The 144179-nt window shown below is 36.6% G+C and overlaps 2 protein-coding genes across 2 annotated transcripts; both read left to right on the top strand.

Moving 5' to 3' along the window:
- Window positions 1-64499: 64499 nt before the first annotated feature.
- LOC150083644 (uncharacterized) lies at window positions 64500-65306 on the top strand. Its single transcript, XM_090378552.1, has one exon. The coding sequence runs from the start codon at window positions 64500-64502 to the stop codon at window positions 65304-65306; it is 807 nt and encodes a 268-aa protein (XP_090234678.1).
- A 2414-nt stretch (window positions 65307-67720) lies between these two features.
- On the top strand, window positions 67721-141642 carry app (Palmitoyltransferase app). Its single transcript, XM_090378551.1, has 10 exons — window positions 67721-67869; window positions 87232-87392; window positions 97036-97194; window positions 100182-100319; window positions 106190-106238; window positions 113115-113217; window positions 119075-119184; window positions 126226-126313; window positions 130701-130848; window positions 141458-141642. Exons 1-10 carry the CDS (start codon window positions 67721-67723, stop codon window positions 141640-141642), a joined length of 1290 nt encoding a protein of 429 aa, XP_090234677.1.
- The last annotated feature ends 2537 nt before the right edge of the window (window positions 141643-144179 follow it).

Below are 144179 nucleotides of genomic sequence, written 5' to 3'. Positions count from 1 at the left end.
GGATTCGGTTCTGCCGTGATTAAGCCAGGCGCTCAAAGTATGGGAAATGAAATAACCCAGTTTGAAAGATAGCCCAATTTGAAAAGCCTTCGGAGTAAAGGTAGCCTGTTTGATGTTCAGGAAAACAGATGCAGAATTTTTGTCAGCCGGAAACCTAAGTTCAGAGGTGATAACGGAGGACAGTCATAAAAGGTGAAGAAAGGGGAATGCTGTAGTAGTTTCAACCAAGATTGGAGATAAAGTGTGTTCCTGTTTATATCAAACACCAGACACTTCATAAACCTATACATGAGAACGCTTTGAGTAAAAAAATGACTTGTAATTTTGACTAGCCAAATTTTTCATAATCACCTCGATATCCACCTCAACATAGCGAAAAGCCTTAAAGATGGCAAGAAGGGTCCAGAAGTAATATTCATTACATAACGGTTTGTATAATTTGGTCGTGTGTATTTCTCATTTTAATAATATGCCAACTGTTGTAGGACTATTGACAGAATTATATGAATAGAAAGGCAAAATATAATTACGAACAGACTGCATAACTTGGGCATATGTATATATTTCACTTGAATAAATTGTATATAAATAAAATATGTGTTGTATTAAAATTGTTTGTGGTGTGGTGTGGTGGCTCTCTATGCTTTCCTAACTTGCCGTTTCACAAACACACTCCCTCACTCCCTAGAACTTGGATTTCTAGGAAAATAGCAGTGGGAATGATGTTTTGTGTCCGCCTGTGGCTTCAATAGGGTAAAGTAAATACGGGAAACCACAAGGTAATATGCTTTCTTTCCCGTGATTCATCTTTCTGTTACAATTGCATCTTCCGGAAAAGGATGCATCCCCCCCCCCACCTTTTCTGATCAGATTTTATAAATTCTAGATAGTGTAGCTAGTACAATGGTAAGGATCGCTGTCGTTCTCCACCATATGGAAAACGGTAAAGGTTTCGCTATCCCCACTCGAACCCAGAAACTCAGGTTTTTCATCCAAAACCAGGCCGACCAACTATTGTATCACCAGCTTTTTGCGCACCGATAATAACAGCCTTTCGGAAGTTGGTGCAAGCGTCCAGTTTGATATGTAACGAGATCATGTGATGAGTTGATCTCCATTCTGCACTGTATCCATTATTAGACGAACGAGATCATGTGATGACCTCATCCATTCCGCACTGTACAAACGCAAAATGGCACGGCTTTTATTCCTGAACAGGGATAAAAGGAAAGAGTGAAACAGCAAGTGAAGGAAAGAAACTTGGAAAGAAAAGAGGAAGGAAAAGAAAGAAAATTGGTTCTGTTCCACTATTTATTATTTGTTATTATTATTATTATTATTATGAAAACCCCATACACGAAAGATATTAGAAACTGTATTACTTAATACCATGTGTAGGTTGAAAATTGAGAAGCTGAAAGACGATACTTGTTGACATTAGAATTGAATTTCTGTGGGTCGTAATTTTCGGAAAAAACATGTGAGGATGTTTGTTTATAGGCGCTACAGTGCAAGGGCAGCAAGGCCATAATACGCCTAACATGTGTGGAAGGCTATTCTAGAAAAGAGAAGTAGCAGGGATAAATGAGGAAGTTAGTTTAGTGAGTTTGGAGTTGCACAGTTAGTGGATGCTGACTGTTTATGGCACGTGTTTAAACTGTTTTGGAAAAGAGAGGGCGGAATTATAGAAACCAATTCAGAATAACGATGTCCATGGAAGTATCTGAAGAAACGCCGTGCAGCAGAAACAGAAAGTGGAGAGACTAGTACCGTGGATTTCGACTAGAAGTAAACTGCATATATATATATATATATATATATAAAACAGTCTCACAAGCTTGAGACATTCGGGTACATCTCGATTTTGTGAAGTAATATATACTCCGTAAATTTAAACTTATTTTTATTAACACATTACGTACACTCTTTCTGTTCCCACAAAGGATATTACATAAAATTACGTGATGAAAATCGAGTTATAGTACCTCTGCCGTAGAAATGCTTGTAGGCAACATTGAAGTGAGTGATTGCTCAAGTCTAAGGTCATTCCAGAATAATCTAAAATCTTCCGGTAGAACAGAATTGGCTTGAATGAAAGCGAATGTTCTTTGTAGTCATTTTAATTAAAAAAAAAAAAAAAATGGGGTACTATTGTCAATGGAGCAACACTAGTACCCCAAAACACCTAGGGTACGATTGTTGCGGCAGGGATAAGGAAGCTATCCGAAGGTCGAGACCCAAGGTATTCAAAATTTGCAGTTTACGACTGTAAGCAACCCCCTTTGCAATGGAACAGGCCAAGGCCTACTCCACAATATGTGCTGCATGACAGGAGCTTGTGGGTTTTGGATCAGATATTCACCAGTCACAACTCAGTACCTCCAAGATATGTTATTTCAATATCAATATACAACTCCACGAAGTGGTCTTCAGCGCCGCACACTCATATCACCAAATTGCTCGATATCGAATACTGGCTATTACGCTTTTTAAACAGAACTGCAGGAAAGCCGTTTACGATATCACAATCAGTTCGTTAACCAACTATAACTCTCCGCACCCCAGTGCAGCTCATCTTAGTAAGGACATCCTGATTGGGTCTGGACTCATTTCCAAACGGGGATTTGTTGGGCTACTAAACTGGTAGGGAGGTCGCCTGACTCTTCATAGTGTCCTAAAAAACACTGATGGACTAAAACGATTCTTGCCGGCCAATATCCAGCCAATATCGCTGGCTTAAACAAAAGGCTGGAAATTGATCCAAACATATTTTGAGGATACCAACTACAGGAGCAAGATCCTGGGAAATACATACTACTCAATGATCCAACTATAGGTGACGGAGCTAAATGCACGCTTTCGATTGCAGTTAGCACTGGTGATTGAAGGTAACGTAGAGAACTTTTAATTAGTACTATTGTAGCTACAGTGTCATACTTTTTATGAATGATGTACTCAGGTTTAATCTCCAGAGCAAAGCTCCAGCAACCTGCCATCTCTTCCATCATGTAGTATGACTGATGTCTTTTGAGGATATGATGGGCATCATGGCGAGATCCACTCTTACTTACATTTCAAGGGTGCAGCTCTAAAAAGGGGTTCACAGACCGGCCGCTGGATAGTCCACCGGACCAGTTGCTATCTTGGGGTTTTTCGTCCAGCAAAACAGACAAATGACCATAGAACACACGCAATTAACAGACATAAAGACACATAGCACGGCAGATGAATTCAATTATTCGGGTGGCCTAAAAATAATCGGGGTTTTTTTTTTTTTGTTTTTTTTGTGGTCTCAATTACAACCTCAGTGATGTCCATTTCCACTTATTCCACTTGCAGTCCGCCGAGCCCCACGTACGTTTTGTGACAGAATCCCAAATATTGGTCGATCCAACCACTGCTCTTCTCAGTTGTCTTAATTATTAGCTGTACGATTCCTCTCGCTTCAGATGTGGTATTTGTGCATATGTCCGCTCTGACATTCCCTGTCAGAGACTTAGTAATTTGGAATCTCCTCTTTTCAATCTTCGCTGGCTTAAAATCTTTACTCCATTCTGTCAATTTCATCTATTGCCGATATGGCCTTAGTTGCTAATGCTCCTAAAAACCAAATAACAACAACAGCATCTATTGCCTCTATCGTTCTCCCAATTTCACTAATCACTTAGAATTCACTGACTTATTCTGTTTGAAACTTGAGTTTTTCCAGCCTAACTTTCCTAACAGTGAGGTAATTTTCCTTGGCTTGTTAGTTTGTTTGTTAGTTATTTGGTTTTTAGGAGCATTAGCAACTAAGGCCATATTGCTCCGGTATATGCGGTAGTCATTCCCTGACCTTTCCGCATCCTCAGTATTTGGTGGTGACGGGCTCGAACTCCAGTCTAATCAAGAAGCGTGTGCTACGCACTGCTGCTCCTTCCCACCTGGCTACAGAGGCGCCTATTTTTCTTGGCAATTTCAATGTTCGCAACTCCACTGGCTTCCGTTTTCTAGTCACACGGGCCCAGCTGATCGAGATACTGAAGCTTTTACAATTACTAATGGGACAGTAGCAATCTGGTAGGTAAATGAACAATCGCACAGATTGTTCATTTACCTACTATTGGTTCTATTGCCACTTCGGCTAAAGATAAAGATGACCTACTAGCATCCTACCTTTCTTCTAACTCGTGTATTTATGATCTTTGTAAGCCATCTCCTATCTTTCCCAGTACACTCCAATCAATGCCTCTTGTGGTTTTCCGTCAAAAGGGTGTCGGAAGAATTTTGAAGTCTTAATGCCAAGGAAGTGCCAGGATCCTAATATTTCTCCACTTGTTCCCAAAACCTGTGCCACTGAGCTTACTCCTGCTCTGTGCCTCCTTTTTACACTTTCTTATTCCACCGGTGTTTTCCCTTCTGCTTAGAAATTTGCTCATATCCAGCCAGTTACTAAAAATTCAAAATTCAAATTATTATATTAGGGCTACCCGTAATTTCTTACATATATCCGTTTATATATTATGTCTGTAAATTGCGTGTGTTCTCTGGTCGATTTGCCTGTTTTGCTGGACGAAGCCTCCCCCCCGTCCAGTTTCAGGGGATAAAAACCTTGCTATCTACGCCTGAGACCGACTAACTCAGCCGCGGAGTGAAAAAAGCCCATTAAAGTTCCTCGCGTCATCGACAGGATTCGAACCCGGGCCTTTTCCACCCGGTGTGGGGAGGACAGTATCGATACCACTGTGCTACCCGCGCAGACAATCAGTTCCTAAAAAGGTTGACAAATCTCTCACACCCAGTACCCCCAATTATCATCCTATTGAAATACTCTTTCTAAAGTAATGGAAAAATCCATTCACCGCCAACTCCTAAACCATCTACAAACTTTCGATCTGATCACTGATCGCCAGAATGGATTCCTTCAGTTTCGATCCACTGGTGATATTCTGGTTTATGCGTTACCCATCTATGGACAAATTCAATAGAAACGTTTAGTGAAACTGTAGCAGTTGCTCTTGACATTTCAAAGGCCCTTGATCGTGTTTGGGATAAAGGTCTTAGAAATAAGCTGTTATGTCTGTTAATTTCATGTGTTCTACGGCCAATTTCTCTGCTTTGCTGGACGAAAAACCCCAGTTTCCGGGGGGGGGGGGGAACCTTGCTATCTACGCCTGAGACCGACTAACTGAAAACAGCTCACTAAAGTTCCTCGCGTCATCGATGAGATTCGAACCCGGGCCTTTTCCACCCGGTGCGGGGAGGACGGTGACGATACCACTGTGCTACCGCGCAGACCTTATCATTTGACAACAATTTTGAAGTGAAACTTCTTTAGGCGCGTCCCAGGCAGTTTTCACATGGGAGTAACTTGCGTTCGTGAATTGACAAAAATCGTCACGAAAATGCAACACGAAATGATTCATCGCCCCCACCATTGCACTACTCAGTACCAGGCACGAGCGACGTGGCGCCACACGTAGCACCGACGCATGACGAAATCAGTACCCATACAGCGCGGCTATGGTGTAACTCGCACGGGTGTCCAGTTTATGTTTTCAATCGCTATATCTCAGCTTCTAGCAGCCCGATTTTAAAAATTTAAAAACCAAAATATTTCTTTTGTCCTTCTTTACCGTATTTCATAAAAAAAATTATACAAACAAAAAAAATTATAATTTAACATGCCGAAGACGTGAGCGCTGTAAGACGCACAGAGCACGTATATATGCAATGCGATCACTGAAACCACCTCCATTTAGTACAAAGGAGATATCTCTAAAAACTTTGTAATAAACTTGTAAATCAATTGTAAAATATTACAACACTGTAACATTGAAATAATAACGTTTCAAAAGATTCTAAAGAAGTTTCATTTAACTTTCGCTATGCATGCTTGGCAGACACGCAATTTTTTTTTTTTTTTTTTTTTTGCAATTGGATTGTTATTTGTTCTTGTTATATTAGGGTTTTAGGAGCATCATTGACAAAGGCCATATTACTCCGTGAGTATTGTGTGTAAATTGCGTGTATTCGGTGGTCGGTTTGCTGGACGAAAAACCCTAGGTTTTTGGGAGGAAAAACTATGCTACCCTCGCCTGAGACCGACTAACTCAGCTACGTTGTGAAAAAGCCCCATAAAAATTCCTGACGTCATCGACATGACTTGAACTCAGGTTTTTGCCACTCGGTGTGGGGAGGACGGCGATTCTACCAACTGTGTACCCACGAGGGCTTGTAACTGGGTATCCAGTTTTCTTTCTTTCGCTTCTTGCAGGTGATGGTAGGAGGTTATCTGCCTTCTAGTTTCTCCACTAATGCTGGTGTTTCACAAGTTCAGTTCTTTCTTGCACTCTTTTCCTCTTTGCACTAATGACCTTCCATTGATCTAGAATCCTATCCATAATTTTGCTGATAGCACATTACATTCCACCTTCTAGTTTGAGAAACCTTGCCCTGAAAAAACAGCTTCAACTTCTTGAATATCCACCAAGTCCTTAAATGCTGAGATCCAAATAATTCTCCAGTGAGGCAAAGATAACTTAGTTGATTTCAATCGTACTAAAACTCAGTCCTGTCTTATATCACGCAAAAAGGATTCTTCAGATCCTATGCTTATCTTCGGTGACACTCAGATTTCTGGACAAAATCTCTTCTATCTTTCTATTAGGGATTACCCTGACTTCTATTCTCTCTCTTGATATAAGCACATTACAAATATTGCTTCCTCTGCATCTAAAAAAACTGGGTTTTCTCTTTCGCATTCGGCGTTACTTTTCTTCCAAACAGCTGTTCACTCTGTATAAATTTCAAATTCTCCCTACTATTGAATATTGTTTCCACTTCTGGCGCGGAGCCCCAAAAACCTCTATCAGGCTTCCATTCAAAAGAGAATAGTTAGATTAACTAATGACCCATCTCTAACAAAGCCTCTCCTCTCTCTGTTTCATAGACGCTGTTTCTGCTGCATGCCTTTTCTACAGATACTTCCATGGGCACTGTTCTGAATTGGCTTCTATAATTCCTGCTCTCCCTTTCAAAACGGTCCGAACATGTGCCGCAACCAGTCCACATCCATTTACTGTCCAACTTCAAACTCACAGAACCAACTTTTCTTCTTCCTCATTTATTCATTCAACTGCCGTTTTCTGGAACAACCTTCCTTCATTCGTATTTCCTGAAAATTACAATCCACAGAAGTTCAAGACTAATGTCAACAGATATCTTCTTTCGTCTTCTCAATCCATGCACGGTACTAAGTGCTATCGGTTCTAATACCTCTCGTGCTTGAGATTTTCATTAAAAAAAAGTGAAGGGAACTGTCAGGTTTTAAGTAATAACATTTTAAAAGTGATAGGTTTAACATAGAACAAACTATCACTGTATATAAGAATGAAAATTATTTTTTATAGACGTTTTGGTGGTTTATGTAGAATCTGTTTATTATTTGTTTTTGTGATATTTGTTATTGTTTTTTTTTTTTTTTGTATATAGAATGTACCATCACCAGCCTTAGCTGAACAGAAGTTTGAAGTCACTGATAATAAACTGATTTAAATAATAATAATAAAGGAGTCCCCTCCAGCCCAGACGGAATAAACGAAGCTAGAAAGATGAGCAAAGAAGACGCTCCATGGTAGACACTACAATACATACATAGACACTACATAGCTCACGAGCGGGACGCTCTTCCCCGAGACTGAAAGATTCAGATGACACATGACGATGCCAACTGGCTTCGGAAACGATCTAACACATCACCTCAGGATGCAAGGTAATCACCCAGATGGTGTACACTCGTAGACACCAACCAGGTAGCCAGGATAATACATCAGAAGTTAGCAAGGACACACCAGCTGATCAAAGAAAGTGAACCGTATTTTAGAAGTACGAACCTCGGACCGTACTAGAGACACCAACACAGAAGCTGTACTGGGACACGCGCCACAATAACGGACAAGACAATCCCGCACAACAGACCGGACATAACCCTTGTGGACAAGAAGTAAAAGGCTACCTATCTAATTGATATAGCGGTGCCCAACACTGGCAACCTCCAGAAGAATTTCGAGGAAATGATCAGAAAGTTCACGAACCTAAGACAGGAGACCAAACAAATGTGGCATATGCAACAAGTAACGACCATCCCGATCATCGTATCAACCACCGGTATAGTACCAAAGATCCTACATAACAGCCTAGCAGCAATACGTCTCCTACAGAACACCTACAAGGAACTCCAGAAAGTCGCGATCCTGAACACCTGTAGGAAAGTCAGACTGTTCCTCGACCAACAGTAACACCAGACATAAAAACAACCACCCTGTGCACTTGATACCAGTACCCGTCACTGGGTAACCCCTCCCCATCAGGGAGAAATAATAACGATGTCACCTGGTCCCAGAAACAATCCAGCACATCACTGCAGGATGATGACACGACCAGATAGCCAGGACAATACATCAAAAGCTAGCGCAAAAATACCAAGTGATCAAAGAAAGTTTACCGTATTATAAGTACGAGCCTCAGGTATAGTCTGTGATTACTGGAGACCTATACTCACAGACTATACTTAGACTAAGCGGTCATAACGGACAAAACGATCCCGCACAACAGACCAGACAAAACCCTCATCGACAAAAAGGAAAGAGTTACCTACCTGATCGACATAGCGGTGGCCAACACCAGCAACCTTCAGAAAACACACGAGGAAAAGATCAGGAAGTACTCTGACCTAAGACAGTAAGTCAAAGATATGTGGCATATGGAACAAGTAATGGCCATCCCGATCACAGTGCCAACCAACTGCATGGTGCCAAAGAGCCTCCATAAGAACCTAGTAACAATTGGCCTCCCGGAGAACACTTAGATGGAACTCCAGAAAGTCGCGGTCCTGAACACCTGTAGGGTAGTAAGAGAGTTCCTCGACCAACAGTAATAATAATGAGAATAATAATAACCGGACACAGCCAATCACCCCATGCACTTGGTACCAGTACTCGTCACGGAACGGAAAAATAGTTTTATAATAATAAAGGTTCTGCTGATGAGTTCAATGAACCATTATTAGCAGTGATTCCTATAAATATATATTATTCTTTTTTTCTTTTTTTTTTTCAGTCATCTATAAACAGAGCTTACATTTTTTTATTATTAATTCCGTGGCCTACATTACCAAATCGTGATAAATGAAGCTCAGCCATCTTTCGAAGAGTTGATTTTATTTTTAAAAAAATATTTTTTTTACGAAGTAGTTAAGTATAAAGGACACATCCTTAATCATGCACAACAAAGGATTTCTTCAGAAGACTTAATTAAGTCTTTCACTAACTTTTCTGACAATATAGAATTAATCTGTAAAAGAGCAACCACATAAATCAAATACCTCCTCCCTCCCCTTCCCTCCAACAACACACACACACCGAAGTTACCTTAAAGAAACAAAACTTCGTGAATTACCCCCCCCCCCCATTCTCTCCACTGACTTTTATCTTGCACGCGCGCGCGCACACACATTTTTCTGCCAGTTAATAACAAGTGACCAACTAGAGAGAGAGAGAGAGAGAGAGAGCGACGGTATACTTCGTGGCGAAAGGGAGAAAAAGTTACGCGTTGTTTTCGGCGGCGAATATTAAGTCGGAAAGCCCTGATTAACCTGTTAGTAAGGGCTGCCCGCTTACATCGTTTGTCATGCAGATACCACTCGCTAATTGCGGCACTCCGCGTGCTGGGAAACCCCCAGTCTGGGCCGTAATTGAATTAACGTAAAGGAGAAAACGAATGAACGCTGCCTGCATTTATCTATTTTCCGTGTCTGCCGTTTCGGAGCTCCGGAGTCACGAACGTAATTGCCATCGCTCGTCGGCTCGGCAATGAGAAGATAAATGACTGGCCGATGTTGTTTCATCCCGAGGCCCTGAGAGGTTGAAGTTCATTTTACGTAGGCGGCAACATCCCGTGGGTCTGCAACGTCTTCAACAGCAGCATCCGATGACTTCTCTTCCTTCTGGCGCAGTAATTTGCCTGTTGCGCAGAAGTAAGGAAACGGAAAGCCAGCGAGGGCCGGGAATGGGAACACGTTTGTTTTATTCCGCTAGGAGAATCAGCGCGTGGACAAACTAAGCGCACATTTTTCATTTGCTTAAAGGATATACCTGAATTTTCGCAATTGAATTTTTTCTTCTTTTTTCGATCGTATGAATTCCCGAAGTTGAAGTGCCCTCTTGTGACGATTCATTGGGAATAATTAAGCCAAACATCAAGTGGCGGACGTAGATAAAGAAGTTAATAAAATATGCTTCGTGCGGTTAATTGCCGCTTACAGCGATCGTTATTCCAACTGAGTCCACGTCGATTCGTTGTATGACAATTCGGTGCATGACAGTTCGGTGTACGAGACAATTTGGTGGATGATATTTCGCTGTATATGACAATTTGGCGAAAGACAATTGCTGGCTACGAAAATTCAGTGTATCACGAGAGATCAGAAATTATCAAAATCAGCGAAGTAAAAGGTTCAGGAAACGAGAGAAATTTTGGCGACTTAGAATGGAGGAATCAGAAATTTATAAAAAAGAAAATAATATATTTGTTATCCATTTATTTAATCTAAAAGTTCATGCCGATTATAGGCAGGTTGGAAAATGAGTAAGTGCCTATTTCAGCATGACTCCGTCCATATCGATTAAGTCAAACACCTTTAATCCGGATAAGAGTATTTATTAAGTTGTTGCTTTTCTTTTTCTTTTTTTTTAAACATACCTACCAGTTAAATGTTATGCTTTTCCAGGAACATGAATTGATTGGGAAGTCAGAAGATAATTACGGGCACAGAAATCAGAATACCCTGGTTTCTATGCCCATAAGAAACAGAAATGATGATTACCACTGTGAAAGTTGTTAAAGCCACGCACTGTTTTAGTAATATGGACTGGTGGAAGGTGGCGAAGCCAAAAGAAACTCATTTACACAGAAATCACAAGAAACGAAGGTTAATGATGGCAGGTTCCCTTTCCATACAGGCGACTCGGACACCAATTCCGAGCCCTACACAATCTCCAGAGAAGCTTTCTTGCCTACCCTTAACCCAGCCACGGTATTAAGCCCACTACTAACTTCTTTCAATAAAAGGCGCCTCCGTAGCCAGGTGGGAAGGAGCAGCAGTGCGTAGCACACGCTTCTTGATTAGACCGGGGTTCGAGCCCGTCACCACCAAATACGAAGGATGCGAAAAGGTCACGAAATGACTACCGCATATCCCGGAGCAATATGGCCTTAGTTGCTAATGTTCCTAAAAATCAAATAACAAACTTTCAATAAAACCTATAGCGCGGTTGCAAACCCAAAGTCAGATGATGCGCATTACCCAGCTGAAATGCGAACAAGGTTCTCTTGCATCCCAATCTTTAACCTGTCCATCACTCTTTTAATAGGATCTCCCGGAAAAAAAAAGTAGAATCTGCATTAAAAAACGAAAGGAGATAGTAAGCTCCATCAAAAATATAAAATATCAAGTACGGTATCGTGATTATTAAATTCGCCATTTACAGCAAGGCACGTTAAAAGTTTGCATTTTTCTGTCTTGCTTTTCCATGCGCCGAATTTCCCCAAAGAATTCACTGAATCGTCGTACACACAGAATTTTCGTAGCCACCAAATTGTCACATACTCTGAAATATCATTCACCAATTGTCTCGTACACCGAATTGCCGCATACAGAGAATTAACGTGACCTCATTCAAGTTAAACTCCAAGGTCATTAATTCTTTTATAATCAAAATACAAACTTTAAAAGTAATTATTTGGCTCGAATCGCTATAATTTGATGAATAATCCATCTTATTGCGGTTCTTGGATATTATCAATATACTGCTTCTTGAATATCTGAATATATGTAATTTTAAATTTATATGTAGTAACTAAAACGAATAAATATCAAAGCACGTATGTCGATTTATAAATAAAAACACTCAGTACTGTAACCAGGAAAATCTTTTAAATTTTATTTCTGGGTTCCCCTTAATCAAACTTCATTTTCCTGATGTATTCAGCAACCATATGTTCTTCAGATTTATGCATCTTATATATGACAGTTCAGTTAAAGATAAATAAAAACAGGAATCCAGCCTTTCAGTTACGAATGTCAACCGACTTCCTTCTGTACTTCGAATTTCTAATTTTAATTCTCTAATTTTATGTACGTTAAATTTAATTTTTTAATAATTAATTTTCAATGATGTACACTAAAAATTAAAAATTTTAGATATAACTTAAACTAAATAATATTGTCCACGCTAAACTGCAACAGTAGGAGAGGCGGGGATTTTATACATATACAGAGAGACACGGAATAGAATCAATTACATGGTACTTACCTTGGGATTTTCAAGATAAAGTCTCCAATAATATCTCAGACTTCAATATCTCCAGACAGGTAATATAATTAATTATATAATTAATAACTACATTTCCTTCCGTGCCACATAACAAAATTTGCGATATCAACGTTACATATTACTCCGATATCACAAAAACTGTTGTCTTCTTTGTCCAAGTTCGTCTGTTCCTTTTAGCAGACATTTTGGACATTTTGCAAAGGAAAGATTGTCATTAACGCCACTGTGTTTTCAGTGACTAATTTATGGTACTCATTCTGGAAATTTCATCCGAACTATGAACATCATTATAACAGTTATATTGTATGTCTCACATATATTGCTATGTTAAACTAATTAAGCTCTATGCGTACAAATGCGTGTGTAAAGTATGCTAGCGCAAATGCATATATATTTAAAAATATAAAATACAATGCAGTAATTAAATTTGATTAAATATAATTTTACAGTTCTATCTAATGTATTTATTAGCAGTTAATTATTGCAAATAAACACTATAAGTCAGGGACGAACAAATTGTTCTGTATTGATCAATGTACGTGAGTTGTACATTGATCGATACTGATCCGTCGAACTTTATCATGTGGCCTGTCGAAAATATTAGTGTTAAATTTTCATTTCTTATTCGACAATAAAATGTTACCGTATAGCGACTCACTTGATTTTGATCAGATTTCCCCTAGAGCCCTGCGCGGGTTTACTCCGTTAGACCCGCACCCATAGTAAGTGAAACCGCACCCCAACCCGATCCGCACTGTTTGTAGCCGCAACCCGAAAACAAAGAAAAAAAAAATTATATATTAAAATTAAGAAACTTTGCCTTAATTTTTTATGTATCATTATTAATGCAATAAATCACTGTATCAGCAATATTGACTTCTTTTTGTATATAATACAGTACACAAAAACTTAAAAAACAACTAAATAGAAAAAATGTACATAAAATACATTAATATATAAAAATTTTGAAATTATTGTAATATTTACAATAATTAACTTACATTCAAAAACTGAAACAGTAACCCTACCCGCGAACCGCAAAATTACCTGAGACCCGACCCGTAGGTTCCTGCAGGTACTCAAACCGATGCAGGACTGTAATTAGCCCCCCCCCTTTTTTTTTTTTTGTTTCTCTGGATTCGGAATGGTGGATCATTCTACCAACTCCACAACAAAGGTCATCCACACCCCGGTTTTTCATACAGCAAACAGGCAAATCACCCAGACAAACACACACAATTCAAAAACATAATACACTTGGGCAGATAAATTGATATTTGGGTGGCCCTCGTGTTACATTTATTTATTGTTTTTTATCCTCCCAAGTAATTCCCCCACCACAACTATTTCTAAAATTCCAATGATATTCGGGAATACGATTATCCGAATACAAATATTTTTACACGTATAAATGTGAGCAGATGTTTTCCAAAAGATAAAATCAAAACAAAACGAAAGCAAAATCGAGACTGACAGACCCCCAAAATAATTTTCGAAAAGCCACGCCGCAATATGGCCATAGATCAGGGATCTTAACCCTCTGTACAGTCACTTCCCTTCAAATTTTGTCGTGCCACCTCACCTCCCTTATTATAGTTTAAAAAATTTGTAAAAGAAAAGATCGAAAATTCAATTTTAGGAAACTGTCACCCCCCACGGACCTCTGCTTTACCTCCCCTAGGAAAGAAAGCCTCCCTGGTAAAGAATCCCCCTGCCTTAGATGATTAGATATAAATAATAACACAAAGAAAAGTCACAAGAAAGCATATTTTCGCCGATTGATATTATCGTGAAAAATTGTCTACAAATCACATCAATACATTTTATATTTTCATTTCTTGTGTTATTATGTAATATATAATATTATTAATATTAATTATTATGTAATAATTTCGCCTGTTTATGATTTTTATATTTTTCTTCAATTTCTCTTAATTATGTATTTAAGTTGTAATATTCCTAATACACAATTTTGATGAAAATACGTTATCATTATTATATATAAAAAATAAAAACTTGAAAACAAATATATGCGTATAAATGGCAAAAAAAAACCCAGCCATAATTCATAAATAAAATAATAATAACAAGAAACAATAAATGAATAATAAATAATGAATAAATAATGAATGGATAATAAATATACAAAATAACAATAATAAATAAATGCCACAAAATGTATGGACTTGTTCCATTATAGTTACAGCCCCCTAATTTCACTGACTGAGAAAATACACACACACTCACAACGGAATATTAGAAATTTGCTGAATGCGATCATCCAACAGTTGTTCGGCTTTTTTTTTTTTTTTTTTTCCGTTGTGTGTGCTCTTTATTTAATGATTATATCATATATTGTGAATATTTAATATAGAAGTGCTTTCGCATGAACTACTAGTCATAAATTGGATAAAAATATGTGAAAATTCAGAAGAGAAATATAGGCATAGCATACAGGAGGACACATACACGGAGTATGTTATTTTAGAATTTGCATTACGTATCAATGTGAAACATTTCGAAGTGAAAATTGTCACAACCATATTAAAGTCACTCACCGTTAAAAAGAGATGTGTGGAATAAAACTTCTCATACTATCTATTGATCACAAATAAGTTTTCTTTCTGACAGCAATTCTTTGCACAAAATATTTTAAAGTCAGCACATAACAAGCAAACGAAAACGTATCCCACTAGCTGTAAAACATTTTACGTTTGGCAGTATCCCTATGGTAACTAATCAGTTTATCTAATAAGGGAAATTCGCATTGGTTGACTTAGAGATCGTGGCGCTAACAGCAAAAATATAAAAATAAATAAATTAATTAAATAAAATAAATAATATATTATATTCTTGTTAATGGCATATCAAAGCAAAGCTTACAAAAGTTACATAAAAATTCATCCCAAATGAAAACATAAAAATTTAAAAACTTTAAAAAATGAAAGTTAAGAAATGTGAATTGCATTTTATAAGTTGAATAAATTGGCGTACCTCAGCGTTAGATTTAAAATACTGTTTTGCATATGAATTTTAAACGAATACTAAACTTATTAGTATTCGTTTAAAATGATAAAATAGTACTAACTCTTAAAATGTATCATCACATATTCTAGAATATCTTTCCATAAAGCCAAATTTTCAAATTATTTTTGAGTAATAAAAAGGTCAAAAAATAAGGTTCCACTTTAAGACTCAGTGGTTGATTAGTTTATTTAATTACTAAAGCGTATTGCCGGTGATATAAGGGCTGAAAATGGAAAATTTTACGAAACTGAACTCTTGCGTCAGTACTCATAAGTGACATTTAGGGATGCGTATGACGAACAGGAAAGGTGTTATGATGTTCCAGCATCCATTTCGAATAAGTAAAAAAAAACAGGAAATCATCAAGATTAGTGAATCAATCCCTAGTCCACAAAATGAAATACATACACTGAGTGGACAGAAATCATGGGATACCTACCTACACTGATGTGCAAAACTTAAGGACCAACACTATTTCTAAAGGTTACAACCATAAAATCAAACGAAACAGCCTGTGGCGATTTGCATAACTGTGGCCGTTCAGAAGAAAGCTGGTGCACGTGCAAAAATTCGAATCGTGATGACAGGGCTCACATAAAACAGATAAAAGTAGCAGTTCGGCAGTTATGTGCACATTACCGAATGTTGAGCACGATTGTTACAGACGTTCGATTGATTTCATACAGTGCTACAGACAACGAAATGGCCAGTAGACGACAAAAAACCAAACTATTATTTTTAGGCCACCCGAATAATTAAATTCATCTGCCGTGCTGTGCGTCTTATGTCTGTTAATTGCGTGTGTTCTATGGTCGATTTATCTGTCGTTTTTTGCTGGACAAAAAACCCCGGTTTCTGGGGAAAAAACCTTGTTATATACCCCCGAGATCGACTAACTCAGCCACGGAGTGAAAAAAAAGTCGATTAAAGTTTCTCACGTCATCGACGGGTTCGAACCCGGGCCAGTAGACAACATCTGGATGACTTTACCCGGGATCGAATAATTTGGAAGCTCGAAGTGCGAGGAGTGTGGCTGCAGAGTTCGGTATCGCCCATAGCATCGTCTCACGTGCGTGGTCGGCCTTCAGAACGACAGGTACAGCTGTTCGAAGAACCAGTGGTGGTCGTCCATGAAAAATAACGCCCAATGATGACCATTATATACTCATACAGGCCAAGAGGGACCGACACTAGACAGCGGGATCCATTGCAGACCAGCTGCACAGGACGCAGGATATCCCGGTTAACTGTGGCCAGGCGACTCCACAAAGGTGGAGTCACCTGTTTGCCCGACGGTCAAACGCTGTGTCCCTTTAATACCTTCCCATCGGAGACACCGTTTACAGTGGTGCATCGAACACAAGGACTGGACAGCATCGCAATGGGGTAAGGTACTCTTTACTGATGAGAGTAGATTCAGTCTCATCAGCGATTCTGGACGTCAGCTAATCTGGCGAGAGGTTGGCACACGTACTACCCCGCAAACATCACTGAAAGGAATCGATGTGGCGATCGAGGTGTTCTCGTTGGAGAGGCGTTATCTTGGATGGACGTACACAACTCCAGATACTGGAAGACGGTACTGTAACCGATGTACGCTACTGTACTGAGGTAATCCTTCCCCATGTAACACTTATTATAAATATTACATTTATCATAATGAAACAATATGAGGGGTGGGCCACAGAGGTGAATGAAACTCAGAAGTGGGCCACAAGCCAAAAAAGATTGAGAACCACTGCGCGGCTAGCCTACCACACTTCAGATGTTTAGATGGTCTTGCTGTGTTGATCACAAATTGAGAAAGTTTATTTTAAATAAATTTGTTTTGTGCACAGAAAGCATATATTGAAGGTTGGAGCATAGAGCTGTTTTGGGAGTGGTGTATGTAACTCCACCTCTATAAACAACCTGTATATTGCTGATGAAGGGGTTCATTTTACACTGAAAGCTACATTTTGTTATTAAATATATTACTAGATATATGCAATATTAATCTCCTTGATTTTGGATTTACTTGAGATAGCCCCTTTAGTGCTGGAGACCATACTTCGATTGCATATAGAGCACAGTGGAAAAAGGAAGGTTTGCAGGTCTTGATTTTATAGTCGGCAGTAAGTATGAAACGGCAGTATACGCATTTTCTCCGACCATATGTGCGTTCTCAACATAGGATGAGTGGGGGGGGGGATACACTTTAAAAATTCTGTAATGGTGGATTTGGAATAACGAGGAAGTCTGCGCGGTAGCACAGTGGTATCATCACCGTCCACCCCACACCGGCTGGAAAAGGCCCGGGTTCGAATCCTGTCGATGATGCGAGGAACTTTAATGAGATTTTTTTCACTCCATGACTGAGTTAGTTGGACGTAGACGAAAACTCCAGTTTTTCGAAAAACCCCAGTTCCTGGGGGTTTTTCGTCTACGCCTGAGACCGACGTTTTCCGTCCAGCAAAACAGACAAATCGACCATAGAACACACGCAATTAACAGGCATAAGACACTCAGCACGGCAGATAAATTTAATTATTCAGGTGGCCTAAAAATAATAGTTTTGGTTTTTTTTGGAAGAACGAGGATGGAAGTCGAAAGGGTGTACTTCTTTCCCTGTATTTTCAGGGCCGTATTTACGCGTTTCTAGACCAGCGGCACAAAATTATTTTGAGACCCCTAAACTTTTTTTATTGATAAAGTACGAGAGTAAAAATTTTGTATTGCCAAAATAATTTATATAACAAAATATAAAAAAATACAAGAGTTTAACAGAATAATAGTTTTAACAATTCCTGTATAGTACCAAATATTAACACATTATTAAGTAAGAATTAAGATAATAAGAAAATATATAATGTATTCCGTCCAGTCTTGTAAAAACCCAGCCTATCTGCAACCCATATGCAGACAGGACTTTTTTTAATGAGTCAGTTCTTCACTGGAATCTAACACCGGTTACTATTCGGTTAAAATGGGTTTATTTATTTATTATTTTTTTCTTTCTCTTAATTTTGCAAATTTATCAATTATGTCGTCATAATTTATGAAGTTCTAGTTTGGATCAGGGTGTTAAAAAAAAAAGAAGAAAGAAAAAGAAATCGCTTTAAAAAATTGAGATTACAGAGGCTCCCCTCTATGGTGAGGTCAGAGGGTAGTGCCTCATGTGCCTGTTCATAAGTACGGCCCTGTGTATTTTAGACAATGTTACATATTATTTTATTGGACTGTCGAACACCCAGAAAGTAGAATCTTTCGGTGTTTAATACATTGCCAACTCTCTCTCTTTTGAGGTTGAAAGTCCTTACGAGAAGGGCATCGCTTGTCTGACGTCACGTATAAACATCCGTTGTTTTCTCAATACAGCTATTGTGATGCCACGCTCGATTTAACAACCTACATAATTATGCAGGAAACAAAAGTGGTGTTTTATTTCACTAAATGTAAAGAAGAGGTCGTGTTGGAGTAAATGTGTCAAATGAGGCGCTACCTCATTTCGGGCGGATTTATACTCGAAACGACAGATTAAAAGAGATAATTTCTCGATGTATTTTTCAGTTGCTTTTTATATTTTGTGCATTGCTCCTGCATGCATTTCCTGTTTGTGAAATTTGGGATAGACCGTTCATTGACCTTGCATTCCGGAAGTATATTTTGTTAAGCTACAAAAGCTGACGGGGCTAGAACCGTTTTCGCGTACCTCGCAACTCATACGCCATTATTACATCGGGACTAGGTTTATAAGCACTTGAAATATGACAAAATAACAGTTATTTTTGTTGCTTGCATATTCACTTTTCAAACGAAATTTCCTTCGAAATATTATACGCTTATAATTATCTACTGGCGGGGGAAAAAATACTCCCGAAGCTTAAACAAGGGATGTGCTAAATATTGTACTTTGGTGTTTAGATATGAATAATACATTGCTAGTCTCCAATCTCCCCATTGTTTGGTGAATGGGGACCAGTATTTTGCAATTTCTTTGTTTTATTTTACATACACTACTACACACATTGTACCGTTGGCCTATTAGTGGTGTTTCTTTTTTGACGCATGATATTAGGTGGAGATGGGCGCTTGCCCGGGTGCCACCATATTATTGGTGTGGTCTGTATCTTGAAAAGACCGAAGGTTGCTAAAAATTGCCTGCATTGTTTTTACGGAACAAATCTTATTGGCTGAAGGAGTGCGATGAAGAATGACTAGCCAATCAAATCTGGCTTTCAAATAGGACAGCACGAAAGTTAAAGTTATGCCGTGTTCATTTCGTAATTCATTTCTTATTTAACATCGACAGTCCAAACATTGTCCGTCCTTTTTTTTAATTAATCACAAATGAAATAAATTAATAGTTGAAGGGTGTTCATTCCTGAAAACATTATACCTTGTGGAGTATTGTTGTCATGCATAGTGGTCGTAATTCGGGTGTTCGTAACTCAGTGGCCGTCGTGGGTAGCACGACGGCCACTGACTGTCCTTCCCACACCGGGTGGAAAAGACCTCAGTTCGAATCCTACCGAAGAAACGAGGAATTTTTATGGGCATTTTCAACCACGTGGCTGAGTTAATCGATATCAGGAGTGCGCAGCATGGTTTTTCTCCCAGAAACTCATGTTCATGGCTTGAAACACTGCACTAGTATACTGATGGTTACCATCCAGGTGTAAACCAATGTAAGCAGTAGTCGAGGTGTGACGCAAATATCACACAGAGGAATGCCGCCCTTCTATATCACCAGGCAATACTAAATGATAGATGACCTCATTGTTCGGTGTAACATCACTACTTTGCTTATTGGAGAAATTAAGTACTAAAACCTATTTTTAGTGTACAGAACAACGTTCTGGCAACCCCCCCAGTTCTTCCATAATGTGTTGTTAGTGATGTCTTTTAAAGTTATGGTAGACATCATGGCGAGATCTATTAATCGTTAAATTTTGAGGGCAGAGCTCTTGTTCGTAGGCCGGCCGCTAAATAGCCCACCGGACTTAATCTATTTGCTAACTCTCTAGGAGGCGTCTTGACCAGCTAGTGCATAACCTGGCTGCCTCTACTCTGCCAGCTAGTGACCAGAGTGAATCCGAGTTTTCGAGGCCACGATATATCAAGGATATGATTATATTTTTGCTATCTGTAAACCATATCCAAATATTTCATCACTTCATGTAGCATTCCCCCACTTTTACTGTCTGCTGGATGCATCGTGAATAGTAAAACTAATAGAACAAACTTTTCTGCGAAAATATCTAAACTTCCCAAAAGATTCTACATTCATTTCCCAAATATACATGGTCTCAGTTCCAATCTCAATGATGTTCATTTCCACCTACAATCTACCAATCTCCAAATTACTGTCTTTTTGAGAGCGTCTCAATTAGCCTCAACCTCTGTTCATCTCAGTTGCCCTAATTATTCGATCTATGTATCCTTACGTTGCAAAGGTAGTACTTATCTGCATGCCCGCTCCAATGTTCCTTGTTAAAGACAAATTTGGAATTTTTTTCTCTTTTTTGATTTTTGATCTTCTGTGACTTAAACTCTCTCTACCCCAATTTCATCAAATTCATCTGTTGCCGCTATCTTTCTCTCAACGCCACTAATCATTTGGAACTTTGACTTTCTTTCTTTGAAACTCGTCTTTCTTCAGCTAATTTTCTCAACAATATTCAAATTATTATATTAGAGTTACCCGTAATTGATTACATTAACCCGTATTTGTGTCTGTAAATTGTGTGTGTTCTTCGGTCGATTTGCCTGTTTTGCTGGACGGAAAAAAACCCAGTTTCTTGGAGGGAAACCTTGCTATCTACGCCTGAGACCGACTAACTCAGCCACGGAGTGAAAAAACCATTAAAATTCCTCGCGTCATCAACGTGGGGATTCGAACCCGGTGTGGAGAGGATGGTGACGATACTACTGTGCTACGTACAGACCGAGCTAGTTTTCCCAACAGTGAGACAATTATCCTGGTGATTTTAATGTCCATAATTCCAGTTGGCATCAGTTTCTTAGTTATATGAACCGAGCTGATGGAGATGCCGAGAATTTTGTCATTAATAATGACTTCACGGAGTTTTTTCACTTTTTAATCACCTGAATACCAGATAATCGTAATCACATGCCACTTTTATCACAACTTGGCGATGGTCTCTCCTCTTTAGAGCCTCTCTCTCCATGGCCATTCTACATGATGACAAAGATAGGCTGCCTGCGCTCTGCTCTGGATACCAAGCATGGGTTTCATCATTTCAAGCCTCCAATAAGCAGGATGGTGGTGTTGCATCAGATGATGAAAATCATCTTCCACCTAGTATTGCATGGTGACACAGAGAGGAGGCATTTCTCTGGGTGATGTAGACACAACACCTTGACACCTGCTTATGCTAATTCACATCTGGGTGGTCACATTGAATCACCTGGGTTTCACAACTTTTCATATTTGGCGTACTCATGGTTAATAACAGTCCCACCAACGTGGAGATGCAAGCAAGGGCTTTGGTTGACATAGATTGAAGGAATCGACGGTGCACTTCATTCACAAATGGAACCTGAATATCAATTCCATCAGATTTTTAAACTCCCGGCAAGCTCTGGTCTATCATACCTGTAAGAAAGTTTGTGAAAAGTCTCAGGGATATTTTATTTTTATTTTATTTTTTAGATAAAATAAAATAAGACGATGGTGAGACCGCTCTTAGACTACTATATTCAGGTTTGGAGATTGTACAGAATAAAAAGCATAACCTTTAGAGAGAAATGAGATTGCGCCGAAGGAAAAACAGAACCTTGAGAGAAGGACAGCCAAATTCATATGGACTAATTGATGTCTATATGAAGAACGGCTTAGAATGTGTGGACTACAAAGCTTGGTGACTAGGCATCTTAGGCGGAAATCACTAAAGTAAACAAGGAAGGTGTGTCCTTACTGGAAAGAAGACGAACTACGGATCACAAATGCAAAATGTTTTGGGTAATAGAAGGCTGGTTCTCGTGAAGTTTACCATTCAACAGTATATTGTAGATACTGGAATAAATTACTTGCCAAGGACGGTCGAGGTTTACCATCGACCACCTTGAAAGGTAAATTATGCAGAACTTTACAAACTCTTCAAAATTTTCAAGGTGAAATTGTGCAGTCACTTTTGTGTATGAATGATTGGATCCCACCCCCTCTTTCCCTCAGCCCTCGTGAGTAGGCTCTTTTCGATTAGAGTAAATTTAACAAAACAAGACAGTTAATAAAATCACTAAAACTAAAAATATAACACGATTAAAAATTTGATTTGAACGTTGTAGTAATATGACAATGTCGCTCACTGGTTGCAATAGTGGCACAACTCAAAATTCTTCATTTTTGAGTTAATACAACTAATGAGGTTGGGACAGTAGATTCTACATTTACGCAATAGAAGTAAAAAGCTAGTTCAATATTTCTTCGCTTGCTAGCACAAGTGTCGTTATTCCATTTGAGTTTTGACTGCATCGAGAAGCGTCAACAGTGGCACTTCTTCAGTGTGCTCCCAAACTTAGGAGAGAATGGAGCACGGTCAGTATGCAACAGTGACCCTTTTTGAGTTGTGCCAGTATTGGAGTGTAATACGACCTTCTTATTTATAATATCAGCTGGCATTATTTTAGTTGAGCCGATATTGTACTCAAAATTTATTATTGCAACTGATTTGTATGCTGTGGCGAACTTTCGAATCAAAACACAAATTTCTTATTGTAGATCATACGCAAAACGAGGGTGACCGTGCACACTCATGAATATAGAAAAATATTAAAAGATCGCTAAAGTCTGGTCCTGTATTCGACCCATCACAATACGCTACATTAGCTAGAACTGCCAGAAGGACAAGAAACCCTTTCAAGGTGACAGAGATAAGACATTACAATTTTTGCGACCTGAAAGATTTGGCCCGAAGAACTTCTATGAAATTTAATGAAAATTAATGAAGTGGAGTTCAACTTAAATGACATTGCTATCTTTAGAGTAGAAAAGCAACATTTAGACCATGTCTTTTAAAAAACATCATACAAACAGGACGATTATAAATCAGTTAATGTTAAAGCTAGTAAAACAAGAAATCTTTGGAGTCATTTGTAGATTTTGAATTGAAAAGCCTACAAGAGTTCGAATCCGATTTCGAAAAAGAACAGTAACCTCCAATGTTTGTTGAACAATAACACAATTCCCAAATGCCATGCCGGTTTTTATAACAGTCTAAAAGATAATTTGCGGAAGAATTAAATTTTTCTAAGAATGACAATTCTTCCAAATTTTTGCTTGTTTGTACACCAATAATTTATTATTTATTATTATTAGCCATATGGTGCAAGGAAGCCTGAGGCTTATGCTGCACCAGCTAAAAAAATTCTGAATTACCCCAAGAGAGAGAGAGAGAGAGAGAGAGAGAGAGAGAGAGAGAGAGAGAGAGAGAGAGAGAGAGAGAATCACCAAGAAAAAGAATAATGATGATATCCAGCTCAGGACACTGGGTGTGCCAAGCCCATACTCACCAGATGTGAGCCCCTGGGGTTCGTACTAACTTCCTTTTCTTATTTATGTTTTACCACAATTATGTTCTCAAAGATTAAAATGTAGTTCATACACGTTCCCGAGTTTATGAATATAAATAAAGTTCTTGTTTAATGTTTTTTGTTTTTGTTCTTCATCCTAATTACCTTCGATCTTTAGGAGAATCAAGTCACAAATTTTGAGTGTTTGTTGGTGCAATAGTGGCACAACTCAAAAGAGGGGTTAAATTTTCGAAATTCTGGTTACCCATAAGGGAACGTTTATCAAGCCAGCCTAATTTTGAGTATCACTAGGTATGATGAGATGAATCACAACATATTTCAACAGTCACATAATTTCTTCAATTCTTCCTCTGCTTATTTATTATTTTATTTTTTCAGAACAGAACGGAATCAGCGAGCGGATTTTTCATTATTTATTTCTATTTTATTTATTTATTATTATTATTATTATTATTATTTAGAGTATAACAGAAATTCTTATTTTTAGAAATCTAGGAATTAAATCGGCTAAATGCCAATGTATTAAAAGGTCATATAAATAGCATCCTAAACTTTCCGTATCCAAACAACCTCACAAAACTGCCAGTATCCAAATTTACAAACGCTATATCCTGCCAAGTAATTGGATCTTTACAAGAGTGACATGAATTGATGCGAAAATGCTCGCGCAAACACATGGTTATCTTTAAAAAAATTGAAAAAAGAATTTGCTGATATAGAGGTTACAAGGAAGTTCAAGTACAGTTATAGAATATGTATTTTCAAAAATCGATTTATTTATAACTTAACTTTTGTGTGCACTCCTACTATCACTGAGAGTCCATAAATGGTCTCTTGCTCCATTCAGCGCTGTGGCCCTGATTTCTTTTAAACTCTTCGAATTGCTTTCTCCATTTCTTTCTTCCTTCTCCTCCCCCCTTCTTTTTTTTGCAAAGTGCCTTTTTAGATCCTTCTCACTAAGCTGCAGCTTTAGGAATAACAGCTGATTGGGTTAACTTATTTTTATGTTGTTCGAACCAGGTCCGGCAATTTCAGAGTGCTGAAATTCAGAACGGAAAAATTAATTTACATCTAACTAAAAATTTAAATGAAAAGGTATATCTCAGAAGAATGCATCGAACAGAACCATCCAAGTGTTCAAATAAATGCATTTCTGAAAATTTCTAGTGTAGAAAAATAAAAAGTCATTTTCCCCCCTCAGCATACATGAAATGCAAAAACGAAAATAAACAGATAAACAGAAAAAAAAAGCGAAAATTTTAGTTTAGCATCAGTATTAGGCAGCCCCACTTCAGTTTAATAGCAACCAAAAATTTGATTCTATTAAGTGTACTGGCTACAAAACAAGTTCCCCCACTTTAGGCACTTCATAGAGAAGCACGAGCCCTCCCAAGGGATCAGTACGCTGCTGGGATTCAATACACCCTTCCAAAGATACTCGATCAGAACAAACATTTTTGATTTACAAAATCTCCAGAAGGTCTTTGAAAAAACCTTGTTTATTAAACCTACTGAGTTGTTTAAGGAAGGTGCACTTTACACCTGGCCCACAAAAATGTTATACAAGTGATGTCCTCTAAAATTCATGGGTCTCCTTCTTGGTGTGCAAGAACGAAGAAGTCTTATAAACAGCAATAACGAGATCAACCAAAAGTTGGAAGTAGTTACAAGAAAAAAAAAGAACATTAACAGCACAACTCAAAACACCAAAACAAGAGTCTAATCCGTGGCGTATCTAGGTGAGTTGAGGGTCCCTAAAGCAACTATTATTATTATTAAAATCTTTTATTACTTTTAGAAAGACTGTGGAGAAGAAAACATTGCAATGGTACCCATCACAGCCCAAATAGTCGGGGCCAGGGATTAACACAAATAAATAAACATCATATAACAAACCTCCGAAGGCCTCTGTAGCCGAGTGATCAGGAGCAGGAGTGGAGAAGTACACGCTTTTTTGAGTAGATCGGGGTTCAAGCCCATGGCTGCTAAATATAGTCAATCTGCCAACCCCCACTGGACCAGCGTGGCAGACTATAGTCCATTTACTCAAAACATGAACCGTGAGGAGGATTCAAGCTCTTGACTGCTAACTACGGTCGATCTGCCAACCCGCACTGGACCAGCGTGGCAGATTACAGTCTATTTTCCTCAGCATGAACTGTTGAGGAGGCTTCCATCCTGCTGTGGATTGATAATGGCTGCAGTTTACCTTTTTACCTTTTATAACAAACATAAAATAAAATAAAATAAAATAAAATGTAGTATAAACTTGAGTAATGGAATATTGGTCCCTACTGCTACATGCGCTGTCCCCACAAAAAAAGTAGATATTAACGGTGACTCTATTGTCATGGATACGTGAAATCCTTTGTGCAAAAGAAATAGGTGGAACAGGAGCAGGGTATGTCTGCCATGGGCTAAAGCTAGTGACGTTGTAGAACAGAATCTTTTAAGCGCAAAAAAACGTGATATCGTTGTACATTCTTCATAATAATCATGTAGTGAATACTCAGAACGCCTGTTTTTAAAGATATCATTGGTAGAAATTGGTACCAATGATAATAAGAATAGACGATATGAGGATTTACCAAACAATTATAGGGCAATGTTGAGGAAAAAGCCGCGAGTTAGACTTAAATTCGAATATGCTTGGAATTTTGCCCAGACCTGATAGGAGAGAGAACACAAGAGACTTGTTAGTCAATTCGTAGAGGAAAGTATAAGAGAAATTGTTAAAGCTAAAAGTGAATAAGGTATCTGGGGCCTTCGCCGGTAGCAAAGTGGATATATTCAACATCCTACATACACCAAGTGGATAAGATCTGAGTTCGAAACCCATCAATGACGCAAGGAATTTTTAAGGAATTTTTTCACAACGTGGCTGAGTTAGCTGGTCTCAGGCGAGGGCTCAATGGTTTCTCTCCAGGAATATCGGCTTTTTGTCCAGCTGACTACATAATACACGCAATTTACAGACACAAATGTTGTCACCTCATAGCCTTTAGTTGCTTTGGCGCTTAACACACACACACACACACACTGCACCTGGAACTGACGTAATCTATGCAATTTTATTAATAGACGCAACAAAAGAGTTAAGAGTTATTCTTAGATTCAGGGAGATCCCTACCATTCACAAAGGGGAATCAATTTCTACCATTCACAAAGGATAAATGAGTAATTACAAACATGTCACCTTGATTTCAATTCCAGGGAAAATAATAGAGACAGTCTTTAAAGAAACTGTGCAGGATCACCTTAACAGGACCTCAATTTATACGGCAATCACAGCATGGATTTGTTAAAGGGAGAGCTCTGCTGACCAAGCTCTTGATAGTGTTCCACACGAAAAATTGCTGTATATAGGGGAGCTGTATATACGTGTCATTAGCGATAAGTTACTGTTTTAGATAAATAGATGGTTGATTGGCAGTAGATAGACAGTGGCTATTAATGGACACTTCTCTTCTTGCTTCTTGGAATATTGTTATTAGTGAAGTCTCTCAGAGTTTCTTTGCTGGGTCGTTTATTGTTTTTAGTATTTATTAACGACATTAATTAAGACATATCAAGTGAAATGACTAAGTTTGCTGATTATACAGGGGTCGTCAGTGATTAGTTACAGGAATAAGCTTTAAATGGATTGAGTAAACTTAAAGTTGACAGCATCCTTACTCTTTTTCGTACGACGCATTTAAGGGGATATAAATTAAACTGAAAATAGGCTGTTTTCAGAATGGATGTGCGAAAATTTGCTTTCAGACAGAGAGTCTATTGCTGAAACAAATTTCCACCTGTTGATAAGGAAGTTCAAAGAAGGGCTACCAGCCAGATTGGTCCCCCTTCTTTGAACCCTCTTTAGTAGCTTTGCGTCTCTTTTCAGGTGTGGTTTCCGACCTGAATACAATATTGTGGTGTTATACAGAGGAAGAATAGCATTAAACTCCTTGCAAAGGTCATATAAATTATGACCTTTGCAAGGAGTCCGTATGCTTTTCAAGTCGCCTCTTTAGAGTGCATGATGAATTTCATATCTGATTATATCATAACCCTTTAATCTTTTTTCGTCCTGAATCACTTTTAACTCCTCACCCCCTAGTTTATAAGTAACTCCTGGATTTTGTTTTCTCTCCAGGTTCGAAATTTGAGATTTAGAAACATTAAACTTTAGTTTCTATATTTCAAAACAGTGCCTTCAACCGGTGCAAGTCATGTCGAAGCAACATGGCTTAGTTATGGGTCGATAACACACCTACCTTCCTACAAATCATAGTGTTTGTATTTAATATAATATGAACACTATGATTACAATTTAATATTATAATTAAAAGGACGAAGCCTCAACGCTCCAGAATACTTTGTTACTACTTTCCATAGCTGTCGAATGAAATCGCTTTGGTTGCCAGAGCTAGTTTTGACGAAATTCCTTTTGGCTATAATTTAATCGGTACTCCAACAGATGTTCGATGAGACTGAAGTCCAGGCTTTGAGCTTTCCAGTACAACTTTTCGACGACGTTGTCCACAATCCAGTCCTGTGTGATATTTGCTATATGACATAACACGTTGTCGTGCTGATACTGACGGGGCCTGTTTCTCATAGTACTACCACAATGTAAATATTACTATTATTATTATTAGCATATGGTACAAGGAAGCCTAAGGTTTATGCTGCACCAGCCAAAAAAAAAAAAATTCTGAATTACAGAGAGAGAGAGAGAGAGAGAGAGAGAGAGAGAGAGAGAGAGAGAGAGAGAGAGAGAGAGAGAGAGAGAACAAGAATCAGAAGGGAATCACCAAGAAAAAGAAGAATAATGATATCCAGCTCAGGACCCTGGGTGTGCCAAGCCCATACTCACCAGATGTGAGTCCCTGGGATTAGTTGCCCAAAATGTCCAATTAGATCATGGACTTCACTGTTTCGGACACTGCAACCAAAAGAGTAAGTCCAAATCAATTGAAACGCCCCTCCACACACTGTTTCCACTAAACTTCATTGGCATAACGATACACTTCAGTATAAAGTGCTCTCTAGATAATCTCCGCAACACACATAGGTGTTGGTATGGAGAGTACCCAAAGTCTACTGTTATTAATATCGTTATTATTACTTGAACTCATCTCTACACCCGTTCCAGAGCTTGCTCAATCCATTAAAAGCGTTAAACACCTTAATCAGATCACCTCTCAGGTGCCTAGTCTCCAGATGCAGAAATTTGCAGCACCTAAGCCTTTCTTGGTAAGACCACGCGTTTGTTCCTTTTACCAATCTCGTTATCCTTCTCTACAGCCGTTCCAGCAGTTCTACATCCATCCTAAAATGAGGCCTACAGAACTGTAAAAGTACTCAAAATGCAGTCTAACCATGGCCTTGTATAAAGAGATAATCACCTCCTTATCCCTGCTAGCAAAATTTCTATATATCATTAATAAAATTCCATGGCCTGTCTGCATTACTCAATGACCTTCATATCTGAAAGCACAATTACCCCCAGGGAGTTTTTTCTTTTTTCATTACCTCGAGTATAGTACCAGAGTGGGTACATTAATTGGATTACTGCTACCCATATTCAGTATCTTGCATTTGACAACATTAAACTTGAACCCATCTCTACACCCATTCCAGATTATCTACATCCATCCTAAAATGATGCCCCAAAACTGTAAAAAGTACTCAAGATGCAGCCTAACCATCGCTTTGTACAAAAATATAACCACCTCCTTGTCCCCGTTAGCAAAGTTTCTGTATATCATTGACAAAACTCCATGAGCTGTTCTGTGTCTAAGTTGCTCACAGATCTTCATATTTGAGGGCATTACCCTCACAGGGTAATGCCCCCGCCTCCGTAGCCGAGTGGGCAGGAGCGGGAGTGCAGTAGCACACGCTCTTTGAGTAGACCGGGGTTCAAGCCCCTGCCTGCTGAATACGGTCGATCTGCCAACCCACACTGGACCAGCGTGGCAGATTATGGTCCATTTCCCTCAGCATGAATTGTTGAGGAGGCTTCCACCCTGCAGTGGGTTGATAATGGCTGCACTTTACTTTACTTTTTACCCTCACAGTGTTTTTAACAACCCTGAGTGTGGTACCAGAGTTGGTAGGTTAATTTGAGATTATTGCTACCCATATACATTACCTTGCATTTTGTCGACGTTAAATTTCAGCCCATCTGCCTAACTTTTTTTTTTAGATCTTGTTGCAGCAGCTTACCCTGATTACTGTCATTAACCACCCTGCCAACCTTGTATCTTTTTCAAACTTAGAACCGATATATCGATATATAATATATCAGCCTAATATACGTACATCAATATCATTAATAAATATTGAAAACAACAATGGGCCTAGCACTGAACCCTGGGGGACTTCACTAATAATATTAGTCCACGAAGGGCAGTGCCCATTGATAACCACTCTCTATCTTCTCCCACCCAACCATCCCTTTATTCATAGCGGTAACTTGCCGCTAATGCTTCATCGTTCCAATTTGTACAGCAGTCTTTTATGTGCAACAATATCAAAAGCTTTTCTGAAACTCAAGTATATGATAATAAAATTATTTTTTGCATCCAGTTCCTTTGTTACAGCATCATAGTACCCAATACTATAGGTCAGATACATTTCCTCATAACAAATCTGGCACTGACTGCAGTATAATTGTGCACCTCTCTAGATGGCCCTACATTACTTTGTTAATCAGTGACTCCATTATTTTATCTGGAACAGAAGTTAAGCTAACAGGTCTGTAATTACTCATTTATCTCCCTTTGTGAATTGGAGATACATTTGCACATCTCCAGTCCATAGGGATCTCACCTGAATCCAACGATGCTCTTATAATTATGGCTAACGGTTTGCTTACATCCTTTGCTGCTTTGTTGTTGTTGTTATTTGGTTTTTAGGAGCATTAGCAAATAAGGCCATATTGCTCCGGGGATATGCGGTGGTCATTCCCTGACCTTTCCACATCCTCCGTATTTGGTGGTCACGGGCTCGAACCGCGGTCTAATCAAGAAGCGTGTGCTACGCACTGCTGCACCTGCCCACGGAGGCGCCCCCCTTAATATAATTCGATTGTTATCATCGACCACAGACTCCTTTTTTATGTTAAACTTCAACAATTTCCCTTTCACTTTCCTCTCATTTATCACAAAATCATTTAGCTCCCTCTTGGAGTTTGATAAACTTCTGACATCCCATATCTTAAACAATTCTTCATGTGTGAATATAGATGCAAAATATCTATTCAGTTTTTCAGCAACCTGAGCAGGATCAACAACAGTTTGACTAATGAAATCAAGTGGAACAATGTGATTCAACCACTTCCTTCTACTGTTAATGTATGCAAAGAAGTCTTTGTTGCTTTTCTTTGATGAAATATATGTCAGAATTATTATTTACAATCTTTTGTAACGACCTCATACTAGCTAATCATATTGGTCAAGCATGATCTCTCTCTCTCTCTTTAACCCAGTGGTTTTCAACCTTTTTTAATAATGGCACCCCTAAGTAATTTATTTTGTTTTGCGGCACCCCTACTCAATTTTCTGCCTGTTAGATCCAATTCTGTGTGCGTGTGTATATATATATATATATATATATACACACTGAATTTATGCAAAACTGCAAAACGGCCCTGTATGGAAGAGGCCTCTGCCCACCGGGGAGCACGGCTCCTCCCCGGTGGCCTCTTTTTATTTATTTATTTATTTATAAATAAATAAATAAAAATAATAAAATAAAAATAAGAAATAAAATAAAATAAGAAAAAATAAATAAATAACTATCCAACAACCCCTTGTCCAAACAAACTAAAATATATATATACAACACAACATATAGCGAGTAACAAGTAATCTTAACAACCCTAATTTGTAAACATTAGTCTAATCCAATGTCTTCTCCATTGGAAAACAGTTAATGGTTGACGATATAATCACTTTCATTACCACTAATTAAATTATTAATCTTTAATTTTCAGTTATCTCTATGTTCAGTATATAAACAACAATCATACAATATATGATTCCAAGTTTCTAGTTTACTACAAGTGCACAAAGGAGAACTTTCCAGGCCAAAATAATATAATTTATAATTCAATGACCCGTGGCCAGTTAAAATGTGCGACATTTCCATAACAGGAAAAAACCATTTGTTACGCTTATTATCAAAATTAAATGTGACCTTAGGGATAAATAATCTAGTCACCTCTCCAGTTGCACTGCTTTCCCATCTCTGTTGCCAGATATGAACCAGTTCAGTCAGCATGTTTTACTTGGCTTTAGCCATAACAGATTTGGTTGTGGAAATCAATAATTTATGCAGATCAGCCCATAGCACTAAACTATCTAAAACCTGGGCCACTTTTGCTTCTAGCACAGATCTGGATTTACCTGTTACACATAAGACCAAGTCATTGGTATAAGCAATTTTATGCACATTTTCCATTGATTGATCTAACCATAAATTAAGCACTAAATTCCAAAAAAGTGGGCCCAATACAGACCCATGGGGTCACCCTCACAAGAGCTTCCTTTCAAACTTTAAATGTTTGGACTTTAGAATAATTTTCCTACCAGTTAGATAACTTTGTATGGTTCTGTACAAAAATGTTGAACACGGTATTCCCTTAACGGAAACGAGATACTGTCATGCTATACCATGTCAAAGGCTCCAGTAAAGTCTATAAAAGTAACTAACACATACTTATCCATTGCCTGACTAGTAAATTTCATAAAGTCATTAATGGCATCCTCCGTAGAATTCCCTCTCTTAAAGCCGGGTTGATGTGGCAACATCAATCCAACTCGATCCACGAGTTGACCAAGTCTTAAAACTAGCAGCCTCTCAAACATTTTGCCAAGATTGGCCAACAACGAAATCGGCCTATATCCAATTGGGTCATTTAGTTGTTTACCTGGCTTAGATAATAATTTAATTAAACCAGCTTTCCAGATTCCTGGAAAGGTACATTGAAGTAAACACTTATTATACAAATTAACCAAGATATGAGGATAAATTTCAATCAACTTGAGAATGGCAACATTTTCAACTAAGTCAGGCCGCGGGGTTTTAGAAATATTTATTTGTTTAGAAACAGTTCGCAACTCATCCAAAGTAAATAATTCAGTATCATCAGATCCAAGGTAAGATAAATTAGACAGCCTAATACTCTCTTGCTCTGTTTTTTCCTACTGCCCCCCCCCCCGCATACCTCATATGGAAGAAACTAAGATGTTGTTAGCCAATCAATAGTTTCCACACCATTCATATTCACAGTGTTTATCATATCTCCAAATCTTAATTTATTAGTGCTTAATTTATAAATTAACCCCCAGGGGGGGTCTGTATTGGCCACATTAGCAACTAAATTTCTCCATGCCCTTAATTTGCTCTCATATATAACCTTATAATAAACCTTCTTTTTATTTTTATAACAAGCATGATAAAATAAAGTCTCATTATGCCCCCACTGCCTGTACTTTTGATATGCCTTCCTACATGCAAAAGTTCTTTCCATAACCAAGATAATTCAACATTCCACCAACTAACAACACGCTTCTTAATTTGTTGTCTTTTAGAGGCACAACTCAAAGCTCTAAACAGCGAACACTGAACATAAAAAGCACATTCACCAGCGTTTAAAGAATTTAAATGAAACATGTTATCATTAACAAAATCCAAGGATAAGGACCTTGCAAAACGTGTCCAATTAATCTTCTTATAAGTAAATCTAATTAATTCTTGAGTTATCAAAATCTGTACTACCATTAAAAACCTCTAATTTAATCTGAAAAACTAAAGACCTGTGATCACTGTTCGTGTAATCTGTTTGCACATGCCAATGACAAATTCGTCTGGATAGTCCTTGGGTCACTGAAGCCAAATCTATATTTGACCTGCCATGAATATTATTGAAGGTATAAGGCTGTCCTGGTTAATTAACTACACACATATTGTTGGAAAGAATAAAATCCTCCATCAAACGACCTCTTTGATCAACCATACCACTAAAAATAAATTAGACTTAGCATTAGAATCCATTGCAACAATTAAATTTCTATTGCCAATTACGCTTAAGACTGTTTCCATATAATGAATAGAATTAACTATATCTCGATTTGGAGGGCCATAAAGGAACACTAAATTAAAATTCAACCTAGGAGTACTTATATTCACAGATGTTGAATACTGATTGCATAAGCCAGACAGTACAGTGAACTGCACAAGCCTGTTAAACACAACAATTGCTGTTTTTGATTTTTCATTTGTGACACTTATAACCCTTGCTTCAAGAGGGAAACCAACAATTTTATGATTATGCGCAAAGGAACCAACGTACGGCTCCTGCATACACAAAATATCAATACATTCTTCCGAAGCAACCTTTCTAATTTCATCAGTCACCATACGGCATCTATGAGCATTAAGCTATATTAGCTTAAATATCCTAACTTCAGCGTGAGATTGACACCTCTCATTAATATTAAAGGTACTGAAATTATCCATCATAAGTACGTGTACTTGCAATTTCAAGTGCCTTTTTATACTCAGGACATTCACTGCTTCAAGTTCTTCCTCTAAGCTTAAAATTTACCTGAGCACAGTGACCACGCGACACATTCTTGTGTATGCAGTACTGTGCAGAGTGACCATACTCCAGGCATTTGAAACATTTAGTCACTATTGTAAAGCGCCTGAATTTGTGTGAAGTATATCCAATATACAATCTATCATTAGTCACCAGTTTGTTCAACAAGTGAGGAGCTACTCCAATAAACCAATTATTGAACCTGGCCTTGGAATTGTTACTAAATCTAAATACAATCCCCTCTCTAACTTCTTGCTCATCAAAACCAAAGTTCTGAATATTCTTCTTATAAAGATCCATAATAATGTCCTCCTGAGTCAGCTCTTTTGGCACGTCATAAATTTAAATGGTGAGGTTTTGTAACCTAACTCTATTCTGCTTAATACCCTTATGAGAGAAAACTTCTGACTGTATCAACTTATTCAAATTCTTGTCATTATGTGTCTCCACTAACACCTCTTTATTCCGAATTGTTTTCAAATTCCTAATTTTTAGCTACGGAAAACCTTCCTTTAATGTATTAACAATAACCTCTTTAACATCCTTTTATAATGACCTGTCTTATACTGATCAGAAGACTCCTCAGCCCTGAAAATAATCTTATTATTCTGTCTTGCCACATTACCCTGCTTTCTCTGACTATTAACTTTGGAATTTAATTTAATATCACCTACTCTGTAGTATGATGAATAAATCGAAAGTATTAGTACACTGCTCAACAAAATTAACAGGCCAAAATGTTTTTCACGAATATGTTACTGTGAACAGTGTCGCCGAATGCGAATATTTGATATATTCCGCATCCTGGCATGCAATTCAGAGTATCCAATAGAAATTGATGTACTACCTTACAGAGCCGCACATGAGCTACACCACGATTTATACGCGTTCTGTTGATTTTGTTGAGCAGTGTACTTATGATAGTATCAAATATTATCAAATTGTCCATTAAAAATCAGTCTATAACCCAAACAACTCTGATCCCATCGCGAACTACTATAAATGTAAAAATTAGCATTAGCATTAGCAAGGGCACATGATGCAAGAAAGCAAGCTTATATAGCATCAGCCAAAAAAAAAAAAAAAAAACACACACACACACACACACTTCTAATTTCACCCATCCACTCGCTCCAAATGTTTGTCTAGTTCTGCCTTGAATCTGTTTAAGCTATCAACTTCTACAACGACAGATGAAAGTTTGTTCCAGCAATCAACCACCCGCTGGCTAAAGGCAAATTTCCGCACATCTATACTACAACTGTCTTTCCTCAATTTAAATTTATGCCCTCTCAGGCGATTATTCTGAGCAAGAGGAAAAATTCCATCAACATTGAGCATGCTCAAACCATTCAAGGATTTATACACCTCAATCAGATCACCTCGCAGGTGCCTAGTCTCCAGACACTGTAATTTTCAAAACTTAAGCCTTTCTTCGTAAGAGCAACGCTTTGTTCCATTCACTAATCTTATTGCCCTTCTTTGTATTCGTTCCAACAGCTCTACATCCTTCTTAAAATGAGGCCTCCAGACCTGTATACAATACTAAAGGTGTGGCCTGGCTATTGTCTTATACAAGGGGACAATCACCTCCTTATCCCTGCTAGAAAAATTCCAATATATCATTGAAAAGACACCATAGCCGGAATTTTTAATTGTTTGTCACCGAGATAGTAGTAATAGTAGCAGTAGTGGCATGTGATGCAAGAAAGCATGTGTATGAGCTTATGCAGCATCAGCCATAAAAAAAAAAAAAAATTCACACAACCATTCCTTCTAATTGTTTGTCCAGTTCCTCCTTAAATTTATTTAACCTATCAACTTCCACAACGACATATGGAAGTTTGTTCCAGCAAATAACCACCCCCTGGCTAAACGCAAATTTCCGCACATCTATTCTACATCTGTCTTTTCCTTCATTTGAATTTATGCCCCCTTAGGTTCGTAATCTGAACAAGTGGAAGAATTCCATCAGAATTCAGCGTGCTCAACCCATTTAAGGCCTTATACACTTCAATCATATCACCGCGCAGGTGCCTAATCATCAGCCATTGCAGTTTGCAGACCTTAAACCTCTCTTGGTGAGAGGATCCCTTCATTCCCCTCACCAATCTTGTCGTTCTTCTCTGTACATGGTCATGCAAATCTACATCCTTCCTAAAATGAGGCCTCCAGACCTGTACGTAGTACTCAAGGCGTGGCCTGACCATTGCCTTATACAGAGGGACAATCACCTCCTTTTCCCTGCTAGCAAAATTGCTATATGTCATTGACAAAACCCCATGACCCGCCCTGGCAGCCTGTCTGCATTGCTCAGAAAACTTTATACCTGACTGCACAATTACTCCCAGGTCTTTTTCATTTTCTACCAACTTAAGTGTAGTACCACACAGTTGGTACGTTTCTCTGGGGTTACTTCTACCCATATGCAGTACTTTGCATTTGTCAAGGTTTAACTTCAGTTGCCACTTCTCAGCCCATCTGCCCAAATTATCTAGATCCTGTTGCAGTAGCACACTGCCATTACTGTCATTAACAACCCTGCCAACCTTTGTATCATCTGCAAACGTGGACACTAAGCCTGATATATCTTCATCAATATCATTGATAAATATACAAAACAACAGTGGACCCAACACCGAACCCTGTGGGACTCCACTAATAACATTAGTCCACGAAGAGCAGCACCCATTGATTACCACCCTCTATCTTCTCCCACTCACCCGTCCTTTTATCTATTGTAGCAACTTACCCTTAATACCATTCTGCTCCAATCTGTACAGTAGTCTTCCATGCGCAACGGTGTCAAAAGCTTTCCTGAAATCCAAGTAAATGATATCAGAATTATTTTTTGCATCCAGTTCCTTTGTAACCACATCATAATAACCAATTAAATTTGCAGGCAAGACTTTCCCTTAACAAACCCATGCTGTGCCTGAATTATTGCTGCAGTCTTGTCTAGATGATCCTGCAATGCGTCTTTAACCAGAGACTCCATAATTTTACCCGGAATAGAAGTTAAACGAACTGGTCTGTAATTACTCGTGTCACCCTTCGATCCCCCTTTGTGAATTGGGGATACATTTGCACATCTCCAGTCCGTGGGGACCTCCCCTGAATTCAAGGATGATCTCATAATTATGGCTAAGGGTTTGCTTACTTCCTTTGCCGTCTCCTTTAATAGTATAACTGGATAGATCCCATCAACCCCAGGTGCCTTTCTTATGTTTAACTTCAACAAATTCTCCTCCACTTTGTTTTCAGTTATTGCAAAATCGTTAAGCACCCTGCTACAATTTGATAACCTTCTGGCATTGTCAAACCTTAATAACTCCTGATGTGTGAATGTAGATGCAAAATACTCCTTCAGTTTGTTTGCTGTATGAGCAGGATCATCAACAGTCGAACCATCGATATCAAGTGGACCAATAAGATTCATTCCCTTCCTTTTAGAATTTATATAAGTAAAGAAATTCTTGCTGTTTTTTTTAGCATCCTTTGCCAAAGATTTCTCGTAATCTGTCTTCGCCTGCCTAACCTCCTTTGTGACCTGCTTACAGAATAGTTTATATCTGCCATAGGCTTCTGTGTCGCCTGATAATTTAAATGCATCCCATGCATTTTTCTTCTCTTCCACGAGTCTCATTAGTTCATTTGACAACTATTTAGATCTAAACCTTGAGAAATATTCCTTAATAGGTATGAAACTTTTAGTAGCTTCCGTGATTAATTCCTTGAATGCTTCCCACTTAGAATTTTCTGTTGGTAACATCATCAGTTCATCCCATTGTATAGAATTTAAAGACTGTCTGAGACCACTGTACTCACCTTTTATAATCGTTTAGAATTGCAGCATTTTAGTGATAAACTACTAAATCTATCAAGTGATATAATAGGGTATCATAGGGTATAAATCAATTCATTAGCGCACAATGACGAATAACCATGTAGACTCTTATTTCAATTAATTAGAAGCAGAAACGGAAAATACGCATTCCGCCTATCACGTAAAATAGAACATAGTTTGAAGAAAGAGACCAATTACAAAACCCGGCTATATTTCCTAAAACAATACAAGCTTAAAAATGCTTTTCCCAAAACTCTCGTCCAGAAAGATCCAGTTAAAAACAACCAATTTAGCAAAATTATCAGCAACACACACATAATACAAACTCCAGAAAAAACGTATCCCACAACATAGACGGTTAAACACTCCATACAGACAGACCTACCAATACCTTAACGTCGAACGAAGTCACGCAAGCACAAAATTATATCAACAACAAATTAAACATGTTCAAAAAACCAGAAGAATTGCCATCCTTAGCGACAAAATTACTATTCTTATGCAGATCCACAAAAAAAAAAAACAACCAAAAACTACCCACCCACAAAGCCGTTATCCTCACACCAAAGGCAAACCCAATGGAACTCAACAGTCAACAACAAAACACCATTCCAAAAGCAACCTAACATTCAAACTTTTCGTCATTAATTTAAGAAATATTATCCTTTCAATCACCAAACAAAACCGTTTACAAAAAGGTCTTAACTTTAAACCAACCCCCACCTCAATTCCAATCTGAAACATTTTGACATACCTTCATGACAATCTGAAAACAACACCCATCCCTGAAGCCAGAGACCATATCAACACCACGGCCACTACCAACGCCTTTTCACAACTTGGCTGCTTTAATCAATCTCAGACGAGGGTAGTATAATTTTTCCACCGGAAACTCCGGTTTTTCGTTCAGCAAACAAAGAATCTACCTCAGAAGACACGCAATTTAAGGAGAACGCAGTTTTTCGTTCAGAAAACAGAAAATCTACCTCAGAAGACACGCAATTTACAGACAATATACACAGAGGCATATGGCTTTAGTCACTAATGCTCCTAAAACCCTACAACAATAACAACCAACGTCTCAAGCAGTTCAAATAACAGGAGGAAATGCAAAAAGGTCCAACATAAGAAGAAGCAGCCATCAGAATTCTTAAAAAAAGACACCTGTATCCTTTAGCAAAAGCACACAAGGGCAATGCTGCATTCATCCTAAACCGAGATCTATCACCAGAAAACCCTAGAGCATATCAGACCAAGGAATCAAGAAGCCTATCAACAGAGACCGCACAGGGTCACTAGAAATAAAGATAAAGAAGTGCCTTGCCTCCAATCTTAAGCAAAAGAAGATTGACCAAGACCTCTTCGACAAACTCAACTGCAACAACTCAGAGGCTCCCTCACTCTTTGCAAACACCAATGTCCAGAAACCACGATTCCACATCAGACCCATTATAAACGGAAAACTCCACACAGGAAAACAAATCTCAGTGTGCCCAACCAAGCTCCTCAGGAACACATTATCCAGAAGTACTCAATCAATCCACAGCTCAGCAGAGGTCATCTGAAGACTGCAATAACTGGCCATAGAACCAGAAGTCTACTTAGTATCCTTCGATGTAGAATGCATGTATACAATCATTCCGCTGTAAGAAACCAAACCTATCATATACTGTATAGTAATATGGGCAGGAACGTACATATAGTTTTCCCAAGCCTATAACTTCATCGGACATCTTGGATCTAATCGAACTTTCTGTAGGACAGTCCTACTTCACCTTCAACAGAACCTTTTTTCATCCAGATTTCAGATCTCACTATGGACAATTCCATATCTCCCTTCCGAGCAGAAACCTTTATCGTTCACTTTGAAGAAACTTTTTTAGAACAGAATTCCATAGAATCGAATGTATGAATCAGATATGAAGACGACATCCTCCTCGTTTCGAATCAGGACATAAACTACCTCTCCAACTTCCATCATATCCTCAAGAGCTTACACCACGAAATCAAGTTCAAGATAGAAACTGAATAAAACAAACAACTTCTGTTCCTAGACATCCTCATCTCAAGAACCCCAGACAATCTAGGTAAGACAGCATACAGGAATATACACCGACACAAGATGCATCCTAAACTTTAGGTCGTCACATCACTTCTCAACCAAAATAGCCATAATCAGGACCTACCTTAACAGGGCTCTAAGAATTTGGAGCCAACTGGAATTACTGCAACAGGAAATCGTAACTATAAAAGCAATAGCTTTGAAAAACCAATATCCTCCAGCATTAATAGACTGAATCATCAACAGAACTTTCAACAACAGCATCAATCCTCCACAGAAGAAAGAAGGAAAGCCAAAGAACCAGCTCATCATGCCATACATTCTAGAGGTTATTATTATTATTATGTTTTTTTTAGCCATATGGTGCAAGGAAGCCTGAGGCTTATGCTGCACCAGCCAAAAAAATTCCCGAGTTACCCTGAGAGAGAGAGAGAGAGAGAGAGAGAGTGAGAGAGAGAGAGTAGAATGATGATATCCAGAAGTACTCAATCAATCCACAGCTCAGCAGAGGTCATCTGAAGACTGCAATAACTGGCCATAGAACCATATCCAGCTCAGGACCCTGGGTGTGCCAAGCCCATACTCACCAGATGTGAGCCCCTGGGGTTAGCGACATTATAGTAAAAGCAGCAAAAATCAATAACATACTTACATTCTATGCAGGTACCTAATCCCTAAAACAAAAGCTTCCCAACAATCAACATCAACTATCTAACCCTAGAGATCCTACATACTATATAAAGTGCTGCTGGAACTGAACCTGCATCGGTGAATCATGAAGAAGACTAAAGAAAAAAAAAACAAGAACAGAAGAAAACACCCAACACGACGGCAGACCTACAAGTCTGAAATAGTCGCACATGCCCTTTTCCTGCAAAGGCACATGGGATTTTACCAACGCCTTTGTAACTTCCATATATTCATCATGCTCCAGAAGAACATTTAAGGAAACCTACTTAATAAAGTATTTCAAAAATTCATCAATAAACAAGAAACAAGGAGTCACCTTCCACAGAGCCTATTGGAATCTATTTCAAGCAGAAATCCTGAAAATGATCACAGCAAAAAAGAAGATTCCAACTTCCCTAAACTAAATCCATAGATTTACTCTTCTACTTTAACCTCACCACCACCACACGCAGAGGACAATCCCCGTAATATAGCCTGGTACTCAGAAACCGGCATAATAATTACTTTTCATATGCCATTTGATCAGCTGCCCTTTGTTTCGATTTATTAATTTTTCTTTAACAATGTTTAATTTTAATTTACTGTAATATAAGCCCTCGTCGGTAGCACAGTTGGTAGGATTGCAGTCCTCCTCATACCAGGTGGAAAAGACAGGCGTTCGAATCCTGTCGAGAACGGGATGAGTTTTTCACAACGTGGCTGAATTAATCGGTCTCAGACGAGGGATAGCATGGTGTTTTCTCTCGGAAACTAAAAAAAAAAAAAAAAACCCAAACTATTATTTTTAGACCACCCGAACAATTAAATTCATCTGCCGTGCTGTGTCTTATGTCTGTTAATTGCATGTGTTCTACAGTCGATTTGTTGGACAAAAATCCCAGTTTCTGGGGGTAAAACCTTGCTATCTACGCCTGAGACAGGCCAACTCAGCCGGGGAGTGAAAAAAAGCCCATTAAAGTTCCTCGCGTCATCGACGGGATTTGAACCGGAGCATTCCACCTGGTGTGGGGAGGATGGTGACGATGCCACTGTGCTACCCCGCGCAGACTCTCTCTCGGAAATTCGGAGTTTTCTTCCAGGAAACAGAAAATAGACCTCAGAACACACGCAATTTACATACAATAGATATGGACAATATGGCCTTAGTCGCTTGTGTTCATAAAACTCAAATAACAACAACTTTAATATAATTAACAGATGTTAATTGTCCTGTGCTGCTTCTAAGTAGATTTTGTTATTTTGATTCTCTGAAAGCTTATGCTTTCAGTACACAGGCAAACTATGCGAGATTTCCGATCTTTAACAACCATACCTTATCAGCCATCGAGCTGCTCTAATTCTTTGTTCCACCCCCTCCCAATTGAGAACGCTTTCGGTGTGATAGTTTCGTTGCAGTATTATTAGTATGGTTTTTAGGAGCATCTGCGACTAAGGCCATATTGCTCGGTGTATATTGTCCGTAAATTGCGTGTGTTCTGTAGTCGATTTTCTGTTTGCTGGGTAGCATGGTTTTTTCCGGGAGAAAAACCATGCTACCCTCGGTAAAAAGAAAACCATAAAAGTTGCTCACGTTATCGAAGGGACTAAAAATCAGGTCGTTTCCACCAGGTGTGTGAAGGACGGCGATCCTACGATCTGTGCTGCCTACCAGGGCGATAGATTCGTTACTGTTTCAATATCTTATACATTTGTTCATAGATATTTCTTTTGTAGTTACTTTTCATATGCGCGGGTAGCAAAGTGGCATCGCTACCGTTCTCTCCACAGAGGGTGGTTCGGGTTCGAATCCATCGTTGACACGAGGAGGTTTAATGTGCTTTTTTCACTCCGTGGCCGAGTTAGTCGGTCTCAGCTATAAATAGTAAGGTTTCTCCCCCCCCCCCCATCAGAAACTTTGGTTTTTTCGTTTAGCAAAACAGGCAAATCGAGCAGAGAACACACACAATTTACAGACTGTATACAGTAGCGCAGCCAGGTTTTTTTGTCAGCAGGTACATTAAGAACACTAAGAAATTTTTAGTCTCTTTTTGTATCGCATGTGATCAAGAGTTAGGTAAAAGTTTCGAAACGAATGCTATATTTTAATTTAAACTTTTTTAGAGAATGATGCGTTTATATCAATAACGGAAGTTTCGGGGTGCAATCCTCATAACAACGGCATCAATTTCGACAAAGATCAACAGTCCTTCAGCGTGTTGACAATGTGTTCATTCGAAAGTGTTATCCTCTGATATTTTTGCTGTTTACCGGCAATTACTCATTCATGATCACTAGAGGGTGCTGACTTCGAGACTGTAAGGTAACTTGTGTATATTAATTGTAGTGCTTGGGTTGTTGAAGTGAATTCTTTGGTGTTTTTATCATTTAAAAGTTATTTTAAAGCGTAAAAACTGTGTACCGGTCTTATGCATTTAACCAGGTAGGAAATGCCAGTGTTTTAAATAATGGAACCTTTGATTCTTGCATTTTACCAGCTGTTCTTGAATATTGAGAAGGTTAAAGCATGAGTCACTGAAAGCTTTACTGTTATTAGTGTCTTAATCTATGCTATTCAATTTTTTGTTTCTCTAGTTATGTTATTTCTGGAAATATGTAATGATCTCCGCTAATTGCACAGAGTTATTCGTTATTAATTTTGGTTTTTCAAGATACATAGTTATAATGAAAATATATTTTGCTGTGTGTAAATCGTTTGTCAAAGGGTAATAATGTGCAGAACTTTTGACATATAATACACGATTTTGCTGATAGCATAAAAAAAAATAATAAAATAAACGTATTTATATTTATGAATTGTTTCTTCCACAGTCAAATTCATGAGCATATGTTGTGTTTGACATCGAACATTTAGATTTAAGGCTATGGTGTTGAGTACATCGAAGATTTACATTTCTGTAGTCATTAGGTGGTAATATTTCAATGTACTGTATTAAAAATTTACTCGGTAACCGGATGGGATCCAATTTTTTTTTTCTTTTTATTATGGGGTAGGGCAATGTAACACTAATGATATATGTGATTGATAATAATTGAATTGATATTTGTTCCAATTTATTCATGCTCTAAGCAGAGGCAAACCGGGTAAAAAATTCTTACCAGGGAAAACTTGTTGTGGCTTCGATACGGCCATATTGTGAGAAAGTGTGTGTGTGTGTGGGGGGGGATTACAAATAATTGGAGTAATTATCAAGCTTTAATTTTTAATGAATTTTAAATTAAATCGCAATTAATTATCTCTTCAGATTTAAAAAGATCACTTCACATTTAAAAAACACTAAACATATTTAATCTTTTCAGATCGCCGATTTAATTCAGCAGTAACCGTATCAAAAATAACATTAGCATTTTGGTGATAAGAATAATTTTCTGCCTGTTAAAACAGAATCAAAATTTATTAAACTACAACACTACTTTCAAAGATATAAAGCTACGTACCTATATTTATTTCAGCCTGTGCACTCTTATGTATCACACTTTAATTTTACACGTCAACTGAGAGCAAAGTGGAGGAGAAATTGTTGAAGATAAACATAAAAAAAGGCACCTGGGATCAACTTAAAGGAAGTAAGCAAGCCCTTAGCCATAATTATGAGAGCTTCTTTGGACTTAAGGGAGGTACCCATGGACTGGAGATGTGCAAATGTGACCCCAATACACAAAGGAGGATATAAGGGTGACACAAGCAATTACAGACCTGTTAGTTTAACTTCTGATCCAGGGAAATTAATGAAGGCACTGGTTAAAGAAGCACTGCAGGATCATCTAGACAACACTTCAGCTTGGACACAGAATGGTTTTGTTAAGGGGAAGTCTTGTCTGACCAATTTGATTGGATACTATGATGTGGTCACAAAGGAACTGGATGCAGGGAATAACTTTGATATCATATATTGGACCTTAGGAAGGCTTTTGATACTGCTGCACAAATTGGAGCAGCGTGGCATTTGAGGCAAATTGCTGCTATGGATAAAGGGATGGTTGAGTGGGAGAAGACAGAGTGGTAATCAATGGACACTGCTCTTTGTGGACTAATGCTATTAGTGGAGTCCCTCAGGGTTCAGTGTTGGGTCCATTGTTGTTTTCTGTATTCATTAATGATATTGATGATGAATATCAGGCTTAATGTCCAAGTTTTCAGACGATACGAAGGTTGCCAGGGTTGTTAATGACACTAATGAGAGTACGCTGCTGCTGCAACAGGATCTAGAAAAGTTGAGCAGATGCGCTGAGTGGTGGCAACTGAAGTTTAGCATTGACACATGTAAGGTACTGCATATGCGAAGCAGTAACCCCAGAGTAACGTATCAACTGTGTGGTACTACACTGACAGTGGTAGAGAATGAAAAGGACTTGGCAGTAATTGTGCAGGCAGATATGATGTTTTCTTAGCAGTGCAGACTGTCTGCAAGAGTAGCTCATGGTGTCTTGTCAATGATATACAATAATGTTTCTAGCAGGGATAAGGAGGTGATTATCCCCTTGTATAAGGCAATGGTCAGTCCACACCTTGAGTACTGTATACAGGTCTTGGGGTCTCATTTTAGGAAGTATGTAGAGCTGCTGGAGCAAGTGAACAAGATTAGCAAGAAGGGCAACAAGGTTAGTGAATGGAACAAAGGGTTGCTGTTACAAAGAAAGGCTTAAGTTTTGCAAATTACAGTGTCCGGAGACTAGGCACTGGCGAGGTGATCTGATAGGTGTATAAAGCCTTGAATGGTTTGAGCATGCTCAATGCTGATGGGATTCTTCCTCTTGCTCAGAATCACCTGAGAGGGCATAAATTCAAATTGGGGAAAGACAATTGTAGGATAGATGTGCAGAAGTTTGCCTTTAGCCATCGTGTGGTTGATTGCTGGAACAAACTTCCGTCTGATAGCTTAAATAGATTCAAGGCAGAACTACACAAACATTTGGAGCTAGTGGATGGGTGAAATTAGATTTTTTTGTTCCTATGCTAACTGCCAAATTATACTAAATTTTAGAGTTTTTGGGTGTAAGCTTATATAGATTGTCTAATCCATGGCTGGTCCAATTAACACGAATTAAGAGCTAAAGGGATTAACATTCCACAATTCACTGGTGTCCATAAAACCTATTTAACAACCTTTCCCACATGCTGTACTGAGAAGTTGCACTTGCCATAACCACACTACAGCAGCCACAGTCACACTACCTTAAATGAATATGTATAGTAGCCCTCACCGCATCGGCAACCTGGTGCTGCTGCTAACAGCCTTGATGCGACTACTATACAGGCAAATATAACAGTTCCAGATGACTTGACTCGTATATTACTGTGGATAAGGAAGATCCATATTTTTTTCTTATTATGATTTTTGTGCATTTAGTTTTCATACGTTAGTCAACAAATGGAATGTATCGGAGGTCAGAGATATAATGCTGAAAATCACGATGGCCCCTGGCCCACCTTGGTGGGCCAGGGGCCATCGTGATTTTCAGCATTATATTTCAGCATTTCGTGATTTACCCTGGTGGGGGCCAATGGCTGATCCCGCCTCTGACTCTGTGGTGGGGAATCGTCCCTACTGAACTGTCACTGCTTAGTAATTTATGTGGTTTGGCTGTTTTTAGCAATTTCTACTAAATGATAATGGTCTTTATGGAACAGTTACTGTGAGCTGCGAAAAAAATGTATAAATTGATATAAATTCTTGCAGTCTGTGTAAAGTTTGTGTACCTCATTAAAATTTTTAGACCTACCATAAGAACAACTTCATTTGATGAAAGCATCAGTATTTTATTATGTATGTTGTATTAAATCTAACCTCTTGTTGATTCCCATGATTCATGGAAAACAATGTATTTTAGCTTATTGGTTGGTATTGGATTCATGTAATACCGACAGTTTTTGACTTTGGCTGTGTGTATCCTAATAATAAAATGCATAGACCTGTACGCCGAAAGGACACTGCGAAATGACAAAGGACACTGTGAAATGGCCACTTTAACTTATATGATTTCTCAAGAATATGAAGGACATATGTTCAGGCAAAGCATTTAGATGAAGGAAGATAATAGTTTAGCTTTAATTTTTGTTATTTTATTTTGAGGACTACAGGTGGGATTGACATCTTTATGGGTGTGAGAAATAAAATGATCACTCAAAGGATGAAGTAAAATTAAACAGCCAAGAAAACATATGAAATCTTAAATTCAGTAAGGAATTTAGTACTTCTTTTTGTGTATTACATTATAGTACAACTTCACTAATCAGATCTATTATAATATCGACTGACTTATCTTTATCTAAGTATTTTATTTGTGCAGAACTTTCCTAAACAAGAATTTAACAAAACTGTTTTGAACTTTTTCAGACTGGTTTTACAGTCACTTTATAAAAAAGTAATTCCAAATGATAAATTAAATACAAAAACATTAATGCTTTGTTATTGTTAGATAATGCACTTGCATATCTTTCCGCTGAAATTTTAATCAAATGATGATGGCATATCATGGAATACAATGATGGAATATCAAATGCCTTTTTATCTCTCAATTCCATAGCTTTCATACAATCAATTCAGAAGTCATACTCAAATGTAAATGTTTTGTATTAAAGGAAACAGTTCAAGACCATATGCATTTCACAAACAGTCTTGAATTGTTGAAAATGTTGAAAATCCCCTCATTTATGATTGACAATTAGAGAAGATATTGGCCAGTATTACAAAAATAGTATAACTTAGTGCTATTTACAGCTGGGCTAAAGGTTGGAATGAAGTAAAGCAGAGTAGAATAGTATGGGCATTAAAATGTTATTAAATGCTGATGATTATACTTTTATTGATTTAGATGGAATCAAAGATGAAGTGAAAAGATTATAAATTCTGACAGCCTTTGGTAGATGAGGGTGAGACTGGATATCATATGGTGACAGGAAAAAATATAGCAATTCATGGAGAAAAATTTCCATGGAGAGGTAGAGTGGGAAGTGAAAAAGAAAGTAAAGAAAAAAGTTATATATAAAACCAGAAGCTGGCTTCTTATTAATTTGCTAATTTTGACAAGGAATGTGAAAAATATTTTTATGTTCTAAGAGACAATACAGTAGTGTTCAACTTTTCCAATTTAAAAAAAAAAAAATTTTTTCTTTCTCTTGGGAAGGGACAGTTTACATTTGATTAAATATGGAAAAATTCAAGTGTTTAAGACTTTAAATGGATTTAGTAAACTTAATGATGATATTCTAACTCATTCTCAGACAATGTGCACAAGGGAACTAAATTGATATCGAAAAAGAATAGCTGTAGGATAAATGTGTACGAATTTGCTTTTGCAGAGAGTAATTGAGTGTTGGAAGAAACTACTGTCTGGTGTCATGAAAGTGAGTAGTTTGAATAAATTTAAGAAAGAATTAGACATTTATTAGATGAATGGACAGTTGAGGTGGACACTGCTTGTTTTTCTACATCATTTGTCAGTACTATTACTAATAATAATTAATTTGTAGTTATTAGCTTTTAGCACATTAAAGTTTGTTTAAAATGTTATTTGTGTTCTGTTTGATTTTAATTCTTTTATATAATATTTATTTTAATAACAAACATTTTCATAACAGTTTCTTTCCTTTTTCATTATTTTGTTATTTGTTGTAATACTATCTAAATAAGTGTTGCTGGATACAACACCAGTCCAAAAAAAAAAAAGAAAAAAAAACCACACCTTCACTTGCCCATTCCTTACAATAATTTATCTAAATCTTACAATTTTTACCTCTTTGCATGTTTAATCTGAGAAAAAAATAGACACTGTCATTGTTTCATTTACTTAACCCTTTTAAGCCTAATACACTTCAATTAGGTCATCATGCAGATGCCTAGTTTGCAGACATTGCAATTTACAGAACCTTAGTTTTTCTTGGTAAGGATGTTGTGCCTGTCCCCAGCTAATCATGTTGCTTGTTTCTGCATCCTTTCCAACAGATCTATGTCTTTCCTAAAATGTTGCTAAAATGATGCGTTTTTGAAAGTCAATTTTTTTGATGTGTTGTGCTGGCATGTAATCCAGATGTGGCCTAATCATTGTCTTATACAATGGGATAATCATTCCTTTAACCCTGTTGGCAAAGATCATGTATATCATTAACAGAACCACATGAGCTGTTTTTGTAGCCTGTTTGCACTGTTGAGAGAATTTCAGACTGTTATTTGGTTTTTAGGAGCATTAGCAACTAAGGCCATATTGCTCTGGGTTATGCGGTGGTCATTCCCTGACCTTTCCGCATCCTCCGTATTTAGTGGTGATTGGCTCGAACCCGGGTCTAATCAAGAAGCGTGTGCTATGCACTGCTGCTCCTTCCCACCTGGCTACGTAGGCGCCATTTCAGACTGTACAGTTACTCCTGGATCTTTTTTTCATGCTTTACTATATTGAGTTTGCTATCATCCAAATGGTTGTTATTCTTGGATTACTGCTACCTAGGGCTCACAATACCTTCATAAAATCTTAATAACAGCGTTTTAGTATTTTTAATTTATTATACCAGCATTCCAAAAAAAAAATAATAAAAATAATTTTTCACAAATTTTGATGACAATTAGATGCAATAAAGTAAGGAAAAAACAAGTAATTACTTGAATTCATGTTTTAAATCAAACTTTTATTACAATAATAAATATTATAACAAAAATTATTAAACATACAGTTTTTCTGAAAACAAAAAAAATATACATATTGAAACTGCATATTTGGTTTTTTTCTAAGCATCCACACTACCTGTCAAAGTGAGCTTTAAGAAACATAAGCAATCAATAGTGTTATAGTTTGAACTGGATATAATTTTGGTACATATTTAATTATTGGCAGAAAATGTCCCTTTTGATTCTGTGCTGGTTGGTGCTATTGTACTGAGATAGTCGTAGACTAGTTGCAGTTTACCCTCCTTCCACTTAATCCCTCATCTTAAATTCTTATTTCGTTTTTATCAAAAATAAAAAAATTTTCTTTTTGAGTTTTTATGGCACTATATCTGTATTAACGAAAGAAGGGGACTTACGTTCAAGCATGGTGTGTGTGTGTGTTGGGGGGAGGGTTATTTATCCATACCTTAGTATTGGCATCAGGGGCCATTGTTATGATTTTCGTATAGCAGTTCTCCTCAAGTACTAAGGCTCACAAGCTACCTGACCGCGCTAAAAAAAGAAATTTCCAGGAGCTGAGTGATATTCCCATATAACGAATGAACATGTGCGTGCGTGCACACACACACACACACACACACACACACACACACACACACACACACACACACACACACACACACACACGAGTATATACAGGGTGTTTCAAAAATATTGGTACAAACGTTTAGGGGAGATAGGTAGCATCTAAAGGAATGTGAATCGCATAGGAACCCATAACTGGAAACGTCACGGGAAAGTAGTAGCAGAGGCACAAGAAGTAGAAATGACACAAGACAGTAATTAGTGGCAAACATTTATTTGACATAATATTAACAATGGAGTGCGAGATGGATGCATTTCATGATGTTACAACAGATGCTTGAAGGTTCCACCATGAGATGTGATGCATGCGTCACGCATGCATCACATCTGACTCAGCATGGATTGGCGGACACCTGGAGTTTCTTTGACAGTAGCAGCACCGCAGATGAGTGTCACTACGAGATCCATTTCAGTCTCCACAGGCGATTCATACACGATAGATTTGAGGGTCCCCCACAGAAAGAAATCAAGGCTCGATAAATCAGGTGAGTGCGGGGGCCAGGCAATGGGTCCACCACGGCCAATCCATCAACGCCCAAAAACGGCTGTTCAAATGGTCACGAACACACCTTCCATAATGGGCAGGCGCCCCGTCATGTTGAAACCAAATGTTGTATCTCACATTTGCTGGAACATCGTCAAGTAACCCTGGTAGAACTTGTTCAAGAAAGATCCGATATTTAGCGTAGTTCATGCGGGATGGTAACAGTTATGGGCTGACTAAGCAGTCACCGACCATACGTGCCCATACATTTATTGCGAAGCGATGGGGGTGCACACCATGTGGGTTGAGCCCACACATGAGCATTGTGCTGATTGAATAAGCCTTCCTGAGTGAAATAAGCCTCATCCATGAACAAAACATAGCCTGGAAAATTCAAGTCTTGAACACTTTCTTGGAGAAACTACTGCGCAGAAGCCACACGTGCAGGATGATCTTGGGGGAGCAGTAACTAAGCCCTTTGGAGATGAAAGGGGTGTAAGGAATCGTTATGCCAGACATGCTGTACACTCAACGAGACACTCCTAAGGCAGAGGCAACGGCACGTTTGCTGGTAGTAGGATTATTCTGGACGGCATTCAACACACTTTCTTCCATGGCGGGAGTTCGCGTTGAATGTGGTCTGCCCGCACTACTTTGTTGAGCGACTCGTCCATTGCCCTCTGCTAATCCATACACTAGGTGCATGTCTGCCAGCTCACAGTTCGTATATCGATGCATGCTCTTCGTGCAGCGACTACTGCTTGAATGAGTAAACCAGAATTTTCCCTCTCGCGAACTGATGAACAGCGCCATCTACCGACTTGCTGTGACGTTTCCGGTTATGATTTCCTATGCAATTCACATTCCTTTAGATGTTACCTACCTCCCCTAAATGTTTGTACCAATATTTTTGAGACACTCTGTATATTATATGTCAATTTCAACCACAAGAGCAATGACACAAATAATAAATGACATAAAAAAAAAGCATCGAAAGAGCAATTAGTAAATTGCCAATGACTTTGGCAAATGAAATACGTGTAAAAACTTCGGCCAATGAAATACGTGTAAAAACTTCGGTCTTGAGTCAGACTAAAACTGCGCCTTCTAACCTCAGTCTTAGTCAGAGAAAAGCCCTCATAGAACTTAGACAGGATAACAAAATCGTAGTCTTACTCGCCGATAAAGGCAGATCAACTGTGATAATGGATAAAGAGGAATATTTCAAAATACAGGATAGTTCCACATATAGAGTTACCCGGAGAAATCCACTAGTCGGCTTAGAATGACAGGTTAATAGGATGTTACAACTTTGGCTGAAAGCATGAAAAAATTACTAAGAAGGTGTTCTGGACTTTACATGCAATAGGATGTCAGCTATCCATATTCTACAGTCTTCCGAAAATGCATAAGGAGGGGATGACACTCAGACCGATCGTATCTTTTATTGGTAGTCCTACCCATACTTTATCCAGATGTTTAGCCAAGTTGATTTCTCCCATAGTTGGACGTTCCATCTTTACAATTAAGAACAGTAAGGACTTTGTGACATTTGTAAAGGAACAGAGTATAGAAAAGGGTGAGACTATGACATCTTTTGATGTAGTGTCTCTGTTTACGTGCATTCCCATTGAACATGGAGTACAATGTGTAAGAATGGCCCTAGAGAAAGATGATACCCTAAGTATCAGGACTCTCATTAGCATTAGTAGAGACATATGATGCAAGAAAGCAAGCTTATGCAGCATCAGCCAAAAAAAAAAAAAAAAAAAACCCCTTCCACTTCACCCCTCCATTTGTTCAAAATAGCTGTCCAGCTGAGCATTAAATTTATTTAGGCTATCAACTTTCACAAGGGATGGAAGTCTGTTCCACCAACCAACTACCTGCTGGCTAAAGGCAAATTTCTGCACATCTATCCTACATCTGTCTTTCCTCAATTTGAATTTATGCCCTCTCAGGTGATTATTCTGAGCAAGAGGCAGTATCCCATCAGCATTGAGCATGCTCAAACCATTCAAGGCTTTGTACACCTCTATCAGATCACCTTGCCGGTGCCTAGTCTCCAGACACTGTAATTTGCAAGACTTAAGCCTTTCTTCGTAAGAGCAACCCTTCGTTCCATTCACTAACCTTGTTGCATTTCTCTGTACTCATTCCAGCAGCTCTACATCCTTCATGAAATGAGGCCTCGAGACCTGTATACAGTACTCAAGGTGCGGCCTGACCATTGCCTTATACAAGGGAATAATCACCTCCCTATCCCTGCTAGAAAAATTCCTGTATATCATTGATAAGACACCATGAGCTACTCTTGCAGCCTGTCTGCATTGCTCAGAGAACTTCATATCTGCCTGCACAATTATCCCCAGGTCCTTTTCATTCTCTACAACTGTCAGTGTAGTACCACAGAGTTGATACTTTGCTCTGGGTTTGTCGTTTCCCCTATGTAGTACTTTACATTTGTCAATGGGTCCCATTGGGTCCCACTGCACTACCCCTGGGGACAGAGAAGTAGAAATTAGATGAGTCACAGCAGACCTCAAGAAATGCAGCTACCCCCAGAAGGTCATGGACAGATACATTAGAGGTGTGGAGTATCATAGAGAGCCTTTCACACCAGTTGCCATGGCTTACATTCTCTACTATCTGCACCTTCCTGAACGTTTAGCACGAGTATTACAGGTTTGCCAGACATGCTGTGTGAAGCTTCCGGGATGGAGGTTGCACACAGTGATGTCCCAGGTTAAAGACCCCATAACAAAAGATTGTAGTAGTCGGGTAGTGTATGAGATTAAGTGCCCGGATTGTGGGGAGTGTTATGTTGGTGAAACAAGGCGCCAGTTCAAGGACTGTCTGGGGGAACATATCAATGCTGTAAAGACCGCGGATTATGGGAAGTCTGCTGTGACAGAACATTTTTGCGAGAAGCATCATCAGATCTCCCCAGATGAAGCTGTTATCGTCGACCGTGCTCATAGATTTTGGGACCGCAAATGGCTTGAGAGCTTACCAATTTGTTCATCTGAGAACAGTACCATTAACAGAGACAGGGGAGTTTGTATGCATCCCCACCTTGAGGCTGTAGTACTTGGACGGGATGACTGATTTTGCCTGTCATGCTCCCGAGCCATTTCCGGTTTTAGTACACATGGGGGAAATATCGCCCATGTGCCTGTGTAACCACGTGAGCCATGAACCTGCTATTATTTAAGCATTTTTTGCAAGTAAAAATCTCCTGTTGAGAAAGGAGACGGATGCCTCTGAAAGCTTTAGTATTTTAATATATTTTAACGTTTTATAATGCTTTTATTTTATTTTATTTATACTATATTTTATTGTAAATAGTTTTAATTGTAAATATCTATGTTATGTACATTATTTTGGAGTATTAAAGGTAAATTATTATTTTAATACAACACGGTTGGTGTATCAATATAATTGCTTGTGAATAAACCAACTCAATACTAAACATATCAATACTAATCATATTTCTCATAATTACTTCAACCTTACTCTAAAATAATCTACCACTTTAAGTACCATTTCCAGTACAACACAGTTCAGAGGACTTGCTTTCCTTTTCTTTCATGGTGGGATTCCTTTGTGTGGATTCCTTCCACAGATTGTGGTGATGTCTCTCTCTTTTCTTAGTTGAACTCTGCATCTCTGATGTATAGCTCTTCCAGTACTGTCTTATTTCGGGAACAGTTCTGTTAACACTGAAGGAAATTACCACAGCAATAGTAGAAGCCAGGGCACTATCTGACTGGCTTGTTATTCAACTTCTGGATTAACTTTTAGCACAGGAATATGCCCGGTGGAACACTTCACTATATTGCTGCATACTCCCAGAACTGAACCCAGAACTACCACTGCAAGTCTGCAACCCCTCTGAACAACATCCACAAACTCCTCTTTTGGCACGAGCCCCTTATTTTTTCCTTCTCATTTATTTATTTATTTATTCTGTTGATTGCAAATTACAATCGCCCCCTGTACTACTTTTTTATATGCAACCTTATGTGCAAACCCCTGGGGGGGTTGCACGCATATACAACCCCCCCCCCCCCCCCCCCGTTTAATTTAAACCTGACCCAAACACTGTTATTCTTTACACAATTGTTTACAATCATAAACAATTTGTTTTTTAAATTAGTACCAAAAAACCGGTATTTTTGTATCAATACCAGGATTTCAAATCCTAAATAAAATGTGTGGTATTCGGGATCCCGGAATCTTGGTATTGTAAGCCCTACTGCTACCCAACTGCAGTACTTTGCATTTATCACTGTAAAACCTCAGTTGCCATTTGCCACCCCATCTGCTTAGTTTATCTGTATAATATTGAAGTGGCATGCCTTTATATCATTGGCAAACTCTGACATCAAACTTAAAATACCTACATCAGTATCATTAATAAATATTAAAAACAGTGAGTCCATCACCAACCCCTGGTGAACTTTACTCATCATTAGTCCATGAAGGTTAGTGGTCATTTATAACCACTCTTTCTTTCCTGCTGCCACTTAACCATCTCTTTATCCATAGTAGTAACTTTCCCATAATTCCACATTGCTCCAAATTATACAAAATCGTATGCGTGGTAAAGTATCAAAGACTTCAATGAAATCTAAAGTAGATAATGTCAAAATTATTCTTTGCATCCAATTTATTATTACTTGCTATGACTTGAAAATATTTACATATTATTTTCTATAAACAAAAAAAGTCTACCCCTTCCATCTGTTCGTTTGAATTTCTGTGGGTTTATTATATCTAATATTTCTGTTAAAACCTTAGTGTACATGGGTTGGCAAAAGCCTTTAACTTCTTAGTGCTGTTGTCATCTTTAAGATGGTTTCTTGATACGTTGAGGTTTTCCAGATACATTGAGGGTTGCATAAAGAAATAATATTGCAAGAAATAAACGAACAATAGTACAAGATCAGCGTGCATGAATATATAAAGTGTTAAACTGACTGAGTGATCCTGTAGACTAGTGTGCATTGATATAAAGTGTAAAATAAAACAAGGAATCAGATTGATTACATCCTTATGTAGCAAAGGTGGCATTCCAGTGTAATCACAGCAAAAACACTTCCTGGAGCAGATTTTGGCAGTGATCATCAGCTACTCCACATCACTCTCAAGCTGAAGCTGAAAAAATCACGAATGAGGTTTTCCCTAGACAATTGGCTGTAGAAAATATTCCAAACGATTATATATTTGAAACAGGCAATTGTTTTCAAGCTCTATTAGAACTAGATGACGATATGCTGCCTGAGGACATGTGGGAAAATACAAAAAGCATTATTAAGAATTCAGCAAATAGATACATTAGAGAAAGGTCAAAGATCAGGAAGCTATGGATTACAGAAGCCACTTTTAAACTTATTGAACAGAGAAGAACTACAAAAGCCCAGGGTGTAGAAGGAAACGAAGAGTATCAGGAACTAAGCAAAGGTATCAAGTGGTGTTTAAGCCAGGACAAACAAGATCATATCAATCGAAACTGTAAAGAAATCAATTACTACAATAAACGAAACAACACTAAGAAGATGTATGATATACCGTATTTCCCCATGTATAAGACGCCTTAATTTTGGGGCCCGAAATTTGAAAAAAAAATGTATTACATAAAGTTATTGAACTCGAGTTTTATTCATCATAAAATTCATGCAACTCGTCGCTGTCAAAACTTCCATCCATTAGCTTGTCCTCATCTGTGTCTGATGACGAATCACTGTCTTCATATATTGCCTCGTCCTCAGTTCATTTTGTGGCATTTAAAATGCCACACTTCTTAAATGACTTGACAACGATCTCAATCTTGATATTATCCCAGGATCTTTTCACCCAGGTACAAACTTCTCCTATAGTTGGTTTCTTCACTCTTCCTGCTGGTGTCAAATTGTCCCCAGAAGACTTCATCCATTGGTTCCATTCATCTCTCATGTCAGCTTTGAAGGGTTTGTTAATGCCGACATCAAGTGGTTGGAGCTGAGATGTCAAGGTATGAGGCAAGTTTTGTTTTTTGCTCTGCAGCAATCTTCTTTGTATTTTTTGTTATGTGTGCCCTGAACTGATCAAGCACCAATAGGGCAGGTTTGCGTAAGAGCCCACCTGGTCTCCTGCTCTAAACTTTCTCAAAACAATTCTTCAAACAGGCCTCCGAGGTTGGTTATATTCATATTGTAGTTTTAAATGTTTTTCACTTGCGGTCCTTGCGGTCCCACAAGGACCGCAAGTGGCTCGAGAGTTTGCAGATCTGTTCCACAGTGAACATTAATAGAGATAGAGGGGATGGATCCGCATTCCTCTTCGAGGCTCCTATCCTCAGAAGGGATGAACGGTTCCATATGACCCACTCCCGAGCCACTTCCCATTGCATAACACAAGAGAACGGAACACGTGGGAATGAAACATGTGATGAGTACCGTGAACCTGCTGGTATTTAAAGATGCACCGCAGAACAAAGAAAATACCCCTGAAGAAGAAGGCAGGAGTCTTCGAAAGCTAGGGTTTTATCGCTTTTAATTTAGTATATTTTAATGTGTTTTATTGTTCTTAACCCAGTATATTTTAATGTATATTTTAGTTGTAAAGTTAAATATAATTTATTGTAAATACAGGCAAATATAATTTATTATAAATATATAGTTATTAATAGTTATTAAGATTCCAGTTTTCGTTGTGTTTTATTTCTACACAAAACATTTAAAACTACAATATTTCTCAAAACAGATCTTCATCCCATCCTGATCCATTCAACCCTTGTCATGAACATAGACAATCACTCCTCGAGGAATGTCTTCTTTTGGCATTGTTTTGCGTTTGAAAATCAGCATAGGAGGCAGCTTGGTTCCGTCTGCACAACAAGCTAGAACAACTGTATAATGGCTCTTTTCATGCCCACTTGTCTTCACAGTTAGTTTTCACCCCCTTCTTATCAACAGTTCTGTTACTTGGGACATCAAATTGAAGGGGGACTTTGTCCATATTTGCAATCTGTCCCAACTCAAACTGGTGTGTCTTCCGACATTGAATGACAAAACAATGAAATTCAAGGACCTTCTGCTCATAGCTTTCAGGCATCTTTTGGGCAAGTACGCATGCTTAGTCCATTCTTCTGGTGCGTGTATGCATGCTTAGTCCATTCTGTTTCATGAACCTGAAGCACCAATTGTGTCCTCCTTTGAAATCAATAACTTCTTTTTCATCAGCAATTCTTCTTGCCTCATGCTGAACCATCTTTGTGGACACAGGAATTCCAATTGCCCTTTGCTCCTCAATCCATATCTTCAATCCCCTCTCTAAATCAGGCCATTTTGCTGACTTGCCTCTCATGGCCTTCTGCCGTGGCATTTTCAGTAGGATTTCTTTTTCCTGTAGCCAGTCTCGGATTGTTTTCTCAGTTGGAGGAGGACCAAACTTACGTTCAGCAGCACGATTTCCATTCATTTTGCAAACTAGATCACTTTTAACTTGAATTCAGCACTGTACGAAAATCTTTTCTGAGCCATTTCTGGGCAGAATGTGGCAAAACGTAACCTAATATACCGGTAAGAAGTGCGAAACAATGAGCGCAAAGACAACAAGCGCTAAAAAGCGGGAAATGCAAGTAAAAAAAAAATCTACAACCACTGTATAAGACGCACCCAGTTTTTAGACCCCAAATTTTTCAAAAAAGGTGCGTCTTATACATGGGGAAATCAGTAATTAAGTCCTTAAGTCAAAAGTTCCAACCAAAACTTAATGTAATTAAGGACTCCAAAGGGGAAATTTTAAGAGGAGAACACAATTAAAGGAATGTGGAAAGAATACTGTGAGCAGCTCTTCTGAGCACCCGCTGACATTAATGATTTGCCATCCCCTTTTCAAGAGTGTGATTATGAACCAGTTCCACTGAAGGAAGAAGTCGAAAAGCCAACAGAGAACTGACATGTGGCAAGTCACCTAGAATTGATTAAAGCTACAGGTGTGAAGGGTACGGAATTTTTTTCATAAAGTGATCATAAAAATTTATGAAACGGGACAGTGGCCATCAGATTGGAAGAAATCAATTTTCATTCCCTTACCAAAAAAAGGAGATCTGAAAATTTACTCAAATTACAGGACTGTTAGCCTAATTTCTCATGCTAGCAAAATTCTTCTTAAAATCATATTAAACAGAATCTCAAGAAAACTTGAAGAAATGCCAGAAGAGCAAGCAGGTTTCAGAAGGGGAAGAGGAACCAGAGATCAGATCTTAAGTCTATGACTGATTATTGAAAAATGCAAAGAATTCAATGTTCCCGTTGTTTTGTGTTTTATAGATTATGAAAAGCATTTGATTATGTTCAACATGAGAAACTATGGGTTTCCCAATCCACGTAATTCAGCCGATACTCTACCAGGAACAGGATGGAACTGTGAGAACCATCATGGGGAAACACCGACTTTTTCACAATAGGTAATGGTGTCGGGCAGGGCTGTATTTTGTTACCTCACCTTTTTAATCTTTATGCTGAAGATATCATGCATGAAGCTTTGGAAGATTTAGAGACTGGCATCAAAATTGGGGGAGGACTGAAGATAAACAACCTTCGTTATGCAGATGATACTGTGCTAATTTGCAAAGCAAGTAAGAAAAAAGGATTGTTTCTGAACGTGTGTAAAATTATGGTGATTATCTCGGTTCCAGTATAGTGAAGGTTAATGGGCAAGATATCGAAGAAGTTGATGAATTTGACTACTTAGGGTCAAGAATAAATAAAATAAAAATAGTGACTGCTCAAACGATGTAAAGAGATGACAGGCAATTGCTAAAGTGTTGGTCACTGATCTGACAAAATTATGGAGAGATCAAGATCTGCTCCTAAAGACGAAACTGAGAATCATTGATTCGTTAATTTTTCCAGTTGCCACTTATGGATGTGAAGGATGGAATCTGAAAAGAGTTGACAGGAAGAAAATCAAAGCATTTAAAATGTGGTGTTACAGGAGAATACTGTTTATTTCTTACTTGGATCGAAGAACAAATGAGTGGGTATTGAATAAAATTGGCAGGCCTAAAATTCTTCTTCATAGCATCAACAAAAGAAAACTCAAGTTTTTTGGTCATATAGCAAGAAGGGAGAACTTTCTGTTGAAGAATATAATGGAGAGGAAGAGGTGCAGAGGAAGACCTGCAACTAGGTGGAAGGATGGGATAAGTGAACTTCTGGGCATGACACTTTGCAATGCCGCTCGTAGAGCACGTGCTTGATGCAGTTGGAGGAATTTGTTGGTGGTCACAACAGTTCCTTAGGGAATTATGTGACTGTAAGAAGATTTATACCTTATAACATTCACTCTTAAGTTTATTTTGCTTTATATTACGCATTGTAGCTTATTTAGTTAAGAAATTTAATAATTTATACAAAACAGCTATTACAGTACAATTCATGCAAACTCTGTTTAATTTGGGGCATTAGAAACCGTTGTGCAAAACATGATATTATTAATTAATTTTTCAGAAAAGTAAATGCAACACTCTGCAAGCCATTGTTGTAGAGGGGTATAATCTTTCTTGATATGGTTGTGTAATAAAAAACAGTTAAAAACTGCATTAAAATTATACAGGATCATCAAAAAATAATGCAACAGTTTTTGAAAGTGTATTTTTTGACATGTTGGGCCGTCGTTGGTTTATTTTTTAAAATATGTAATCTTGAATTCTTCTTTGAATCATGCGAGATTGTCTTTTTTATAAAGCGAGTTCTCTCATCCTCTTTAATAGCAGTATCTCCCTAGAACTGTATTCAAACTGTTGCTCACACCATGCCATTGCAGTTTCAAGTGCAGTGAAGGCCTCTGTGTGATTGGGTCCACTCCCCGCTTCCTCTTCTTCATCAGAATCACCTTGATTAAAGTCAACATATTCTTCATCCTGAACTAATGCAACAGTTTCTTCTTTGGTTAAGAAATAATAACCAGGATCATCAGCATCATCGTTTAACCATGCCTCTGCATCATCAGCTTTATTCTCATTTTCTCTATGCCTCTTGAAATAAAATCTTGGCTAAACCAATCCAAAAAAAATGTAATTCATCCAAGCATTTTTCTGTGCTTTATATCATACTGGTACGCACGTTACACCTTTTAAAGCATCTTGGATTTCCCAATCACCAACAATGTTAAAACATGCTGCCACTTGCATTTGCACACACCATTACTGTAACACTCTGTTTGTTAACTTTGAAACTAGGAGCAGCCATTCCGGGTCTCAATGATTTAAGAGGGAGTGGCTTCCAATTAAGACCAGTTTCATCTGCATTGTAAACATCATCCTTGGAAAAACCTTCTTCCTCTGCAATTTTCAGAAAAGACTCTTTAAAAGCTTCTGCTCCCAGGACATCAGCTGATAAAGCTTCTCCTTAAATTTCAAGCTCCCTTATGTCGTGGTGAGATTTGAAAATTTTCAGCCATCCTGTACTGGCTTTAAATTCAAATGGGCTTTTAAACCATTGATTCAGTTGTAATGCTTTTTCAAAAAGCTGATGTCTAGAAATAGGTTCGCCTTGACTTCTCTTTTGTAGAAACCATAAATAGTCTTCTAATTTCTCATCACTAGCTTTTTTTCATAGTTTTCTTTTCTTTTCTTTTTTTTAAGAGCCATCTTCATTGTTTAACTTTAAAACAAACTTCAAAACTTCATTTTTTCTGCTCTTTGTTTGCTTTATCAACGTTAAAAATCTTAGCAAGAGATACACCAGTTTCTCCCTTTTCCAGTCTTGTCATCTTGTTTTCTGTTGGCAGCACATTGCGGCTTCTTTTGCCTGTAGATTCCATTATGAACACAAAGGGGCAGCAGTATTAAAATTAAAAAGCAAAATGACACAGTATTTTGCTTTGAAATAGCAATGAACAAAAACTCAAACATTGAGTGATTAGAAACAAAACTCCTGCAAGCCACTGCTGCTGCAGTTGCTTGCAGCAGACCGAGTGAAAGTTAACCATATTCCTATGCTCAAAATGGACAACAGTACAAAAGACAATGATGCATCAAGGTCGTAGGAGACTGTCCTGGGTCATTACAGTAGCTAAAACCATCATTTGATTTTTAATTCCTGTAAATGACAAATTAAGAATTTCTGTGCTACACTGCATATATCTTCAAATAAATAATAGGAAACGAATGCATTAAGCGGCTGGAGTAATATTTCAGCATAACAACCAAACACCCAGTGCACCAAAAGTAGATACTGTAATTTGGGGGGGGGGGGGTTGGATAATTGACATTCTACTGTATTAAAGAAGAAAATAATACAGTATACATCCAGTAATCAGAATTTTAATGACAAAGAATGAAGCTTTCAGGGAAAATTGACCCCTTTCTCCATAAACATATACAGATTATCTGTATGTTTGCCGAACATGGGGTCCATTTGCCCTGAATGCTTCATTCCTTGTCATTAAAATTCTAATTACTGGATGTATACTGTATTATTTTCTTCTTTAAGTCATGGAATCCAGTAAAACAGGCCCATTTGCATTTGTTCTATTGTATGTTTTTTGCTACTCATTTCATCAGTATTTGGAAAACAACACTACATATGATTCACTGACATAGTGCACTTCCCCCTTAGCATTTACTTCAATAAACAGAATGTTAAAGGTAATGTTAAAGGAGGCAGCAAAAGAGGTAAGCAAACCTTTTAGCTATTATTATGAAAGCATTCTTGGATTCAGAAGTCTCTATGGACTGAAGGTGTGCAATTTTATCTCCAATTCACAAAGGGGAATCAAAGGGTGACATCAGTAATTGAAAACCTGTTAGTTTGATTTCTATTCCAGGAAAAATAATGGAGTCACTGGTTAAAAAAGTAATGCAATGGCTGAGCTCATTGTTGTTTCCTTTATTTATTAATGAAGGTATATCATGCTTAATGTCTAAGTTTAAAGATGATATGAAAGTTGGGAGTGTTTACTGCAACAAGATCTAGAAAAATTAGGCAGATGGGCTGAGAAGTGCCATTTAAAGTTTTTAATATTGATAAATGCAAGGTACTTCATATGGGTAGCAATAACCTCAGATTAATATACCAATTGTGTGATACCATACTCAGGGTAGTTGAGAATGAAAAAACCTGGGAGGTGATTGTGCAGTGAGATATGAAGTTCTCTGTATGGTGCAGGCAGGCTGTCAGGACAGCTCATGGGGTTTTGTCAATGATAAAGGGAATGAAAGGAAATAAAAAGGTGCTCTTGATGAAGGGAATGAAAAGGTGCTCTTATCAAGAAAGGCTTCAGTTTTGCAAACTGCAGTGTTTGAAAACTAGGCCCTTGAGAGGTTATCTGATTGAGGTGTTTAAGGCTTTGAATGGACTGTGCAAGCTCAGTGCTGTTGGCGTTCTTTCTCTTGCTCAGACTGCACACACACAAGATGTCATAAATTCAAATTGAGGAGGGATGGTTATAGGATAGAGGTGTGAAATTTGCCTTCAGTCAGCATGTATACTGAAAGGACAGAATTCATGGGATACCTGGTTCCTGGGCAACATGATGCTGTCTCCCCCTCTTGCTAGTGGATGAACCCACACCTTGGCAGGTATATAGGTACACTGCATTCACGTAGACTGTAATTCGATATCAGTATGGATAAATGTGGGTTAACCTACTTTGAAAGAGGGATGATAGTGGATGCCCGGTGCATGGGTCACTCTATTCTGGTGGTGGTACAGAAATTGCACTATTTAATTTTCTGTGGCATAATAGTTTGTGTTATGTGTAAATTTCATTATGCAGCAACATATCAGGCATCTGGATCTTTATACCCCAGGATATATTATGCAGTAATATATCTTGGGGTATAAACTTTTGTTTAATTCACAGGGCTGATTTTGTTAAGAATGTTAATTTACAATCTTCAAAAAGGCCTCTGAGGTTGGGAAAATTCATATTCACAAAAATTACACACGTACACCAACCGTTGCTGAAATAATTTACTTTTAATTTACTTTAATACTGTAAAATATACATAGAACTAATAAAATAACAAAAATGTTCTTTAAATTAATGCAGAATTAAAATAAAATATATTTACAATAAATATAAAAATATATATATAAGAATTTATGAGAAAATAAAAGCGATAAAATAATGAAACTAAAATCCTGAAGCTTTCAGAGGCATCCGCCTCCTTTCTCAACAGTAAGATTTTTATGGTACAACACATCCTTAAATAACAGCAGGATCATGGCTCTCAGCACATAGTTCCACAGGAGTATGGGCAGTATTCTCTTCATGTGCACTGGAACCGGAAATGGCTCAGGAGCTTGCCAGGCGGAACCGTTCATCCCATCTGAGAATCACCGCCTCAAAGAGGGGATGAATACTAATTCCACTGTCTCTGTTAATGGTATGGTTCTTGGAAGAACAAATCCGCAATCTCTCAAGCCACTTGTGGTCCCAAAACCTATGTGCATGGTCAACGATGACAGCTTCGTCCGGGGAGATCTAATGATGCTTCTCCCAAAAATGTTCCGCTACAGCAGACTTCCCATAGTCTGCAGATTTTATAGCATTCGTGGAAAAGGATCATCCTAAGTAATAGGACTCCTTTAAGTGTAGAGGATATGTGTAAGGGGTAGAGCTTTGTCTTTCAAGCACCACTATGCTATGGTGTTCCAGGATACAATGTGCAAGCAGGTTCATGGCGCAGCAATGGGGTCTCCCATTAGTGCCATCATAGCAAATTTAGCTGTGGAGGTGCTGGAAACCAGGATTTTTGATAGATTAAATTCTCCCATGTGCACGTGGAAAAGATATGTTGATGATACGTTCACAATTATTCGGAGGGGGAGAGAAGATGAGGTACTTAGTTTTCTAAATAGCTTCTCCCCGTTTATTCAATTTACCTTGGAGGTGGAAGTAGGGGGTACCCTCCCTTTTCTTGATGTGTTGGTTTATAGGGAAGGCCTCAGGCTAAAAACTAGAGTATACAGGAAGCCCATGTGCCGAGGCCAATATACACACTATAACACGGCCCAAACTAACCAGCATAAGAACAGTGTCGTTAAGGCATTGTTGGATAGGGTTGGGTCCCATTGCAGCAGCACCACCGAGGATAGAAATGAAGAAATTATACGAGTTACAGCGGACCTCAGGAAATGTGGTTACCCCCAGAGGATCTTGTACAAATTTATTAGAGGAGTGGAGTTTGAGCAAAGAGAGCCGTTCACACTGGTTGCCACCGCATACATTCCTTACTATCCGGGCCTAATGGAACGTATAGCACGTGTATTATGTGACTGTCAGACATGCTGTGTGCAACATGTTGGTGAAACGAGGCGGGGGTTCAAAGATCGTCTGGGGGAACACAAGAATGCTATAAAATCTGCGGATTATGGGAAGTTCACTGTAGCTAGCAGAACATTTTTGGGAGAAGCATCATCAGATCTCCTCAGACGAAGCTGTCATCGTTGACCATGCACATAGGTTTTGGGACTGCAAGTGGCTTGAGAGCTTGCGGATTTGTTCTTCTGAGAACAATACCATTAACAGAGACAGGGGTATTAGTATTCATCCCCTCTTTGAGGCGGTGATTCTCGGACGGGGTGATCGGTTCCGCTTGGCAAGCACCCGAACCATTTCCAGTTCCAGTGCACATGAAGAGGATACTGCCCATGCTCCTGTGTAACCATGTGCTGAGAGCCGTGAGCCTGCTGTTATTTAAGGATGTGTTGTACCATAAAAATCTTACTGTTGAGAAAGGAGGCGGATGCCTCTGAAAGCTTTGGGATTTTAGCGTTTTAGTCTCATTGTTTTATCGGTATTTTAGTAGTTTTAGTTTCATTATTTTATCAGTTTTATTTTCTCATAGATCCTTATATCTTTTATATATATTTTTATATTTATTGTAAATAGATTTTATTTTAATTTAGCATTAATTTAAAGAAAAGTTTTGTTATTTTATTAGTTCTATGTATATTTTACAGTACTAAAGTAAATTATTTCAGCAACGGGTTGGTGTAGGTGTGTAATTTTTGTGAATAAGAATGTTAATTTATAAATTATGAAACCAGTAAAAAAAAGCAATTTGAACCACCTGTTTTCTTTGTTAGCTATCTTTTATGTTGAAAAGAGCTGTATGGAAGTGCTTTTATTCTGTTTTAATAAGCAGGAAATTGGGGAAGGTTATGTATACCGGTTTTATTTACAGATATAGGAAAGTCTCAATCATTGCACAGTACGAATTGTCATTTTTTTTTTATTATTTTGTCTTCTGACTTCATTAAAAATATATTTTGTTTACAATTAATTTGTAAAAATTATTAACTATCTGATGGAAGATTGTTGGCTACAGTTTTTCTATCGCTACTGCTGTACAATTTTATTCATTGTACCTTCTGCATTGACTGCAATTAATTATAAAAACATAATACATACAATTATTTATTCTTAATTAGAAATTGAATTTGATTCTTTTTTTTTTTTTTTTTTGTAGTATTTGTATTGTAATTCTGATGGTGGATATTATTTATTTGGTGTGTATTTGTAATAAATTTGAAAGAAAAAAGCAAAAAGGGCAACTGTTTCTAACTGCTGTATTATTTTGAGAGTTATATTGCTTATTCAAAATAGTTAACCTGAATTCATTTCAAATATAAAAAGTAGGATCAGAAAAATTCAATGGCTTAATTTTTATTAAGCTCTGAAAATTAAATACTGACCTTTGGGCTAATTATACCTCTTCTCCCCCCCCCCCATTGCTTATATAATTGTAAAAAAATTTTAACATCCTTTTTAAAAAGTTGCCTTGACTATTTGTTGTTGGAAAGATATTCAGAAAGTACCAGTGGTATTAATAGCATTTAACATTCTGTAAATTTGGATCTACACAATATTTTATTGAAGAACTTGTAGAAGAAACATTAGACATTTTTCTTTGTCTTTATTTTAATATGTAAAAGTGGCATCACACTTGAAATATATCTTTTTTTCTCTGACCTTGGAACTGAATGCAGTGTTTTTAAACATGTATGATGTGTCTGGTTATTGGCAACATCACAATCTGAAAAATCTGTTCCTGAGAAATTTGTTAGGCAGAAGATTATGAATGTATATTTGAAATTTCACAAAGATTTACCCAAGGAGAGATTCTGTTGATAATAAAATTAACAAATTTTAAAAAGGCAGCTAAATTACAAGTTACCTTTTTTTTTTAAGTTTATACTGATAGAAAAATTTTATGTGATAACTAATATTTATTTTTAAAAATATATACTGATACATATTTTAAAATTTATATTTTTTTTATGAGAGAGAGAGAGAGAGAGAGAGAGAGAGAGAGAGAGAGAGAGAGAGAGAGAGAGAGAGTTCCTTTCTCGGTTGTGTCAATTTAGGTTGAAACAGAGTGTAGTTACAGATCTGTGCTTAACATGCACTGAATAATATCATTAATGATATCATTCAGTGCTATTCAATGATATACATAGTTTACATAGATGCAAATCCACTAACATAATGTCATATTATGTAATTTGTAATAGACCAATGAAAATAAAAACTGAAAGAAAATATTACGATGATGTAAAAACAGCTTTATGATATGTTGTATATATGTGTAATCAGTAATCATACTGCACATGATTTGAGGGTACAATTTTATTCTCATTTCTTAAACAGTAAACTGATGACCTTTTCTTTTCCTTACAGGTATTCATCTATTAACAAGAAAATTCAAAGTTTGTGTGGTATATAGCAAAAGATGATTGAATTGAAAAGAAACAAACTATTAATTTCTTCTAGGTAAAAATACTTTTGAAAAGAAAGTATGTGGGTTTTGAAGCCAAGGAAATAACGTTTGTAAGAGGCAGCAACTAATATTTCTTGCAGAAATGCCAAGAGTTGTGAAGAAGTGGGAAATGTTCCCCGGAAGGAACAAATTTTGCTGTGATGGAAGAATCATGATGGCTCGCCAAACAGGAGTGTTTTACTTCACTTTAGGCTTGATAGTTATTACATGTACTCTCTTCTTCATATTTGAGTGAGTATAAAATGATTTTGATTTTTAATTATAATTAATTTGTAAAATTTTATTCTATAATGAATCTTTTGAATTGATTGGCAATATCAAGAAACTGCCAATCAATTATATATCTAATTCCTGACCTCAAAAGTTTCTTTGATCAAGGCTGCAGTTGATACCTCAGAGGTAAAAAAGATCTGGATGGCTTTGCAAACTCATGGAACATGTTTGACAAATCATAAAGCAGGTAGTTTGTTCCTCACATTTTTCATCTGGTGGTGGTATGTTAGAGAGCAGGTTCAAGTGGCCAGATGAACATCTCTTATCAGCCATCCAAAGGGAGCTGCATAGACTTTGGTTTAATGGTTGGGCAGTTGTGCATAAGCCTAATATCATAGTCATCAATATTATTAAGCACCAGAGGTTTCCCTCATCTCCGCAATGTTCATGGACTATAGAATAGTGGCAGAAAGGGCTGTGGAGTGACACATATGTTTTTACTTTTCATTCTGATGGATAAGTTTGCGTGTGGAGGTTGCCCAGAAATCACTTCCTATAAGAGTGTATATCGTTGTGTGAGGTTTGGTTGGAGGTAGTCTGATGGTCCAGAACATCCAAGTAGATCATGAATTTTGTGCTTACTTGGACATTTTGGACTATGGCCTACCTGAGAATTCTTGAAATAGGTCCTGTCAGTATCAGCATTGATAATGCTCTGTCATACAGAAAGGGACGTATGAAACTGGTTTGTGAATGGCAACATGCCATCAACATTTAATTTACTTAATCCATTTAAGATTTTAAGCACTTCAACCAGGTCTCCTTACAGGTGCCTAATTTACAGACACCTCAGTTTGCAGAATTTAATTCTTTCTTGGTAAGGGCACCCTTTTATGTCCCTAACTAATCTCATTTCCATTCTCTGCACCTGTTTCACTCCATTCCACCTTTTCAGGAGGAATGAGGCAAATTCTGGCCAACACCTACTTGGTAGAAAGTATGCCCCAGGAGGATTTCAGGTGAAACAGACAAAAGTTGATCCTAGGGAATGGAGGGCTCTGGAATCTGGTTTGAATCTGAAATCTTTCCAGAAACTTAACAGAAACTACACCGAAAATATGATGTTGATATAACATTTATTTCTCAAGTGACTTTTGAATATCTGAAACTAATTTAATTAACATACAGTAGGTGCTACTTAATGTGATCACTAGCTATTAGAATCAATCTTTATAGAATCAAAATTCAGAGAACTGATCCAGGTCATCAAAATGCACCATGTTTTTGCCACTTATTGGAATTAGATTTTTAGGCACATTAGCATATATGCATAGTTCCACTTGTCTTCGCCATGTCTGTCTGTCTGCATGTAATAGCTCTGCTCCAAGATGATGTTATTTGCGTAATTTTTAGAAAGATTGAGCCATCCCAAATTTAATTAAAATCAGATCAATAGAAAGTTGTCAATTATTATTTTTTTTTTCTCTGTCCATCTGTATCCAAGTAATAACTGAACTTCTAGTAGATGGATTTTCATATCTCATATTTTGCTCTTTTAGAACAATTCATTGAGCCTTTCGAAATTGTATTGAAATCCAGCAATTATTAATTTTTTTTCCATATATATTATCACATAGGCTATCCATATATTGTATGTTATAGCTGAAGCACTTGATATCATGTTTGTTGCCATGTGCTGGTTTAGCATTAGCATTAGTAGAGGTACATGATGCAAAAAAAGCAAGCTTCTACAGCATCAGACAAAAAAAAAAAAAAAAAAAAAATCTTCCCATTTCACTGCTCCATTCCTTCCAAATGTTTGTCTAGTTCTGCCTTGAATTTATTTAAGCTATCAACTTCCACAACAACAGATGGAAGTTTGTTCCAGCAATCAACTACCCACTAATCAACTAAAGGCAAACTTCCACATATCTATTCTACAACTGTCTTATTTCAGTGTAAATCTATGCCCTCTCAGATTTGTAATCTGAGCAAGAAGAAGAAGAATCCCCTCAGCATTAAGCCTGGTAAATCCATTCAAGATCTTATACACCTCAATCAAATCACCTCGCAGGTGGAATAGTCTCCAAAAGCTGCAATTTGCAGAACTTAAGACTTTCTTCATAAGAGTACCCCCTTTGTTCCCTTCACCAGTCTTGTTGCCCTTCTCTGTACTCGTTCTAGCAACTCTACATCCTTTCTAAAATGAGGCTTCCAGACCTGTACGCAATACTCAAGGTGTGGTCTTGACCATTGCCTTATACAAGGGAATAGTCACCTCCTTATCCATGCTCACAAAATTCCTGTATACCATTGACACGACCCCATGACCTACTCTGGCAGCCTGTCTGCACTGCTCAGAAAACTTCATATGTGACTGCACAATTACCCCAAGGTCTCTTTCATTCTCCACTACCCTGAGTGTAACACCACATTTTTGTTACATTTCTCTGGGGTTACTTCTACCTATATGCAGTACTTTGCATTTGTCAGTTTTAAACTTCAGTTGCCACTTCTCAGCCCATCTACCCAACTTTCCCAGATCCTGTTGCAGTAGCATACTGTCATTACTGTTATTAACAACCCTGCCAACCTTTGTATCTGCAAACTTTGACATTAAGCTTGATATATTCCTTCATCAATATCATTGATAAATATACAAAACAACAATGGGCCCAACACTGAATGCTAAGGGACACCACTAATAATATTAGTCCATGTAGAGCAGTACCTATTGACCACCACTCTGTCTTCTCCCACTCAACCATCTTTTTATCCATTGTAGCAACTTGCCCTTAATGCCACACTGCTCTAATTTGTACAGTAGTCTTCCATGTGAAACAGTATCAAAAGCTTTGCTGAAATCCAAGTATATGATATCAAAATTATTTTTTGCATCCAGTTTCTTTGTGACCACATCATAGTATCCAATCAAATTGGTCAAACAAGACTTCCCCTTGACAAACTCATGCTGTGTCTGAATTATTGCTGCAGTCTTGTCTAAATGATCCTGTAATGCTTCTTTAACCAGTGACTCCATTATTTTCCCTGGAACAGAAGTCAAACTAACAGGTCTGTAATTACTTGTCACCCCTTGATCCCCCTTTGTGAATTTGAGATACATTTGCACAACTCCAGTCCATAGGGACTTCCCCCGAGTCCAAGGATGCTCTCATAATTATGGCTAAGGGTTTGCTTACTTTCTTTGCTGCCTCCTTTAATATGACTGGATAGATCCCATCCACCCCAGGTGCCTTTCTTATGTTTAACTTCAACAATTTCTCTTCCACTTTGCTCTCAGTTATTACAAAATCATTTAACTCACTGTTAGTTTGATAAACATCTGGCCCTCTTCTCCTTGAATAACTCATGTGAATACTCGTGTGAATGCAAAATACTCATTTAGTTCGGCAGCTCTCTGAGAATGATCATCTACAGTCAAAGCATTGAGATCAAATGGACCAATCTGATTCATCCCTTTCCTTTTAGAGTTTATATAAGTAAAGAAGTCTTTGCTGTTTTTCTTTGCATCCTTTGCCAAAGCTTTTTCATAATATGCCTTCATTTGCCTAACCTCCATTGTGACTTGATTACAGACTAGCTTGTATCTACCATAGGTAGATACTGCACATAAATTGTCAGTCACCTGGCAATTTATGTGGAGCCCATGCATTTTTCTTCGCTGCCACGAGTCTCATTATCTCGTCTGACATCCATTTAAGTCTGAACCTAGAGCAGTATTTCTTAGTTGGAACAAAAAGCCTAGTAGCTTCCAAGATTACCTCCTCGAATGCTTGCCATTTAGAATTTGCTGTTGTTAGCATCATCAGTTGGTCCCGCTGTATAGATCCTAAAAAATCTGAGATCACTGTAGTCGCCTTTACGAAAGCAAAAACCTTTCCCTTTACCCCTGATGGTAGTTACATCTTTAAGTAAATCCCACATCAGTACACTGTGAACACTGCTAATAGTGGTTCCTTTATCTGTAAATTCTTAATGCATGAATAATCACTGCTGATAATCAGATCGAGTGTTACTCCCTCTTGTTGCCTCTAACATGCTGCTGTGGAAAACAATTGTGCGATAAATAAATCCACAAAAGCCTTGCTTAGTGTGCAAGCCACCAACCCACAAGTTCCAGTCTATATCTGGGAAGTTAAAATCCCCTATTATAAGACACTCTGATTTACTAGCCCACTCTGTTTCTCTGTATAATTATTCATTGATGATATGAACAATTATTATACAGAGAAATAGTGGGCCAGGTTGTTGATATGAATGCAAATGTGGAGGATACATGGGAACAAAATGTTCTTAGTTAGCTTGAATAAAAGTAATTGTTTTTTTTTTTTTTTTTTTTTGTTATGAATCATGAATTAGTACTACTTGCTCATGTGCCTGAAATGTAATGCATTACATACATTAACTAACTTACACTGATGAGCCAAAACATTATGACCAGCGAGTCGTTATGCAAATCGAAGCAACTGCAGGTGAACTACGGCTCATGTGTGGGTTGGGGCACAGTATAAAAAAACACCTGATACTGAGTTCCATTAATCAGTGTTATTCTTGTTCTTCAGATGGCATGGGCAGCGGACTTAAGCGAGTTTGACAAAGGCCAAACTGTAATGGTCAGACGACTGGTTCAGAGCATATCCGAAATGGCATGGCTGGTGGGGGTGCTCACAGTCAGCCGTGGTTAGTACCTACCAAAAGTGGTCCAAGGAGGGGGAACCCATGAACCGCCGGCGAGGTGTTGGACAGCCACGGCTCATCGATGCTCGAGGTGAGCGAAGGCTCTCCCGGATGGTACGTGGCAAGAGAGGGTGGCTCTGGCGCAACTTTGCCAGTAATTGGAATGCTGGTGACGGGAGTAATGTCACAACGCACAGTACATCGAAGCCTGTTGAGAATGTGGCTGCATACCCGCAGACCACTCAGAGTGCCTGTGCTAACCACAGTTCGTTGGCGACAGCGCCTACAATGGGCATGTGCGCATCGAAACTGGACCTTGAGTGATTGGAAGAAGATCCTCTGGTCCGATGAATCATGTTTCTTGTTGCACCATGTGGACGGCTGGGTATATGTGTGTCGTTTACCTGGGGAAATGATGGCACCTGGATGCACTGTGGGATGAAAGCAAGCCGGCGGGGGTGGTGTCATGCTTTGGGTGATGTTCTGCTGGGGATACCCTGGATCCAGTCATCCATGTGCCAGATACTCTGATGTCTGCCACCTACCTAAACATCATTGCTGACCAGGTACACCCTTTCATGGGAACGCTCCCCCCCCCCGGCATTGCCGTCTTTCAGCAGGATAATGCCACACCACCCAGATTGTTCGAGACCGGTTCACGGAACACGAGGAAGACTTCTAGGTATTGCCCTGTCCTCCAAATTCCCCAGACATCAATCCCATCTAGCATCTGTGGTTTGTGTTGGAATAGCAATTCCGATCTGCACCGTCTCAACCACAGACCTTACAGGAGTTAAAGGATCTGCTGGTTACATGTTGGTACAGATACCACAAGACACATTTAGAAATCTTGTAGCATCCATGCTCGCTGGGTACGAGCTGTTTTGGCTACACGTGGAGGACCAACATCATATTAGGTTGGTGGTCATAATGTTTTGGCTCATCTGTGTATTATTTGTAAGAATCTAAATTTTAAAAAGTACAGTACTAAATTTAAGGAAAGCAGAAATTTGCAGATCGAAAGTAGTGGCAGTAAGTTGAAATTTAAACAAAGTTGCAGGGGGAAGGAAAAAAAATGGTATATTTGTGGTTTCACCCAGAAATTGGGAATGACAAGTTCCGTTATGATTTTATATATATATATATATATATATATGTATATGTATTTAAGGAAGATACAAGAGGTGGTGTGGTCATGCTTCTCATCAAAAGTAGTGCAAAAAGTGCTTTTGCTGAGCCAGAAGTTACTTCTGCCAGTGTGTTTAATCTATGTGGTGTGAGTTAGTTGGACGCAAAGGTATAATGAGAGTGGGAGTAACCTACAGACCAGAAGATTGTGAAGAGCATGACAAGAGTCTCTACACACAGATGAAATGGGCAAGCAAGTGTGAATGTCTTCTTACGGGTGACTTCAATCTGCCTCTAATTTATTGGAGGAAAACTTGTCACGGAACAAAATTTTTAAATAAACTAGATGATTATTATTTGTATTAGCATGTTAAGAAAATATTAGGAATAAGAATATTCAATATAGGTAAATGCATGGGTTTTAATTTCAGAAAAGGGGATTGATTATGGCAGTTTAAAGCACTACATGGCATCTGTTAATTGAACAGATTGCAGAGGAGGGGGCCGAATACATATAAATCATGGAATAAATTTTAAAGCAATAACCGTCGAAGCCATGAATGCATATATACTATTAAGAAAATATAACAAAAGGAGGATGCTGGGATGGATGGATGTGCAGGTGGCCAGTCTAACAGAGTAGAAAAAAACAATATGGGAAAGTTAGTGATGAAAGTACTGAAGAGCCTACAACAGCTACAGGTTGATCTGTAATAGTACCACAGATAAGGTTAGGGAGGCCAAAGCTGAGTGTGGGAAAGCACTGGCTAAGAGAGCAAAGAATGGCAACAAGGAGTTTTTCGTGTATTTGAATAGAAAGAATGAAAAGAATCAGATCAGACCCTTGTGTACTGGGTGTGGGAAAGTCTTTTTATAACCCAGCTCATATTGCTGACGAATTGAATAGTTACTTCTCGTTGGTCTTTACTGATAAAAGACCCTTTATGCCCAGGAGAGGCTGAGTTATATGAAATTGGCAATTTCAAAATTATAATGACTGTTTATTAGAAAAACTTTTGAGCCAAATGCAAGTAAGGCACCTGGAGTTGATAGCATATGCTCAGTAATTTAGAGGGAGAGTGTATTAAACCATTAAGGTGAATTATGAGGACATCTTTGGCCCTGGGAGAGATTCCTTTGGATTGGAGAATTGCCTATGTATCATCAATACATAAAGGCAGTTTAAGAGTGAAGTTGATAATGGCCTGTTAGTCTGACTTCAGTGATAGGGAAAATCTAGAGGAAATGATTAGGAGTGCAATCCAGGGACATTTAGATAGAAATGGCATTCTGAAAGACACAGCATGGATTTGTTAAAGGGAAAACCATGATAAACTAACCTGATAAGCTATTTTGGCAGTTACATCATGAACTAGATGTAGGGAACAATTTCAACATAGTTTATTTGGATTTTAGCAAAGCAGTTCACTCAGTCTCTCATGAGAGGTTACTGTATAAGAGGGAATATGTTGGGATTACTGGAAAGATTGATTATGATTAATGGATATTCTTCAGATTGGTTCTTGGACTACTGTCGTTTGTGATTTTTATTAACGATATTAATAAAGGGCGTGGTGTCAAAATTTGCAGACAACATAAAGATTGGCGGAATCATTAATGATCAGTACCAATCGGCACTTCTTCGGGATGGCTTGAACGGTCTTCAGGAATGGTCAGGAAAGTGGCAACTATGTTTTAATGAAGTAAAATGAAAAGCTTTATTCTTGGGGAATAGCAACCCCAAAATAACTTGTACACTATTTTTGGTTGAATTAAAAACAGTAGTGGAAGAAAGGGATCTAAGAATTACGATATGGGCAGATAGGAAGTTTTCTGAGCAGTAAAACAGGCAGCCATGTAATCAATGAATTATCAAACCCTATCCTGTGGAAATAGGGAGATCATAATTCTAGTGTATAAAGCAGTTGTAAGACTGCATTTGGATATCCAGTTATGGAGATCTCATCTGTAAAAAGACATTGAGCTTCTTGAAAGGATGCAATGATGGGCAGTTTGCATGGTGAGATCAGTGAAAGTGAAACTATATGAAGAAAGACTTTGATTATATGGGCTACAGAGCTTGGGAACCAGGCATACTAGAGAGGACCTGATTGAGGTGTTTATAAGGCTCTGAGACAGGTTAGTAAAATGAATGAAGGCAGAATTTTCACTGTTATATAAAGAATTCCACAAATAGGGGCCGTAAATTCATACAGGGGAAGAGGTTTGGACTAGATTGTAGGAAGTTTTATTTTAACCAGTGAGTCATTGATTACTGGAACAAGTTGCTTTCTTGTAGGTAGGTGATGCTGACAATTTGAAGAAATTCAATGGTCAACTGGATAGTTACTGACATTAAGTAGTTTGTATTTTCTTCTCTCTCTCTCTTTTTTTTTTAAATAGTACAGCAAAAGCTGTGGCTTCCTTACACGCAATATGGCTAATATTAATAGAAAAAAAAAACCTGTTTAGGTTTTTTTTTTTTTTTCTGCAAGCAATAGTTCATGGCAACTTTTCCTAAACTTATGAAATTGTGGATTGTTAACACTTAGCAAATTACTGCCTGAGGGCTCCTCATTATCCAAATAACAATCAAAAGAAATAGGCTTTTTTATAAAGATAATTCATCTCTTGATGCTACTTTAAAAAAAAAAAAAAAGGTATGGGGAAAATAACTTTAGAAATTATCCCCACCACCACCACTCCTTTTGTAAGGTGACAAGAACATGTCAAATTTTCAAGGCATTTTATTACCAAATAAAGGTATGAATAATAATAAAGGTCAAAAATAAGGTTCTCGTTTAACTTTCCTTGGTTACTTTATTTAATCAGTAAATTCCCTTCCTGGTGGCATGCCTTTTTTTTATTTTTATCTTGTTTACATTACATTGTTTGATTTTTCTGTCAAAAGAATCAAGTAACAATTTAAAAAAAAAAAAAAAAAAAAAAACCCCCTTCTACAACTGGATTTGATCACATATCTGAATAATAAAAACACATGAATTTATCCATTACACTACTAGTCATTTGTGTCAATTACGTAATTTAATATTTAGAGCTTAACTCGTTAAATTCATGTAAATATCGTAAGCTTGATTCTTGGTTAAGACTTGCCAAATGATATATGATTTATCTTTGTAGATGCATGCAAAACTTGACTAATATCATGATGAAACATATATTCAAGAATGATTTTGATAATGTGCAATAGATTTAATGTGGCTTAACACAAGATAACATGTATACAAACCAACAAACTACTTGCATTTTATTAAAGTTTTTTAGTGGCTACAGTTAATTTAAGTTTACATATGCTGTTCGTAATCCTATTTTTCCACGTTGTGACTTGTAAAACAAAGTGTAAAACTTTGATGCTGATTTTAAAAAATAAAATTAAATGAACTTGACCAAAAAAAAAAAAAAAAAGAGGATGTCCCTGCTGATTTTGGAATTCTAGCAAGAACTGTCTTAATAATTATCAAAAACAAAGGCTTAGTATTAAGTGCTACAACAGACAAGATTGTTCCCTATTTAAATGAGCAAAAACTTATTTTTACTTACATTGAAGAAGGTATAGTGATTTGGGTGAAATTTACAGTGGATAAAAATATTTGATATCAGTCAAATTTAGCTGGAAAAACATAAAAATTTACTTAATAACTACAACAGCAGATTTAATGTAACTTTGGGATGGTTATTGTTAATATGGCGAAGGAAATTATGAGTATTGAAAGTGCTGTAGTATTTGATACTGACCATGAATATTATAGAAAAACTGTGTAGTTATATTTGGTGCAAAATTGTGATCTGATGATGAATTTTTTTTATTTTTTTTTTATGACTTACAAAATAAAATGCTACCTTTTTAAGAAACATGATTCTTGGTCACTTTAAATGGATGTGCAAGTATAGATTTGTGGCATAATGGAAACGGAACTCATTTGATCAGTTAGAACAGGGGTCATCAACCTTTTAATTCCTACCACTCACTTTTGTATCTTTGTTGATGGTAAAATTTCCTTACCACCCACCGGTGCTTCAGTAACTCAATTTAGCCCCTCGTCCACTAGTATACTTCAAGATTTATTATCTATATTCAAAGTTTAGAGATGGAATTCAAAAGTAAATTGTAAAAGCATATTTTAAAAAGTCAAACTCGCAAAGTTGTTAGCAATGTATTCGATACATGGAGGAAGAACAAAGACCTTATATGGAAGAAGAAATTTGACCTTTATTTGTAACAACGGACAAAAACCCCCACTGCCCACCATGAAAGCCTGAATCGCCCACTAGTGGGCAGTAGGGACCAGGTTGAGGACCACTGAGTTAGAAGTTAGTGAAGGTGAAATTAATTTACCTTCAATCACAATGTGCAAGTCTGCTAATGCTTTGGACACTTTGAAATCTTACATTTTAATTCAAAAAAATTTTTAGTGATTATATATTTCACTGTAAAATTGTTGCTGTGTGTGGAGTCCTGCTGGATGAGAAGCTATCCTTCAGAGGACATGCCAACTACATCAAGGAGAAGATCAAAAAATATGCTGCCCAGCTCCTCAGGGTCACCAGGAAGAACTGGGGTCTGAAGGGGTGAACCTTAAAGTTCTACTATGAATGTATCTTTCTCCCAATAGTCACCCATGAGGCGGCACCCAGGGCCATAGAGCCAACTAAACTGTAGTAAAATGACAGCAAGATCAAGCACATCGCACCATCCTCCTGATAACCTCTAGGGCCTGCAGAACGGTTTCTACTCCTGCACTGCAGGTCCTGTCCGGCAAGTTACCTCTTCATTTTGAGGTGGCATACCATTATTTAATATACCATAAGAGATGGAACCTCCCATGCAGCAGCAACAACACACTGTTGGACCTGAACAACACCATCCCAGAAGAGAAGAATTAGATGTGAACTGGCAGAATTCTTGGGCTGCCAACCCACTTGGAAGAACCACCCATAATTATATGCCAACAGCACAGGAGCACCTCAAACAACTCAACAAATGGGTTCATTTGTTGAACTGTTTTATACCAAGCTTACACACGACTTTTATGTTAACTGGACACGGAAACTTCAACGCGATACTTCATGCGTTGGGCTTGGCACAAACCCCTGCCTGCACCTGTGGAATGCCGGAGATGGCCCACCACATTACCTTCACCCGACTTACCAAGGCCTGCAAATGCATCTTCAAACTCTCATGGAGGCATGTGCACCGGAACAGGCACCTCTGCTCATACAAACAAAGGAAAACTTTGCAGTATTCGACGAATTTGCAGAATGTGTATTCAAGCGGCGATTACATCTGATGGGCTACCGTAACTAGGATTCTACCCAGACATGACCAGCCTGCGGGTTCCACCCATATCCTAGCAGAATTCCTGACAAGAGGAACTCACTGGCAATGACTACTGAACTCGGAAGACACTTGAGATCATGACAGATTAGATTATGTAATCCCACCCCATAATGGGGTGGGATTACATAATCTGACTCCGTCATGCTGAATGGGAACTAGGCCTTGGCCTAGTAAGCTCCATACCAGAGAACCACTTGCATAACCCTTAGTGGATATGATATCAACCCCTCCGGGACCCACCACTAGGTGAACTTGTGACCCCTTTCCGGGTTGCAATCGACTCATGCCCATCACTACAATGTGTAATCTGTTACCTCTCATCATTTAGTTTTCTAGGGAATGCCTTCTTCTCCCATTCTTGACTTACTATTCCCTTATCCCCCCCCCCACACACACCCGAACATCCCAAACTTCTCCCACTATCACCAACTCCTTTCACTTACTACTTGGGGCTCTCCAAGCAACCTTGGGACCCCAGTAAAGAGTCATCAGTAATAGAACCAGGTGTGCCCCCATGCAATTAAGTATAGGGGTAAGGGGGGAACTAGATGTGGTGTCCAGTGCCCCCTGGCTGCTATACACCAGTTGGGTCCATCCAACAGCAGAACAAGTAACTTTTGTTCTGTAGTAGTAGTAGTAGTAGTGGCATGTGATGCAAGAAAGCAATTGTATGAGCTTATGCAGCATCAGCCAAAAAAAAAAAAAAAAAAAATCACACCATTCCCTCCAAATGCCTGTCCAGTTCCTCCTTAAATTTATTCAACCTATCAACTTCCACAACGACAGATGGAAGTTTGTTCCAGCAATTAACCACCCGCTGGCTAAAGGCAAATTTCCGCACATCTATTCTACATCTGTCTTTTCTTAATTTGAATTTATGCCCCCTTAGGTTCGTAATCTGAACAAGTGGAAGGATCCCATCAGAATTCAGCGTGCTCAACCCATTCAAGGCCTTATATACCTCAATCAGATAACCGCGCAGGTGCCTAGTTTCCAGCCACTGCAATTTGCAGAACTTAAGCCTCTCTTGGTAAGAGGATCCCTTCATTCCCCTCACCAATCTTGTTGCCCTTCTCTGTACACGTTCAAGTAAATCTACATCCTTCCTAAAATGAGGCCTCCAGACCTGTACGCAGTACTCAAGGTGTGGCCTGACCATTGCCTTATACAGAGGGATAATCACCTCCTTTTCCCTGCTAGCAAAATTTCTATATATCATTGACAAAACCCCATGACCTGCCCTGGCAGCCTGTCTGCATTGCTCAGAGAACTTCATATCTGACTGCACAATTACTCCCAGGTCTTTTTCATTTTCTACCACCTTAAGTGTAGTACCACACAGTTGGTACATTTCTCTGGGGTTACTTCTACCCATATGGAGTACTTTGCATTTGTCAAGGTTAAACTTCAGTTGACACTTCGTAGCCCATCTACCCAAATTATCTAGATCCTGTTGCAGTAGCACACTGCCATTACTGTCATTAACAACCCTGCCAACCTTTGTATCATCTGCAAACTTCGACATTAAGCCTGATATACCTTCATCAATATCATTGATAAATATACAAAACAACAGTGGACCTAACTCCGAACCCTGTGGAACTCCACTAATAACATTAGTCCAAGAAGAGCAGCACCCATTGATTACCACCCTCTGTCTTCTCGCACTTAACCATCCTTTTATCCATTGTAGCAACTTACCCTTAATACCATTCTGCTCCAATTTTTACAATAGTCTTCCATGCACAACAGTGTCAAAAGCTTTCCTGAAATCCAAATATATGATATCAAAATTATTGTTTGCACCCAGTTCCTTTGTAACCACATCATAATATCCTATCAAATTTGTCAGACAAGACTTTCCCTTAACAAACCCATGCTGTGTCTGAATTATTCTTGCATTAGCATTAGTAGAGGCATTTGATGCAAGAAAGCAAGCTTATGCAGCATCAGCCAAAAAAAAAAAAAAAAAAACCCACTTCCACTTCACCCCTCTGTTCGTTCAAAATACCTGTCCAGCTGAGCCTTAAACTTATTTAGGCTATCAACCTCCACGACAAGGGATGGAAGTCTGTTCCACCAACCAACCACCTGCTGACTAAAGGCAAATTTCCGCACGTCTATCCTACATCTGTCTTTCCTCAATTTGAATTTATGCCCTCTCAGGTGATTATTCTGAGCTAGAGGAAGAATCCCATCAGCATTGAGCATGCTCAAACCATTCAAGGCTTTATACACCTCTATCAGATCACCTCGCTGGTGCCTAGTCTCCAGACACTGTAATTTGCAAAACTTAAGCCTTTCTTCGTAAGAGCACCCCTTTGTTCCATTCACTAATCTTGTTGCCCTTCTCTGTACTCGTTCCAGCAGCTATACATCCTTCTTGAAATGAGGCCTCCAGACCTGTATACAGTACTCAAGGTGTGGCCTGACCATTGCCTTATACAAGGGAATAATCACCTCCTTATCCCTGCTGGAAAAATTCCTGTATATCATTGACTATACTCCATGAGCTACTCTTGCAGCCCATCTGCACTGCTCAGAGAACTTCATGTCTGCCTGCACAATAACCCCCAAGTCCCTTTCATTCTCTACCACTGTCAGTGTAGTACCACAGAGTTGATACGTTGCTCTGGGGTTGCTGTTTCCCATGTGTAGTACTTTACATTTGTCAATATTAAACTTCATTTGCCACCTCTCAGCCCATCTGCTCAACCTTTCCAGATCCTGTTGCAGCAGCATAGTGTCAATAGTGTCCTTGACAACCCTGCCAACCTTTGTATCGTCTGCAAACTTGGACATTAAGCTTGATATACCATCATCAATATCATTTATAAATACAGAAAACAATAATGGACCCAACACTGAGCCCTGAGAGACTCCACTAATAACATTAGTCCACGATGAGCAGTGTCCATTGATTACCACTCTCTGTCTTCTCCCCCTCAACCACCCCTTTATCCATTGCAGCAATTTGCCTCCAATGTCACACTGCTCCAATTTGTGTAGCAGTCTTCCATGTGCAACAGTATCAAAAGCCTTTCTAAGATCCAAGTATATAATATCAAAGCTATTCCCTGCATCCAGTTCTTTTGTGACTGCATCATAATATCCAATCAAATTGGTCAGGCAAGACTTCCCCTTAACAAAACCATGCTGCGTCTGAGCTATAACTGAAGTCTTGTCTAAATGATCCTGCAATGCTTCTTTAACCAGTGCCTCCATTAATTTTCCTGGAACAGAAGTTAAGCTCACAGGTCTATAATTATTTGTGTCAGCCTTTGATCCTCCTTTGTGAATTGAGGTCACATTTGCACATTTCCAGTCCATGGGTACCTCCCCTGAGTCCAAGGAAGCTCTCATAATTATGACTAAGGGTTTGCTTACTTCCTTTGCTGCCTCCTTTAATATAACCGGATAGATCCCATCCACCCCGGGTGCCTTTCTTGTGTTTGTCTTCAACAATTTCTCCTCCACTTTACTCCCAGTTATTTCAAGATTCTTTAGCTTACTGCTAGGGTTGAATACACCTCTGGCATTCCCCTCGCTGAATAACTCCTCATGTGTGAATGTCGATGCAAAATATTCATTTAGTTTGTTAGCTACCTGAGCAGGATCATCAACAGTTGACCCATCAATATCAAGTGGACCAATCTGATTCATCCCCTTCCTTCTAGAGTTTACATAAGTAAAGAACTCTTTGCTGTTTTTCTTTGCCTCCCTTGCCAAGGATTTCTCGTAATCTGCCTTCGCCTGCCTAACCTCCTTTGTAACTTGGTTGCAGTCTTGTCTAGATGATCCTGCAATGCATCTTTAACCAGCGACTCCATTATTTTACCCGGAACAGAAGTTAAACTAACTGGTCTGTAATTACTCCTGTCACCCTTCGATCCCCTGTTGTTGGCTGGAAGTAACAGCTTGGGCTATGCCCAGTACAGAGGACTCATTGGTGAATGGGGAAACCCTGTGTGCAACAAAGATACTGCACACATCTGTGCACAGCAAAGAAATATCATGCCATTAAATTACAGTACATAGAACATGAAATACATGTGTAACTGAATATGATATACAAGATGCTTCAGTAAAAAGTATTTCTTTACAATTTATTTATTAATGGCAAAAGACAAATACAGTACTGGTTCTTTCTCACAATGGAGAAGAAAGGCAGGATCTATTAGATACTGGTTTAACCATTTCAGTGATGAGTTTGCTGCATGTGTGGATCCCTTGCAGGGAATTTTCATAGCAGCAGGCTCTGGAGAATCAGTGTTTTTGTGAAATTTGTAAAAATGAAAACTTTGTACATAAATGCCTTAAAATATTAATGTGGTCTTATTTTGACTACTTCTAGAGTAAAACTGTCAAAAATCAAATCAGAATTTTTAAAAAATAAATTGTAAATAGAACAAGTTTATTTTATTTTTTTTTTTTTTATGCAATAGTATCTTCTACATATTTGTTTATTTCTTAATTCAGTTTTGTTAAATTATGGATCTGAATTTCACAGAAATTTTGCTTTTGTGAGGCCAAATTGGATAACTGATCAACAGGTGCAGTCTCCTACAATTTTCAAAACTGTTTTTGTGCTGCCATTTTTTGTAAAGTGTTTACAATTAGGTGGAACACAAATAAGAGATGGTGGCATGTAACAAAAATATTTTGAGACTGTTCGTACCTTAAAGGAATGCATTGTTTGAAATAACTATCAAAATGTAGATCTATGTATGTACTGCTGAAAGGGTTAAGCATTCTGCAAAGTTTCTAATTATTTATATGCATGGCAAAAAATGTAAGGATGTTAACAGTGTGATTCTATATAGCCTCATACATTAAAAGTAAATTCCCTTATGCTGTCATAATTCAGTGCAGAACTTTTTAATGACAGAGAGTTGCAACTAAACATTACTGACATCACTTCCAAGCAAAACATATGCACAGACATGTCACAGTATGCTGCACAGTATGTAATTTTTGACAGTATTCTCAAACCACTTCTTAATCCAAGGCTTAAGGACTGTACAAGGCATTGTGGGAGATTTTTTTTTATCAGTGTAGCCCACCCCAGTAGGTAGAAGGAATATTTTGTAGAGATGGATTATATTTGAACAAACTTTGGGCAATGATCTTTCCAATCTCATCTGCAAATTATAGGGGACAAATAATGTGAATACAGAATTCATTATAGCCTGAACCTATATATTTTTTGTGTATGGCATAGATACCATCGTTTGACAGGTGGTGCATGCACGCACACACACACACAGAATGAAGAAACTGGTTATTTGCCAAGAATATTATCAATTAAACTTAGATTAAATTAATTTAAAAAATTACTCCACATTTTAATTAATTTGTTTATTGACTCTGAAATGATGAGAAATTCTCCATCCATAACATTCAGTATATTAAAGTAATTGCTTATTTACAGAAGAATTTTGTGAATCTGCCTTGGGATTCTGTTATCAAGTCAAAAATGAACACTGCTGTCTTCAGACAGACATGAAAAAAAAAAAATAAATAAAAAAAACTCAGAAGCATTGTCTGTAAATAAGCAAGTAGTGTATTAATGACTGAGAAACTATGCTCAGATCATTAAATATATTGAGTGTTCTGGATGTAAGGTTTCTCAACGTGAGTCATTAAACAAATAGTTGATTTTAAAATAATCAACTGTTAGTGACTGAATTTAACTTAATTTTAATTGTTAATTCCCATGATATGTCTTTCACTCAACATATATAAATATTGGTAATCATATTTAGCAGTCATATGGGAGTAAACCACACTCAAGTTAAATGCATGTACTACTGTACTTCCATTTTGACCACTTGGCATATCATAAATGATGTAATTCTGAATGTTTTCAATTACAGGAAAAATTTATTTTGCTCAAGCAGCTATTAAATTTGTCCATTTGCATCTTGTAATTATGCTTCTAACTTTTTTTTTCTCCCCTCTTGCAATTAGAGTTATAGAAGTTTGATTATGTATTATTATTATTTTTTATCCCATACTATTCCCACAATTTTTGGTTAATATACTGTATTTACCATTTAATAGTCAAAATACAGTTAACCAACGGGATCACAATAACTGGAGCCTGCTGTTATGGATAATTTAAGGCAGTGTTTTCTTAACCTGTGTGCTGTGAGTATGCTTCAAGTGTGCCACAGAAAATGCAAATTAAAAGAAAAATAATAAATCCAAGTTTTATAATAAAAATTAATTGTATTTTTGTTTGTTTTTATGTAATTATGTTAATTTTTTATGTATTTTCTTTTAAATTTCATTTATGTTCATGTATGTTCAAAAAAGCATTTGAGGCATATTAAAAGCATTTAAAACAAAAATTAAGTGTATTTTTAAATATTTATTGATCTTAACCCAACAGAAATAACTTCCCGGTTGTGAATATGAGTATAGTAGTGATTATGGTGTGCCGCAAAATTTTTATTGTCTTTAGAAGGGTGCTGCAAAACTTTAGCTTATTTAAAAGTGTGCTACAGCAAAGAAAAGGTTGAGAAACACTGACTTAAGGTATATCGAATGTACCATTACCATAATGTTGCATAATCAGCATGGGAAATGCTCCCATGGCCAAAAATAAACTAAAGGTATTCGTAATATTTTTTTTGGTCTGACACTCATTTAACAAGATTTGCAATTAAAGATTAATGACATAACTTCCATGTAAATGGGCGCCTCCGTAGCCAGGTGGGAAGGAGCAGCAGTGCGTAGCACACGCTTCTTGATTAGACCGGGGTTCGAGCCCGTCACCACCAAATATGGAGAATGCGGAAAGGTCATGGAATGACCACCGTATATCCCGGAGCAATATGGCCTTAGTTGCTAATGCTCCTAAAAACCAAATAAAACAAACAAACAAACAAACCATGTAAATGACGCATCTCTAATATCTCTTGAAAATCAAACAAGCCATACATTTCATAAGATTGTGATGCAGAGGACAACTGCTCCCTTCAGTTTTCCCAAGAACCATGGCACTCCCACTAGCTTGAGCCCTTTTCTTTGCTGGTCTGGTTTGAGGCATGATTTTTGTTCAAATCCAGAAATCCAGTATGATGTAAAATACATTAAACAAATATATCTAATACAGTAATAACAGTGTACACTTGTTATGTTATGAAGTTTGTTTTTAATTATATATAATTAAAATTCTTAATAAAAATAAATGCAGTAGGCATAATATACTACAAACTAGTAGTATACCATCGAACTCTCAGTTTAAATACACAATCATTTGTTCATAGTAGTAAACTACAGTAGTTGTGAGTGGCATTGATTTAATTGTATCTCATATTGTGACTGATCTCACAGTGAGTTACCACATATTGCACTAACTCGAATAAGTAAATGCCTCACCAATGGAGAAGACTATTGTTACTTATTCTCAGTGGATATCACTACCCAGATGGCACCATTTCAAGGCTTGTTGGCCTATCATTGGTGGGTGGGTAGGTAGGTACCCTGGTATTGCAACCCAGTTATGAAGTATAACTCCACAATAGTCTTCTCCGTTGGTGAAGCATTATCTGAAGCTGAATATGCTTTCTCAGATGACGAGGTACCCACTTCCCTCCTTCTGACTAATCCAAAGTTTTATTTAGGCAACATGTACAATATAGAACATTTTGTGAATATGAGAAATACATAAATAATATATGAAATTTAAATAGTATAAGAAATAAAACTTGCATAGCAGGTGGTGCTGTTAGTAATTTAAGATGGTGGTGATCTTTCAGCATTGGTGTTTTCTTGCTAAAGTTGCTCTTCAACCAGGTCCTATATAAAAGTAATAATACTTATGGATAAAAATTTAACATTGTGTCTACTGATTATGTCCATTTCTGACAGTATAAATATCACTCAGTGATGCATATTGTCAGAAACACATATGCAGTGAAGGAAAGTTTAGGCTTCGTCTTTTGGATTACCTTGTGCAAGTAAGAGTAAACATGTTTTGCTTATCATACCACTTTTTTGGAAGATATTTTCTATGTTAAGCAAGGCATGTCTGTAACTAATTCAGAATTACAGGTTGAGCAGGTATATTATCACCAGTGTTTTCATACTGTTTGTCTTTTATATTTCTGATGTAATGAAAATATATCTATATATAATTCAAAGTTTAACAGTTTTTTTCCTCCCTCTTTTTCTTGTTAATGCTTCAGTTGTCCTTTCCTAATGAAAGAAATTAGTCCAGCTATTCCAGCAGTTGCATCAGTTCTTTTCTTGTTTGTCATGTCTGCATTATTACGGACTAGCTTCACTGACCCTGGAGTTATTCCTCGGGCATCCCCTGATGAAGCAGCTGATATAGAAAAACAAATAGGTTGGTTCCATACAAGATATTGATAGTTTGATTTGTTGTAACTATTTTGTTTCACTATTATATAAAATTAAATGGGTATAATTTATCCTTACAGTACTTGTGCTATTATTATTAATAAGGAGAGTAATGTAAAGGAAAAGGCAATGCACTCGCACCACAATGGAACAGAACATAGGAAAATTTTAGATAATAGTTACAAAAGCAAATCTGAACAGACTAACAAACCATTTCCAGGAATAAAAAGTAAAAATATTATAGTAATTATTTTTGATTCAAATGACCATAATAAATATAATTAATATGGCAGAGAAGCTCAAGAGCAACCTGTTGTTGATGCAAAGAGTTATAAAAGGTAAGAAAGAAAAGTCGGTGATTAGTGGGGAGAGAGTGTGTGTGTGTGTTTTGGGGGGGGGATTATATAGATGAGTAGGACCTGGTGATATCCACTCGTTTACACTCCTGCCTAAAAGTTTGGAATCGCATTTCATTTTTCTTAATTTTCAAAGTTTTTATTAATAGGACCAACTTGTTTATTAATTTTTATTAATATATTTTCTATCATGTATAAAAATGGTGCACTCCTCATGTTTTCAGTGTGAAACCTGATATGGAGAGCTGTGTAATCCTTACAATGAAAAACACTGATTATACATACATAAAAAGTAAGACTGTTTTTGAATGGACTTCAGATGGTCTGAAAGGTACTTTTGACAAGGGTGCCAAACATCATAGAAAGAAAAGGAGCCTTTTGGGTTTGGGAACAAATGGCATCAATAAAATTCTTTATTACCTCCAACCAAACTACATAATAATGAGATTAAACATCCCTATACTTGATCAGAATAAAAACCTGCTTGTAGTATTCAAGTCAAATGCATTTGCATGTGAAAAGTGCAGTCACATTAGTTGATAGTTCTGACAAAACCAAGCCACAGCATAAATTCAGATATTTTTCTTTGAAAATAATTTGTTGAAATATGAGATCAAAAGACAGCATTATACATAAATCTGATTTATTTCATATTATTTACCGTAGTATCCACTCGTTTACACTCCTGCCTAAAAGTTTGGAATTGCACTTAATTATTATTAATTTTCAAAGTTTTTTTTTTTTTTTTTGACTTTTTTTTTCAAAGTAAAAAAAGTTGGTCCTCCAACTTTTTTTACTAATTTTTATCAATATTTTTTCTATTATGTATAAATCAAAAAACTTAAATAATATTTAAGAAATTTCTAGAATATTTCAGAAAGGTGTAGAAGACTCCTGAATGTGGTAGAACATTATAGAAGATTCCTGAATGTTGTATATGATTCTGGAGTGTTTTGTAATAATATAAATTGAGGAGTAAGAGCTTTAACTTATAAAATCAAAGACACCTGTCATTAAGAAAGTGTTTAGTGATAAACATGTTTATCACCAAACATATTTTTTGTGATAAACATAGCAAGAAATAAGGAACTGAGTGCTGAAAAAAAAATCTGTGCTATATAACTCTGTATAAAGAAAATTATTCCATGAGAGGTATTAGCAAAAAAAACTAAGTTTTTCATTTAAAGGATTACAAACTACCATTTGATGATTTATGGAGACTGGCAGTTTAAAGAACAAACCACGATCAGGATGACAGTGCATAACAACAGACATACAAGATAAGACCATAACACAGACTTCTAATTGCAACTGAAATCCAAGCAGGAACAGAGAAACTTCCATGTCTACATCCACTGTAAAACTTCATCTTAAACAAGCAGGACTAAATAAATGGTCATGTACTGTTTTGAAAGCCCTTGTTAATTTGAAAATTGAAAGAAACTGCTGCCTTGGGCTAAGAGCCATCAACATTGGACAATCGAAGAGTGGTAAAACATACTGTGCACAGATGAATCTAAATTTGAAATTTTTGGATCCAAATGTAGTTTGAGACTATCAACTGAAGAAAAAAATGGTACCACATTGTTTAGTGCCTACAGTCGAGCATGGTGGTGCTTCTGTTTTTTTGGAGTAGGTTGTTGTTGTTTTGGTTTTTAGGAGCATTAGCAACTAAGGCCATATTGCTCCAGGATATGCGGTGGTCATTCCCTGGCCTTTCTGCATCTTCCGTATTTGGTGGTGACGGCTCGAACCCCGGCCTAATGAAGAAGCATGTGCTACGCACTGCTGCTCCTTCCCACCTGGCTACGGAGGCACCTTTGGAGTAGGTGACAACTTCAGAATTGAAGGAATTTTAAGAAAAGAAGGCTATAAAAACACTCTTGAACATAATGCAATATCCTCTGGACTTTAACTTGGTGGAAGAAATTTCACATTACAATAAGACAATGACCCAAAGCACATCTTTAAGCTGTGCAGGGACTTTGTAGCAACACAACAGGAGGGAAACCTTGCAGAAAATATTGCAGTTATCATGTGGCCATCTCAATCGTCTGATTTAAATCCAACAGAGCTTTTGTAGGATCAACTAGACCAGTGCTTCTCAGACTATCTGTGGTGAAGGACCAGTTTCTTTTATTTCCAATCCATCATAGACCAGTAATGGGCAAATCTTTTTTGAGGGCCGGCACTGGTCTGCAGACCACACTTTGAATAGCACTGATCTAGATCATCAAGTATGCAAAGTCTTCCCATTTCCACAAAATTTATGGGAAACCTTGCAGATTGCTTGGAATAATGTTAGTCAAGATACTATTATAAAATTAATTGCCAGAATGCTACTTCTGTGTAAGGTGGTGATAAAATCTTGTGGAGGATATTTTGATGAAAAATTAGTGGTTGTTAATTAATATTAAATTTACAGCAAAAAATATTGAAATGATTAATATCATTTCAATATTTTTTGCTGTAAAATTTTCACTGCTTAATAAAAACAATCTTAAAATATTTGTATAGTGTGTTGTTTTTTTATATTAAACCTTACATTGGAATAGCTGATTTAAAAAAAAAATTAACTAAAACTGTCTTCATGCTGTGATTCCAAATGTTTAGGTGAGGGTATGTATTTGATTGTATATAGGTTATTTCATCACACTTTTGAATTCAGTGGGCAGAAATATAGACACCTGACAGCTTATGTGGGGATTGGGCGAGTATCTGGATATAATAAAGGAATGCTGTTATCTTTATTGAATTTTGTTGCAGAAATAAAGTACAGCAAAATCCAACTACAATAAATACCATTTTAATGAAAATATTTTTCAGATGACTATTATTATTAGTGCTTTGCAAAACTATTTTCTCTTACCTTGATGGAGATAGAACCGAGTTTGTTGTGCCGTGATTGTATAGTGGGACTCAGAATAATTTGTGTCTGTGGAGCTCTGTAGCTCCGCTGAAGTGGGCTGCTGTGATGATGAGGCAGGCTGGGATGAAGATGGGGGCAAGAGCAGCAACAGGTTTGAAGAATGTGTCCAGCTTCATCTGTTTACCTCCCTTATACTGCTCCCTGATGACAGCCTCTCTTAACATATGTAAATGGTGGTAGTTGGGCCAGATTTCACTTTTGTCTGAGAGGCTGACATACTGAATGACAAGATCAAGTGCCTCTTGCACTGCTGTCCTTTTTGGTTTGTTAATATTTTCTTCATCATTGGATGTCATCTGCGCTCACTTCATCAAAAGTCTCCTCTGGTGTCAAGATCTGGTAGCCTGGATCTTGTGTTTTTTTTTTTTTTTTTTTTTTTTGGCTGATGCTGCATAAGCTTGCTTTCTTGCATCATATGCTAATTTATGAGTTCATTGAGGTGGAATCTGAAAGGCTCAACTGAATGTGTGGCAGCAGACCCAGCTTCACCTTGCTCTTTCCTGTTACACATGCCATGACTATTTCTAAAATGCCACAGCCACCCATCACTAGCTTTGAAATTGTTAATGCCTATATGCTTAGCCAGTTTCTCAGCTGCAGTGTGTAAGGTAACACCAGTAATGTTGATTAGGTAGCTTTTGGTTTCACTTCCATAAGTCATGGTAGGGAGTGTACCATTGGTTCATTATTTTACAATTTCAGACAAATTGGGATATTGCATTGTGACTATATGTGACTATATTTCCTGAATGCTGTCCATCCGAAACTTATCCTTCTCTTGACTTCCAGCCATTTATCATATTACAGCTAATGACTTGTCCAAGATAAGTATATGAATCCGCCTTTTCAATTACTGCTCCTTCGATGATTATATCCGTTCCTGCCTACTTGTTCATCATTACTTTTGTTTTAGCCATATTCATCTTTAGTCCAAAATCCTTTCTAACTCTGCATAACTGATTAAGATTTTCCTCTAAATCTTCGGGATCTGGCTTATGATCACAACGTCATCTCAACTTGTAAATGGTTTAGGGTACTTTCCATTCACATTGACTCCTTTCTACGACCAGTCCAATCTTCTGAAAGCTTCCTCAAGGGCAGCAGTAAACAACTTCGGAGATATTGTTTCTCCTTGTCGAACTCCTTTCTTAATTTTAAATTTGTAACTGGCTTTGTCTAATCTAATAAAGGAGGAGGTTCTCATATATTTTCTTCAATATCATAATATACAGGGTATCTATGCCTTGTCTTTCCAGTGCCTGAAACATTGCCTTATACTGTATTGAGTCAAATTCCTTTTCATAATCCACAAATGCCAGTCATAATGGTGTTTTATATTCATTTGCTTTCTCCATTAGCTGTGATATTATGTGAAGGTGATCCATAGTTGATAATCCTGTCCTAAAGCCAACTTGCTCTTTTGGTTGATTCTCATCAAGTATTCTTTCTAATCTGTTAGTAATGGCTCTTGTGAACAACTTGTAGATGTGACACAAGAAGCTAATTGGTCTATAGTTTCCAATTTCTATTTATCTCCTTTCTTATGCAGAAAAATTATGATTGCATTGTTCCACTCCTTAGGCCTCACACCTTTCCTAATGTATTTTGGGAAGAGTCTTGCCAGTTTCTGTGTCATGTCTCTTCCTCCCAATTTTAACCAATCTACAGTAACTTCATCTTCACAGGGCTTTTTTGATTTTTCATATTCTTAAATGCACGTTCTATCTCATCAGGTATGTTGTATGTGTTAGTAATTTGTGATCCATCTTCCCCACTGCTGGCATCATTCCGTTGATCCTTATATAATACGTTATAGTATTATAGTTATAACGTATTATATAGCTATGCTGATTTAAGCCCTTTGTTTTCCCTTAATGCTTGTTCTACTTTTCTTCTGTTAAATCTTATGTCCTCTCTGAGCCTCTTTCTAATGGCTTTGCATAATTCAGCATACTCAATTTTGTCCTTGTCAGTGTTTATCTTGCTCTTCATTTGTTGTCTTTGGTTCATCATGACAAGTGTTTCCTGACTAATTTTTTCTTTGGATTTCTTTTATTACCTGTAGGTTTCTTGGGCTTTATCACTTTCAGAAAGTTGTATTCATTATCGATCGATATCTTGATCCTGAAAGGTCTGCAGAAGCTCAAACTTGTTATTAAGTTCTAGTACATACTGCTTTTTCTCCTTTTTTGTTATCTCAAAGACCTTCGTATTATTTACTTGTCAGTTTTTTTCTTTTCTTACATCTATATTGTTCATCTTACTATTCTTTGATCACAACCTTGTTCAGGATGGTAACATAGTTCACAATATATCTTCTGTTAGTAAGGATGAAGTCGATTTCATTAGTTGTTAATCCATTTGGGCTCTTCTATGGCCACTTTGTGTTCACCCTTTTCTTTAATTGTTCATTACTGACATTCTGCAAATTCCTCAAGTCTTTCACCTGTTTCGTTTCTTTCACCAATTCCAAAATTTCCTATAGTTTCCCTTTCTGTGCTGTTTTGTCTCTTTCCAACCTTAGCATTGAAGTCCCCCGTAATGATGGTGCGCTGAGTTTTCTGTTCGTCTAGAAGTCTCTTGATCATCATGGCTCGATGCTGGTGCATATATTATTATAACCTTTAGTTTGTACTTCTTAGAAATCCTGAGTAGTAGTAATCTTGACCACTCTTGGTGATGTACTTTACTGTACTGTCAGTTTTGAAATGGCAACCATTCTGGTTTAATAACTTTACTTGATAGAGTTTCTGTGTCCATCATTACAATATTTTGTCTTGGCAATGCAGAACTTGACATAGCCAAGTGGTCAGGAGTGCAAGTGCTGTAGCACACGCTCTCTGAGTGGACCGGGGGTTTAAGCTCATGACTGCTAAATACGATTAACATTTGTATTGATTGATTTATTATAAACTCCACTGACCTGGTGGTCGTGCCAGAGTATAAACAAGAACTTTTTGAGAAGCGATAAAGAAAAGGCAGATTTGGGACTATGTAAAAGAGGCCTTGTATTTTAATTTTTCTTGTCCTTTGATTTAGGATTGTTCCCAGAAGTAGATTGCATTAAAATTGAATTTTCATATTAACATGAAAATTAGTAATAAGTTATATCTACTCTGTTCCTGATTATGTGGTTTGCAAAAAAATTTATATGTTACTGTGTTTAAAAATAAAATTTGCTACCATGATTACAATCTCCACAAATGTAATTTTTACTTTTGTAGTATGTGTTTTGTCATTTTATTTATTTATTATTACAATACGAAATTTTTAGAAATCTTCAAGTACCGTGTTAATAGACTAGAAAAGAATAGCGAAAGCTTAAAAAGCGGTACTCACCTTGAAATTAATCTGCGATGGTTTACTTAGGTAGCGTGGTTAATGTTTAAGTTGGATTGTTAAATTGAAAAAATTAAAAGGGAGGGAAGTAGGTAAAAGTTGACTGAGTTAAATAGGCGCAAGGAAATAGAAGTGTACACATCCAATCCTTGGTTGTCATCGAAAGAAAATAATAGTTAAAAACTGTAAGTGAATCTGGTGAAGCCAATAGTCTTTACGAGGACTTTCGTTAGTTAAAGAACGTCTTCAGTTGGCAATGTGTGGGGAGAGAACGCGCATGGTATTTTAAGAATAAAAAATTATACTCTCGTGATGCCTTTTTTGACATGTGGGAACTTAATCTCGAGAGGTTCCAAATTGGGGAAAGATTGAAGGGGGAATTTAGAATTTTGAGGTTAGAGTGGTGCTTGTACCATTCAATAACTAGGGTTTCATATTGAAGTATTCTGTAGCTGGATTTTAGTTTAATGTTACGAGGACTAACGAAAGTTAGTCCTCGTAACATTAAACTAAAAAAAAAAACCTAAGTGAATCTGGCTTCACCAGATTCACTTAAGTTTTTAACTATTCTTTTCTTTTCTTTTATTTCGATGACAACCAAGGATTGGATGTGTACACTTCTATTTCCTTGCGCCTATTTAACTCAGTCAACTTTTACCTACTTCCCTCCCTTTTAATTTTTTCAATTTAACAATCCAACTTAAACATTAACCACGCTACCTAAGTAAACCATCGCAGATTAATTTCAAGGTGAGTACCGCTTTTTAAGCTTTCATTTTATTCTTTTCTTATTTATTATTATTATTGATCTTAAAGTTTATGTTTAACTAAAATAGGATGAAATTATATACTTCTTTATGTTGAGGAAGTGCAACTGAAGTTATTTGAAAAATAGGAATTCTTTTAAAATAATTGAGTGATATTCATTATAATGAAATTTTGAAATTTATTTTACTGTACTGTTAGGTTTGAAATGGCAACCATTCTGGTTTAATAACTTTACCTGGTGGAGTTGCTGTATCTACCATTACAATAATTTGTCTTGGCAATGCAGAACTTTTTGAGAAGCAATAAAATGATATGAAAAGAAAAAAAAAGAGCCACATGTTTAGTTTTGCAACATAGATACAGCCACTCCTCAATTTACGTAAGGATTGTGTTCCGTGGAACTCTACGTAAGTCGAAATTTCCCTAAATGCTTATGCATCACTTGAAAATTTGATTGAAGCAAAAGAGAAATGTTCGACGAACATGTAAATAGAATTATTTATTTCATTTTTTTATCTCATGCACAGGAAAAATTACAAAAGTGTGTATAAAATTAAAAAATAGCGAGGAGACAGGCATAATGTCAGCAAGTTTTACCTTTTGAGCATCGTTGCCAGAATTAACTCTCCAACTGATAAGCATGCTGCTGTGGAAGTTGAGGACTGTGAAGATTTAGGAGGGTTTTTTCCACATATCACAATTTCTCTGCAGTTGCAGAATTAGCACTGGCGACTTCACCGCATACTTTAATGTTTTGGAAACCAGCGCGATGCATGCTTTAACCTATTAAACCACCCGTTGTTTGTCACGGACTTGGCTTGGGGTTCACCGTACTTATCCTTAATATCTTCATAAATACTTCTTACTTTTGCTTGAATGGCCATTGGACTAGGGCACTTGCTTCTGAATCTGATTTTCCATCCATATTATTAATAGCTTTTCCACCTTCGATATAGCCCCTGAACGGTGTTTTGTGGTCAGTGTTGATCTTAAATGCTTTGATCCTTCAACATGTTCTTTTATACATGCACTGTCCCTTAAAATAGTATTCACTGTTGAAGCAGTGAGACCTAATTCTGTGCAATAGATGACAAACTTTTTCCTGCTTTGTACTTCTTAATTAATCATCTTCATTTCTAAATAAAAAATTGTTTCGTTTATCACTGCCATCACTTGCACTTTCTGTTGTTCCCTTCCCTTCACCACTGTAATAAATAAATAGGAATGAAGAAAGATTCTGAAAATTTGTTTTTTTATACGATTGAAGATTTCAGCGAAGGAAAACTCATTTCACCATAATACCATAACGTAAAAAACCCACACAATAGCAGTTATCAGTATTATCGCAAATGCAATAAGATCGAGTTTACTACCCATTTATAATAGATTGCACTAACAGAAAAGCCCAATAAACCAGAAAGTGCAAATTGTTTTTATTGTTTTATAGTAGTGACCTCCAGAAACGTGTTTTAGAAAAATATCACAGAGGTGTTCAAAATTGATTCTTATAACGAAACATATGATAATGATGAAAGTATAGTGAAATTTCCATTATAAAAATGAGCTTTTGGAGAGATAAATAGCTTAGTTATATAGCGAAAATTTCAACTTCCAAGGTCTTGGAACAAATTACCAAAAAAAAAAAAAAAATGTTATTGGGATCACGTTACGATATTTTCATGGTACCTACATTTATTCCTATGGGATGCAAAATAAGTTTCGACGATTTTTTAAAGTTTGCACCGGCCGGCAAAAACTTTCGTAAAGTTGAATTTCCATAAGTCGATATTACTTAAGCCAGGGAGTGGCTGTATAATTAATATAGGGAAATGCAGCCTTGTTTGTGATGCTCTTTTCTTTTAAGGACTTTTATAATGACTGATGCTAAATGTTATAAAAATTTAGGATCAGTCCTTGTATTCAGTTTTTCACTTAACATATGTTTATCATTTAAAATCTTATTAAAATTATTTTTTGTTTAGCGATTTGATTTATTTTGTGTTTTTTGTTGAGATTCACCAACAGTGTTAAATATATCAAACTTCTGATTGAAATACCTACCATCTCTCGTTGTGTGATGAAGAATGTATGTCTTGTGTTAATGCAAGATAATAATGAAGTATATCTTTGAACTCCTACGTATAGTAGGAGTTAACGTGTACAGTATGTAGTCACTCTCATTGTTTATAATGCTGAGTAGTTGTGCAAAACTTAGTGCATATTTCTTTTTATTTCAGAAGTACCGAATGGTTCAAATTCTCCTACTTATAGACCTCCTCCTAGAACTAAAGAAATAATTATTAGAGGACAAACAGTAAAACTTAAGTACTGCTTCACTTGTAAAATATTTAGGCCACCACGAGCTTCACATTGTAGTTTATGTGACAATTGCGTCGGTAAGGAATTTTATATTTACACAAATTGTTATAATTATAGCAGTTTAGGATTGTAAAATCCTTTTAATTATGTTAAAAACTTTAAGATTAAAGAAACTTTCTTGTAAAGCTTTATATTTTATCTGTTTTATTTGCATCAGAAAAATGTAGCTCACTATTAATATTAAATGACTGTTATGAAGCTGACAGCTTTTTGGGTTTATGATGGAGAATGCCTTTTCGATTCTACTTCACTCCTCTATCTCACTTTCGTGAGAGACAGTAAGATAGAGGAGTGAAATGGACATATTTTTGCAATAGGTTTCTTCATCTTTTTCGTTTTTTGCAAATAAATAGTTAAACTATATTAAAATCACAATTTTTGAATTCTGTGAATTTAATTTTCATTAATTAATATGATCATAATATTTTTATTAATATAACCATAATAAATTACAGCCAACTATTCTTATTATGATCAGAATAATTTGCTGTTTTTTAAAAAAAAAGCAAACCTTATTCTGTAGGTATTTTCATTTGTAGTGCAATGAATATGATATGGCTCAGGAACGATACTCTTTTGCTCTCAATTTAGAAAGCATTAAAAATTAAAAAAAAAAAAAACTTAATAAATATTAAAAACTAATATCATTAAAGATGGTTTCTTTTTTCAAAGAGGAGCAATGTACTAGGTGGCAACTCCTCTAACTCACATTTCTGATAGCCCAACCTGCACCACATGTGGCATGAGTGACCTGCACAGTTCTTGTCCACAGCCTGTCTTTTAATTTGGGAAAACAACATAAAATGTAAAAAAAAATAACAGCTGATTTTAAAAATTGGAATTGAAGGTAAACACATGCAGTTTAAATTCCACTTTTTTTGTCACAAATTATCACCTCAGTTTCATTGTCACTGGAACCTGTGGCTCCTGTTTTACTACCTTTTAGCATTAGTTTAGTGCAGGTACGAAGGGGAATTAGTAAGTTGGACAAACATTGATTCATTAATCTACATTTAATTTATTTTATGAACTTAAAATTTTTTAAATTTTTTATCATGAGTGGGTGGGTAGTATAAAATTTCTTTATGCAATTTTCAGAAACATTTAGAGGCATTTTCAAGAATGTGACTTGAAAAAGGTTGGCCACCTCTGGTTTAGAAATGTGTACCAAAACACCACCTTAATAAAGGCAACCTTTTTTGTCAATCACAATTTAAAAAGATTAATGAGAGATGAGCACAGAACAATATGTCATGAATGCAAAACAAGTTGATGGATGATGAACTAATCAATATTGTGTGTGTGTAAAACGGTAGTGTGTTGTACCACATGGTAATTTGTGCACTGATACATTCCAGTGAAGCGTTAACTTCAAATATATTTAATAAACTCATAGTAGTGACTATGATTTCATGAATTAGTGAATTTTGGAAATAGATTGGCACCCAGCTGACTTAATGTTGTGAATTTCTAATAAAGTGTTTCCTTATGGCAATGAAAGTGTCAAGGCCCCAAACAGAACTTGTAGATAGCAAGTTGTCATCTGAGATTTTGCAAAAAAAAAAGGTACAGTAGTTCTCTGTATCATTGAAGATAAAGAAATAGATATTTTGCAGTATTATTCTGTCAGAACCTACTGGAGTCCTTTGCTGGGTAACTGACAAATGCACATGGAAGCTTGAAATATAACAAATCCCAAGTCATTCTTGGCATTTTAACAATTTGTCATAGCAATGCTGAGTGTCAGAAAATATTCAGCCAGGTGAATTAAACTTGTTCAGATCTTTCTGGTGAAGCTTGGAAATGCTCTTGTGATAGATATGTCTGAAGATGAGGAAGTCTGCAACAGTATCTTTCTTGAAGCAGTTATAGCAAGTTGATATCAAACAAATCTACAGACCAGAAAATTTCTAGGTAAGGTAATCTCTGAAAGCATTTTACTAGTAAACAATACTATGTCTGTATTTTTATATAAATGTGTATATATATTGTCAGTGAAATTTAATTTCTAGTGCAGTGTGTACTTGAAAAAAAACCTGCTTTTTCTGAAAACTCTACGTTTTTCTTTTTTTCCCCTTCCTGTGTTATTTTTTGAAGAACTCGTGTTTTTGCAAAAAAAAAAAAAAAAAAAAAAAAAATGAAGAAATAAAATAAGCGGCTAAGGTAAAGAAAGCCAATACGAGAATCACGGGAAACTTACCTGGCAAAGTCATTTCCCACTACCGCAGTTTCTCCCTCCATTCTTGGTAAACAGATGGTGCATGTTATCGGTAGTGGCAGTAGAAGTCAATAATGATGTATTGATTAGTTTTTTTATCATTATTAAAAGCAGATTATTGGAATTCGTGAGTATAATGCCTACGAGTCTGAAATTTACTTTCAGGTACACTCTCCAGACTGCCCGTCTTAGGGTGTTTATCCCTCCCTTCCTGCTGTTTTAAAATAGGAAAATGACTTCTAATGCCACTACCAATAACATGCACCATCTGTATAAGTTTTCCTATTTTAAAACAGTAGGAAGGGGAGATAAACACCCTAAGACAAGGCAGTCTGGAGGATGTACCTGTAAGTAAATTTCAGATGCGTAGGCATTATACTTATGAATTCTGATAATCTGCTTTTAATAACGAGAAAAAACTAATCAATGCATCATTATCGACTTCTACTGCCACTACTCATAACATGCACCATCTGTTTACCAAGAATGCAGGGAGAAACTGCAGTAGCGGGAAATGACTTTGCCTGGTAAGTTTTCAGTGGTTGTCATTGTTGGCTTTACTTTCACCATAAAAGCTGATTTTGCCTATTTTGGCCAGAAAACCTGCTTTCCTCCTACTTTCAGTTATCCAATCCTCAGCTTTTCAGAAGTAATTTAGTATTTCTGGTCTGGTAGCAGTTCCTTATTTAATAATAGTAATAAAAAAGAATAAAAATTTATGTTCTATTCTACAAAAATATGTTACTAATTCGTGATGATTGTAACTATCCTATTTCTTTATTTTAGAACGGTTTGACCACCACTGCCCGTGGGTAGGGAACTGTGTTGGAAAGAGAAATTATCGCTACTTTTATATGTTCATTATGTCCCTTGCCTTCCTGTGTGTCTTTATATTTGCTGGCGTGTCTATCCATCTTGTAATTGGTATGTATTATAAGCATTGAATGTATGCATTCATTTTTGATATTCAGTTTATAAATGTTTAGTTATTTTAAACCCTAAGCTACTAGTTGATTCTTTGATAGATATACAGTCGAACTTGGTTATAACGAGCACAGAAATAACGAGATCACGGCTGTAACAAGCAAAAAGCCATAATGATTTTAAATTATGCCTATTCCCATACAATTGCTCAATGTTATAACGAGCATACTACACAGATATACCGAACAGATTTTGGTAACTATGCAAACATTAATTGCTTGGGTAGTCGAAAAAACCCAATTCTTGGAATAGACAGAAATGAAAAGGGCGACTTAGCTTTATGACAACCTGCATCGGATTAGCAGCCGGTTTATGACCACTTCTAAGGGATGGGGCCTATACAATAGTGCATTGGCATTCCGCTTGTCGCATTACCCTATTAAAAAAAATAAAAAAAAAAAAAAGTTATCGGAAAATCGTTAAAACTTCAGTGTTTCAAAAGTGTAAGGAAACTTCCTGTGGGTTGTACTGCAAACAAAAAAGCTTGGATGACTTCGGATATTTTTTGGCAATACATAAATTAATACATCTACACCCCATCCTAGAGACAACCGTTTTAATGCTAGATGATCAGTGGAGTAAAAGCAGCGCACGTCCGTGCAACAACAATGGCACACGATTAATGTGCCTCACTTAGCTCATTACACTTATCCATTGTATTTTTGTATTTGAATTTCAGTTGATGAAGAGACACGCCAGTCTCGAAAGATACTGCCTCTTAGTATATATTTGTATTTTTACATTAAACTGGATTTATAATTTATACGTGTATGTTATTTCAATACATAAATTATTGGCATAAAGAGCTATTCAAAAAGAAGAAAAATATTTTATTGTTAGTTTGATAACTGTCCTGCACATCCCCAGATTCAAAATTTGTCCAACATTAAGCTAGTGTTTCTCACAATGCCACATCAATTTTATAACCGGTGAAAAAAAAAATTTTTTTTTTTTTTTTTTTTTTTTTGTTAGCTGGCGCATTGGCTTCTGTGGCCATAATGCACCTCCCAAAGTTTTTTTGCATTTCTACTCTGATCCAAACCCGCGACCTTTGGGTTGCCAGGCAGGCACACAACCGGTGGAAATAGGTGTAATCAAAAGTTGGAAAGGATTTTATAAAAGATTTCTAGTTCTATATCTGATCGGTCAAAGAGAACAGAAATTTACCGAGTCTATATTGATATTGGATGCTATAAATTTATTGAATGATGCGTGGAACAGTGTTACTTTGACAACTATATCAAATTGTCAAAAGAAATTGAAATTAAATTCAAATAATTTCAATTGTAGATGAAGAAGATGGAAATGAAGAAAACAACTTACCATTATCCGAATGGTTGCTACATAACAACGTTGTAAGTTTTAATACAGATAACATTGATGAATTTGTACAGGTCGATGACAACTTAGTAACTAGTGGTCTTTCTACAGTGAGTGACATTGTAGATGCTGTGCTCAACAAAGATGATAATAATGATGGTAAAGATGATTGTGATGATGACAATTGAAAGTGAATCAAAATCAGTGCCAACACTCTCACAAGCTCAAGGTGCAATGGACACATTAGTCAGTTTTTTTTTTTTTTTTTGAAGGAACAGAGGCAAGTAATGAGACTTCTAACGCATTGAGTGTTTTAAGGGGTAACTTAAGAAATATCAAAGTGAAATCTTTAAAACAAACATCAATTTTAAGATTCATAAATAAAGACTAATTGAAATCGTGTTTATTATTATTAAATAATATTGTTTTTAATTACAGCAAAATAAATTGTGTTTAGTGTTAAGTGTATTGTAGTTTATACAAACAATACAAACATTAATATAAATAATATGTAGGTATATACTTATATTATTTTTTTCTCCCTAATATTTCTTTTGTTTTTTGAATCTATCTTTTTATCAAGTTATTGAGAATTTAAAAAAATAGGAGGTAGATTTAACTCATCATTGATATAAAGTGTTTAATGGCCCTAGGGGTTTCCCCATCTCTGCTATCTCTGATATAGCGAGTAACGGTTGTAACGAGGAAATTTTGTCGGTCCCCTGATGCTTGTTATAACCAAGTTTGACTGTACTTTATTTGAAATGACATAAAAGAAATGTGCTTTTGCCTAGTCAGTTTTTATTATTGCAAATCAAAATTATTAGTTTTGATATGCAGTTCAGCTTGTATGGTTAAATTCTATAATGATGAGTTGTCATTAGCAGATCCTGACACAATTTTGATATGCTTCATAGTTTAGGTAACTTGATATCAGTTTAGTCTCTGTGAGTAGCAAAATCCTTTATTGAAATTATCTCCTTTTATTTTGTTGATACTCTCATTACTAGCACAGTGGCCGTGGCCTTGATATATGGTCTTGAAAGCATTCAAATGCTGCAGGCATACTTTACAGTTATACATACAATTTCTATAGGTTTCGGTTTCTACAGTTTGTCTATTACTTTAGTTCTAGACAAAAAAAATGTATTTCATTTTCTCATACAAACTGAATAAATTACTCAAAGTTATTATTTATTAAATTATTGCCTATTAATTATTATCTTTACAGCCTATTTTATTTTCATAGTTTCGTTTTTTTTTTTTTTTTTTTTTTTTTTTTTACTTGTCAATGAAGTTCAGCTACTCTTCAACAGCTTAAAATTTTTTTTTTTTTTTTCATTATAAAAACACGTGGTTACGTCTCCAAGACTATTGTAAAAAAATGAATGCTAATACAGTAAACCCCCGCTATTCGCGGGGGTTACATTTCCTGAGAAATGTCGCGAATACCGAAAACGCGAATACTGAGTTATGGCTCCCATAGTAATAAAGGGGTTCCGTTCCAAAGTATGAATTATATAAGAAAAACTACTCTAAAATTTTGTCTATGTATGTATTATATGTACCTTCATAATATGACTATGTACATAGACAGTACATAGTGAAATGCAAGCATATGGCATCAAAATGAAAATAAGAAACAATTTAATATTAAATGTAATATTTCTTAGAAATTTCAAACGAGCGCCTTTGCTAACTAAAAAACTTATCCCGCCAGTGCTATCACCAGTTTCGCTAAAGTGTTGATAAAGGAGTTTTGCCTTTTCACGAATGATGAGTGAACTTAACGGAATTTTATTTTGAGTTCGGTCTTCTATCCACAGATTTAAAGCTTTTTCCATTTTTCCTAATTTAATATAACGAGTTTCAGAGCAAATTTTTGAAGCAATTAGCGCGTTTTCACGGACACTACGGCGGATTTTTTTTCCGATTTCTTGATTGATCGTACCGTTGACTCATTGATTTTATAATGTTTTGCCACTGAGGAGACACTTTCACCATTAGAAATTTTGTCTAGTAACTCAATTTTATTCGCTAATGTCATCACCTTCTTTGATCTTTCACATTTCCCTTGTTATTCATAGCCATATTTTTGTATGGGTTAGAAAGAACTTATCCACAATAAAGTCACTTTCTTCCATTAACATACTCGAAAAAGTCTGTTTTACACTGCAAAACGGTAGATTTATCACTTTTGTAAGCATATCAATTTATAAATTGATAAATTTATTCAATTTATAAGCATATAAATTAAACGCAAACAACGAAACCTTCCATGGCAAGCGCATAACACATACTGAACAAGGATTGGCGAGAAATATCCACGCTCGCGATTTTGTCACCCCTCTCCCCCCCACCCCCACTGAGCGCTGTTTTGACCGGGAAAGATAATTTTTATGGCAGAAAATGTTCACAGTGCTTTAAAATTCAAATTTTTTTAGGTTTTATTTTATATTAAATCAGCGATCGTGAAACCGCGAATACAGATACTGCGAATAGCGGAGGTTTACTGTATACCACAAAACTAACATGGCAAGTTAATGCTACAGGTAGGGTTATACTTGACAAGAAGGAAAGGTGCTATTCTGATCAAGGTACCCTAATGTTTAAAATAAAATGAAACCATAAAAATAAAAAACAAAGTGACACTCATCCATGGCAGTGCAAATGCAAAACTGCCCGTCCAATCTTTTGCATGGGGAGTGAAGCATTTGGTTTAATTTTCCTTTAGTTTTCTTAATATTTGACTTTATGTAAGGTTTATTTGCATTTGTTTTAGATCTCCTGATTGGCTGGTTTGATGTTTAGATTTGAATTTTGTATGTTACATTCATTTATATTAACTATAAATGGCAGTTTCCCTGGCATGTATTATGCTAATGAGTTTAGATTGTCCATTATTTTTCATTTTGTATTCAGATCATATAGGGGGCACCAAGTGAACGTTCCTTTTGAAGTTTGAGTGCTGGCCTTCTCTGAAAAGGCACTTGTGGTTTATCCTTCTTTATTTACTTTTGTTTGTTATGGAAAGTAACTTCATTCATTCTCACTCTTCATTTGGTTGATGTGAACTTGTGTTGACATGAATAGCAGCCCCCCCCCCCCCCCAAGCAGCCCAAAGAACAACAACCCTCTTGGGTGGAGATTTGTGCTGCTGGGGGGTGAATATTACTCTGTTCTTATTTTTTATTTCATTTTATTTTGAATGTTAGAGTATCTTCTTACTTAAGTAGCAGGATTGTGCCTCAGCAAGTATAAACTTAATTGTGTCATTAATTTACCATGTTAGTTTTGTGATATATTGGTGTCCCTTTTCTACAATAGTCGTTGCAGCTTAAAAATTAGTCAGTTGATTTCTAATTGTTTAGAAGGTTCTCTTTGCACAATAGTTAATTTACTACTGGTTACTAAAAAGAAATTTCCTTAAAAAAATTGCTCAACTACTGACATAGGCCTGCGATACTGCTATTGAATTTCTTTGTTAAAGCTTACAGCTACCATATTACTACCAAATATAGCATATAACCTAACTTGAAGATTGCCCTCGTGGGTAGCACAGTTGGTAGACTTGCTGTCCTCCTGACACCGGGTGGAAACGACTCAAGTTTGAGTCCCGTCAACAATGTGAGGAATATTTCTGAGACTTTTTCACAACATGGCTGAGTTAGTCAGTCTCAGGCGAGGGTAGCATGGCTTTTCTTCCAGAAACTCCGGTTTTTTTGTCCAGCAAACAGAAAATTGCCTTCAGAACACATGCAATTTACAGACAGTATATACAGAGCAATATGGTCTTAGTTGCTGATTCTCCTAGAAAACCCTACTACAACAACAACAACTTGAAGGTACAAAAGTCACCAGAAGAGAACTACTCTGCTCTGATTTGCCAGAATTTCTGGCTAATATGTTTTTTCCAAAAATAATTAAAAAACTTGTGTGATATATAAATATCTGCTTATTTCCAGTTGGAAATTATATACAGATGGAAATTAGACATTTTAGGGGAACAAGATTATCTTTTTCTTATAAGAGTGCATTTAGAGATTGTTTCCTTCAAACATTAAAAACATTACCAGAAAAATATTTAAGAATTCCATTATGTGAAATTTTTTTCTAAATAAAAAATTTACGACAAAAAAGCATTTTGTCTTTGTACCATCTACTGTTAGGTCTCTCTCAAAAAAAAAAAAAAAAAAATCCCTTTTTGCTTCATTTATACAAGATTGGTTAGTTTTGGCATATTAAAGCTTGGTTTATTTATTGTTGTACTAGTGCTTTATTAAAGTAAGATTGTTTTGTTACATGTAATTAAGTAAATTTGAATCTTATTATGCAATACTTTACTGTGCTTAATTTATAATTAATGGTAACTCATACAGTGAATTTTATAATTAGCATTCATCATTAAGAGTTGTGGTTAGTCAGTTTTGATTATTCTTTTATTTGAATTTGCTTTCATTACTGAGTAATAAACAATATTTATATTTTAGTTAGTCGTCAAACTAGCTTCATTGATGCTGTGCGAGACTCACCAGCAAGGTATCCTTTTATCACTTATGCTTATACAATAATATTTCCAAGTTTTAAAGGTGGTCTTTTCAGTGATTGCTATATTTTAAACCAGATATGTGCAGCAATTCAAATTCAACACAATTCTACAATGTTTTAAATTTTTTTTTTTTTTTTTTTTTCAAGAGACCAATGTGACCTATCAGAAGCTGGGGTTTGGCCCTTTAACATTCCATTTTCTTTCACGTTTTGGCTACTTATGCTGATTAGTCAATAAATTGACAGTTTTGCATGCAGTTGTTTCATGCTGTATCATATCTCTGCTTAACACTAGCAGTGGCAAATGATGCAAGAAAGCAAGCTTATACAGTAGAGCCAAAAAAAAAAAAAAATCTTATTTCATCTATTCATTCCCTCCAATAGTTTGCTAGTTCTTTCTTGAATTTAAGCTATCAACTTCCGCAACAACAGATGGGATTTTTGTTCCAACAATCAACATCCCACTGGCTAGCCTAAAGGCAAATTTCCACACATCTATTCTGCAGCTGTCTTTCCTCAATTTGAATTTGTGCCACCTCGTGTGTGTGTGTGTGTGATCTAAGCAAGAGGAAGAATCCCCATCAGTATTGAGCTTACTTAATCCATTCAAAGCCTTAAACACATCAATCAGATCACCTCACAGGTGCCTAGTCTTCAGATGCTGCAATTTGCAGAACTTAAGCCTTTCTTGGTAAGAGCACCCCTTTGTTGCCCTTCTCTTGTATTTGCTATAGCAGCTCCACATCCTTTCTAAAATGAGGCCTCCAGACCTGTATGCAGTACTCAAGGTGTGACCAATTCCTTATATGGAGGTGATTATCCCATTGCCTTATACAATGGGGTAATCACCTCCTTATCCCTCCTAGAAAAATTCCTCTACATCGTTGGCAGAAACCCCATGAGCTGCCCTGACAGCCTGTGTGCATTGCTCATAGAACTTCATATCAGACTGCACAATTACCCCAGGTCTTTTTCATTTTTCACTACCCTGAGTGTAGTACATACACAATAGGTATGTTACTCTGGGGGTTACTGCCACCTATATGAGGCGCCTCCGTAGCCAGGTGGGAAGGAGCAGCAGTGCATAGCACATGCTTCTTGATTAGACCGGGGTTCGAGCCCGTCACCACCAAATACGGAGGATGCGGAAAGGTCAGGGAATGACCACCGCATATCCCGGAGCAAGATGGCCTTAGTTGCTAATGCTCCTAAAAACCAAATAACAACAACAGCCACCTATATGCAGTACTTTGCATTTATCAATGTAAACTTCATTTGCCATTTCTTAGTCAGTCTACCTAACTTTTGTAGATCCTGTTGCAGTAGCATACTGTCATTAATCATCCTGTCAACCTTTGTATCATCTGCAAACTAGGACATTAAACCTAATATGCCTTCGTCAATATCATTGATAAATATATAAAACAACAATGTGCCCAGCACTGAACCCTGAGGAACTACAACACTAGTCCACGAAGAGCAACATCCATTGCACCTCCGTAGCCAGGTGGGAAGGAGCAGCAGTGCGTAACACACGCTTCTTGATTAGACCGGGGTTCGATCCCATCACCACCAAATACGGAGGGTGCGGAAAGGTCAGGGAATGACCACCGCATATCCCCCGGAGCAATATGGCCCTAGTTGCTAATGCTCCTAAAAATCAAATAACAATAGCAGCGTCCATTGACCATCACTCTCTGCCCCTCCCATCCAACCATCACCACACCCCCAGTGCCACACTGCTCCAATCTATACAGCAGTCCCCATCAGCAACAGCCTCCTAAAATTTAATTACATGATATATTTTATAGATTTTGTGTAAAATTTACAGAAAAGGTCTGTCTTTCCCAATTTTATGGAAAGTATCTTTTTTTTTTAATAAATAGATTTAAGTCAAGCTTGTATTTTCAGATCAGAGATATAATTTTGTGTTTATTAATAATATGTACAGTAAAATAAATCTTTCCTGACATGTTTCTTTGGTAGCAAACATATTTAAAGAAAATTTAACATCATGAAAACAAAAACCAGTAATCACTTACGTTAAGTATAGTAGTGATGAACAAAACTACTATTTTTAGGGAATCTGTTTTTATGGCTCAATTCAAATCAATGAATTGAGTTAACAAATTGGTTTAATGTTCTTTGATAGTAATGGTTTTGCCAGTTGTTACTCATTTAGAGAAGTTTAGTTCAAATTCTTTTCCAGTCTGAGTTACCTGTTCTTGGGTGGAATGAGTACAGTTCTTTGTTTTTGTTGTGTTCGCCCTCTGTGGAAAGCAAAGAGCAGAACATTCAGGTTTGCATAACATTTGGTCTCAGAGCATGAAATGGCGTGTAGTTAAAAACCAACCTGCTTGTGGGTTGAGTCCTGAGGAATAATGGATTGCTTTTTAGCTTGTGGCTTCAATTTCTTGCAACATTACTTGTATCAATTGTGAGAGTTATGAAATAATGTCATGGAAAAAAACTTAACTTTTTTTTTTTTTTTTTTTTTTTCTCCATTGTAAGAGCAGGTTCATAATATCTACATGTGCTTCAGCCACCCCAGTATGAAAAAATCATGGAAATATGCAGGTTGCCATGTCATGTCAAATCTGCCATGTCATTAGCAGAAACTGTTACCAGATCAACCAACTATTGAGTTGTAGCCTTAACTTGGGAGTAGTGCCTTTTGGGAATTTGCTCTTGGTTATAAGAAGTTGACTCACATATGGTTTCCAGTACTGATATCAGTTTTCTCTATTCATTTATAAATGAACAACACTGGAGTGTATCTGATTATTTGTTAAGTTTTGGTTTTAAAAATAAGAAGCATTATTTTCAAAAGATTCTTAAGAATGCCCTTTATGAAAAATATGGATTTTTTTTCTATGTTTTCAAATCAGAAAATGGAAGTAAGTTTGTTGTTTAGTTTAATAATTATGATGTAGTTGGTGGGTAAAATGAAATTTTCATTTGTATGAAAAAACAGTGATTTACAAATTCAAATTGAGGAAAGACGGCTGCAGAATAGATGTGCGGAAATTTGCTTTTAGCCAGTGGGTTGTTGATTGTTGGGACAAAAATCCCATCTGTTGTTGCGGAAGTTGATAGCTTAAATTCAAGAAAGAACTAGGCAAACTATTGGAGGGAATGAATAGATGAAATTTTTTTTTTTTTTTTTTTTGGCTCTACTGTATAAGCTTGCTTTCTTGCATCATTTGCCACTGCTAGTGTTAAGCAGAGATATGATACAGCATGAAACAACTGCATGAAAAACTGTCAATTTATTGACTAATCAGCATAAGTAGCCAAAATGTGAAAGAAAATGGAATGTTAAAGATCCAAGCCCCAGCTTCTGACAGGTCACATTGGTCTCTTGAAAAAAAAAAAATTTAAAAACATATTGTAGAATTATTGAAATGAAAAATTATAATTCCTCAGAGCAGTTTAATACTAGAACATACATACAAAGAACGGTTAATATACAAAGAGCTTTTGGCTGAGTAGACAGCCTTCTTCAGTTAAACAGAAAATATATATTAAATGACAGTTAGAATGGAGATGTGCACTGCCAAGTTGGTGCGTGAGGCGCGTGGCTAATTGTTTGAGGTTGAAGTTTGTGGCTGTGATGTATGGTGGTGACGTGGCCAGCGTTTGTCTATGGACAGAATTATTGCTTCTGTGATGGGGCTAACTTGACAACCACTGTTCCTGTTCAAAGAGATATCCGAGTATTTTATGTTTAACGATTCCAACCAGGTGTGCCGTAGGTAATGGTGGGACCTGTCCACGACATCGCGGTGCGGGTCAATGTCGTAGTGGGTTGTCCAGACATGCTCGGCAATAGCTGAGTGTTCCACATCTGCCAAACGGATCGCCCTTTTATGTTCTGAGAAACGTTTCTCGAGCCGACGTCCAGTCTCTCCAAAGTAGCAGCTAGTGCAGTCATGGCAAGAGATGCGATAGACCAAACCGCTCTGCAGAAGGGTGGGGACAGGTGTTTTCACGTTGGAAATGAGAGAACGCAGTTTCTTGCCTGGGAGTTGGATGCACTTTATCCCATGTGATTTTAGGATTCTACCAATCTGTTGTGACAGGTTGGGGTAGTATGGGATAAATGCCGTCGTGGATGACTCACCACTGTTGACGTTACTGTTGGTCGCCACATTGTCGCGTGCCTGTAGGTCACACCTGTCAAGGATGTCGATGGGATAGCCACACCTCGCAAGGTCCACTTTGACCCTGGTGATCTCTGTGCGTCTTTCACCTGCAGAGCTAGAGTGTGTCCAGGCGCGAGTTAGCAAGGTTTGGGCAGTGGTGAGGAGGTAACCCCGTGTGTGTGCTGACCGGAAGTTGGTAAATTGGCCAGCACACACAGGTTTACGATAAACTGTCATCTTCAAGCATGTGTCTTCGCGCCGGACGAGGGTATCTAGCTATGGTATTGTGTTGTTCGACTCCAGCTCAATCGTGAATTTTGTGAAGGGCGATAGTGAGTTGAGGTGGGTTAGGATTCGCTGACCTGAGTCTCTAGGGATAACTACGAACACATTGTCTACATAGCGACACCAAAAGGCAATGTGATCTGGTGCGTGTGTAAACGCACGTCCCTCTAACTCCTCCATCACGATGTTTGCCGTGACCGAACTGACAGGGGAACCCATGGCTGTGCCATGCACCTGCTGGTAAATTGAGTCGCTAAACATGATTGCACCCCCTGTTAAGCACAGTCTGAGGGCGGTGGAAATGTCATCAGGTGTCAGTCTGGTTCTGTCGCTAAGGGTTTCATCATTGTCCAAGAGTTGTTTTGCACAAGAGATGGCAAGTTCCACTGGGATGGAGGTAAAGAGTGATATTACATCGAACGATGCCATGACTTGATCTTGTGAGATGGATATAGTGCGGATCCTTTCTATGAACTCAATACTGTTGGAGACGGTGTAGGTGGTCTTGCCAACTAGAGGAGAAAGAAGCCTCGAGAGAAGCCCTTTGCACGGGGTCACCTCCTCACCACTGCCCGAACCTTGCTAACTCGTGCCTGGACACACTCTAGCTCTGCAGGTGAAAGATGCACAGAGATCACCAGGGTCAAAGTGGACCTTGCGAGGTGTGGCTATCCCATCGACATCCTTGACAGGTGTGACCTACAGGCACGCGACAACGTGGCGACCAACAGTAACGTCAACAGTGGTGGGTCATCCACGAGGGCATTTATCCCATACTACCCCAACCTGTCACAACAGATCGGTAGAATCCTAAAATCACATGGGATAAAGTGCATCCAACTCCCAGGCAAGAAACTGCGTTCTCTCATTTCCAACGTGAAAACACCTATCCCCACCCTTCTGCAGAGTGGTTTGGTCTATCGCATCTCTTGCCGTGACTGCACTAGCTGCTACTTTGGAGAGACTGGACGTCGGCTCGAGAAACGTCTCTCAGAACATAAAAGAGCGATCTGTTTGGCAGATGTGGAACACTCAGCTATTGCCGAGCATGTCTGGACAACCCACCACGACATTGACCCGCACCGTGATGTCGTGGTTGTGGACAGGTCCCACCATTTCCTACGGCGCACCTGGTTGGAATCATTAAACATAAAATGCTCGGATACCTCTTTGAACAGGAACAGTGGTTGTCAAGTTAACCTCATCACAGAAGCAATAATTCTGTCCATAGACAAACGCTGGCCACGTCACCACCATACGTCACAGCCACAAACTTCAACCTCAAACAATTAGCCACGTGCCTCACGCACCAACTTGGCAGTGCACATCTCCATTCTAACTGTCATTTAATATATATTTTCTGTTTAACTGAAGAAGGCTGTCTACTCAGCCGAAAGCTCTTTGTATATTAACCGTTCTTTGTATGTATGTTCTAGTATTAAACCGCTCTGAGGAATTATAATTTTTCATTTCAATAGTATGAATCTGGAGCGCATAGGCCTCTTTCACCATATTGTAGAATTGCTGCAAATACCTGGTTTAAAATATAGCAATTATACAAACAGTTTTTTTTTTTTTTTTTGGTAGAATGTTGTTTATGTTGGATTAATTTTAATGATGTTTATCTTTTAATTTCTAATTAATTTAAATGTAAGTAGTACTATTTAATCATATAGACTTTTCTAAGCATATATAATAATAATATATATTTTTGCAGGGCTCTTCTCAATGAAAAATGATCCTAGAACATATTTTCAATAGCCAATACACTGTGTAATTGATCAGAATGAAAAGAAATTTATAAATGAATTATTAAGTAGGTGCAGTGATGTGCCTGCTCACATCTGTAATCCTATTACTTGGAGCTAAAATAGACATTTATAAAACTACCATTGGACTAACAGTCATGTATAGTGCAGAAACATGAAAATAAGATTCTTTGAAAATAGTTTTTTTAGAAAAATATTCTTATTCTGATAGACATCAGAATAAGACCTGGGGAACACCCAGAAGAAGGTAGCAAGACCTCAAGATGGACTTGAACAGATTAGTAATTCCAGACTGGAAAGAAAAGACATTGGATACATATTTACAGAGGGAGGTGGTGCATATAGCCTAAGGGCCTTTTTGAGAGTTATGTACAGCTAAAGACAAAGATTAAGTTGTAAATAATTTCCCAGAACCTGATCTGTTAGGTAGTTTTTTGGTCAAAGTGTAGTTTATATATTTTAAGAGTTATTTTATTTATTTGTTATTTTAACTTTTGAACAATAGTGTACTTTGATTTAATTTGTTGGAAAGATTGATTACTCTTCGAACATTGCTATTTGTTATTAAGAATTTTTATTCACTAAAAAAGTTCTCTTGCCATATTAATAGCAATAAAACATTAATAATGAAATTAAATGTCATTACATAGTTCTTAACATTTCAACAGCGTTGTAGAAGGTGTGATATGTTTTTTCTCCGTTTGGTCGATATTGGGGCTTGCAGGCTTCCATACCTATCTTACAACTTCCAATCAGACTACTAATGAAGACGTAAGCAAGCTGTTTCATTTTATTTTTATGTTAATTTTAGAAGTATTGCATGTGGATTACAAAATGTTAAAATTACAGTTATCATCAAAGCAAAATAGATATTCATAAAATTGCAGTATTAATAAATACCCACACTGCCCAAAAAAATATGAACTTTTGTATTAAGAGAGTCACAGACAGAAGAAATGCAACTAGATACAAAGAAAACTGCAATGTGGAGTGATGTGTTGCCTCATTGAGTATGAAGATTGCACAGGCTATTCGACTGCAGTAATCTGAATCCAGAATGGGGGATGATCTTTCAGACTTTAAAAAAGGTCTTATCATGGGTGCACGTTCAGCTGTAGCCATGATCCAGTCCAAGAAACGAAAGAGAGACATAGCTGGTTTCTCAAAAGCATCCATCTCAAAGGCTTTTAATGGCTTTAAGGAAAGTGGCTCTTTCACATCTCAAAGGTGTAAATGTGGCAGAAAAAAATACTTCAAGAGCAAAACCATTGTACTCTAAAGAGGATTATATGGAAAAACAGGACATCCAGTGTGCAATATATAACATCTAAATTCAACGAAGCCCAGAACTACCCTGTTTCAACTTCTACCATGCACAGGGAATTGAAGAAATTGGATATTGGCAATCAGCTGCTTATTTTGAAGCCAATTTTTTTTAGAGAAAAACAGAAAAATCCCCTTGAGGTTGAGAACTTGTGATTGAACAATGGAAGAAAGTCTTGGTCAGACGGGTCGTGATACCCTGTTTTGCACTGATAGTAGGCAGAGAGTGGGTGATAGCCTCATGAAGTGATGGGCCCTGCTTGCCTTAAGACAACCCAATCATCTGGAGGTAGTATCATTGTATGGTGAATGCTTTCTTGTAGCGGACTGGGTCTGTTGATATCGGTGGAGGGTTGAGTGTCATCCAGAGAGTATCTGAATTTTATATCAGATCGTACTGCACCTTGCAATGTTACACTTTTATCCTGAAGATGATGGCCACTTTATGGATCACAGTGCAGCAGCACCTCATGCAAGAATGATTCAGAGAACATGACACGGATTTCCACCATGTTCCCTAGCTCCTACATTCACTTGATCTCAATCCTATTGAGAATGTGAGATATTCTGCAGAGAGCTATTTGGCAATGAAGTCCACTTCCTTCAACTTTGTCACAGCTACGTGATATTTTGCTGAAAGAATGGTTACAATTAGACCAAAATGGACTAAAATACTTTATAGAATCTTTTTTTTTTTTTTTTTGATTTGGTAGTTGTTGGCGCATCGGCTTCTGTGGCCATATTGCACCTCCAAAGGTTTTTGCAGTACAGTGATCCAAGCCCGAGGCGGGAATCGAACCCGCGACCTTTGGGTTGCCGGGCAGGTACTTTACCCACTCGGCTAGCCCGGTCGGCTTTATAGAATCCTTGCTGTTATTCAAAACAAAGGCAGCCTGATTCAGTGCTGAATAAAGGTTCATATTTTTTCAGTGTAAGTATGTAAATATTTTAATTGAATATGATATCCTCACATTCTGAAATCTAGTACATTTCTGAAATATAATAAAACCTTGATTTAACAGACTATACCTACATGGACAGTCGGATTTTGTGGACAGAGTAGGTCCTATCTGCTAAATTTGATTGTCCATTAAGGTCAAAAAGAATACATATTTTCTGAAGTTTCTAAATCATAGATAGCATTATAACATGTTTTTTGAGAAAAAAAATACCCTATTTTGCTGAACTTAACAGTTGTGTAGTGTAGAAGAGGTGACCATTCTGTAGAGTACAGCTTCAAAATTTTGCCATTTTTTATAGTTTTAGTGGAAACTCTGTGACTATACAATATGGCAAAATACTGGGAACTGACTGGAGCATACTGGGAGTCTGAAAGAGTTGACTACCTTTTCAAGAGGTTCAGATGATACCTTATTAATGGGGTGCCTTCATAGCCATGTGGGCAGGAGCAGCAGTGCATAGCACATGCTTCTTGATTAGACTGGGGTTCGAGCCCTTGACCACCAAATACGGAGGATGCGGAAAGGTCAGGGAATGACCGCCTCGTATCCCCGGAGCAATATGGCCTTAGTTGCTAATGCTCCTAAAAATCAAATAACAACCTTATTAATGTCTGACATGCCCAGCATGCTTGTGGAAGGCGATGAGGAAAATTGTGGTGCCCTTTACTCCCTGTGATGTGAATCTTGAAAAGGGTGTAGGACATACAAATTTGGTTTTGACTACAGTTTCTTCCTAACAGCAAGAGCTATAGACACAACTTAAGTATAACAGTTAATAACAAGTTACTTCATTGATCATAAAAAAAGAACAAAGCTTCATACTGTATTTTGGTTTTACTGTATTGATAAACAAAAGCAAGGCCAGCCTCTTTATTAACTCTGATTTAAGTTTTCTTTATTGTAAATTAAAATGTTTGAACTGCCTCATTCGGATAAATACCATCAGGCTGTGGCAGTCTTGTCTTTGAGGCCCATATAAATGAAAAACCTGCTTCAGTGGATTGTCTGTTACTTTCAAAGCTGTTAAATTGAGTTTTTACTGTATAGGTTAATTCAAAAGTAGTTTCATAACTTTGCAGACTGTAACTTTATATTTTGAACTTAGTAAGATATAAAAAGTACTGAATTAAAGCAGTGGGCTCTAAGTTTTTATTAGTGACCAGTAGTTAAGAGTTTTATCAAAAGTTTACATGTTTATAAGGTAAAAATGCAATTAGTGCATTTTTATTTTTGAACAGTCAAAGTTTGCAATCAAAATTCAACCAAGTTTTCACACAAACAACATGGAGATTAACTTCCCATTAGACATTCCGTTTATGACTAGTACAGGGATTTTGTCATCGTGTTTATAAAAAATATGATTTCTACTTTATTTTAGTATTAGTAAAAGCAAAATGATGCAAGGAAGCCTAGCTAAAGCTTATTTAGCATTAACATTAAAAAAAAAACAAAAGGCTTAGTTTCATTTGGTTAATGTAATTTAAATTATGCTATCTAGTTTTGTGTTATCTGCAATGGAATAAAGATATTCCCATTATTTATTTTATTTAATCCTTTCAAAGTTCTTATACCTCAGGCAGTCCTCATGAGACATGGTGTAGAGACTGCAAAATTTGTGGGTGTTCACATACACGAAAATTACTTTATATTATCCAAAAGTCTGTTGTATCTAGTTGGTGTACAAGTCACTATGGCTGATAGTACAAATGAGTCCTGGATTTGGTCAGTTTTCATTTACTATTTTTTTTTTTTTTATATATATAACTGAACTTGTTGCTCTTCACAGCACTTTATTCACGTTCTTCAGGAAGAATGCTTTGCATTTTTCTTGATATTTTATCTTTTCTCTTTAATTTCCTGGGTTCCTTCCACAGTGTCCTGAATTTCCTGTCTTTATAGACATTCTCCGCACATACTTCTTTTGCAACTTCCACTAAAGTCAAGTTATCAAGAATGCCATTTAACTTTTGAACAAGCTTTCTGTATTTAATGGTTGCTGGCAGATCTGAAAGCCTTGATTTTTGTCTATTTTAACACTTTCATGTAAATCTGTGTATTTTTTGTGTTTGGCACTAATTACCATATTTAATTTTCTTTTTTATTTTTTTCGGTTATGCTCCCTCCATGTAAATGGAAAATTTAAGAGTGCATGGCTTGTGCTAGCACAAGCCATGCACTCTTAAATTTTTCTCTAATAATAATTTTAAGCATTATCATTAGGTTTACCTTTCTCTCCAAATTTTCCAAAAATGTCTATGTAGATGTAATTAATTGATTCTTAATTCTACTATTTAAATCTTCAGCTACATAATATCCTTTCTTTGTCATTAGTTTCTACTGCTCTCTCTAAGATATTAAAGAACTCTTCTTTAATATCTTAGAGAGAGCACAAAGATATTAAACAAAAATATTTCATCACCAACAAAGTATTTTTGGGCACAAAGTATGCACAAAAATATTTCATCACCAACTTTCCTTAAAGTTTTAAAGATGGATAATTCCACCAAAATTCTGGTGGATAATTCTTTCCAGCCAGTTAAACTTTCTTCGAAACTTGTTCTAAAAATTTAAATTATTGCTACACCTTTTGCATTTTATCAGAATAAATCCATATATAATTATTGTTTAGCTGCCACTTCCCTGTATTTATCTTTTCAATTTCTGTGGTGCTTGCTGTTCTGATATCATATCTTCTTGGTTTTACTAATTCCAGTTTCTTTGTCTTTTTAGCTTCTAATGCTGATAGCACCTGTTTGTTTAATAATTTGAAATCTCAAATTATTTTTATTTTTAAAGATTAATAGAAAGTTTTAAATTAATTTTAAATAAAGCTAGTCATCTTAAAATTTGATGATTAAGCACATTGATGTACTTTGTACATCAAAACACAGAGAATGAGAGCTGGTTCCTTACTCCCATACACATATATATGTATATAATTTTAGTTCCTCTAGTTATGTATAGATCTACATTATTAATTATGGTGTGCGTGTGTGTGAATAATGCAGATTGAAAAGTCAAAACTATACTAGAGGAATGCTAAAATTCATAGGTGATTGTTCTAATAGAAATAAGTTTTATTTTTTTGTGTAACAAATAAAGCAATATGCCAGCTTGACAGTGTTGTCAAAATTTTCATAATTTTCCTTGAAACAGAAGTTATTAAAAGTGGTCTGATCACCCATTTCACCTTTATAACCTGCTTTGTAAATTAGAGAGACATTTTTACAACTTCACCTGAATCCTGGGATGCTCTCATTATAATAGATATGGGTTTCACAATTTGGTCTTCTGCTAGTGCTTTTAATATTATTGAATCCTTGCACGTCACTTTTTGTTTGAGTGAATTAATGAATTAAAAAGTCTGAAAAGCAAGAAATCACACATTTACATTGTATAGCTGATGTGCAGCAGTCCCAAAGTGAATACATTGTGCTCACAGTCATGTGAAGATTTATGGTCCATTTTTCTTCATGGAAATAGCCATCATTGGGGTTCTGTATCCTGATGTGCTAGAAATTTTTTTTTTTTTTTTTTTTTTAATACCATAGACTATTGAAGACAACTTAGATTGTCAGTCCACTTACCAACAAGGTGCCGTGCCCCCTCTCTGTTTGTGTCCATGAATTTCTGGATACCGATTTTTTTCAAATCTCTGGGTAGGGTTAGGTGGTCAGGTTCTGTAGCTGTGCAATCCTAGCACCTCACACTGTTTGGATTTTTTTCCCTCTTGAGGATCAGGTTTATTGGCCATCATCACTACCAGAAAAAAATTCTATGGATTGGAGAACATACACACATTTGCTGATCATTAAGAACATGACATGTTAGAGAGTGATGTGGTAGGACAGCGACTCTCATCGGGTATATGCTGCATAACTGTATTCATGTAGAAATGTTAGTCACCAGTAAAAATTCCAGTAAAATGACTTTCATTCAAGTATGTAGTATGTTTTACTAAGTTCAAAATACATAAACCTAATGTTAAATTGCCCTGTATTACAGAATTAAGTTCTATTAGCCATTGTGCAAAATGTTTACCTTAGTAATTGCATTGCGTGAAAGGCAACAAAATCAGTCCTAAATAGACTGATTCTCCTTCCTTTCTTGGTTAATAATATTATAAACACTATAAAATTAAAATACGATTGAATATTCTAGTTATTTTATTTTTTTTTAACTTGTAATCTAAATGGTTGCATTGGGTAGCTGGTTTTCACACCTGGTAGCTAGAAGCATTTGATTGTATAATTCAGAAGCTTATGTGAATGCATAATTTGCTACCATTATAATTTTAATATTTGAACTTTACATTGATATTTTATTCTGTATAATACTTATAGATTAAAGGATCTTTCTCAGCAAAACGAGGACAAGATGTTTCTAATCCATATAGCCAAGGTTCTATCTGTAAAAATTGTTTCATAGTGTTATGTGGCCCTACTCCCCCAAGGTAAAAAAAAAAAATTGTCTGTGAAAAATTATTTACAATTAACTTATCAGTATTCAGTTTTCTTCTTTCCCATTTCCCTCTAATGGTACTTCTAGTTATAACAATTTCTTCTGTAATAGTATTTGCCATATAGTGCAAGGAAGCCGCAAGCTTTTTGCTACACTGGCAAAAAAAAAAAAAAAAAAAAAAAATGATAAGAAAATGAAAATTATAAATTCAAAGGTCAACTATCCAGTTGACCTTTGAATCCTACAATCTATCTAAACCTCAACCCCTGTAATTTGAATTTATGATCCCTACTTCTGAAATTCTTTATAACAGTGAAAATTCTGCCTTCATTCATTTTACTAATCCTTCTCAGAGCCTTATAAACCCCAATCAGGTCACCTCTGAGGTGCCTGGTTGCCAAGCTCTGTAGCCCACATAATTGGAGCCTTTCCTCATATAGTCCTTTTGCCGATCTCACCATCAGAGTTGCCCATTTTTGGACCCTTTTAAGAAGCTCACTGTCTTTTTTTCAGATGAGGTCTCCATACTTGTATTCCAAATGTGGTCTTACAATAGCCTTATACAGTGGGATTAATGACCTCCCTGTCTCTACAGGATAATGTTCAATAAATCACTGACAGATCACCATTTGCTTTCCCGGCTCCCTGCTACACTGTTCAAAAAACTTCATATCTGCCTGTATTGTAACTCCCAGATCCCTTTCCTCCTCCACTGTTTTTAATTCAACCCCACCAAGTGTATAATTTATTTATGGGTTTCTGTTCCCCAAGTGTTAAGACCTTGCATTTAGCAATATTAAAACATAACTATCACTTCTCTGACAATCTTTGAAGTCTGTTCAAGTCATTCTGAAGGAGTGCTGCTTGGCACTGACCATTAATGACTCTGTCAATCTTTGTCATCTGCGAATTTTGACATTGTGCCTTCTATCCCTTTGTCGATCTCATTTATGAAAATGAGAAACAGTGGTCCAGGAACAGGTCCTTGAAGGACCCCACTCCCGGCATTACACCAATCTGAAGAATATTCATTAATCATAATCTTCTGCCTACAGCCACCCAGCAATCTACCTTAGAATCTTACCAGTAATCCCAACCTGTTCAAAGCTATACAGTAATTTCTCATTAGGTACAGAGTCAAATGGCTCCTCCGTATCCAGGTGGGCAGGAGCAGCAGTGCGTAGCACACGCTTCTTGATTAGACGGGCGCCTCCGTAGCCAGGTGGGCAGGAGCAGCAGTGAATAGCACACGCTTCTTGATTAGACTGGTGTTCGAGCCCGTGACCACGAAATACGGAGGATGCGGAAAGGTCAGGGAATGACCACCGCATATCCCCGGAGCAATATGGCCTTAGTTGCTAATGCTCCTAAAAATCAAATAACAACAACAGAGTCAAATGCTTTGCCAAAATCCAAATAAACTATGTTTAAATTGTTCCCTAAATCCAGCTCATAAGTAACTGTGTCAAAATAGCCTACTAAGTTAGTTAAATATAATTTTCTCTTAACAAAGCCATGTTGTGTGTCCTTTAGGATGTCATATCTATCTGAATGTCCCTGGATTGCACTCTTAATCATTGCCTCTAGGATTTTTCCTACCACTGAATTTTTAACAATCAGTCTGTAGTTACCAACTTCACCCAGGATCATTTATGTATTGGCGATACATTTTCACTTCTCCAATCCAAAGGAATCTCCCCTGAGTCTAACGTCCTCATAATTAACCTCAATGGTTCAGTACACTCCCTTGTGCTCTCCCTCAAAATTAGCTATCAACTCCGGATTTCTTGCTTACCTTTATGCTCAGAAGTTTTTCTAATAAACAATTGTCTGTAATTACGGTATCACTAATTTCATATGGCTCAGCCTCACTTGCACCTCTTCTCAGCATGAAAGGTCTTTTGTCAGTGGGCGTCTCCGTAGCCAGGTGGGAAGGAGCAGCAGTGCGTAGCACACGCTTCTTGATTAGACCCGGGTTCGAGCCTGTCACCACCAAATACGGAGGATGCGGAAAGGTCAGGGAATGACCACCGTATATTCCGGAGCAATATCGCCTTAGTTGCTAATGCTTCAAAAAAAAAAAAAAAAACAAACTTTTGTCAGTAAAGACTGATGCAAAGTACTTATTCAATTCGTGTGCAACACCAGCTGGGTTATCTAAGACTCTCCCACACCCAGTGCACAAGGATCTGATCTGATTAGCTTTCAAATCTGGCAATTAAAAAAGAAATAAATATTGCCAGATTTAAGGAAAACTTAAAAAAAAAAAAAAAAAAAAAGTAATACAGCTAATAAATATTATACAGTTGCGATTAAACTGAATGGCTAATTTTAAAGAACATAAACCTATAAAGTTATAATCTTAGTAATTAATTGATAAAGAGATAGCTATATTTACTTTTCTTTCATTTCTATTAATCATAGAAATTGGGGAAAAAAAAGTAAAAAGTTTAATCTAATAAAAAAAAATTGAACATGCCTGAAATATAATGCACATGTACATTAACTAACTTTTTGATTATTACAGTTGAACCTCCCAAATTCAGCAACATTGTGGTCTGATTCATGCTGGATCTTGGAATTTTCTGGATTTTGGGTTGTAATGTCATAGTTAAAAAAAAAAAAAAAAAAAAAAAAAAGATACTGTAACCATATCATATATACATCAAGCTGAACACATCTAATGCTTGATTTACTAATCATGAGATCTAGAAACTGAGTAATCCATCACAAATTATCAGTCAAATTTTGTTTAAAAACCAGTAAACAGTCCCATTGCTTTCTGACAAACATTGATGTGGTTGGAATATGATAGAAACTTTCATGGCTCATCTCAGTGAAATCTTCAGCTGCACAATCAAGCCCTGATGTACTTGGGCAAATGGTCAATTCCAGAACTAAATTTTCTGAATCTTGGGTGATTTGCTGTATTCACCCATTTTTTAAGTAATCTTAAGTAATACCTTGAGAATAGGTAATATGGGATAATGATTTCCACATTTTAAGTTAGCTGTACTATAATTTTTATCATTATAATTTATTTTATTTATTTATTTATTATTATTTTTTTTTTGTGTCATGGCAGATATGAATGTCTCTTCATAATTCAAGTGTGTAATCTTCTAGTTGCAGAGCTGTGTCTCTTTTCTTTTTCTCTCAATTTTCACTTACCACAAGCGCCTTACAAAAAGCTAGCCACTTATGCAACAAAATACAAATATTCATGTGTGGATTAAAAGTGGTGGATGACATGTAATTTGCTACGCCTGCAGAGAGTTGTGCTATATTGGAAGAGATGACAGTTTTCACTTTGTACTTCTATTACAGAGTAATAGAGAACAAACTGAACACAATCTTAACACGTTCACTGTCCCCATATATTACATTTGCGTGACCTGAGAAGTCCAGATATGAAACTATCAGATTAATCAAAGTGTACGTAAATATGTACATATAGCTATTTTGTATATTGTATGTAATGTTTTTTATGTGTTTTTTTTTTTTTTTTTTACTATGCATCATATGTGATGCCTGGACTTGTGAATACAAATTTACTCCTCCACGTCCATGAATCACGTATGATTCACTTACAACTACCCGCCAATTTTATTACTTTTGAGGTTATATTGTTGGCCTTGAAGTGTTTCGGCCACGGTCACAAGTTATTAGTTACTTTCTAGTGTGAAAATGGGTAGTCGTGGACTTAGTGACGAGGAGTTGCAAAGAATATTGGAGGAAAGTGACTATGAGCCAATTTCTAGTGATAGCGACGACAATTACGTACCAGAGACAGTTTCAGAGCCTGATATTGACAGTGGAAATGAAGTGAAACAAATATTGATACAATTTACGGATATGGCAGGTACATCAAGGCAACATGAAGGTTCTGCTAGTGTTAGTAAAAGTCCTTGGACTTATAACATTTCTCCACCTCAGAAGGAAACTTTCATAGGTGCATCCGGTATCCAAAATATTGACAGTATAATGGAAAATGGTAAAGCTTCTATAACCCGCATTTATTATAAATTTATAAATGAAGACGTCATGAATCTTATGGTGAATCAGACAAATTTATATGCTCATCAGGTTATGAATAGTCAAGTAACAGCGAAAGGAAGAATGCAACGATGGAAAGATACTAATGAAAGTGAAATGAAAAAGTTTTTGGGATTCATCTTATTCTCAGGTATTGTTTCATATCCGAGATGGGAGTATTATTGGAAAACAGACCCTATGTACTATCATCCATTGTTACATAATTTTGGAATGACTTACAATCGTTTTACTAACCTACTAAGATGCCGGCATTTTGCAGATAACACAGCAGAACATTCTAATAGATTGTATAAAATTCAACCCCTTATTGATCTAGTAATTACAAATTTACGTAATTTATACTTTCCCGGGGATGTTGTTGTTATCGACGAATCTATGATACCATTCAGAGGTCGGCTTCTATTCAGGCAATATAACCCTTCAAAAAGTAACAAATATGGATTGAAAGTATACAAGTTGTGTACAAAAGATGGTTACGTTTGGTCTTTCGATGTTTACAACGGTCAAACCCCGCAAACCCTGCCAGGAATCGATAAACCTGGATGTGTGGTTATAAAGCTATTAGACAGACTAATAAACCAAGGGCGACTTCTAGTTACAGATAATTATTATATTAGCATACCTCTTGCAAATTACCTGAAATCAAATAAAACAGATTTGTGTGGTACACTTCGTAGTAATAGATTGGGAGTTCCTAAGGAAATAATCCAGAAGAAATTACGCAGGAGTGAAAAAATAACAATGCAAAAAGATAATATTGTGATCACTAAGTGGCATGATAAGAGATATGTTTTGATGTTGTCAACATGTTTTGGTGATGAAATGAAGAAGTGTGGAAGAAGAAATGAACAAGTAAAACCAGAAATGATAACTGAATACAATAAGGCAAAAAAGGGGATCGATGTATCAGACCAACTTTCAAGTTACCAGTCACCAATGAGAAAATCATTGATATGGTATAAAAAAATTGCAATAGAATTAGTTTTTGGGACAGCAATTGTGAACACATTCATAATTTTCAATGAATTGAAGCAAGAGAAGAAAGACAAAATGTCTCTTTTAGAAGTGAGAGAGGCAATCACTAAAGAATTGATGGGAATCAAAAAGGAACCAACCTCTAGTACAACCATTTGTCAATCTTCATCTCAGCATTTTCTGTCGGAAATTCAGAGGCTTTCCCACGGTAAAATTCACAGGAAAAGGTGTCACGGATGTTACGAAGAAGCAAAAATTGCTGGAAAAAATCCCAAATTGGCTGCCAAACAAGTTCATACTGAATGTAAATCATGTGAGAAGCCATATTGTATGAAATGTTTTGAAAATAAACATAAAAATTAGTCTTTTTTTTCAGTTTTTTGTACTTCTGAAATAAAATACACTTTTCTTAATATTTTGAAATCTGTTTTATTTACTCCTAACATTGCATGTAATTTGAAATATTTGATGTAGCTATGTGTAAAAACTAGGAAACTTTTATGCAGGTTCATTAACTTTTCTAAAAAAATATTTTCTTGTTAATAAGTCCACAAAAGATTAAAAACATAGGTCAGAAGTCCAATTTTTTAAAAATGTTTAAGCTGGCAAGACACTTGGGAATCACATATGATGCCTGAACTTATTACAAAAAACGATTGTGCATCACATGTGATTCCCTGGACAGTGAACGTGTTAAGTAAATTACTCTAATCTAAGCTCTTGTTTTCTAACAAAATATGATTTCCAAACAGCAGTCAAGATTTCCAAACAAAACTAATGAAATTAATACCTTTTTGCATGTCTACTTGTTAATGGCTTATAACATGTTTTAATCTTTGTGTGCGAGCTCATTAAACACAAATGTAAGAAATAGTCATAAAAAAACGTGTGTGAAGAGCAATGGTTGCAAATCTTGCAGGCTCAGTGCAGCAATAAACTGCTTCAACTTAAACAGGAACCTAAGTTGTGGCCATCAAGCATGTGATCAAATAGGCAAGAGGAGGTGATCCTGGCTAGAACGCATATTGGGCATACTTATCTAACCCATATTTATCTACTCAAGGGGGAAGATCCGCCTATTTGTACATTTTGTCAGACTACACTTACAGTGAGGCATATTCTAATAAATTGCAATCATTATAATAATTATCGAAACAAAATTTTCAAATCGCTTTTATATCTGCAAGAACTGTTGACATTACCCCGTCTGATTGGAGACAATGCAAATCTAGCTGAGTTCTTTTATTTCTTAAAGCAGACGGGATTATTTTACAGGTAATTGCACTGGTAATTGGTAGTGCAATTACCCACTGGTAATTGCACTACCGAATAGAATCATGCACAATATGGCCTTAGCAGCCTTTGTGCCATTAAACAACATATCAACCAACCAACAAATGTAAGAAAGCTGTAATTATTTTTTTTCTCTTTCTGTAACCTTATCCTAATTGAAATAATAATACTTGATTAAATCAGTGTTGTTATTTTCCACATGACACTGGAGGACTGACCTGCCTAGAATCCTGGTCAGATTCTAGTGAAAACTACTGAGAAATGAAGTGGAAAGATGTGAGAGGGCTTGTCCTTGGAAGCCATTGCTTGCCCGAATAAAGATTCTTCTGCTGGAGAAATGGAGATCATAAATTGATGGAGATTCCACAGACAGCCCAAAAGACATTATAGCTTAACACCATATTCAAATCAAAGCTGTTGTTATCTTTTCTATTAAAGTTCCAATACTTTTGGTAACAGGGTACAATCATAGTCCTAAGTTTTGGAGTATACTAATTTTTTTTTTTTTTTTTTAATTTCTTTGTCTTTTTGCTCATAACTGTATAACCATAAATAATTTTCTTTTATTCCTTTTATTGAACACTTTTAATAAGGTAAATAGATATACATTTTCTACAAGAATTTACATTTAAATGTAAATCGTAAAACTTAAAACAGTCTGATTACAATTCATTTATTTTGTTATCTGTTTCTCTCCCCCCGCCACCAGCCTAATAGATCGAAGAGGCATTGTGATACCAGAAAGTCAGATAGCTCTCAGAGGTAATTATGGAACTGTTAAATCCTCACAGCCAAAGGTAACACAAGGACTTTTGAAGTTACTATCTTTTAATAATAATAACCAGTGTTTTATTTATTTATTTTTTTTTTTTTTTGTATGAGCAGTAGCTTCATTATGGTAAAAATTTTGGCTGACTGTGTGCTGATTGGCTTAGGGGAGACTCAGATTTGCACATAACCTTGACTGCTTCCTCTCCTCCTATACCAATTGATATTACCGAGTTTATAATAATCTCATTAAAGCTGAGTGTGGGTCATGGATAAGAGGTAGAAATAAGAAAATGAGGCCAACATGAGGAGGCAGTCATTTATGAGAAATCCAAAGGAAGTGAAAGCTTTGTGATAACAATTATCTATTAAAAAAAACACAGTAGTGAACATCCCACTGATAATTGAATATCTGCCTGTTAATGCTACTAACTATTAATACTACTAATAAAGCCAACTAATGGTTTTCTTATTTATATCCTGATGAAGTTATATAACTATATATGCTGGAATATTTCACTGTTTTAGATGAACAAAATTTATAACCAAAAATCATTGGCATAATGTTATTTTTAACACAGCTGATTGTTACTGTAATGACAGAAGTTTCAGAACATAAGTTAATTAATGCTCTATGCCACCTCAATAAGTTTACAATATATCTATAATAGGTTTTTTGTTTTTTTTTTTATTAATAGACCACCCAAAGAAAGACACAAGGTCTAGTATAAGGCATTGATCTCTGAAATTGAAGTTACCACCACAATGTTTCACTAGATCAATGGATAACTCCTTCATCCAAACAGCCATTTCGATGCTGATTAGCACCTGAGCAGTAGAACTTCACAACCCTATGACTATTTAACTCACAAAATGAGAGATGCCAAAAAGGAATGGGAATTTAAGTTAATGCCCTGAGCTTTATTAATAAGTTTACAATATATATACGATTAGACTTAATATTTTTTTGTTTTCGTTTTCTTTTTGTTTTGAGAGATCATCGCCTCATGTTAGACTTCTGTTTTTGCCTTTCTGTGAAAAACAGATGTAATTCTGATTGTAGATGTACCGTCGTTTATTGTTAGTCTTAGGGACTAAATAGCTCACATTTTGAAACACGTTTTCACACCTTTTGACATCACTCATCATGGAAGTTAAATCAATATTGGGCTGTCGGATTCTGCACTTATTAAATAAATTAATAAGTAACATTACACTTCTCTTTTTAGGGCAGTGTAACATTACTTATTAATAACCCCTCGATGTGGGCACCTGTGTGTTGGGGGACTCCCCATGATGCTGCTGGGCTTCCATGTTAGCATCACTGGGAGCTCAGTAACTCTCCTTCCCTGCAGGATAGGGTCGAGACATTGTTTGTAATGTGGGCGTTGTGCTCTGGCAAACTTGCCATTCCATTCACGTATGCAGTACTTGCTAGTTCATGAATGGGCATCCCCTCATAGGGCTCTATGGTGAGTGAGGTGTTTAGGACATCAGAAACCCTACCTAATTGATTAGATGAGTCAGATGACACACTTCTGTCGAAAGACCCAGAACTGAAGTTACCTCACCATCAGTGATACCACCTTTCCTCATTCTCCATTGAACTGGACAGCAGACAGTCAGGGAAAATGTGATCCTTCTCCATCCAGAAAATATTAGAAGGGTTGGCAGGCTCTCCGGACTCTATGAAAAAGATTGCATTCTGGTGACCTTTTAGTTTAAGCCTCATGTCCAAAATATACCCAGCAAATAGAAAGCTACATCAAGAGGGGCAGTACCTACCATCATAAACCCCCACTAAAAGTCAGACCCCTTCTCACTTGGTGTAATATCAGAGTGGAATATTCTTCATGTCTCCAAAGAAGAGATCTGCTCTGAATTGAAAAAAACAAGATGTTAATAAACTATTGATGTGAAAGGATGGGAATTTCATTCCTGTCTGAGTCCTCATCCTTGTATTCAACACCTGGTAGCCTCCAATTTCCATTAAGGCAGCCTACTTAAACTGCCCGGTAAGGACTTGCATTCCAAATCTGCTGAGGTGTTTTAAGTTCCAAAAGTATAGGCTACTAACAGCCTATTAGTAGCAGGGCAAGGTTTCTCAAACTGGAAAGTGGAATGCAATGTGCTATCATCTCCAAAACTATGGATAGGATTTCCAGTCAGTGGAAGAAGGTTATTAATATACAAAAGGAAAAGAGTGGGGGAAAGAACTGAACCTTGGTTGACACCAGCATTAGTGGAGAAGTAAGAACACAGAGCCATCTACCATACCCTCAATGAGCGATCAGAGAGAAAACTGGATAACCAATTACAAAAAAACAGTTAGCAAACCATAAGATGGAAGCTTGTTTAGAAGACCTTTTATGCCAAACACGATCGAAAGCCTTTGAGATGTCAGGAGCAACTGCTTGTGTTTCACCGAACTTCTCCATTGAATTTGTCCATAAATGGGTAACATAAGCCAGAATATCACCCGTGGATCAACACTGACGGAATCCATACTGGCAATTGTTGATCAGACAGAAGGTTACTAGGTAGTTTAAAAGTTGGCAGTTAATAGATTTCTCCATTACTTCAGAAAGAGTAGAAGTAATTGCAATGGGATGATAATTGGATGGGAGGAAGGAATTTGTCACCCTTTTTAGGAACTGGCTGGATATGAGCAAATTTCCAAGCAGAGGGAAAAACACCTTTGGAATAATAAAGTGAAAAAAGGCAGCAAAGAACAGAAGTAAGTTCAGAAGCACAGGTTTTGAGAACAAATGGAAAAATACCATTAGGACCTGGAGCTATTTGTACAGATTGCCAAGGAGGGCACCCTGTATACTCTCAAGCATTCCGAATGCATATTATTCGAACAGCCTTCCTTCATACATATTTCCTTCCCTTCTAGGTGCCTCCATAGCCAGGTGGGCAGGAGCAGCAGTGCGTAGCACATGCTTCTTGATTAGACTGGGGTTCGAGCCCATGACTACCAAATATGGAGGATGCGAAAAGGTCAGGGAATGACCACCACATATTCCTGGAACAGTATGGCCTTAGTTGCTAATGCTCCTAAAAACCAAATAAACAAACAAACAACAACCTTCCCTTCTCTTCCATGCAAGAGTGTACTGCAGAGCTGTACAAACATGCATACAAACCACCACCAAAAATGTATTATGTATACCGATTCTCTCAGTTCATTGCAGGCCTTGTCATTGATGAGGTTTAATCCTCATCCATTCCTGTTATGAGTACATCAGACGCTTTCTGTCTCAATTTGAATTTGATATTCATTTCTGTTGGCTGCCTAGCCACACTGGGATCTTAAATGTTTTAGCAGACTCAGCAGTAACTCTTTATAATTCTGTTATTATTATTATTATTATTCTGTTAGTCCCCTATACAGACTACCGGCAAATAATATGAAAGGAACTAATTTCCCAGTGGCAACACTTGTGGCATGGGCAGGCTGTAAACAAATTATAGGAGATTAAGCCTGTAATGAAACATTGGCAGTGTAGTCTGTGCAAGAACTGTAAAGTGGAAGTTGTTCTAGCTTGGCTGTGCATAGGACACAGACATCTGACACACTTTTCTGCTGAGGACTGATGATCCTCCTATGTGTGAGCATTGTGACACCATTTTAACCATCAAACAATATTTTAATTGGATGTTTGGATTTTTTTAAATGCATGCCTTTGTTTTAGCAATTTTAACCATCTGCTTGAGTCTTATATGCCCAGTCAGATTTTACTTGACGTTGACAATATGTCTGAAATTTTTTTAAACTATAAATCTGTATACCCATATATAAATGATTTTTAATAGTCATTGTGTATACTTCTGTCTCTTTACGTTTTTTTTTGTATCTCAATTTACTTGTTTTTAACCCTTTGTACATTTGCACATAGTAACCTATTTGTAGGTAACTGTTGTTTTTAACATATTTAAGTATTGACCTTAGTTGCTCATGTGTCATAAAAGCTAAGATCACTCGCTCACTCACATATTAATAAGGTATACTATGGGTCACTCATGGTAGACTCACAATTTGAGATCAGTGCTTTACATAGCCTCAGTCTTTTTTTTTTTTTTTTTTTTTTTTGCTTGTTCTATAAGAAACAGCAAAAGAAAGCAAATTGAGTGGGCAATTAAAACATTACTGTTAGAAATTTTGTTTATGGCTATATATATAGCTGTATTGTCATAGCATATACATAGATTTCTTTCCTGTAAGTTTGCAACTAAAAATAGCATTGGCATGATTTGAGTAATTGTACAATTACTCAAATCATTGGCATGATTTGAGTAATTGTACATATCACTCCTTCCCTTCTCTCCCATGCTTTGAATTTTTGTTTTCTTGCTTTTGACAGATCTGTTAATTGTAATATAATTTTCTAATTATTGTTAAAACATTTATAGAATGGAGTACCTTCAGCCCCTGTACTTGAAACTACACAGACACCTACTTCATCGGGAGTTTATGGAACTATTAATACCACTATCAAGCCAGCTAATGGTGGTTATCATGGAACAAGAGAAGTCCCATATCAGAACACTTCACTACATGGTAATGATAAATACATCTTAACATTTCATGGGAGATCTGTTTTAAGCTAACTGTAAATGCTGGCTCATTTTTGTTAATGACAGTGCTAATAGCACAGTTAAAACAGAAGTATTAAAACATCATGGAAAAATCAATGCCTGAATATGCATAATTTTTTAAATGACGGTTTTATCAATCTGCAATATATTTAATTAATGTATATAATATTAATATATACAGGATAGCTCTACACTGAGTTGGCTTTGCATTAGCAACACCTACCTAATTCATGGGACCACATTTTGTCTGTAATACAGCCCATACTTGTCTTGGCATGGACTCCACAAATCATTGCAAGGTGTCCCATAGTATTACGACCTATAAATTGTACAATGTGACTAGTAATGCCCACACATTGCTAGTGTATGGCTGTAGCACCAAATATACTTTCCAGTAAGTCACTAACATGCTCAGTTAGGTTGAGATCAGGTGAGTTGAGTGGACACTTGAGGGAGCAGAATTCATTGTCATGTTCCTGAAACCAGTTATATACCAATCAAAAATTAAAACTTGGTGCATTACTGGAAGGATTTGAGTCACTGAGGAAATGGGTGCTTGCCCTAGAAATAAATGTAACTGGGAGCTCTTCAGGACTGAAGTATCTTGTGACCCTGCCAAGTGATGCACTTCCAATTTGGATCCCAGAACAGAATAGTCAAGTGCATGCTGTTCTAGTTGAAGGAGATTGTTTTATTGGGAGATTCTATTGTCAGTGAAATGGGTGACATTTTGTTAGCAAATTGTCCGATTTTAACGGAAGGTAAAGAGAGCATTATTATATCATATGGGGACTAATGATATTAAACAAGCATGACCTGGTAATTTGTTGAACAAATATAGGACCATACTGAAAAAATGCCACAAAATAGATCAGAATGTCTATTCTGATCTATAATATGCTAAAAGCCTTGTGGGTTAACTCTAAACTTGATGGAGTCTGCAAGGCTCTAGGGGTGGAATTTTTATCAGTGTGATCCACACTTGTATGTAGAAGCAAGAATTTATTTTGTAGACTGTATTTATTTGAATAAAGGTGGTGCAAGAGTTTTTGCCAGTGTCATTGAGGATACCTTAAGGGTTTGGGAAAACTGCTAGTTAGGAGGAAAACAGGGAATATATAGACATATTTATCTGATAATCAAAGAAATGCTTGCACACATTTCAACAATTCTTGTTTGTTGTCTCAACAGCTGATGTTGGCAAGATTTTTTTTTGTTAAATAGTAGTAGATATAAACTAGTCCGCAATCTAGTCACAAAGGATGTCAGGCAAGTGAAGGCAGATTACGAAAACCTTTGGCAAAGGATGCAAAGAAAAACAGCAAACACTTCTTTACTTATGTAAACGCTAGAAGGAAGGAATGAATCAGATTGGTCCACTCAATATCGATGGTTTGACTGTTAATGATCCTGCTCAGGTTGCTTACAAACTGAATGAGTACATTGCATCTGCATTCACACATGAGGAATTCTTTAGGTAAGGGGATGCCTGAAGTTATGAAACTCTAACAGGGAGCTAACTAAAAGCTTGTGGCTGCCTTGCACTATATGATTAATACTGATGTCATGAAAACATTCCCCATGTCATAAAATCACTGCCTTCCAAATACCACTAGTGCATCCAAGTGCATGGCCTTCTCTTGCTTTCTCCAAATGTAGATAAACCCATCAGCTTGATAGAGTTGGAAACTGGATTCATCAGACCAGGTGACAACTTTCCACATTTCAGTAGTTCAGTATTGGTGTGCTGTGCCCATGCAGGGGACAGTTTCTTGTGTCTTGCAGTGAGCATGGGTACCCATTATGGTCATCAAGTGCCATAGCCTATACAAGCTACTATCTGACACACAGTACATGTGGATATTAATTTTGCTGTTCCTACTTTATGTTGGGTGGATAGCTGAGCCACTTGCTGTATCACTGCTGTGTTATGAGATGAAGCACATGATGTGGGACCTTTGGCTGGTTATTCGACTGCTGTTGAACCTCGAGCTAGACTTGTGACATCACAGAATGGGAGCACTTAACCATGTCAGCTGTTGTCGAGATACTGGCACCTGTGCATCTTGCCCCCACAATCATTCCATGTTTGAAGTCAGAAAGATCTGTGTCAACCCTGTTTTCATTGTAGACACTCAAACTGATCACTACAATCGTATCAGCCATTCCCGATTTGAGCCTTCACAATCATCACAGACCAGTCCATTCTTGCACAAGTAGATGTCAATGCAAAGCCAACTCAGTGTAAAGTCCTTAGCTATTTTTAAGAAATAAAAACTGTAAAGCAGAATCTCAGAGAAAGTAAACCTTAGCAGTCAGGCTTAAAATTTAAGTCTGTTTTTCAAAAAAAAAAAAACTCCATTGTTCACCACCAGAGGGCCAAGGTTTTATTGAAATACTAAAGTTTCAGGAATTGCCATTATACAATATATCAAAGATGCTCTATAGGTCCACTTCATTGTTCTGTAACTTTAAAGTAGAAAATGAATAGCATTCAAACTTGCCTGCAGCAAGTCAGTATAGATGGCTGGAAACTCCTGAAGTTTTCATCCCTCTCTACTGACTTGCTGAAATCTTTTAGGGTTCCTTGGAGTCCTTTTTTTTTTTTTTTTTTTACTACTACAGAAATAGGACCTGTAAACACTACTGCTTCAAATATCCCCATAACCAAAATTCTGCAGAGATAAAGTTTGGTAGATGTGGAGGCTAAACATTGGGAGAATTCCTTCAGATTATTTAATCAGGTGCAAATGTTTCATACAGTATACTAGAAACTTGTTGAGGCGATCTGATTGAGGCATAATAAGGTCTTAATCTGAGAAAGAGGAGGTATCCCATCAGCATTGAGTAGGCTCAATGCTGGTGGGATATCTCCTCTTTCTCAGATTAAGAACCTGAGGGGGGGCATAGATTCAAATTGAGGAACGACAGTTGTAGATGTGCGGAAGTTAGCCTTTAACCAGTGGGTAGTTAACGAGCTGGAACAGACTTCCATCTGTTGTGGAAGTTGATAATAGCCTTAAATAAATTTAAGGCTGAACTAGACAAACATTTGGAGTGACTGGCTGGGTGAAATGGGAAGTGTGTGTGTGTTTTTTTTTTTTTTTTTGGCTGATGCTAATATGTGGCAACACACCATGTGTAAAGATCGTCTTGAGGCACTCTTCCCGTAAACACAATATAATTCCTTCTTTTAACACTGTTTTATTGCAGTTTTGTAATGGATATAGTTCCCATTCTATCAGAAGTGGACCGTTCAAAAAAAAAAAAAAAAAGTCTCAAGGATAAATGAAGTGGTAAAATCACACAATACAGTCAACTTTTGGAGAATGGAAGATGGACCTGCTTGAAGTTGATGTAGTTGATTTAAGAGCCAAACACAATAATTATGATTATTCACTGCTCCTATTCAATGAAAATGTGCTTTATCGGTCCAGGACTCATTTGCCAACCATGATAGTTCTGTTTCCACTTTATTCAGTGCTGACTAGGCAAAAAATTGCACATTTAGGCTTATATGCGGATAAAGATCATCAAAGGTGAATTCCCGCATGTATCAGTTCTTAAACCACTGCTGTTTCTAATTTTCATAAATGACATCATTGAAGGGATAAAGGGCATGATATCAATTTGCAAACAATATAAAGATTGGGAGAGTCATTGATGGTCAGAAAAGTGGCAACTGTGTTTTAATGTAGCAAAATTCAAGGCCTTACACTTGGATAATATTAACCTAAAATAACTTATATACTTGGTTTGGTTGAATTAAAGACAGTAATTTGATGCACCATTGTGATTTTATAGGAATATTGGTGCATGTAAATACAAAGAACCTTCCTGGGACTGCTCCAAGGAACATCAACAATTTGAGAAGTAAAATGTGTACCAAAGTGTTGTGAGCACTGAAGGCAGCCAGTTCATCGGTTGATTTCTTCAGAGCTTATAATTAGTAGTTTTGTAAACACAGCCTTGCTACATGTTTGAAAACTGCAGAAAGCCATGATAAACAATGATTATTTTTAGATAAAAGGTACACTATTAAGGCTATGGCTTGTTTCAGCATCTGTTGGCTTTATTCTTTTTCACATAGTACAACAGAGTAATGTAAAAAAGGCTACTTTCCTGTTATATACATATACTGCAATTAGCATTAGTAGGGCATATGATGCAAGAAAGCAAGCTTATAGCATCAGCCAAAAAAAAAAAAAAAAAACACCCTTTCCATTTCACCTATCCATTCACTCCAAATGTTTGTCTAGTTCTGCCCTGAACTTATTATGGCTTAATATGCAATTTTGTCCTCTGGTAGGGAACGTGGGAGCTGTTTTTTGTTTCTCAAACTGGGTAAAAAGTTTGATGCTTTTACAGTTTTCATTTTTACAAACAGCTAAGGACTTTTATAACCATTTGTGTGTGGGAGGGGATTCTATCTTGCTTATTTTTCGGTTTAGTATATTTGTTAACCTTTTTTGTTGTATTTGGGCTGAAATGTTTGAATTTATTGTGAAAATTGGATAAGTATTTACACTTAAATTTTATGATTTCTAAATTTAAATTTTGTCTTATCCACTTTTTTTTTTTTTTTTTTTTTTTTTGTAGAAAAGTTGTTCCTTGGTTTAGTCCAGACACGTCATTGGTGTACTCCTGAAATGAACATAAACTGATTATCTAAAGAAAACAAAGTAATAATAAAAATACAGTGGCTGTAGTGTGAGGAGTTGCAGCTCGGCCCCAATTGTATAGCTGGTGCAGCTAAATACACATCCTGAAGAGTTAACATCCCATACAACTACTGTGTTTTTCTTTTTATTCAAATAAAATTGATTTATGTTCATCTCAGGAGTAAACCCAGTGATGTTTTTAGACTAAAACAATGATGAAAAACTTTCTAATTGAGAAAAAGCAACTGATTAGTCTAAATTTTAAATTTAGAAATTGTAAAATCTAAATGATAACACAGCCATTTCTCAGTATTTCTGAATGATATGTGTTAGTGTGACTTTTTTTTTAAAAGCCAAAAGGATGAATGCGGAGCTTCTAAATAGGATATCTTGATACCTTATGCATGTTGTGACATACGTAATAACTAACAGTTAACTAACATGATTGTGCTTAATACATAATACCATAAAAATGAGTTGCAAGACTATTAACTTGTATATAAAGTGAGAAATAGGCAGTAGGTAATGATTGTTTTTTTTTTTTTTTTTTTTTGTTAAGATTTACTCTAATCTACTTTGAAATATTTTAGTTATAACAGTAACAACTGTTATATAATATGAATTATATGTGTATAATATTATATAGCCAGGTGGGTAAAGTGCCTGCCTGGCAATCCAAAGGTCGCAGGTTCGAATCCTGCCTCGGGCTTGGATCAGAGTAAGGTGCATTATAGCCACAGAAGCCGATGCGCCAACAACTAGCAAAAAAATAATAATAATAATATTATATAATATGAATAGTTATAAAAAAGAATTTTTGATATTCATTAAAAGATCATACATATTATGAATTTTTGTGTGAACATCTTCAGTTTTACGTTGACTTGATCACTCTCATATTTGTCTGAATTTAGAAACAGAAGCATTTTCTATACCAAATTGATAATTTTCATTCTAGTTTCCATTCATAACAGCTTTTTCATATATTAGACCCTAAACACACTTTTGCATGGTATTTTTTAATCAAATATATAACTCTGTATCTTAATTATTATTAATAATTTTAATTCAATTTCATTTAATGTGAATTGTATGTGCAAAAAAAAAAAATTGGAAATTTAAAATACACATACCTGCCAACTTTGTGGATTTACTACGGACACTTTTGTCTTTTTGACTTTTTTGACCCCCCCCTCTTCCCTTCTCCCTCTCACTGTCATGTAGTTTTTCTGTCTTTTTTTGGAAAAAAAAATATAGTAAAACTATGGCCTCACCATTAAATTTAGAATTTAAAAAAAAAAAAAAAAAGCTACAAATTTCTACTTATTTTAATTTCTCCTTAGTAGTGTGTTTTTGTCTACATATAATATTGCATAAAATAATGTGGATTGCACATTTACCATGGCATTTGCTATATATAATTTTTGTGTGTGGTGTGATGCTAATTAATAATGAACAGAATTCAAAAATTGTCAGAGAATGGCTATGTTTTTGTGCTGCTAAATGCAATGCCTTACACTTGGGGAATAACAACCCAGAATAACACATGGATCAGTTGAATTAAAGGCAATAGAGGAAGAGAGAGCTCTGGGAATTATGATATGGGTAGATATGAAGTTTTCTGAACAGTATAAACTGGCAGCCAGGAAAGCCCATGCATTCCTGTCGATAATTACCTCTAGAGATGGCGCCTCTGTAGCCAGGTGGGAAGGAGCAGCAGTGCGTAGCACACGCTTCTTGATTAGACTGGGGTTCAAACCAGTCAGCACCAAATACGGAAGATGCAGAAAGGTCAGGGAATGACCATTGCATATCCCGGAGCAATATGGCCTTAGTTGCTAATGCTCCTAAAAATCAAAATAACAAATAACATAACCTCTAGAGATAGAATGATCATAATCCCACTGTTATAAGACAAATTGTAAGACCACATTTGGAATATTGTTCAAGTATGGTGACCTCATCCGAAAAAAAGATTGAGCTTCTGGAAAGGGTCCAAAAGATGGCAACTTGAATGGCAAGACCAGCAAAAGGATGACCATACAAGGAAAAATTTCGATTAAGTGGACTACAGAGCTTAGCAACCAGACACCTCAGAGGTGACCAGATTGAGGTTTATAAGGTTCTGAGAGGGGTTAGTAAATTGAATGAAGGTGGAATTTTCATCATTATAAAGAATTCCAGAAGTAGGGGCCATAAATTCAAATTACAGGGGCTAAGGTTTAGATAGATTATAGGAAGTTTTCTTTTAGCCAGTGAGTCATTTATTGCTGAACAAGTTGCCCCTGCAGGTAGTTGAGGCTGACAGTTTGAATAAATTCAAAGGTCAACTGGAGGGAAGCATATACAGTAAACCCCCGCTATTCGTGGTTTCGCATATTCACGGTCGCTGATTTAATATAAAATGAAACCTAAAAAAAATGTGAATTTTAAAGCGCCGTGAACATTTTCCGCCATAAAAAAAACATGGGAGTGGCTAAATTTATCTTCCCCGGTCAAAACAGCACTCAGTGGGTGGGGGGAGAGGGGTGATAAAATTGCGAGCATGGATGTTTCTCGCTAATCCTTGTTCAGTATGTGTTATGCACTTGCTATGGAAGGTTTCGTCGTTTGTTTTTAATTTATATGCTTATAAAGTTATCAATTTATAAATTTATATGCTTACAAAAGTGATAAATCTACTGTTTTGCAGTGTAAAACAGACTTTTTCGAGTGTGTTAAAAGGAAGAAAGTGACTTTATTTGGACAAGTTCTTTCTAACCCATACAAAAATATGCCAACGATTAACAAGGGAAATGTGAAAAGATCAAAGAAGGTGATGACATTTGCGAATAACATTGAGTTATTAGATAAAATTTCTAATGGTGAAAATGTCTCCTCAGTGGCAAAACATAAATCAATGAGTCAACGGTACGATCAATCAAGAAATCGGAAGAAAAAATCTGCCGTAGTGTCCGTGAAAACGCGCTAATTGCTTCAAAAATTTGCTCTGTAACTCGTGATGTTAAATTAGAAAAAATGGAAAAAAAGCTTTAAATCTGTGGATAGAAGACCGAACTCAAAAGAAAATTCTGTTAAGTTCACTCATCATTCGTGAAAAGGCAAAACTCCTTTATCAACGCTTTAACGAAACTTGATAGCACTGGTGGGATAAGAGTTTTTTAGCTAGAAAAGGCGCTGGTTTGAAATTTCTAATAAATATTACATTTAATATTAAATTGTTTCTTATTTTCATTTCGATGCCATATGCTTGCATTTCACTATGTGCTGTCTCCATACACTTTTAAATCTCTGGCCTTTACAGTGTTCTGTAACACACGACAATGTAGACTACACAGAGATGGGGGAAACCCCTGGTGCCGTTAGACCCTAAACACACTTTACACTTTATGTGCTGTCTATGTACATAGTCATATTATGAAGGTACATAGACAAAATTTTACACTAGTTTTTCTTATATATTTCATACTTTGGAACGGAACCCCTTTATTACTATGGGAGCCATAACTCAGTATTTGCGGAATTTCTCAGGAACGTAACCCCCGCTAATAGCGGGGGTTTACTGTAATTTGCTTTGTCTTATATACTTTTTTTTTTTTTTTGTTTTTTTTTGAGTGCAGCAAAAGCTTTGTGGCTTCCTTGCACTATATGGTGATTACATTTACTAATGTAATTCAAGTATGATACCAATTTAGTGCAATGTAATATTTGAGAACAATATTTACTATTTGTTTTGTGTACTGTATGTGGATCTGATTTTTCAATTTTGAGTAGCACGAAATGTATAATTTATTATACATTTATGTATAAGTATACATAAATTGAGAAAAAGTGAAGAAGGTAGGTGATAACTGATGTTTGTAATTGTAAACAAATAAGCATAAGAACAATGTCTAGTGCATAGATCATTTATCATAGAATGTAGTCTTTTTTCTGAGCTCTGCTAACTATGCACTTCATTCAGAAATATGCTTCCTGTTAGTGATATGGGGGTGAAAAATATATGGATTTGGAAGAACAAAAACAGCAGGCATTATTAGTGAAATTGCATAGAGGAAAAGAAGTGGCAGTGGTGAATGGTTTTGAAAAATACCATTTTCAATTGCTACATGTAATAAAGTAATTTCAAACTGTATCTCATCGTGGTGATCTTTCCTAATTTAAAAAAATAAATAAAATAAAAGTAGGCAGATTAAAAGTGGATAATGCCCGTGCTCCTACAGTAACATGTGCCGCAAGCTGCGATCCTGCTGATGTTATTTAAGAATGTGCTGTGATAGTTAAGTTTTACTGTTGATAAAGGAGTATCAACAGTAAAACTGTAGCCTTTTGAAGGCTACAGTTTGTTTTTATTGCTTTTAATTTTGCATATTTTAATTTTATTTATCGTTTTATCATTTTTAACTTTATAGTCAGTGTATTTTATTATTATTTTAATAAAGTTTCAGTCATAGACAGTTGGTGTTTCATTAAAGTTATTATGAGTCAGATCAAAAGTGGCACATTGGCCTCAATGCCAGTTTTGGAAGGCAACTACAGAGTGCAATACTGTGCATCTTCTGGACAACCTGAAAGTATGTGGGAATCCTGTAGAAGACTGTCTGGCACTTAATGTTGATAATGCCCATTATGATTGACCTAAAAACTGGAGCAGCAAGACAAGTCCATTTTTTAATCCAAAAGAATTTGAGGATGAGTTAAAGAACTCATTAAGGAAAAGAATGGCATTTTTACTACAATTTTTCATAGCAGTGTTCAGTGTGAGAATATATTCATATTCATCCACATAAAAAAAAAAAAAAAAAAAACACACACACCACAGATGATCTCTTTCTGATGAAATTTTGGAAATGCTCTTGACAGCCATATCTATACAGAAGGTTGTTATAAACAAAACTCAACATTTCTAAAGATGGCAAAATCTAAATCCACAGACATAAAAATTCTATACACACTAATGTTTGAAAGCATACTTACTTACTATAAGCAATCTTATGGCTGTATCTTAATATAAAATTCATTAATGTTTTCAGTGAAATAAATTCCAGATTTTCAAAAATCTGCTTTCATTCTGTTTTATCCCAAAAATCTTTTTGCAAGCTCTCCTCCAGCTTGCAGCTATCTAATCTCTAGATTTTTTGAAAATCAAAATGGAGTAGCTCTGCTATTAGAATTTCTTCAATGCATGCGAATTTTAGTATTCCTCCAGTATACTATTCCGAACATGCTGGCGTAGAGAATTTTTTTTACAGGCATGAATTCTGTACAGCACATTGTCCATGCAAAAATTACACTGCTCATACATTCCTCTGTTAATTTTCCTAATGGTTTTTGGTTTTCTCTTGATTTTGTCCAATTTACGACCCCAAGATTTGCCCATAAAGCAGTTAGGAGAAATTATTTTTATTTTATTTTTTTATTTTTTTTTGATAACAAGTATGTTATTACTCAATCTCCTCCCCCCCCCCCCCCCAATATAGTGACAGAATTAAGAATAAAATTTGAAGTTTCTCATTTTCAGCTGTTTCTTGAATTTTATCACAAAACTAATTGGTAAACTCTGTAGTCGAATTCACCTGCTACTGTGATATTTTTTGTGTGCCAACTGAATGATTAATGAACTATAGTAATACGTAATTGAGAATTGATATCAAATTTTTGTGCGACTGAACTGTGCTCATCATTTCTTCAAAATACACTTTCATTACTAGGCTTTGTTAATATCTCTTCATAGAGAATAGATTCTAATGATATGTAAATCAAAAATAAATTTATATTTGGAACAAGTTATTTAGTGTTTTTTTTTGAAGTTATGAGTCAGATCAAAAGTGGCATTGTCCTCAATGCTAGTTTTATGAGTCAGATGCTGATATTTCCATATGTAATTTTTTTTTTTTTTTTTTTTTTTAGGAACAAGCCGTAATAGTGTATCGATGACAGTAGTAACTCCTCATTCTCGTATACCTCTGGATTCTGATTTTAGCAGCAAATCAACAGTGGTGCCTCCTTTGCACACACTGCGGATGGAGGGAAATGAACAGGACTCTATAGATGGTGGAAGTCAGCTTTCTTTGCTGAGACAAAGTGCTGTATAGTAAATTATTTGTGTAATATATAGAGCCAAGGGACTCCAATATTTTTTCTTCAAAGTGCCATCATTTTTCTCAGTGACTGTGATGTTCAATATCATTTGTGAATTCACTAGGGGAGGGAAGCTAAAGGTAATTTTAAAACTACATGACTACTTGTACAATCTAAGACTGAAACAGTATATATTTTTTATTAGAAAAGTAGGCATTATTCCATTAAAAACTGAAGCAATTAGTGAAAGAATATGCCTTTACTAATTTGAACATATATTCTGTCTTTACTGCCAACTCATTAAGGCTCTAAAATCTAAATAAAAAAGCAGTAATTTTTACATTATCTTCATAAGGTTTATATTATATATATATATATATGTAGTTTAATTTAGAGATTTTAGAAGGCTTTAGCTTGTTTTAGAAAGTGTTTACACAAAACTTAAAATGAGAAAAAAATGAAGTGAAAAGAACTTTGTACAGTGCACCTGTAAAATTACCAAAGTTTTAATTTTAGTTTATTTTACAATTATCAGCTTTCTTTAATTACTAGACCACTTGCAGGTAATTTTGGAGTTTGTGTTAGAAATGAAAAATTTAAAATGTCATTCAGAATTTCTGAATGAAATGTTTATTATCAGTTTAAGTCTGCACCTGCCAAATGCAAGTATGCTACAAAAGGGTGAGAAACAACATTCAGAAAATTTGTTAATTTATTCAGTTTTTAAGGTTTCAAGTGAATTCCAAAGCAAAATACTGAGCATGTGTTGTAAAGCTAGTGGATATACTGTCATGTATGTATATACTGTCGTGTATATTTTTATTTATATATTAACGCAATAGTGTCTGCTTTTTCTCAAGTGTAGACATTATGAAAATTTTAAAGTACAAATGTTTGTCTGTGTGATAATATTTTTCTTTTATATTAATATATAATATGCTGTAGAACTGGACTCTTAAATTAAAAGTAAAGTTCAGTGTAGTTTTGAAAATAATTCTTCAAAACTACATTGGAAAGGGTAGTGTTCTGCTTTTTTATTAATTCGTACTATACTCGTCATTTTAGAATTTTTTTTTATTTATTTAAATTAAACTTAAGTGGTATTTTGCAATTGAAATATACTGAAAGATTAATAAATTTTGGGCATCATTATCTTATAAAAATATTGTACTGTCATAAATATGAAAACTGACCTCCAGTGTTAATATCAACATGAAAGGCAGTTCAGTTATAAACAAACAATTCACTTACAAAGCTGCATATTTGCTTCCTGAAAGTTTCACTTCAGATTGAATGAGAATTTTATATACAGTTGTCATTAGTATGTTTTCATTTGGAAGTAGCTGATTATTAATTTTGATTCTGTATTTTCCAAAAAAAAAAAAAAAAAAAAAGTACAATTGTATAGTCCTTCAGGTAATTTTAATTTTTAATAAATTTATCAGTGAGACTGATTCTTAACCATTGGTGATTTGTTAAACAACTGTTTAAAATTAGTATAAGTGTGATTAAATAGAAAAAGCTCTAACTTTTGATAAGAAATGCTATGCACTTTATTTAATTGCATTTTCAATTAGACTTAAAAATGATTCAAAGATGTATTATGTTATACATCCTTGCCTCCCTCCCTTCCAAGTCTTTTTTGGGTTTCTGCAGAGGAAGAATATGAAACAGAGCTGCACAAAATTTATTTTGGAACATGGGTTTCCAACCTTATTTTTACTTAAGTATCACCATTGAGAAAATAGAACTTTCTTGTGCGACCAAAATTCTACTTGATAGAGTAAGTGATGTTTTCTGTATACCATTTTATAATCATATCAAATTTGTGATTGCTTCTTTTCAAGGATTTTCTGTAATGCTTGACAGTTTCTTTGCAGTATGACAACCATGTGAGTGGCAAAAATGTCATTAGTAATTGTTTGGTATTATTTTATATCTTTTCTTTTATGAAAATGTATAAGCTAGGCAGTTAATTTGTGATGATCCATTCTCAGAACCAATTGAAAACCATAATTTACTTTGAAATTGCATAAATCAAATTCTATTTGCCTATAAGTTCAATATGTGAGGTGGATGACCCTGTATCTGCCAATCAAAAAACTATTTTCCTGAAAACAGGACATTATGGTGATGATAATTGTTTGGTATAATTGTTTTATTTTAATAGTATTCCAAAGCAGTGTACTGAGCATTGTACAAACCATTTGATTGATAGGATGATTTGTCTCAGTGTACATTCTGATACAGTTGAATCTCTTATATCTGAAAACCCAATAATGTATCATTAATTGGAGCAAATTACCTCAGATCTTTCAAAAAGAAGATTCATATTATTTGCTCTTCATAATGTAGTAATTTAGGTTCAAGTCCCATCTGCAAGGAAGAACTTGCTGTTTTTCAAGCAGGGTTGAGTTGGTTGCTTATAACACTTTTCCCACTTGGAGATAAGCAAATTGACCTGAAAACTCAACATTATTAAAATTGTAGCATTGTATCTTTTAAATGTAAATCAGTTTATTTTACTGTTCTTAAATAATTAGAATTTGGT

The sequence above is a fragment of the Mastigoproctus giganteus genome, chromosome 7, assembly GCF_048544385.1.
Source record: "Mastigoproctus giganteus isolate SK-2022 chromosome 7, ASM4854438v1, whole genome shotgun sequence".
NCBI classification, from domain to species: domain Eukaryota; kingdom Metazoa; phylum Arthropoda; class Arachnida; order Uropygi; family Thelyphonidae; genus Mastigoproctus; species Mastigoproctus giganteus.
Note: the sequence above shows the minus strand (reverse complement) of the source record. Positions and strands in the feature narration are given on the sequence as shown.

Excerpts from the sequence above, each read along its gene's own strand:
- LOC150083644 (XM_090378552.1), top strand. The coding sequence starts at position 64,500 with ATGGTGTTCCAGGATACAATGTGCAAGCAGGTTCATGGCGCAGCAATG.
- app (XM_090378551.1), top strand. The coding sequence starts at position 67,721 with ATGCCAAGAGTTGTGAAGAAGTGGGAAATGTTCCCCGGAAGGAACAAA. Across the intron at positions 67,870-87,231 it reads ACTCTCTTCTTCATATTTGA|TTGTCCTTTCCTAATGAAAG; the intron begins GTGAGTATAAAA and ends TTAATGCTTCAG. Across the intron at positions 106,239-113,114 it reads GTGCGAGACTCACCAGCAAG|CGTTGTAGAAGGTGTGATAT; the intron begins GTATCCTTTTAT and ends ACATTTCAACAG.